This window comes from Falco peregrinus, chromosome 8 (genome assembly GCF_023634155.1).
Source record: "Falco peregrinus isolate bFalPer1 chromosome 8, bFalPer1.pri, whole genome shotgun sequence".
Taxonomy (NCBI): domain Eukaryota; kingdom Metazoa; phylum Chordata; class Aves; order Falconiformes; family Falconidae; genus Falco; species Falco peregrinus.
The window spans coordinates 12,164,447-12,308,625 of record NC_073728.1 but is presented as its reverse complement, the minus strand read 5'-3'; the positions used below and the strand labels follow the sequence as shown (position 1 = coordinate 12,308,625).

Sequence of the window (144,179 nt, the reverse complement as noted above, 5' to 3'; positions counted from 1 at the left end):
ATATCCGTTGTTATCATTAAAAGAGACTGTTACAGATACTGTATCTCATCTATTTCCCATAATTGAAAAATGCAGTTCTTGAACAATAACAGTTGCGACAACAACAACAATCCTGTTTAAAGGCTACTTTGGCAAAATAGCTGTAATTATTGCAAACATAAACTATGGAAAACCACCATAATTAATAGTAGAGCAGAAGGACAAGCTGTCGACAGTTAACTTTTTCCCTTTTGATTAGTTTCTGTTTCTTCCCCATGATCCAACAGACAATGTTGGAACTTTGCCAGGGATCTCACAAAGTAAGCTCATGATTTATAAAACTCTATAATATCCAGGCTATATCCCAAGTAAATTCAGTGTAATAGTTTTGTACTGAAGACCCTCCAGAACCAGAACCGCACCCCAGCCGGACCTTCCAGCCATCGGCTTGAATCACGGTGCAGCAGCAACTTCTCTGATAAAAGATGTGCTTTCCCTTAGTGACTTGTTGGCAGATTCTTGCTGGTTATGGAAAGTGAGGCGGGGTAGGACAATTCACCAGCAAAAGTGCAGCTAGGACAAACGAAGACAAGAGTTACCTCTTCCCAGATCTTCCCCAAAACTGGAAAGAGAACCAAGAGCAAAAATGTTAGACAAAAAGAGTGCATAGAAAAGATAATAAGTTTGAGAAAAGTTAAAAAAAAAAAAATAACCAAAAACAAACAAACAAAAAACCCCCCAAAAAAACACAAGGAGAGTGAGACAATAGAAGAAACAGCAGAAAAAGAAACAAGAAAATAAAAAGGGAAAGTTAACTGTGAGAAAAGAAACCACAGGCTGAGAAGAGGAAAACCAATGGACAGTCAGAGACATAAAAGAGTGCAAATACTTGAATTTCATATTTATCACACACCAACATACAGCTCTCAGGAAGAGGTTCAGGTGCCACATACCAGAATAAAAGAGAGAATGGAAATGCCAAATTAAATTATGAAAATGAGAAAATAGTGTGAATAAAGAGAGGCATTAAGATTAAAAGCTATTCAGGGGAAAGATTGTCTTTTTATTGTGTGCTTTTGCAGAAGTCAGTAGAATAGGATTTCTAGCATAACTCTTTTCTCCAAGTGCTACTTCAGCACAAATAATTAATAACAATAACGGTCAAAATAATTCATAAGACTAATGACTTTACAAATGATTTTGTGCAGTTCTCAAGGGTAAGTGTTCTTTTCCCTCAACTCGCTACCCAAAAATCACCAGCAAATCTAGCTATCTAGCCGCTTCCCTTCACAGCTCATCTTATCTTTCTCCTTTCCTTATTGCAGCTTGAATTATGGGCCAATTAATATACTTTCTACCTTATAAATGGAGCCAAAGAAAACCCCTGCAGTTAGCTCTGTGCTGAAGCTGACTGCGTGTTGTGTTGAATTTGTAATGAACACCCTTCTGCTGGCACTCAGCACTGCTTTTTCAAAGCCAAGTATTTTGGATAGGTAAATAACAAATGCTGGATTTGTCAGATCTCTGGAACATTGGCATTTTACCATGGATATTGCAGTGTCTGATTACCACACTACAGTGTTAATATCTCTTTTTAAATGTATGCTCTCAAGAAAATTAGTTTCCCTACAGTCACATTTGATCATTAACTTATACTTAGAAAATATGGACCAGTTCCAGCGAAGCCTACTCACTCTTCCTTCATACTGATGTTGTTGTTCTCCATTACATAGATTAGGCTGATTCTTTAGCAAGAACAAAACTGTAGAGAATGAAAGCCCAGAGAGTGTTATCTGGTCTCGTTGCAGATGCGAGCCATGCTCCGAGCTGTCTGGATGCAAATCCATTCCAGTCTAGAAGCATGCATCCATGGCTTCCAGCGCATGCCAGCAGCCCCACCTTCATCAGATGCATCACACTGCACCAGTCTGCAGCAGTCCACCAAGGTCCACCCGGTAGCACTGCATTTCTGGCAGCGAGCTGTCAGCTGGACATGAGATTGACCCTGTACATCTGCTATCCACTGCATTTGTCCACATTCTAGCCATCCAACAGCACTGTGCATTGTGAAAAAAGGAAGAAATGGATAACCCTCGTGTCAAAAGCCTTTTGTTATCTTCTGCAAGCTCCTTCTAGTTTCTTACTATCTAGAATTCTAAGTGAAAATATTCTTCAGGTGCAATTTCTCAAAAATGCCAAACAAACAAAAAACAACACCAGGGCATATCACCTTCTCTTACAGCCCTTTTGAAATAAGTGGACTAGCAAGGATTTCTCTTTCTTTACAGTCATGCTGCTATTGTGCATGTGAGTGACTATTTTCCTAAATGCCAGTTGTCAGACAGTGCTGTTGTATTTGATCAGTGCAATTTTAATTTCTCTGGATGAAATAAAAATCAATATAGATTAAAAGGCAGCCAAGGCTGCTGGACTGATCTCCAGGATCCTTCTCCATAGTTCTCTCCGTCCGTCCTCCATTGTTACCTACTGACTAAGATGTAAGATATGAGGGAAAAAAAGGAAGGCAGTGAGGACTTGCATTTATAGAAGTTAGTTATTTTGTTTGTCTGTGCATTTTCCAACATTGTGGTCTCTCAATTCTTGAAAAAATGATGAACATATTTTAAAAGAATTGGGGAAGAAAAACTAATTCACGACACCTTTAGTACTGGTCTGCTACTAATATTTTACCTTTCTGCTGACTGTGACAGCAGCACATATATATTGCAGAGTTCGGTTGGGGTTTTTTGGCAGAGGTAGAAAAGGGTCTGAAATTTCACCAACTCTGTTCATAAGCAGAAGCCAAAACCGTAGATGGGACATCCATCTGCAGACAGAGCGTTTCTTTAATTCATAGAAGCGATTTGAAGAGATTCAGAGGAATGTGACCGTGCTGAAGGTCAGTTGCCACCTCCACTGTTCTGGGGCCACTGCCACCACAAGTGTTTTTTGGAACTTAATGCGTGCACTTTTAAGTATCAGATTCACCATTTCTAAATAAAACCTCACCGCTGTCTCTAACGAATGCATTTTCGTGCTAGCAACGGCTACATTGCAATAATATGAACTTCTGCTACTGTGCATGCTGATCATGTCTCAGAAGATCTGAATGAGCAAAGTTCCCCTGTAATTGCAGTTTTGTTACAAATCCAATAAATAATAATGCAACGTGAAATTACATTTGCTCTTTAAGCTGTCATATCACATCAGAAATTCATATGGAATGATTTGTCTAGTCTCAAACTAAAGGACCCACTCGGCAAGCTGCTCTCCAATTTTTCCCTTCTGTGTTTCGAAATAGTATTCCTTAATACTGTTGGGAGAGCTAAAAATGAGCTGAGGATGGGGGAAAAATGTGTTGCCTAGGAGGCAAAATATCCTCACATGTTCATAAAAATAAGGGAAAACAACAAATCTGCATCAACTTTCCTTAAATAACAGCAGTCACACAATGGCAGGCAGCAGTAGTCACAGAGACAGCTGGTCCTTATTGAAATAAGGAAAGGAAAGAGGAGAAAACAGAAATCAGCATCCTTGAGTACTGATATGGTTCGTTTTGTAAATTGTAAATGTCTCTAAATAGCTCCTACAATACAGGACAGTTTCAGACAAACCTATGATAGAAGAAGTTTCCAACTTTTCCTACATCAAAAGAAATGTGATTTGTAGCAGCTTCTGGCAGTGCTAACATGAACTAGTACCGCTTACATCCAGCAAGTAATTTATAGCTAAGCCGGACTGACATTTCAAGGAGCACCTTTCAGCAGCAGGGAGGAACTGATCAGTCTGAGGGATATTCTTAACACTGGATCTGCTTCCTCACTTTCAAAACTACCTTCTGATGCAAACCTCCAGTGCATGATCTGACACTAGGTTCCAGCAGTCTCTGACAGCCTCCCACGTCTGCTGTAAGCAGCCTGTTGTCTGCTCTTCAGAGGTTCAGCAATTAACAATTCATTTTATCATACAATATTAACAGCTGTAATAACAAAGCCAACCCGAGCAGCAGCGCTGTGAATAACAACAAAGGAAAAAACAAAACCTGCAAGACTTGGAAGGCAATTAAAAGAGGTTGCTTATTCAGGGATGAAGATAGGGAGAAGGAAGTAGAAAGGCTAGATCCAGAAGAGCTGCCTCCCTATGCCAGTTCTGGGCTGAGAAGATGCAACTGGTTTGACATCTTTGAAACCAAACACCAAAACATATTGGCATTCAAGGCAAAACATACACATAGCAATCCTGCTGCTTCCCATACACATCACATCACCTGGTCATGGCAAAGACGACCACCTTTACCCAGCCCCTGGCGCTGCCTCACTGGCAGCGAGATCGCCAAAGGGACTTGCTGGGACAAGAAATCAAGTGGGAGCGTAAAAGAGCTTGGCCAGTTGGCTCACTAGATGGGATCGCTTGACCCTCAAGCAAAAAAATCACAAGGAGGAAGGGACTGAGCGTGCCACATATGGTCACAAAGGCTTCACTTGTCCCCTGGTTTCTATTACAACTACATTAACAATTTTCTTTCTGAGTTTGGCAAAGGTTTTAATAAACTACTTATAGTGCAGGCTGTTTCCATTAGTTATCCCTTCATGCTGCAACAGCCAGAGGCCTGAACTGGGGAAGAAGTGGCTGACTGTCCTCCAGTCCAACAAATGCCAGCAACAGGTGAGATCAGTTCCTCAATGGAACAAAAGACACAGAGCAGGGGGTGACTTTTTCAGTCTAGTTATCCACATAGGATCATTGCAGGTACAGAAGTGCCCTTTTTCAACACACAGATGTCCAGTTGCCTCAGCCCACTGTAGAAGCTCTACAGGCATTCTCTCCTTGTTTCACATCCCGAACTCCTCCTGGAAATTATTCATGCAGACCAAACTGAATGCAAGTGATCTGCATTGCAGATAAGGGAGGTGAAAAACATGTTTGGGAAGGAAAAGTTTTAACTGATTGGCTAAATTACTTGACTTAAATACTTGTCTCCAAAGATTACATTATTTAATCCTGTTGATATTTGCATGGTGATAACTGGGTTTTATGCTTTAATCTGTCTGTATTAAAGTGAATAAATTGGATGATAAATCTTTAAAAATCAGGCTGGACCTCCTATCTCACTGATTTTATCTTTCCTTTGGGACTCAATGCTATTTTGATTAGATACTTGCCCTTTTCTCTGAATTCCAAATTCATTATGATGATTGCTATAATCTGTGTAGCCCTAACTGCAAAAGCCTCTTCAATAAATCTCTTCTGCTTTGTTTCTGCCAGGTTCTGCAATGGCCTCAGGACACGTCGGAGAGGACCAGTCTCAAGCAAGACCCAGCCTGTGAGATGTCTTTGCCCATCTCATCCCTGCTCCAGTTCTGGTGCTTATCACTTGCGGTGAAGGCATACGAATGATATAAAGAAAATGGCCCTGACCCAAGGGAGCAACAATCACCTTTGAAAAATCTACAGAAATCATTAATAACTTACTGCTCTAAGATATACGGAAGGTACCTGTTTGCTGTTACCTGGGAAGGAAGAAAAAGGGAGAAGGATTTTGAGGATACAGTGGACATTTCAGTTGGAAGAAACCACAAATATAAAAAATACAGAGTTTCAGTGGGGGAAATCTTAAAATATTTCCCCTGAAAAAGTTAGTTCAGGTTCATCTAAATAATTACCAGGCTAACTCAGTTGCTACCAGAGGAATTATTTAAAATTAGCATTCTAAATCAAATCCTTCAAAAGAGACAGAAGGGGTCCTAGTCCTGCAGCATTGCTGCTTAGCCAAAGCATTCAGAATTCAAATCAGACTATTAAATGCAAAAAGATAAAGAATAATGCACAGCAATTACTTTTGTTCACTGCTTGCAGATTTGGTCTGAAGATACAAAATATTCTTAAAACTCTGGCATTTTATTATCTCTTAAGTTACTTGTTTATAGTGAATTCTTGGATACGCTTCGCTAACCATAACTGGGGTGTGGCAGAAAGTCAAGCTTAAGTGACGATGACAGGCTTAAAATTATAAACATAAGATGCTTTATATACAGACAATGCATAAATTTTATCAGGAAATAGTGGGCTGTATACACCTCTCTCTTTCCTTTGCTGAACAGAGAAATCAGCAGTGCTATTCCTAAACCTTAGAATCAAATAGGTAAATAATCTGTTAAATTTAGTAATGCCCGAGGCTTTAATATGTGAGATTAAAAAACTTGATTTCTGAGTATTAGCAGGGTATCTAGTAAGTAGCATAACTCTGCAAGCTTCTGACTTGGTTTTACTCTTCCTGACTAACTTTAATCAATTGCTGCAGTCATTGATACATGTTTGTTGCACTGTGTGTTAAAACAGCAAGTGCCTTTTGCCTCACTGCAAAGTGTGGGAAGAGGAAAAGATCCTGTGTGAGTAGAGGAGTCCATAAACATCCAGTGGGCTTAAAAAGCAGGAACACCTACTGCAATCATATGGATGAGTTGAAAAGCAAGAGTCTGGTAAAACTGATTGGTCTGGGCTGACGTCCCCAAACAAACATATTGTGCCCAAATTCCCAGGAGGAGTGTGAAATCAAACTATTCCTAAAATAATCGCTCACAAAAGAGAAATCCAGACCACCTGCAGCAAATGCATTTCACAGCTATGCAGGCATAATGCTGACCCAGGAGAGAAACATGGGACTGCCAGCCAAGGGGCAAAAAGGCAAGGAAAGACAGGACATATCTCCCAAGGGACGACCAAGAGAAGGCGGCAGGCTCAGTCACACACTGGATGGCCCATTTAGGTACTTTATGCTTACTTGCCCGAATGCCAAGCATGCCAGTCACCTTATATGTGCAGGTCTTCCAAGGAATGAGAAACTAAATGCTTGGAGGAAGGGAGCACTTCTCCCTGGTCACAAAGATGGCACAGATCAGCCACACATTGTTCCCTTTGACATAAATTCTAATGTTGCTTCTAGCCTAGAAGACTAACTAGAAGGAAAGAAAATGGTGACTTGTCTTTTATTAAAGAAGGACTAACGTAAGACTTGTCAGATTTTGCTTCCTAGGGCCATTGGGTATTGATTCTACCTTTACGCAGACAAAACACAGTCAATGGGCTTCAGGATTTGACTCAGTAGCAATTACACATTGAGAAGCACAGTGTTTGGGGTTTTACTTTTTTTTCATAGTTTTCATAAGAATTCCAGCATTACAGACTACTGCCTCTTGGCTGCGACTGTGGAAGAGTTTATCCTCCAAATCAGTCAGGCCCTCAACATCTCCAATCAAAAAGTCATTCAACCGTATTGCTGTAGCACTCTGCTCCTCACCAAGGATTATTAGCTTAGACCAAGCCTGTGCTAATGCAACCACAGTTTCCAGTTTAAACCAGGTCTGCATCTGAATGGCTTAAAATGCAAGCAGAACAATCTAAGTGTAGCTGAAAAAAAAGAGACCACAGAAGTCTTAAAAATGCTACACATGTAAACTAGTCGTAAGTACAAAAAAACTAAGGAGGACTAATTTTTCTTTTCCCTTTGCATATTTTATTAATCAGGACCAGTTTAGCAGGAAAGCGCTTTCAAAAACCTCATCAGTCAGCAAATCTGACATTGCTTCTCAGTGAAAGGCCAGCTGATGTTCTGCTGCAAATTAACCTCCGGTAAAGCAAATGAGAAACTCCCAAACTAAAAAACGGCCACAGAATTAAAGGCTGAAGAATGGTTCAAAACTCGGTAACATCACATATTCTGTATCAGCCCACAAGATGTGGCAGATGTACTGCTCTGCTCGCTCATGATGGCTGTGGTGCAGTGAGACTTTCCAGATAAGACACATCATACTCTGTGACTTGTCAGTCAACCGGGGGAATTGCATCAGTGCCTGCTAAACTAAAAGATATCTAAGAAATGACAACAAGAACTATATTTCCTCCTACAAGAACTGAACTGTTTCTTCCATGCTTCCACCCCCCAGCAGCTTAAAAAGTTAGCGTTTGAACTCGGGATGTGAACTTGGATCCCAGTACTCTCATTTGTTAAAATAAACACCAAGTGGCTTATGGCTGATTTACCACCAAAATCCAGCAGGCACAAGACAGTAGGTAAGTTGGTATTAAATTGAATCTGATTGCCTTTCCCTGGGTTTCCCAGAAGTATTTCGCTCACATTAACGCTGCATTCAGAAACCCACAAAAGGGAGATTTAGAAACACAATTTTAAGAGCTTTAAAATATTTATAGACTGTGGTTTCACGATTACAATAAAACCTATCGCACTTTTGGGGCATCTCCATTGTTCAGGTCTTCAGCTCCACGAGGACTTTTCCATTATTAACAGGAGGTTGGCAAGTAATTTAATGGTTCTTTTAAACACTATGAGCAAATTGTTGAAGCGAGCCCGTATAATGCTGGAAGGAATTTGTGCATGCTCTTCTAGATGCAGTTTGACTCTTATCTCCAAAGACGACATGATTTTCTCCTCACTCATCACTTCCGGCTCTAAAGCTACATTTGCGTAGCTTCCCCAGAAACGGAGTAAAAGAGAACATAGAAGTAGCATCTGCTGCGAGGGATTCAAGCCTCTGTAGAGTTTTACAACTTCTCTGCGTTCCTCAGCATGCATTTTTCCGCACCACAGCCTCTCAGAAGTTTTGACAGATCAGTGGGCACATTTTGAGAGAATCAGAAAACTAATTCATACTGCCTTTGCACTGCTCTGTTACTAACATTTCCCTGTCACTGTGACTCCTACTAATCACGACCCCAGCGTACACACAGATGTATCTCTGCCAGGATTTTTTTTGTTTGTTTGGGTAGGGTTTTTTTGAGTAAGAGCTGTCAAGGGGATGTAAATAACTCTGCTGATAACCAGAAGGGGCATCTCAGGCGTTTCTCTAGGAAGCTGGTCACAGCATTTTGGCCTGCCATTGCCCACACCACCCCACACCACCCCCTCGCAACCACATTAATCCTTTGGTTTCCTATGAGCAGGGCAGCACCCAGAGCAAGGGGGCAAGCCGTTCATCTGTCTCTGCAAAATTTCGTTAATCATTATTAAGTGGAAATACAGAGGCGTCTTGTCTGGTATTGATTACTAACATCAGGAAATTACTGTTTGGGGGTAGAAAGTAACCGGTTTTCAACTACCAACTGGTTTTAAACTGCAGACACAGCTTTAAGCATGGCCTGTTTCTCACAGGGGCAAGGTGCCAGAGCCACCCTGTCCCCTGCCGAGGCCACCGCAGGTGACAGGCCACGCTCCCCCCTGCACAGGGGCTGAGCAAAGTCAAGGCTTCCCTAAATATTTAGTCCTGTTTTCCGCAGTGTTTATAAGGAGAGGGGCAGTACTACAGAAACGTGACTCACATCAAACTGATTTCTTCAGCAAAACAATACCGAACCGGTATATTTTTAATGTCTAAAATTCGGAGGGTTTTTTTGTTTATGTTAGCTTCAGGTGAGAGCATATAAAATCACCCCTATGGAGCCGCGGCTTGCAGCAGGCCCCCCGGCCCTCAGGGAACCGCCCCGGCCCTCAGGGAGGCCAGGCCCGCCGGGGGTCCCGCCGCCGCAGGCCCCTGGCGCCATCTGCCGGCCGCTTGTCCCCGCGCTGGGCAGGGGGTGCCGGTACCGCCCGCGGCCGCTCCCCCCGGGCCGGGCAGGGGGTGCCGGTGCCGCTACCGCCTGCGACCGCTCCTCCCGGGCCGGGCAGCAGCAGCGGGGCCGCCGTGGCCGGCGGGGAACCGCTCTGAGCTGCGGCCCCTCTCCCGGACGGTTAAAGGGGAGCTGCCGCCACCGGCACCCCGGTAACGCCGCCCAGCGCTCCCTGTGCGCCGAGGTGGCGGCCCGGCAAGGGAAGGCCGAGCAGGCGCTCCCAGCCACGCTCAGCCGTGCCTCCGCAAAGACGACAGCCGCCTTGCAGCTGGCTTTTATTATTATTATTTTTGAAACGGAAAATGCGTGTTTCCCACTGCCGCAAACATTTCCCCGTCCCGCCGCAGGCCCGGAGCGCAGCTAGTGGGTGACGCTGCAAACAGCTCCTGCCTGTGTTTTAAATTGCTCAAGTCCAGACGTTTAGAAAATTCATTTTACAAGTCCACCAGGAAGTCTAGGAGAATGTGTATAAACTGTTAGTATGACTGTGTCACAAAAAATCCTGGGTCAAATTAAAAAAAAAAAAAAATCTAATCCTCAAATGCTGCAGGTAACTTCAGGGCCCTCGGGGTGACTCCTAACCCAGCTCCAGGGAAAACCCTCCTGCCATAGAGTTTGTTCTGCTTTTGCCTGATAAAAATTCAGCTGATTTCTAGCCCGTATGTTGCTGCTGGTTTTAGCCACAAAAACCATACGTGGCTCAAAGCTCCAAGCCCTGACACAGAGATGCACCACATCAGTCTCTCCAAAATGCCCAAACATCTTCCCTGGTGTCCTTTTAAAAATAAGAAGTGGAAGAGGAGTATTTTACTTTTACATTTAAATTTATCTGGCTGTTACATTTTGGTTTGCAGTTGCTTTCAGACACAACTTTTCAGCTGACAGAAGCAATAACCACACTCAGAATTCCGCAACAACGTGCCTGTCACCTAATTGTCCGTCTTATGCCTTTTCTGTCCCTCATTGCTTTCTCAGCCAGTCAGAAAAGACATGAAGAAAGTAATTACTATTTTCACAGGTTTTACATTTAAATTTGGACCCTTGAAAAGCAGTTATTAAAAGTTGACACAATTAATGAGGATGAGGAGCAGAAAAACCTGCTTAAGAACCCCACAGTCCACACTATAAAGACTGAATTTCCCTGTAAAACAATTAAGGCACCACAGCGATTGATGCTACAGATACAGCAGTGATGGTTGGCATGTTTGGAATGTCATGCAACATTTCTTCCTTGTATTTACCTTTCTTGTCCCTAACCCAGTGGTCAGAGACCCAAAGTTAGTTTCTGCTCCAGCACCCCGTTATTCTGCTTCTAGACTATGGGCAAGTCACACTTGCATCAAAACCACAAGTACAAATCTCAATAGCTCTTTATACTACTGGCCAAATAAATAACTGAACAGCGCTAATTAATATCTTAAGCGTTTTTACAGTGACAGTAATAACCTAAAGATTAATTTCCTTTGCTCTTGGTGAGAGGGGCTGTGAACAGGGAGAAGGGCATCCTGCCTGGCAATCCCAGGCTATTCTAGAAGATGTCACTGAAAAGAATCTCTTCCAGCCCCAGCCTGTAATTTTATTCACCTACAATTCAGCTGACACTGTTGCCCTGGATTCCTCCTCCCTGTTAGATATTAAAATGGCTGAAGTCAAACATGAAATACTACGTTATTTCAAAAATCTGTTTGGGAATTCAAAACCCAGGGACAAATGGACCCTGCAATAGCTCTTATGCCCTACTGACACTTTAAAATCCTTCCCTCCTTCCCATCTCAGCAGTAAAACCAGCTTTAAACCATTTCTGTACTTTTCATGTAGTTGACTGATTTCTGCTGAGTGTCTTTGCCCTTTCCTCCCCTCCTCCTTCAGTTGCATCAAGTTCACAGGCAGAGAAAGAGAAGTTAAAGCAAGAAGCATCCAGGAAAAACTGAAATCCTAGGTCAGTCTGCCTCATGCAAACAAGGCAGGCATGAAAACCATCCTGAAAATTCAAGTTGCCATAATTTTTCAAGTGCCCCCTTGAGAAACTCCCTAGTAATCAAACCGTTCCTAGATCTGCGGGAGCTTCTAAAGAAACACTTCTGTAAGCAGCAACAAGACCTTTCCACCAACTGCTTTACCTCAGTGGAGAATTTGTTGGGTTTGGGTCCTAATTGGCTTCTCCATAATTTCGTCCTGACACTGGCTGCATATATGGAAGGTCTCCAGAGGCTGAAACACTCTACTGCTGTTGCAAGCACAAAACAATTTCCAGGATTTACAAGACTGAGGGCACTCAGGAGGGATTTAGACATCCAACCAAAATTGTACAGCAATGAATCAGCAGTCAGTAAGTGCAAGACCTGTAGGAAATAAACTGAATAGAAATAAGAATGATTATCATTTCAGGCATCTCCTATCCTGACATCCCTTATGTGTATATCAGAATACATGGGTACAGCCTAGACACTAATATGATCCAGCTAGAAATCATAGCCAGACAGAGTAAAACCAGTATTTTCAGCTGCTCTGAGCTGACAAAGCATCAGTTTGGGCTTATTAAGTAAGTACTCAGCTGGAAGGCTGGAGAACTGGGCTCCCCATTCCTGCCACTGACTTCATGCCCTAAAATGAAGGTATTAAGTACACAATATATTTCATTAGAATAGCCATCATCATGGTTATGGGTGTAAAAAGCCCCACTTGACTCTCAGCATGCAGCACTGTTGCTGGAAGACAAATTTATAGCTAAGGATAATGGGGAAATACACAGAATTACAGCTCTACCACACGTTAAGTGCATCCCTAACTGCCCAGGAGAGACTCTAGTACCAAAAATTGCCCACTATCTGGAAAAAAAGATATTATTTTTCTCTCACATTTGCTCTGGCTGCTTGCCAAGAGTTTGCATGCAATTTCCACATGGATTTCCAGACTTTCCAGTCTTCCTGTGTTGAGGGGTTTTTATATATATACATATATCTCTAATCTCAGTGCACTCAGTAAGGTGTTTGGAGTGTGATCAGCACAGACCTGGAGGGGAGCCAGCTTCCAAAGGTCGCAATAAATGCAAAGGAGACCCACGGTGTTTAAAGATGAAGAATGAAGTCCATCTACTGAAGGGCTGCGTTTAGCTGTAATTCTCTTTTGGACTTCAATATGTACATAATATACACACATGTATGATACATACATAAAACATGTATGTTTTCAAACACAGAACTGGTATTCTCAGTAACGGAAGAAAAATTGCTCATCAGCTGAATTCTTCCAAAGAAAAAAATTGCACTCAAAGGTATCCAAAGGCCATTGAAATCATGACAAAAATCTCAGAATGGTTCCAGAAGAGATGTACCAAGTGCTCGGTCCCTGTGAGGGAAGAGCAGGTCCGGACCCTGTTTCAGCACTGGGGCACGAGTGCATTGCTGCACTTTTGACAGACGGCCAGCCACCAAAGCTAGCGTTTGAACCCTTTCAGTCATGCTTTGGTTGTCTCTAACCTAGGAGCAGAGCCATAAACGTGCTATTACGATGAATCATCTACTGTTTTCATGACAGAATCTCTACACACAAGTAGGCTGAAGAACGATGCAAACGGGAGGTCGTATCACTAGAGCAATGTAGCTGAAGCAATGCCATTTTCCACACACCAAATGGTAGCTACTGTTTTTGCCAACTCACAGACATTTGGATAAGACACCTTACTCTGTCTTGTGATATAAAGCCATTTCTAATCAATTCCCCGCTAAAGTATGGTAAAACAATCAATGCAATTAAGATTAATTATTCTGTTAGCGTGAAAAACAGTCCCAGACCTTTTGTATTATAACTTAATAACACCAAAGATAAAAAAAACTACTCAAGAATCCTCTTCAGGGGACAAAAAGCTTCCCTTTTCTTATCCAGCAAAACAAAACAAAGAAAAACCACACACAAAAAAAAAAAAACCCAAACAAAACACCAATTGCCTTTCTTCCAGAAATGGCTTCCCATACTGCCATTATTTAATCCTCAAGGTGACCCAATTTAGGCTGAAAGTACCAATAGATTACCAGAAGGAAGAAATACAAATAGCACAGAAATGGTATGTGCTGTTCTCCTGAGATTCACGAACACAAAGGACAAGGACAGAATCTTGCTGTCAGTTTAAGTAAAAAAAAAAAAAAAAAAAAAAAAATTAATACAAAAGAAGGAAAACTGCAGCAGAGTCCCGCCTCTGCTCTCCAAAGTATGAACTTCCATCCTCCCAAAAAGCCAGGTCTTGCAAACAGATAAGCTTTGCTTTAACGGAAACTCTAGCAGGATTTTAAATTAACCTACGGATTTAAGTCAGTGTCATTTTCTATAGTTTTGCTGAATCACAGGAAGGAAATATGAATCATTTTAGACTATGCTAATAATTTTCTGAATTTTTCATTTTCATATTTAGATCAGGAAACAAACATACTAAAAAATGCCCAGAAGTAACCCCTCTGCCAGAAGCCCTTTCTGTTGAATCTTACTATTTGTTCCTCTTAGAATATCCAGCACATAGTACATTTTTAATATACATTAGCGAGGTGGGGCTTTTTTCCCCCCCAAATGTTTCGTAACATCTTAAGGAACAGAACGCCCATAATGGCTATCACTTGTTGAAACTCTCTTCTCTACCAAAACCACTGATGTCAAGAAGAGGCAACAACTGTGACTTTGTCAGTAGTTTCATATCTGGTTTGTTTTGAGTTTGAGAAGACTGCCCTTCCTCTGGTACCACAGAGAAGAAGGTGGCAGAATAGGAAGCCCAAAAGGGACAGCAGCTGGGAACAGACCCTTTCTGGTCCTCAAATGTAGGGTGTATAGCTATCAAAGAAACCATTTTTTTGTTGCTACACAGCCAAAAAGGTAGGTCAGAGCACAGAAGCAATATGGTAAGATCTGGGTTTCACTCATTTTTCACAAGCAGGAGCTTCCCTCACCCGTCTGTGCCAGAAAGACATATGGTGGTTTTCATCTCCAGCAGTGAAAGAGAGTACATGTCGTAAGTTATTGCTCCCACTGGTCACCTTAGATTATACAATGCACACAGCTGAATTTGATGATGTCTATAGTACATTCATGCATGTGTAGAGGAGTCTTGAGCATTAGGGATAGCCCTACATAAATTCCCCGGGGAATGTTCGATAGAGAATTACAGGCAACCACAGCCCTACCTTAAGCGGCTGGGCTTTGTCCTTCATCTTTAAAGACCACAAGTCTCCTGACCATGTAGTAAGAGCTTGGGAGACTGGTTCTCTTGCAAAACAAGTCTGTGCTGATTACACTCCAAACACCTTACTGAGCACCCTGCCGTGCCCCTCTCATCTAACCATGTATCACCATGGGTGACAGTGCCTCCAGTGCAGAAAAGGTACTGACAGACGGCAAGTTTCTGTATACATACAGTGCCCACTCCTTGTCTGAACTTGATTTAAAAAAATACTTGCCATAGCTACACCAACAAAATAGGATTTACAAAATGCAGAAAAATGTATGTACTTGCCTGCATATGGCTACACCGAAAAGCACTTTGGTTTATGTGTTAAATGCGTTAAAAGATTACAGGCTTGCATTTAGCATACTGCAGAACTTGCTAGCCAGCACAGTCATTCAAGGAGAAGCCTGGAAGAAAACAGGAGGAAATTCCATCTCTGCTTTCTTTTTTGCAGCATCTTCACAAAACAGAAAACAATCCTTTGAGAACATCCTGAAATCCAAAACCAGACATAACTTCCCTAAGGATTAAATCAGCCTTTAGATATGTACGCACTGTTCACTCCGACTGCTTTTCATAGATACCTAGAAGGATAACAGCCCTTAGTGAGAGGTTTTAACCATGTTTAGACCACATTTTGCAACATAGAGTGCAAGTTCAGAGTAAAACCTATTCTAAGATTTAATTCTCCAGATAGTGGGTTTTATTTTATTCTCATCTGATTTGCAGCAATAATTCCACAAAAGCCACTTTGCTCCACTGATTTGTGAAGCAAGTTCAGAGACTTCAGAACAGGTTTTCAAATTGATGAATATGAATCCTGCACACTGCCCTCATGCCGACACTGAGGATTTCTCCACTAGTTACAAGAAAGCTTGGTAAGTCAAAGCAGATGAAAGTTATGCTACTGAGGAAATTATGTTTACATGAAGCTTTCCATTTGTTTGAAGAATTTCACAGCTATCCAGATCACAGAGATTTTTAATACGGACAGATAAGCACATCAAGAGTCGGAACAACGAGCCTTAAAGATGTGTGCACAGCTGGCACACACTGACCCTTCGATCCTGCTATGGTCTTGCACCCTGCTTGCTTAAGTCATCAGTGTTAGAGGACAAACACACAGCGCACAAAATGGACAAACATTACAAACAGCCACTTCTTAAAGAACAGCTGCTGCTGCTGAAGCCTGATCTAAACGACCATTTAAAATTAACATTTGAGTGTAGCAAATCAGTCTCTGCATACTACAGGTAAAATACATGTATGCACCTCTCACTTTTTCATTTATTATGTACCACTTCTGTTTACAGGTAAAAAAAAAAAAACCCCACACACCACAGCATCTATCAGCAGCACATTCTTAACAGGAAAATTAAGCACATATACAGGAGAAAGAAAAATGTGATCAAATGACAGACTGGGGCAAGGCCAGCTGTGATGAGCACCGCTGCTGCAGGCCAGGTTGGCACAGCTCCGGCTGCCCACCTTGCAGGCTGCGGTGCCACCAGGGCAGAGCAGATCTGCAATCCCTGTCACACAAGGGAGCTTTTGCTCATCTCTCTGATGAAGCAGTTCACATCGAACTGCAGGACTATGAGCTAGATCATGTCTGCTGTGGGGATGGAAACACTCTGCCAAAGGGTAGTAACGTCTCAAACTGCTACAGCTGTTCGTTCAGCGAGCATGAGCCCTAAATCTTAACACTGTATCTCGAGGATTAGTCCAGCTTTACCACTATATTGTCTGAGGCAGGTTAATTCACTTCACATCATCTTTTTTCCCCATCCCTTCTGTTCTTCTTGTGCATATTGATTTTTGCCATTGGTAACAAGATGATGGATCCCTCAATCTGTATTAGCCTATAGCCCCCTACTAAAAAAAAATAAAAATCTTAATGATAGTTATCACAAAAGCAAATACGCAGGCAGCAAAATGAGCGATTATTCCTATGTGAATACTTGTTTGTTTGGTGCTTTTAAGTAGGAAAGGACTGGTTAGAAATTACAAGAGTCACAACCAAAAATCAGGAAGTATACATGTGTGCAATCTAGTTGCCAGGACTGCTACAGAGTAAGAGTCAGTAGCCACTAGGTTCTCCTCACAGGTCCTCCATTTAAGTTACCTCCTGGCATCAGTGGATTTGCACCACAAGAAGCTCTCTGAGAGCAGGAACAAGCTTCTCAGCCAAGTTTTCTGGGTTTTGGTGGGGCTTTTTTTTTTGTGGTTTAGGTTTTTTGTTTGGGGCTTTTTTACTGTTCCAAGACTACTAGAAATTTAGAATGTAATGCCTTCTTAGCCATTGCTCTATTACCCAACACTAATTGTATCTACTTCTTTTACTTGTAGGATTCTTTGTAGAAGGGAGGAAATTTGGTCAAAAAATAACCTACATATGACTTTCTGCTCTTCAGTATGCAGCTGAGTCCCTGAGTGTGATAAAGAAATAGCTAAGAGAAATTCAACCATGAATCTGTTATTTCATGGAGTTATATATACCCAATTCCTTAGCAGTTACAAAAGTTTATATTTTATTTTAACTGGAAAGGCAACAAAATTCAGAACAGCATCCTTAAAATACCACCCATGGGTATTTGTTCTCTGAATCAGGAGTGGGGAAGGGAAAAACAATAAATCTATAGTGAACTACTCATTTTGATCCAGGCAATCTACTGTTTCTTTTTCCTTAAACACACAGAAACAAAAATAAATGGCCCCACTGGCCAGTAATTTTCCTGTTTCGAAGGAACTCTGAGACTAATGTGTCACTTTCAGACAAAAGAGACTTGGGCTGCAGGCTCTTTCAACACACAAAGTGACTCTTACTTCCGGGATTTTGTTAAGAAGTCAGCCTGCCCCTTTCTAGTTCTTCATTCTGTTGTTTCAAAACACTCATACAAGCAAACATCACCTCAACAGGCTACTGCTGATTACAGCCTCTTCAGAAGCTGTGAAGCATGAGCCCTTCACTTGGAGAGTGATGGACCTGAAACCTCAGATCAATGCCAAAACGGAAAGGGGAATGCTGTTTCACCACCATCAGCCCACTCCTGAGGTCCTTCTGTAGCTCCGAAAGGCTGGCGACAAAATCCTGGTGGCGAGTCGCTCCTTCACAGACAAGTATTTCTAACCGCAATGAAACTAAACAGCAAAATGCCATTCTGCCGCTGCCGCCACCACCATGCCCGCGCCTCAGTGCTTTTTATGCTAACACTTTTAAGCAGCTAGAAAAAAGGTTTTCAAAGCTTATTTTTTAAGGTTTGGGGTTTTCTCTTGTTTGGGGTTTTTTTGAGGCTCCATCACTGCTGTTGGAAAAATTACTCTTGCCAGAGCGCTGCGCTTCAGGGCTCTCCTCTGCTGTTTGACAGGGGCCTGAGGCTACAGAGCCAGTGCTCGCGCTCTGCGCTCGCTTCGGGACACCAGCAGGCTCTGGGTGTTACAGTGTGACCACAGGTGCAGGCAGTGCCTTAGTCCTCTGGAAAATAAGAGCCTCAGCACTGAGATTTTATCACGGCCTCTTCATCCAAATGATCCTCAGAACAACAGCAACCTATAAATCCAGCAATTAATAGCATTTTCATAGAACAGCAAGTATGAAACATTACATCACATCATGGACAAGGAGTTTTCTTACATTAAACTGGTATAGATCCCTCATCTATCTATCTATTTAGGAAAAAAAAAAAAAAAAGACTGAAAGACTTCCAGTCTGCCCAGGAAACAAGCAACACCCGAGTTCTTATCCATCAATTTTGCCTGGAGAAAAAAGTAAACTATAACTGCTGGATTTTGAATTTATTTTTTTTTTAAATGTAGGGGTTAAGTTACACTGTGAAGAAGAAACTGAGTCATCTCAAAGCTTAACAATGAGGAAGGTTCCACCTTCTCCAGGATGAATTTATGCCAAAATTTTTATAATCTTAAAATCCAAACACCAGGTTTTGCTGGGGATTATTACAGTGCAAAATCCTGAAGGGAAGATGCCCACCACCAGTGTTTTAACCTCTTCTGCAGACCACTATCCCTGCACATGCCCAATTGCCTCCCACCCACCCCAGCTGCTGTGTAGACTGGTGGGACCATATGCGTGGAAAGGAGTCCACTCAATCTTCACGCACTGCCCAGAGTCCTTACTAAGCAAATTAACACCGCAAACGATTTGGCCAGTTTAGCTAATGGGAAAGCTACAGATGTTATAAAGTGAAAAAGAATGAGCCTTGTGCATCCACTTGGTGACAGGTCACAGCACGTTCAATTTCAGTAATAGCAAGAGTATTTTAGACTTAGATTAAGAGGCTTTCATAGCCTCTATATTTGCAGCACAGAACATGAGGTGAATTGATTAATCTTCATCAAACAGCAGGCAGTACAGTGAACAAAAGAGTAGATAACGTCAATTTTAAAGCTGATTGTTTTTCCTGGCCTTATAATAAGTTACTCCTAACCTGGAAAAATTGTGAGATCATTTGACATCAAACTTTAACAAGAATGCCTTATAATACTCATCTACTTAAAAATTTAATAAAGTTTAATTAAAATGTGGCTGCCCGTTTTTTGCACCCACGCTTCTGCAGAGTAAGCATTTGGATGTCCGTTTGCATGCATAAGACGGGAAAACGAGCTTTGAAAACAACAGCTATGGGGTTGCACCTACCACTATTCCAAATAGATTCCAAGTCTGCAGTAGCTGGAGTTCGCCACCCTCCAGATTAAAAGCACAGAAACTATGCAGTGACAGTTGCACCTTTATTGTGAAACACATCTATACAGCTTTGCTTTTCTTGTCAACCCTTGATATTCTCTGACACGACACTGACTGAACTGACTATATGTACCACCATACCCTCTGCTTCTTACTAGTGATCCACGAGAAGACTACAGGCACTTCACCAGAGACGCGCACCGCAGCTCAGTTTCGATGCTCGTACCGCTGCAAAATGAGAATTTTGGTCTATAAGCAATAGTCACACAAGTATGACTGTTGGCTTTATCGGTTTAGTACCTGATCATTCCTGGCATTCATCACTGCAAGGTTTTGGTCTTCTCAGGCACCTGAGTACTTAGAGCTGTTGAGCTCAGATACTCTTGTGGCTTGATTGTTTTCTGTTCACAGGTCTTCAGGGTCCTAAGAACAGGCAAACACATTATAGAGAACTGGTGAGGTCTGCAGCACACAACCTAGTCTCTGGTAACACTCCTACCTTTGGTCTGCTACACAGAAAGCACTTTTTTCACTACAGGGTCAAAGAAAAGCATCTTGAAGGTCACCAGCACTACATTTCTGAAGTTCAAGTACTCTATCACTGGCAAACACAGCAGCTAAACCGTAATCAGAGTGCAGTGCAATAATCAGTAACATTCCTAAGAAGCCAACTAAACTTTTAATTCCTTCTCAAACAAAAGGAGGAAGGAGGCCAATTATTTTAGGATTCAGTGCAAAAGCTGCTGAACTATTTCTGAAAATTCTCAAAAGGTGATTCAGACACACACTTCATGCAGGAGATTAAATTCTGTAAGTGCTAACAAAACTTCTCTGAATTTCACAGAATCAGAACGTAAAGCAAAGTCCTAGGATAAAAGCTAAGGGACTTTTTTCCTCCATTGTAAATAAATCCATGTTGTTCACTGGGTCCCCGCAGAGATGCTGTAAGTAGCCACATGCATTCTATAACTGTAGTTTTCACATTCCTCCCTACAGCTTTTGACAAGCTTGTCGCATTTTCAAGAATCACCTCAAAGGCAAGACTTATGTATTGTAAGTTATCACAATTCCATCCAATGCAATGGAGCTGCCTTCAGTGGCATAGATGAAAATTCTCCAGTTTCACCCAGTCTGCTTACCTATTATGCTTTATTTCTACTGCAATAGTATACTATTATTAGTAGCATGCCACGTATAAAAGCATGTCGATATGTTGCCTTTCATAAAGTTTCTTTGATCCTTTTCTACCAAAGCAGAAAATTAACTCCTCTAAGAAACTGTCGGGGCATGGGAAACTGGGAGGGAACACTGCCAGGACAGCTGACCCAAACTAGCCAAAGGGATATTGCACACCATAGAAAGTTGTGCTGAGTATATAAACTGGGGGGGGGGGTGGGGTTGGCCAGGGCCTGCCGACAGTGGCTCAGGGACCGGCTGGGCATCAGTCAGTGGGTGGTGAGCAGTTGTGCTGTGAATCATTTTTTTTTTCCCCTTCCTTTTGGATTTTATCCCTCTCCCCTCACTCTCCTTTTCATTACAATTGTTACTGCTATAATTTTATTTAAATTACTAAATTGTTCTTATCTCAACTCCCACATCTTCCCCCCCCCCCCCCCCCCCCCCCCCCAAATTCTCCTCCCCATCCCACATCCAGCTGACAGCAGAGGAGGGAGTGCACGAGCAGCTGTGTGGTACTCAGTTGCCAGCTGGAGTTAAACTGTGACAACCTGTAACAGCAAAAATCATGGGAAACTACATCACCAATTTAGTACTGTTAGTGCCATATAGAATGGTGACACAAACTCAAACCAGAGTGAATAGTTCTGCAAGGTCATCTCCACCAAACACACCTCAAAATGGAACTGAGGTTCCCTGGACTAAGAGACAGAATAACATATTTACACACCTCGGAACTCATTTCCCCCCCCCTCAAGAAAAGTACCAAAACTGCAACTATAAACACCTAAATATAGCTGTTCTTAAAGTTCTGACAACAGCCTCTGCTCAGTTGTATTACTCTCTACTGTAATCTGCATGTTCTTTAATATGACTCTTTTCACCCGTGCATTTTTTATTTTTGTACAGAATCAAGCCATTTTTAGTCAAGCTGCCAGTAGAAGTGGAATGTAGTAAGTAGTAAATTAGTTTTCAAAGCCACAATCACACCCCAAAAATAGTAGGGGAAAAACACTAGTAAAGTGCAGCCCTGTAAGATTTTGCTTCATTAAAAATAAAGACAAATAGTGGCTGCTAATAAAAATGCCAAGTGAAGCGATATGTCATTAAAGCAAAAATGCCAGTGGCACATAAGACTAATTCAGGTTTTAACACATCACATATTCACAGTCTCGTTGTCTATATTTATTAAACCCAAGACAGCTGCTTTGGGATGTCAGTGCCCTTTACACTGACTACAACAGAAACTATTACCCTACTTTAAAACAAGGTTACTTGAAAACCAAGCAGCACAATAACATCCTTCATAGCCCATAATCTCGACCTAAAGACAAGTAATTTTGGAAATCAAAGGCATTTACCTCTTGAATATTTTCCTAGATCAGAGACTTTGTTCATAAAGTACAGATTCTGTTTACCTACAATACATTTTCACAGTTTGAAAAACCTTGGGAAATGGAATAATTGTTGCAGAAAAAGAAACCAAACCTAAGCAAGAAAGGCAAGGGATAGGATGAAAGGTTTTGTTACGCTGCTCTAATCCTAGGCTACAGACTAGCATAAGGAAGTGCTGAGGGGCAGTATTTTAATATGGTTAAAAATGACAGCTATAGCTTGCTCTGACCTGTTCCCAGGCTGCTCAGTATGATCCGTTCTTTATTCACGGAGTAGGTCACCTTTTCTTCCAGTTAAATAAAGGTTTACAGGACAATTTATGGACTTCTGTCAAAGCTTTGTATCAGTAGTGTTTCTAGTTGTGTCTAGAACCTTCTAGGATAGGGACACCCTTACAGAGCCATGATAAGACCTTTTGATCTCATGGATTAGGTATTTGGTTGGTAAACTGTTAAAACTAAACTATTATTACAGCAATCAGGGATGACATCCCTGAGTTTTGAAAAATAAACTAGAAAAAATCAAATAAGCCCTATTATGCTAGGAAAATATGGTATAAAGATGTGCTGTAAACACAGAAAATTTCAAATTCCTTCCCTCATATAGTCCATCACACTTCCACTCTAGCTTTCAGTTTTTTTCCTCAGAGTTTGGGGTTAGGACTAACCCTTGCACAAGAAAAAGGCTCATAAAATGGCAACAATTAATATGAGAAGGGAAAGCACGGCATTAAAATTTGCAGTCATCTCTCACATCTTGATAGCTCACTTCTCAATTTTCTAAGTCCTGCTTCCCCAGCAAAGGAATATTTCCCGCCTTGTCTACACATAAATTATACACATATTATGCATGTAATTATGCACATATATTATAGTGATTAAATAATTGTAATTGCTCTATCTGCTTCAAAAAGACAGACACTATTAAGTATGCATGCTCTCTCCATGTAAGCAAAGTATTTCTCTGCTCTGGTATTAGCTACGAACAGCTTGAAGTTGTATTCTTGAGTGACAGAATGGTAAAAGTGTGAGAAAGACTGAACAGGTTTGAGGCTGATTTCCATCTGCACAAAGCAAACAGGTTTACATTATAGTAGATGGATACAAGTTTGTTCAAGTAATGCCTTTTCATGCTTAAACTTTTACTGAAAAAAATACTTCTATCTGGGAAACACTACCGAGCTCCTTGCAGTCACACACAGAACACAGGTGGCTATTACAGAGAGAGGCAGACACACGCAGGCTGTGTTCTTCATGAAAAGGCTGCCCGTTAAGTAGCTGTGACCCAGCATAGGTTATTTTACACGCTTTCAGACTATGCAAGTGTGACTGCTACTCAGCACGATCCTCTCTCTATGTTTCCCAACTGAAGCATCACATCAAATATTCCAGAAGCAAATCCATTCACTCCCCGCCACTCCGTCTTACTGAGCACTTCCTTGCATCCATCCTGGATTTAGGTAGTTACTCACCAAGCTGCTTAGCAACAACAATGGCAAATCTACTTCTAGAGTCTGCAGATTCAACTTCCCTACAGAGCACAGTCGGCAGCGTACCAGGACTCCAGGGCTTAAACCCTGATCACACAGGAGTGTTTTACCAATTATCAGTTTCAGTGGTGGCAGAATTTACCATTCCATTTAAAAACCAGTTAAAAAGAGTTTGAGAAAGGCCAACATTCCAGGAAAACAAATGTTGTTGGAACTGCTGGAAATAACGCCCTCCTTTTTCTTTCCCTTTATTTTCCATTTGACATTTTGGTTTTTTAATCATGCTACCCCCTCTACCCTATACCATAACTCCTTTTGTCAAACAGTATTGTTGTAACCACTAGGATTTATGCGGGGCCATAATTTTGCTGATAAGCACAAGAAAAAGTTGGGTCTTCCAAAGATAAGTTGAAAAAAATTAATGTTTTATTCCATATTGATCTTTTATAGAGCACAAATTATTCTTTGAATTGTTTTCAACCTCACAGAATACATTTTAGAGATATCGCTTCATATTTTAAGGAACACGAGACTTGTTTAGAGATCATTTTCGTTACAACATCACAAATGAAGAGTGCCACTTTTCTAAATGGGTAATTGTTGACAAGAGCCATTTAAGCTGTCACATATGCTAATAAATAGCCATGCACTCTGCAGGCATTTGGAACAGAAAAAAATAGATGAAAATGCTTTTAAGCTATAGAAGCTGAGCTGTGTAAATGGGAATAGCTCGCCTCCAAGAGCAGGGCAGCGTGCTAAATAAAGAGCACTGCCAGCCCACAAACACAGTGGGACAATTACATACTGCGGTGAAAGCCAGGAGTTCAAAGCTGGTATCAACCTCTCAAGGACAACTAGAACTCTGCTGATGCAACTTTCTTAGCTTTAAAGCACATTCTGAAAAACTGACCTACAAGAGTTCTTGAAGCAGCTACTGCTTACTGAAAATTTCTATCCATTTTTATTGTCTGCTGCTGCCAAGGAGTGCATCAACGCAAAATAAGTGTCACACAGTATGTCCTTCAGCATAAAATCAGCAATTGTTATTAGTAACAAGTACCTTTATTTTATTATTCACAGGAATTTTCATTCTGTTGCTTTTAAACTGAAGAGAGTTAACTTGCCAGTCTCCTCAGCTTCTTTTTTTTTTAAGTTTTGATCCTTAAAGCTCCCTGTTTTCAGCTGATGAATATACAGTAACAGTTTTCATTTTCAGAACCAACATTAGTTTGCTGCACCATTGGTTAAAATCCAAGCATTTAGTCAAGCTTGTTTCCCTCTCTGCCTGGCTTAGCACATGTAATGAGAATTATGCCTTTCACATTCATGCCAACTTGAATACATTAGACGCAAGAATAACAGCGTCAGCAGTATATCAAGATAGACAGTGCCACAGAAAATAATCCAATGCATTCTTACCTAGGTGGCATTCCAATTCCAGATGTTAAAACTAATGAACCATAAAGAGCTAATGATAGAATAGGGTTTGCTTATACAGTCTAACCTTGCTTAGTTTAAGCTGTTGCTGGATGCATTTTAAGAAGTATTACCTTGAGAACATACCCCGTTCCATACAGTTTCAGTATTGTCGTAAAATTGCTTAAGCAGTCTTTTGTCACCTTGCATTCAGATCGCAAGAAAAAAAACACTTGAATTTCAACATAACTAACTTTTTGCTAATTATCACTAAAGACCGCAATCAAATCTCTGCTTTGTGCAAGTTATTTTGCAAACATTTTCACATCTGAAGAACACAAAATAAGGTCAATTTTGCACGTGAATGCATGTAAGCCTATGCAAGTTTTGCATTGTATTACCGGTACAGTAAGCACAAACAATGAAAAATATTTTTGTATTTTTTTAAAAAATGTGTTTCCTATTAACATATTTCTGATACTCATTGGTTTTTTTCTATTCAGCAAGGCATTGATACAAAAAATACACTCCAGGCTTCCTGTAAAGCCTACACTTAAGTCAACATTATATAAAACATCTTCTAGATGGAAAATATCCCCGAATAACTGGCTAAATGGGATATCATAAGAACTTAACATAGTCCTTCCTGGAATTGGGACCCTCATCCTCAGACTGGCTGAACATGAACCTAAACTGATCATTGCCAAGGAAAGGTACTTTCCAGGGCTGGTGTCAGGCTGTCCTACAGTATATATATAAATAAGAAATAAAGAAATAGTTGAGCAGTACTCAGTTTGTTTCAATAGTGTTAAGGTATAAAATACCTCAAAGATTTTATTTATTGATATGAGAATATATTCAAAGAAAACTCTTAGTGAAATTACAAAGCAAGACAGAAGAACACTGCATTTTAAACCCCAAAAGCACTCACTGAAGATAACTGCAACAGTGCGAGGTGGTCAGTTTGCTGTGTCCCCATGACAGCCTTCCTTGGGAATCGTAACGGTCCCAGTGCCATCTTCCTCCTATTTTTTTGTAACTTTTTTCTCTTCCACTTGCTTTGGTGGTTCTGCTTTAAGCTTTCTTAGGACACAAAGCAGGGCATAAACACCTACATGCAGATGAACAATTTTATACTATAGTTGGATATGGAATATATAGATTTATAGATTATAATAGTCATAAAAGATTATTTACCTTACCTATATGATTAATTGTCCATTACATAGGGTAGTAGGCAACTGGAATAAACCAAACCTAGACGCTCCCCTACCCACACAGGCCTGGGTGCATCTGTGCCTTGCTCCCCTGCAAGCCCTGTGCAGGGACAGCTTACTAGATTCAGCCCAGCATGAACACAAGAAGCCAGCTCTGTCCCAGAACCGTAGTAACACAACACGGCACTGGAACTAGTAATCCCCGTTGGACAAAGGTTCCCCCACAAAACCAGCCTGATCCTCACAGTATTTGCAAACCAGTTAAACTAGACATGAAAGGGATGACCATAAATCGTATTTGGAATTACAGGTTTTCCGTTTTCTCAAATGTAAACGTGTTTTTAAATACTTAAATTAACCCTTTATTTTTATAAACTTAATTGTATTTCCATCAATAGAAGGATTCCCTTCTATTCGATCAATTAAGGAACAAGCAGTTTAACTTCATTACGTGACATTGGACAACCCGACAGACCAGTTAGGTGAGCGTCACTTTTCTCTAGTAAGACTCATGTCTGGTAGGGAAGGATTTACAAGTGGAAATTACAATCAATTATGAATTAATCTGATATTTGACTTCTGATTTGGGCCCAAATCACATCTCCCATTTTAAAACAACATAATAGATTCTGTATTTCAAACACTAATAATACTGTGAGTTTTTCTGATTGTGCTAATACAAAGAGTTAGATTACCACTATAAAATAAGACAACAAAAACAGAACTGTTCCTTTCTTTTAAAGTCAGCTTGACACAGAATTTGTAAACCAACATCAGAATCTGTTGCTGTGCTTTAGGGGTTTTTATCTGCTTTTGTTTGCTGTTAACACCCTTACCTAAGGAGTGATCTTGTGCAAGTACTCAGTCCATTGAAGAACTAGTTCCATGTGCCCTCATGGTGAGGCAGAAGCAAAACAAGGGCTTACACTGCCAACATCTGATGGAAGAAAACAAATCTAAATGATATCAACTAAACTGATCACCCTATAAACTGGTAGATGCAACCACAGTTTAGATAACCTAGCTCAATTTTGTAAAAACTTTGTTTCAAAACAAGAGCAGATACTCTAATTATCACTCACTCCCACAACAATTTCCTTTTTTTTTTTAAAGAACACAATATAAGATCTTCAGTTTGATTCTTTATCTCTTCTAAATGATACAAGACCTGCAGTCCAAAATCAATCTACTATCACTGCTATTAATAGGACCTAAATCTTGAAAGTCAATACAGCAATTTTAGAGTACAGTGAATTAGACTTTTCTTGAAGTCACTATCAGACACAAAGTGACATCCTTTTCTCCCTCGTATTTCTAGTGGGTAGAAGCAAGACTAATGTGTCTGACCAGAAAATGCCAAGGACAGAAAGTGCAGGTGCAGGCACTCAGCTGGCAAGGATACCCTGAGCAGCCCTGTGCCTCAAGCCCTAGTGTCCTTTTCACATCTTACAAAGGTCTTTCCCATCCTGGGAATCTTTTGCAAAGATCTTTGTTCAAAACCAGGCTGCCAGTAGGGAGACCACATGAAACCTAGCAAAAAGTTGCAGCAGCCACTTTTAAGATTCCAATTAGAACTCGATCAATACCGAAGACTATTTCTTGCACTGCTGCAAAATGCCAGGTCATGAGCTCATCCCTTTTTGCGAGCATCTCTGCCAACTTTCAAACCCACGTGGCCTCCCCAGTGGTCAAGGCCTGCAAGCCTGTGGTACACACACACACACACTTTGGTTTTGCACAGGCTAAACAGAAGATGCCTGCCTTCCTACTGCCAAGATGCTACTTTTAAGCTTGTACTCCTTATCCTGGGGAAGAAAATAAAGTAACCCATATAAATCATTAAAACCGGGTGTGTGTGGGTGGGTGTGTGTAAAGTTAGAGGTATCATTTCCATTTGTCACAAAAGTCTCAATGGCACCAAAAACATTCCTGCCAAATTTCAATTTTTTTCTCAAAAATTTTAAAGATTAATAAAACTTTTATGCAAATATTGGGATACAGATATCAGTTTTGCAGGTTAACTTAGGCATTTAAATCTCAATCTGACAAATCCTCTGTTGGAAAGGGAAAAAAAAGCAAGCTTTCTTTCCTCTCACTTACAGAAGCTGTACCACAGAGTTAAGACTTCATACAGGAGTGTTTTTTCCCCTCTCCCCTTTGTGCAACACAAGATTTCTTTGGCCTCTCTTATTGAGACTTCTATTGTTTCTGCATGAGAGTAGGACTTAACCTTCATGTATTTAGTATCTGCACAGTGACACAGCAGCCCCCCTTTGCTATTTCTATTCCCTTCTTTGCTATTGTGCCACAAAAACAGCTGCATTGCAGTGACACTTGTGTGCAGCTCCTGATTTTTGGCTGAGAGATGCTATTTGATTTTGAGATGACAAGGTAAAATGTAGCACAAGGGCATTATTCCTACTGCTCTCAACAAACTTGGCTTCCTATTTGCAAAAACTGAGCAGGCACAAAAGCTGGGGGGGGGAAATAAGGGAGCAGGCATTTCCACCTCTGTATGTTTAGGCAGCAAAAAAAAAAATTGCCATAATGCAGCCTTAGGTTTTCTAGCAGGAGCTACCAAACAGTGAAGTAAAAAAAAAAAACAAAGAAGTGCTATAGTTCCATGGTGACATTAGCAGGAAGCAAATAATTCTATTACAGTACTAAACCAGCCTCTGGTCTACAAGTTCTGCTCCTCCAGATCAGCTGTATAACCCTGGAATAAGTAATTTAATCTTTCAGTTAATCAGTTTTCATACCTACAAAATTAAGACCCCTGATTTCCAACAATCTCACATTTCCAGGTTCCAAGTTCTGCGGGCTCGTACCTACTTCTTCCAAAATGTCTATACAGTGCTTACAAAAGGCTCCCATTCTTGCCATAGTGCCCAAAACCAGTACAGAAGCATAGGCACCAGAACAAATAGTTCTGTGTTCCAGGTGGTCTCAGGCATCCCTACAGGTTTGACACATTTATTATAATATTCCGATTATTTCTGCTAAGGAAAATCTTCAGCAATTAAGAGAGGAGATCCCTGGGTTCTGGAGAGGGATTCTCCTGCAAGAGCAAGATCCTTTCCACATAAGAACGGAAGCCTGGAAACAGGCGTTTATGGTAACCTAAAGCTTCTAAGCCATCATCTTTCACGTTACTTGCTATGCCCGTGCTTTTTCTCCCTGCATGGTAAAGATCACACAATTTCCTCCCTGCCTAGAATCTCTGCAGCTAAAATGTATAAAAAGAATCCACCAGTTTATCATACTAATTGCCAGTATTGGTGTCTATTTTCAGGCAGGCTTTTCCTGCTGAGCCAAGGTCAGCCTGAGGTACAATGAGAACAGAGGTGATCAGCTGATCTCGGAACACAGACACAACATAACCGGCAAAGGCTTCACGTGCCCACTGAAGTACCCTTAGGAAAGGGATAAAGGCAGTGCAATGGTGGGCGACATTTTCCACTGTAGAACATTTATTTGTATTCCACAGAAAGCAAAACTATTTCTTTTTGAACTTGAGCATGCAATAAATTGGGAAGAAAACTGTTGGATAAAAATAACAGATAGGATAGAAAATTATGATCAAGAGGGAATGACAATCAACCACCCACAATAACAATATGCAGGTTAATAACAGATCCTCTTCTGTTTTGCAGCTAGCTGTAGGAAAAGATGTTCATATTTAAGCCCAACATATGTGAAACTAGAGATGCCTAGGCAAGCACTGTGACCTCATGTGTCAGATCAGGTTGCTGCTCAAGTTTGCTGCAGTCAGCCAAATTAATTTCTTTTCCTTTTAAAATGGCTAGACTTATAGTCTTCTCGTAGTACTGAAGACAAAGTCTACACCATCAGCTCTAAACAGTGCTGGACTGCGGTTGCAAAAACAAACAAAAAACCCACACCACAGAAACACCAAAAAAACATTCCACGTGACTGTTCGGACAACTTCAGAATTGTGCTGAAAACACGAGGCCTTCTTCCATTAGCCTGTGAGCTCCATAACAATTTCCCCTGATTTTACTGAATTTTCTTTGATGACATTAGTATATTTGTTTGTATGAGGTTAATAATAAAATACACCCCAAATTCATTTAACACACTGTCAAGCTCACCAACTATTTAAGTACTGCCATGGTAAAGCTGGAGATTTCAACTTTAGGATTCCCACCAACTTCAAGAGACAAAAGTTTGAGAAAACATTCTTAGGATTAAAAACACTGGATATTAAACACAATATTGTAACACTTCAGAAAAGAACAATTAGACTTACAGTTGAAGTAAAATGATTTTTTTGGACCTTAGTGGCTTCAGAGAACAATTACAATATACTCTGTAACTGGCATTTCAAATGCAGTTAACAGTAAATCATCTGGTCAGCTATCAGACCTACCCAAAAATCAAAGTCTGTATACATTACTTGCAATAAATAAGTTTTGGGGTTTGGGTTTGTATTTTTTAAAAAAATAACAGTTTTCCAGTCCTATTGACTAACTTTTGTGGTAGTAGTCCTCGGTTTTCAGTAATGTATCTTCAAGAATTCCTTCTTGCTGTCACACTGCATCTTCAAGGTTTTTTCTGGCTTTCATGTGTTATAAAAAAATAATGCATTTAAATTACATCTGCAAATTATTGCACAAGTTTACCCCGATACAGAGCACATATATATATATAAATCTAATTAGAGGAAAACCCCATTACCTTATGTTCAGTAACAATACTCAACCTGAGGCTAACAAGGTGACTGCCAGGTGTTATTTACACTGTAGCTCAAATTTCAGTAGGTTAAAATACTGGTGCAGCAATTCCTTGTAGAGCTTCGGTGTACCTTTCTCTTTATGAGCAATATAGCGGCTTTATGTCTGAACACCACCTAGCATGATCTCATGTCTTTCCGTTCTACAACAAAGATGGCACATCTTTCAGTGGAACCAACCTCTCCCAATTCACCCCACAATTTTTGAGGGAGGAGACAAAAATCTAACAGAACCCAACATAGACATGGTGGAATCAAATGCCTTACATGTAATTTTTTTCCAGCTCAAAGTTCACACAAGCTACATGTGCAGTGACTCCCAGTGCATCCTGCAGGAACTCAAGTCTCAGCAATTCCCGATGGTCAGAAAATGATACCAACAAAATCACTTACAGTTGTTAAAACATAATCCTTCACCCAGAAAATAAAGACCTTACACAGAATGCCAATCAAAAACATGTTAGGTAGAGAAAATACTGTGCACTTCTTTCACTACAAGCATTTACAGCATCACTAAGTCAGCCACATTTCATGCAATACCCACTTAACACAGTGGGGAGGTGGTAGTTTTTTCAGAAACAGAGGTGACAATTTCTATCGTGCTACTTTAATTGCACAAAAAAGGGGCAGAGGAAGAATACTGAGAAAATGCTACTACCTTTTCTTACCCTCTTCATGCTGTGATAGATCTGAAAGCAAATGACATATCTACATAACCTCTTCATGCAAGTGTTAAGGTTCAGAGGTCAGTGCACCATTGTTATAGTTGTGTGTCAAAGTTCAGTGTCTTAAACTTTCCAAATGCATCTGAAGTGGCAAAGATATCAGAACATAAGCTTCTAATACATGTTGTATTTTACAGTAGTTTGGTGATAAAGTATTTGTACAGCAGAAAACTTTCCCAATCGCTTTTTCAGACTACTCTTCATGCCTTACAGATTTCATTAGTTTTTGAATAAATAATTACACTTGACCTGGTCTTTGTCACATTATATATTCCATCAATAATACACTGAATATCTGGTATACACACATACCATTTCTCAGGGTTCATTATATACCCATCCAGAGTCAGATGCCACAAAGGTCTTCTAGAAGTGAAGCAGCTATGTAGCTGTTCCTGCACCACACTTTGATATGCTATTACAGCTTTAATTCATCCAAATAAACTTGTTTTCACCTCCTGGGGCACAGAATGCCAGCTGCTGCCACTGTTAGCAGCAAGTTATATCATGTACTAGTGCCATAGTTGTAGTATCAGGAATTAAGACTCTATTGTCCTATGGGTCCCTTCAAACTCTAGATAATCCATGATTCTGTGTCTTTCAGGACCTTTTCCAGCGATAAAAAAACATTTTAAAACTCAATTAGTAAGATGCTCAACAAGGACTAGATGGTCAAAAGCTGAAAAGACAGTCACTGCCACCATCTACTCCATTAAAATACTAATACTGCAGTTATTCATTGTATTATCTGTTAGGCTAGATGTGTCTTTAATAATTAAAAGTATGTTTTAGATTCTTAATTATGCAATTGTCTGCACAACATTGATTTTTAGAAAGATGTTTTAAGCCTTTAAGTGAAGAAATACATTCATCCTACCCCATTCCTACAATGTACCTGGAGGAAAGCTGTTTGATACCTCTTATTCTAAAGAGCCACCACATTTGCTAGAAACTGGAAAGCTGGCAAGTCTAAGTGCGTGCATAGGAATAACAATTAATGTCTTTTTTTTACAAGCTACCATTAGCAAGAACAAAACTCATAGCATTCAATATACATGCAAGCTCCATTGTTAATGCAGTCATCTGGAAAAATAATGTAATTAATATTAGACTGTTCTCTAGCTTGTATTTAAGGTTGACCTCTGTGCAATTTTTACTTTATGACCTTCAGTCTGCAAATGAAGATTTTCATACATTCACGAGCACAGTTCAATTACAAAGAAACTGTGGCACCTAAAAATCAATAGCCCATTATAGTATCCTATGATAGACAATTGTAAATGTATTTCATCTATTGAAATGTGATACTACATGCTATCATATTGCATGCTTGGAAAATACTGCAGACCTTCCACCAATTCCACTAAAGTCAGCAGCATGATCTTACCCACCCATGCAATCCTACACAGTAAACAAATCAAATTTCCTAACTTTGAAAGGAGAGCTAAGAGCACTCGGTGGGAAAGCCCAGCAAGTCAAAGTACTTGCCAGCCCAGAAAGCATGTTGTGCAAGAGAAGCTGGTTACTTTGCAGCAAAGAACTGAAATAAAGAGTAAATTTTGTTACCATTTTATGACTTTATGGAAGCAAGGTCTGAGGTCTGTTGCAGCCTGACTGCTGTGCATTTTTGAGCAGGAGACTGGAAACTGATACTGCTTGGATTAATAACATACATTATTAATACATTACAAGATCTAAACAGCTTAATAAATTCATTTTACAGTGCTTTATGTCATGACAGCCAGTGTTGCAGCCATGATTCTTTCAAGCCCGATACATGTTTAGTTGCCAGGAGGAAACGGGAGTTTTGGCAAGAGAACTACCACCAGTTCGCATACTTGCACTTAAAAAAACTTGCCCAGTCTGGGTTCCAACTTAAATATTCAGCTGCACCACTTTATCTCATAAACAATTCTGAACTATCTTCAGGTTTCAGAACAGTCTATTAATAACTGGATAATCCACGTGACCAAGCTATCATTTCCAAGATCTCCAAGCACATCCATTTGTCATGTTATCCTTGCTTCACATATTCAAGGCTACCTCCTTAATACCAGGAGATTGGAAAGATCCTCGAAAAAGAAAGCATTTTTTGGAACTTGATTTTGCAACAATGGACAAATTCTCACAGAACACACAGGGCTCCAAGGGCAGCTAAACAAGAAGCTAATTAGGTGGCTGACATACACAACAGAAAGGGGAAAACAGTATCATTGAAGAGTTCTCTATTTTTAATGTGGAAAATTCATTTCTTCCCTACAATGACAGATATGTTCAAACTGATTCCTGCAGTAAACTGTACCAAAATCTGATGTGATAAACAATTGAGCAAAATAAAACAATGACTGTTCAGAGCAATTCCTTACTTTCATGCTGTTTCTAATCAGTCTCCAACTTCAAACACAAGAGGACCATAATGAACAAAGAACACCACTTCATCTAGAGACCAGAATTTTTAGATTGCTTTAACTGCATCTGCTTACATCAACAATAACCTCTTTATTTAAGCTGGAAGTTTCACTTACAAAACTGAGTAACTTAAAAGAAGAATCAAGATAATGACATTATATAGGACATAAGAATTCACAGCTTCTCCGACATGCTCTTGATTTCAACATGAGTTTTACTTGCAGAAAGTTGAAAAGATAAATTTGTTGCTAGAAACACAATTGATGTATTACACAAAAACTTAAACTTGAGTCAAAAGATTCCTTAATAGAAGGCAAAAAAAATTTACAAAGTTATTAATTATGAATTCATTTTTAAAGGTAACTACACCAGCTGAATTTTAATTTAGAAACACTAACAGAAGTGTGAAAGTCAGTACTGTCTGCACTTCGATGCTTAGAGAGACCGCATCAAAAGAACACCTTTTACTCTTGCCCAAACAATTAAAAAAGGCATTACTACAAAGCCATGAAATTGCCCAAGGACTGATGTTTTTACTAGAGATTTAGAATTTTTATTCTAGAGCCTTCTCACCTGCAGTCTGAAATTCAGTAAAGCAACTCCTGGTTACAAGTTGTTTGTAAGGCAGTTTATTTTGTTTTCATCACTTAACTGAACAGCTTACTATTTCTAAACATACTTAAGCAGTACCTTTTTGCAGACTCATCTGTGGTCTAGTCACCTACAGTCAAATTAAAGAAAACCCATGAGACTCATTTTTACACATGCACTCAGACTACTAGAAAGACGAAAATTATGTTCATACAGAATGAATATTGCAGTATATTCTGCTAAAAAAATTTGGACAATTTGTCCATCTCAATTAAAATTAGTGAACACTGGTAAGATTTTAAATAAAGTTTAAGAACTATTTCATTGAAGCAGTATTTAGAAGTCTGACTTACTCCCTAATTAAGATATTTAGTAAACTCTGTCCTTTCTTCTTTTATTACAGAAACACTTCAACTATGAGACATTTGAGCACTGCTATTATCTCACAGTACTGTTTATGCACTTCCTAAATAGTTTAATTAAGATACCATATTCTATTCAGTTAAAACCTCTCATTAGAGTTCTGAAGATCTGCCACAGGGGGGAGGTAGATGCCTGCAACTTGAGATGAGAGGCAGACCTAAAGTACTCATAACATTTGATCTTCATTGTAAGTTACTGTACATGGATTACCCAAACAAATACCAGTCATTTTGAAAGTTCTAGAAAAATAAAATTGAGGAGAGGTGGGAGGGGGAAAAGTACAATAAAAATAAATGCTATCTCCAAGTTATAAAATTCTCTACCAAAAAAATACCTGTTAAAACTGTAATGAAATTACCACTGAGACAATAGAACAAATCCTTCTAGAATTTAAAACCGTGCAGATCAATGTATTAAAAGAAGCAAATTAGATCCCTGAGTAATATACTTATGATGGAGGCAGATAACAGAAAAAAATTATTCATTAGTTTTATTTTAAACTAAAGTCGTAATCCTATGGAAAATATATTCCAGAGTCTTACAACAAACCCCATACAACTGAAACCAAAACAGTTTCGTAAGTATGGTACACATCACTAGCTGAAGTCTGTAACTTTGGTTTTAATGTAAATCACATCTAGCTACAGCTAGAAGAGAATCCTTCCTTGTTGGAAAGCAGCAGGTACATAGTTAACAAACAGGAAAAATTGGATTTTTAAATACAATGCTACCTAACAACAGTATCTAGCCTTGAAAAGGTTTACTATAATACCTTCCAAGTGTTTCAGAGATTCTTCACACATGTACTTCTCAATATCCTCCGCCCTTTCACACACAAATAACCCCCCCAAACAAAAACACCAAACCCACAACTCAGCACAGTTTTACATCTGGTACTTACCGATAAAACAGGTCCTAAACTACTGACTTTGCCTCCAACTCCTTCCTTATGTATTTAGCTTCAAACTTACTTGATACAAGTTAAATCTTATTCATCACTTCACTAAGCTAAATCCAATACACATCATTACAAGTCTGAAGTGCACCAGAAGTGTGCTTCGCAAAGCAACGACCAAAACAAGAATTTAGCTGAACTACCCATTTTCTTTCTGAAGCCATCTCCGTAACAAACATTTTTCACCAAGAAAAAGCCAGATGTTTTCTGAGAAAACACATTCAGATATTAATTAGGTTTAAGCAGCTCCCTGTGATCAAATGCAAATGGAAGAGCAGCAACCAATAATCCAAAAGCATCAGCCAGCAAATACAGTAAAATGCATCTCAAATATCTCCCAATCCACTTGTACATAGGTTACTGCTAAAGCATACAACGAAGCACCAACGTGCCCTGAGGTAGAAACCTTATTTCCCACTAAGTGCTTTGGGGATTTTACTCAGGACCCTCTCTAGCTTAATCCTGTAAACTGGGTGCCCATTAGTATCCGAGGGACATCCGAGTATCCTGGACTTATCTTTTCATTCTAATTTCATCAGAGAGGAGCAGCTGAAGAACTCCAAGACCACACTGCAGCGTGAAGCAAAAGCATGGAAATGGGTATGTCTGAACATTCACCTGACCAGCACACTACTGAGCCAAACTAAAATACTGATGTTGACCCACACTAAACACAGCCACAAACTCAAAAAGTAGTAGTTGCACATAGTTTCCCAAGTACTGAAGAAAACTTGCTCTCTTCCCAGATGAAAGAGACCTTTATCTTCATTGAAGACTATGGGCTTACATAACACATATGATTACTGGAGAGGCTCACCTCCAAATGGAAGCTTCAGGATGCTGGAAGTTCAATTTTTTTGAAAAACACAATCATCATTCAGCCAATACCTTAAAGACAATTTCTTAGAAAAGTCTTGAAATGAACGCAGCTCTGGCCACTACCACATTGCATTTTTCTATTCAGCTATTTCTACTCAACATTTTTATGTTAGAATGCTACAGTTTGTTACCTCTTAAGTGCACGTTGCTATGAAATACCCATGGAGAGATTTCTACATTAGCTAGTTTTAACACTAGTTGGTACTAAAGTAAAAATCAGCAGCACCTGCTCTGCTGATAACACTTTAATAAACATTAGGCAGCATCATACTTGGACTACTGCAAATAGTTTTTCCTAACAGAACTCATACTTGTTGAGAAAACCACCTAAGAAAACCTTAACTTGATTTAGCTTTATTAATAATACAAAGAGTTATAAGGTTGCTATGACATTCAAAACATGATGCCAGAGATTATAAACCAGCAATGAATCTTAATAAAAAAAAATTAAAGTCACATATGCTAAAAGCAGTCCTGTCCCTGGGAGCCAGCTGTGTATAGCGTTCTTCCAGCAGGTTGCCCATCACCTTTCCAGGAAAAAACACCCAATAAAATTAAAGGCATTAGTAAATAAAGCTGCCATTTTAAACATTTCCAACTTACTGGGAAGTAATTCAGAGAAAGTAATTACAGAGGAAAAGTCAGTGCTGCTATTTTTTCTACAATCATGCAATCAGAGCACAAATGGGGGAAAAGCACTTATTTACACTTACTCAGTTTTTCAAACCGTGTGTACATTGCCATCATTTAAAGTGCAAGCTACATGTCTGCTGAAATAACTGAAGGCAAAACAGGTGAGATGTAAGTTAAATTACTGCCACCAGTAGTTATACAACTAACCACAGATGCCAGTTGTATATTTCAAACCCTGACCAACTTTGTATTACTTCCTCTTGTGTATTACCAGCCGAACACATATTCCATTGCTTTAGATACAATACTTTCATCTTTCCTAGGAGTTTGTCTGTCAGAAACCACCTAGAAGGCGGGGGGGAAAGAGGAAGAGAGAAAATAAAAAGAAACAGTCAGCATATAATTAATTCTTCTTACAGGAACCAGGTTTTTTTTTTCCATTAGTGGTACTGTATTTTGACATAGTATGCTCAAAAGATTTTCAAAACAAGCCCCTAACCTCTGGAAAAGTGACAAGTCAATTTTTTTTTCTTATTTTTTGAGAGACTGAACAGACCGAGTTTGTACTTGAACGCCATATTTAAGGAAATGACAGGAGAAAATAAAGGCTAAGGTCACACAACTTCATGTGTGTGCAGCCTCATACAACTGAAGGGAAAGAGCACAAAACCACATGCTTCTGTTCTCCTTAAAATACCTGATAGTCACTAGTGGAAGCTTTATATGCTGTTGCAAGAGGTCTCATTGTAGAAATCCTTGTGGTATTATTTGCAGGTTGTACTGGTGTGCTGACAGATTTTGAAGGTGGAGTGAAGACTGAAGACACTGGGGATGTAGAACTTCTTTCAAAGGTTTCCATCACACTCTTAAAAAGAGGGTTAACAATGTAAAAAAAAAAAATACTAAACAGAGAAGACCACAGGTAAATTGCCTGTCAGTACAAAGCACACAAGTACATACCACCACCAAGCACTTTCCTCGCTGCAATCATTTATACATTGTATTACAGCATTGCAAAGTAGTGGAAACTTGTAATCTGCTCACTATATGTACTAATGTCAGCCAAAATCTGCCATCACACATATATCACAGCCCCTAAATCCCACAAATTCCAGTCTGGGCAACTCTTTAATTTCCATTGTCTCTTATGTTACAGTTTCACTTCATACCTTGTACATCAGCATAATTCTGTGCATTGGAACTTCCAACGAGCACAGGGATTTCCCACAGTGACCCTTCTCAGCAGGAAATTTTGACAAATACTTAAGAACTCATGTAAGGTATAATAGACTATACCTTTATAACTGAACTATCTATGCTTTGCAATTCAAAAAAGGAAAAATGTTAAAGAGGTCAGGGAAAATAAAGAGGCAGCCCAAAAGCAGAGTGCCTTATATTTAAATAAAAGCAGCTGTTAACTTACTTTATCTATACACGGTTTGACACCAATCATGATAGATTCACCAAAAATTCTTCCATCTTTGCTTAAGGCTTTCCGGGCTTGAAGCTTAGACTGGTATCGAATATGCATCCAGTTTCCTGTGTTGGACATCTGAAAGATCAAGTGAAAACTGTGACACTTATCCCTTTGAAGAATGAACCAGATAATTTGAGATCTATTTGCGAAAAGTAAGACATACCACATGCTTTAGTATGTTTCCATATTGAGCAAACTGTAGAAGAATATAGGAAGCTGATGCTTGAGGAAATCTGAAAAGACAGAAAGAATACTAAAAAAATGATGAGTAGTTTAAGAATTCTGGTGCTAAAAATAAAACCCTGTGAAGGGTTTTTAGAAATTCAAGAGACACCAGTGTGTTAATGCCTTTTCAGCAGCAGTGACTTGAGGAATATTTTATTCTAGGCATTTTTACTTCACCACACACCTTAATAGCAGAACAGTGCCCTTTTAACTTGAAAAAATTAACATGTAGCTTAAGTTAAGGTGCTTCACTACAATACATGCATTTGGAGGCTTTTAAGTACAATTGTGTGTCCTGCAGAACCTAGGAACACCAGACAACAGCAACGTCCAAGTACTTCTTTCCGTATGTTGCAAAGACTTCACCCATGTTTTTTTCCAATGTTTTGGGAATCAACTCACCCAAATACAGTTACCCATGTGTCATCAAGCTGATCTTCTGAAGTCAGGGAATCACCCTGAGTGTAAAAAGGATCTAGCTGAGCAGGAGATAGAGTAGTCTTCCTAGGCTGCCCAATACTTGCAGAACTGAACACACTTGAAGCTGTTAAATCAAAATGGCATTGTTTAACAAATTACTTTTGCCAGACAGATAATCTTGAGAGCCTATAGTGAAAGAACAAATTCAGTATCAGTCATTTCACTTGCATATGGAAGAGTCTGATGGAGATTTGCAGACACAGACTAACAGTAAGTCAATCCAAACTTCAGTCTGCAAACATGCTATTAAGTGTTATGACTAGCAACCTAGCTTTCTCCTTGACCTCTAAACAACAGCAACTTAATGCAGAAGCCAAAAGGAACAAGGCAGCAAAAGACAACAACCAGCAAGAAGCCATCGTTTCATACACAAGGTAGGAAACCTTATGAAGATGGAAGGCTGCTTCACTCAAGTACAACCACCTCTGTGCTCAGCTCAACAAGTTTTGAATAAGGAGTAAGCAAAGTTGATTGAAATTCAGTCTCAAAACGGAAAAATATTTCCTATTCACATCTATATACCTTTTGAAAAGCTAACAAATAAACACGCAACTCCTTTGCAAATTAGCAAGTTGATGTAGCTTGAACAGTGATGACTTTTGTGTAAAGGAAAGCAGTAAGAAAGTAGATTATACATTTTCAAAGGACATCTACCTGTTCCAGGAGTTGATGACATAGTTCCAACCAATGGGCTCTGTGTTAGAGAAAAGCTGGCCTGCATTAAAATACAGAAAGTAACAAATCATTCTTACAGGTACACTTCTTAGATCAGAAGAGATCATTTCCAGGTAACTTCAGGCAAGATTACTAACTGTTTGCCTTAAGTCACTCCTAACTTTCAAGAGTAAGAACAGATAGTTACATGTATATTTAATACATGATTATGAAGTTAGTTGACAATGTTTTTCCATTCTAGCACACAGCCTAGCAGATAGCCTGGACATCCAGTAGGGCTCAGCTATTACCTTCTGGAATTTCCAGCTGACTGCTAAGCCTTAGAAGAGAACACAGTTGACCTTCCTGATCAGAGGCTTAAATGCAGGTATCAGAGATAGTATAGGAATGTAGGGCAAGCTACAGAAGGGAAGCAACACAAGCAACAGAATTCAGGGTCTGTATAGTATTTTATCATCTAACAAGAGTTACCGGTATACAAGGCGGCAGCTTACTTAGGCTTAGGGCAAGCTTTAGGTAATAGGAACTGACAAAAACATTCCCTAACACCAATCACATACGCTTTGTAAAACAAAGTCACTTTGGGTATCAATACTCAGAAACTTTATAGCTTAACTTTTTCAAAACAGGCATCTCACTATTGCTGTAGTATATTAACTCACAACGTTCATGTCATCCTGATGGAAAGGATACCAGTATCCTAAGTTACCAGCATTTGATTTTCACTAAAGCACTTAGAACTAATGGGAGCATAACCCCGAGTTGTATTCCTCGTGACCAGACTTCCTTTCCCTCTCAACTACTTAGTGCACCTGCACTGAAGGAAAGTATACTTTGGGTTTTAGCTGCTAGCAGTTACTTTTTTAAAAACACAGAAGTATTTCAATATGAAAAAAAAAACTTAGCATATTTTTAGCTTGAATCCTGTCATTTCTTGGACAAGATCAAACAAACTGCAGCACCAGTAGACCTAGCATTCTGATAGCTGCTCACTGTTTTGTTGTTTTGGGTTGATACCCACTCTTTCAAGACAGTATTGATTCTGTCCTTCACAGAGAACATGAACTTTCAAAATAAACTTTTCAGAAGGCGACACTCAATACAAAGACTGCTTATTCAGTGAAAGGCCTTCTCCTTGAATCAAAAGAATCATGTTCACTAAAAAAGAACCAACTTACACTAGACTGCTCAGCTGACATAAGTAGTGGAGCTTATTATTAGAGTGACCTTCTAGAAATGTTAAATGTTATTCTTTCAAAATTAACCCTACATCCATGGCCAAATTTTAATTAGATGTTTTACTCTGCACAAAATTCCTTCTATTTCAGTAAGTGCCTCTACTGCCCACTAAAAGAAAAGAGCACATTATTTGGACTCTTCCGGCAATCAACAGCCCAATAAATTTGCAAAGTGAAAAGCTGCAATAAGTCTGCATTTGTCATGTACAAAGCATAGCAGAGGTGCGATTTTCATTTTTCATTCTCTACAGTATTGAAAAAAAATCAGTAGCAATAGGAGATAGCTCCATGACTGCAGCTCTCATTTTGACTACATAGGAACATGCACACCAAACACCCTAAGGAACAGCAGCATATGACAACTCACCAGTCACTTTGTTACAGTTTATACACCCGAGTTAAAGAAATCACTGAAGCAGTAAGCTGCCTCATATCTGCTAACAGGCCAGTACCTAAGCCACTTACTGGTCTTCTTGAGGTTAGAGGTGTTGATCCAAGCCCAGGACTAGATAATTCATCATATATGCTTCTAACTGGTGGGGCACCGCTTTTATCTTTATGTGTAGGGACTACTGGTTGTGGGGGAGATCCTCCTGCAATTAAAAGGAACAAATGAAAAGCGTGACAGAACTTGCAATCTTACTCCACTGCTACTTGCTCTTGAAACTTCAACAGTAAATTCAGCCATGAAAGACTTGTTTCACTGGGCGTTTGCAAAACCATCTGGCCTACCAAACTGTTCAGGTTTTACTGTTCTACATAAGAATACCACATGCCAAACTGCCTCCTTACACAAGTTATCATCTAAAACAAACCTCTTATTAAAATAGTATATTCACTACTTACATGCACTTGTTCTCTTTATGAAATTCTGAGCATAGCTACATCTTCCTATTTTAGGGCAGGTTATTTTAAATGTTTGAGACTAACTCCCCTGTAGCTGAGATGCAAAAGCAAGGTTTTTAAGACTTGGGACATTCTACATGCTAAAGAACCATACCAAAATGCACACAGACATTGCACATGCTGTCACGTTCCCACTATCAAAATCCCTTACCTTCCCATGTAATTTCATATCAAATAAAATGTAAGCTCTTCAGAGCAGGGACTAGCTTGTGTTTAGTCAGGATCAAGTTAAGCCAGCTGCTCCCTCATTTTGTAAACTTTGGGACTACCAGTATAACAGAGAATTAAACTGACTTTTGACATAAACTGACTTTTGACTTTGACAAGATCTTGACATATCTCTGCACACTTTGTGTGGGCTTACCCCAGAGTGAGGGGGACTAGTTTGACTTAACAGTTTTCACTTGCAAAACGTTTCAAAATTAGGCTTTTCCAAAGTACTTTTCAATACTAAATTCTGAGCTTCAAAACTTCAAAGTTCCTCTTTGAACTGTTTAACACATTCAAGAACTGTTACAGTATATTATATAAAGCACTCTCCCATCAAGGTTTGCAGTTTCAGTGATACACTCAATCACTCATTTCAGGAGACCTGTGATAGTATCCTGCTGGTTCCCCCTTTTCTAGAATTGAAACTCTGAGGCTGTAATAAACTCTTTTAAAAACAATTAGATGAAATTCACATGACTGTTTTCAATTTCATAAATATTTTCTTAAGAGGTTTGTATGTGGGGGAGACAGGAGGTGGGGTGGTGGTGGACAAGAGCAAGAAGCAGGAGACTAACAGACCACCAAACAGAATATCTCTAATTGGAAGGGACCCATAAGGATCCTCAAGTCCAATTCTGCTTGAAATTGAAAGAAATTAGTATCTAAAACTATCTGCAGTACTTTTATCCTCATTTAAAAAAAAAATAAATTACTAGTTTGCTAGCACTGTCAGATATTTAGATTACACCAACTGATTTAATAGAAAGCCAAGATCACCCATGACATGAAATAAATTGAAGAAGTTGTTAATTACTCACACTTCTCAAGAGAGAAAAACAGACATACAATGCCATCATCTTAGAAACACAGGTAAAGACTTTTTCTAGTTGGAAAAAAGATGAGCACCTACAGTCAGTAAAAGTCACTACTCCAGTCCAATTACAGCAGACATCAAGACTAAATACAACTACTAGGTACACATTAAGAGGTATTCCTTAGTTTTTCTCCATCCAGTTTTTAGAATTCTGACAATCTTCGAGTGACTTTTTAGAATTCATTGCAAAGAAATCAGCAGCTTGCAGAAGCTGCATTTAGTTTACCAGCAGAAATCCGTTTTAAACAAAGAGAAAACACTGATGGCTGCATATGCAACTGACATATAAAGAGCTACAGAAATTGATTTTATATTAGAAGATGTTCATGTAACCTTCCATGTAAAAGCAACTTTTCCTGGTATCACAACTGCTGCATTTAAAACTTTTATTAAACTTTAGTCTACTTAGCCAGATGCCACTGAATACACTTGTGTTCACTTATTCAAAGAGCTGGGTTAATTTATAGCAAGTTATAAAACTACAAGAATTCAAGTCTGCAACATTCAGGCAGAAGAGTAAGACAAACCCAACTTTTGCTTTTGGGACAACTTGTCAGCGTTTAACAGATCCAGACCTGTAAGCAGCGGAGACCTCATTTCCATTACACCAACTGAAGGGCCGCTCAAAGCGCGTGGCTGCGGAGTCACCGGCGCAGGTAAATCGCCCATCAGGAATCCAGGAAGAAACTGAGCGCTAGCTCCCGGCTTTGGAGATGTCGGGGAGCCAAGAGTCATCGGCTCAGTTCCTGTGTTAATGAAAACAAAATTTAAAACCCCGGAAGAAGCCAAGTGATTGCACCTTTTCCAGTGCTTCAATAGTGGCACTATTAGAGAAACATAAAACGATACACAGTGACACACAGTAAGCGAGTACGGCTGATCTAATAATTTATCTTGCAAGTAACCGAAGTTTATCACAAGCTTGAATTTTTTGCAACTAAAAGAACCACCACGCTTAGACTCTGTTCTTAAAATACACCAGTTACGGCTGGGTGTCTGGTTTTGCGGGCAGCTACGATGTTAGGGCTGTTTTCAGGGCGTTCCTCCTGTAAGAGCCATCACGCCCGGGGCTAGGCCCCCTCCCCCGCCAGCCAGCCAGCTCCGCGCCACAGCCCGGCTCACGGCGGCCTCCCCCGCCGCGCCCCCGAGCTGCCCCCGAGTCTCGGCGTGCCTCCGGCGCGGACGCGGCCCGGGCAGCATGGCGTAACCCCGTGCACCCGCCGCCGGGGCCCCTCACCCGCTGCAGCCGCCAGGCTGCCCCAGCGCGTCCCCCCGCCCGGGGCTGGGGGCCCGCCGCAGCCCCGACCCCCTCACTGGCCCACAGAGGCGCGGGCGGCGCCGAGAGGCAGAGCCCGGCACGCCCGGAGAGACGGCCGCGACCTGAAGCGCCCCACACCCGCACGCAGCGAGGCGAGGCGGCGCCCGGCAGAGCCGAAGGAGGCACCGGCGGCAAGGCGGGCACAGTGGCAGGGAGGGCGCGGGCCCGCTCACCTGCGGGCGGCGCCTCCATGGTGAAAGCGGCCACGTCGGCCCGAGCGGCGGGAAAAAGCCGTGGCCGCTCCGCCGGGCGCTTTCAAACGGGACGGAACTTCCCCCCACCGTCACTTCCGCCCCGCCCGCCATCTTATCAGCGGCCGCGGCGCCGGGACGGGGCGTAACGTCACCGCGCCGCCGCTCCCAGGCCGCGGGGCGGGAGCTGTGGCCTCACAGCGGAGCGGGGCGCGGGCCCGGCCGCCGGCTGCACCCGCCAGCCCCGCTGGGGTGCCCGGCCCGCGCCCCCACCCCGCCTCATTCCTGCGGGCCGCCAGCGGCCGTCGTTAACGCGCACACCCCGGTGGGAAAGAACCGGCGTGGCCTAGATGATTCCCCACAACTCGTGGACCCGCCCCGGCACAGCCTGCCCCCCCGGGAGAAGGCCGCCAGCCCTTCCCGCCCGCGGCCCAGCGGGAGGCGCCGTGACCAGCTCGGCCACGGGCGGGCGGTGGCCACAGCGCAGCAGCGGGGAGCGGGACGGTGGCCCAGGCCTCGCGTTGGCATGAGCAGCGACCGCTGAGCACAAGGCACTGTGCGGTTCACACGCCGCGCCGTGCTGCGCTTCGAACTGGTGTGGACACAAACGCGCACCTGAAACCAAACCTTTGAAATCATTTCAGCACAAAATTTATCCAAACACAGTATTCTTTTTATTTTGTTGATATTAACATATCAAACCGCTTAAAACTGGTGCGAAGACCACAGAAAATACTATTAAAATCTTTTGCAGTTTTGTGGTTGGTTTGGTGGGTTTTTTTAAACATGCCCAAGACCTGTCAGGAGGGTCAAAATTACCTATTCTACGACATCTGTTCTTTACAGGTGATGTGGAATGGAGTGAGCAACTGAGGACTGGGTGCAATGATAGGACAGTAGCAGCAAGTCTGAGATAGATTGTTATAAACATGTTTCATATCTCCATCAAAATGATCTACAAAAAAAACCTCAAACAAACACCAACCTCATAGGCTGGTTCCAGCACTTTGGAAACATCATGTTAGTGCACTTCAAATCACTACTGGATGAGAAACAGTAAAAAGCATGAAGCATTAAAGCATCCTACACATTTTGAGCATCCTCAAAAGACCATCTGTTGTCATTTCAAAAAATATTTAATGGCTGGCTAGCCCGCAAAATTCAATAAAATCCTCTTTAGTTGCAATATGAATTTAAAATCCAGTACCAAGGTACTTTATTATATGAACATTTTATTACCTAGGTTTTAAAACCAACTGGAATACATAATGTGGTTTAGTATTAAACAGGGCAACTTAACTCATTTTATTTCCTTTCTCTATTGCCTGCATTTTCTGATGGTTCAAAAAAAAAAAAAAACAAAACCCCAACAACCAGTTCTGGGTTTTTTTCTCTAGCATTTTAAGGAAAATTGAACTTTTATGTTTTTATTAGCATTCTAGGAAGAGCTTCTTCCTGGGCAAAATCATCTCTGAAGTCAGTGGAATACCATTTGGCCTGAAAAAAAGGGGGTCAAAGAAGGGTAAGAAAAAAGTATGTAAAGACTTTAAGATGCACATGTGAAAGGGGACTGCAAAATGACGGATTACAGTATATCCAACATCTGTTACTGTATAGTCAAAACAGATTGTTTCACTTCTCCCTTTTGATCAGTCGTGATCATTTATGCTTCCATTTGCCTTTATGTTCTGTTCTTGGTACTTGTGAAGCTGCTCCATAAAGCCAGGATTTGGACAAGCCGCGGGCCTTGCATTTTTCACCAAGGAAAAGGCTCTAGCAAAACTCAGTCCTTCTGAATTCATTAGAAAACCTGTGACTACTGCCGCTGCACGGGAGACTCCTGCATTACAGTGGACCAGTACCACACCATCCTTCAAGAAACAAATGGAACATTAAGTCAGGATATTCATTAAATAGATAGTAACAAGTACTAGAAACCTTATATAAAAATCTGTTAAGACTTATTAAAAGCTCCTTGATGAGTTCCAAGCAAATATTTACACATACAAGTGACTCCAAACACAGATATACAAGCCCAAATTAAGTATTTTTTGAACCAAGGCCACTTCATAGTTATCAAATACTTGAAACCTAATTCATACCTTAGAACTAAAAAACATTCCTCTGTCCCTTTCCCCAAGACAGCAGCCCCCTCACGTAAAAAACAAATCACAGATGTCTGAAATGCTAAGATATCTGATCTAATTGGCTGCCAATTTTAAAATAGATTTTATTTCAAATATGGCAAGGAATTTACTTGACTGTATCTTGTTACCAGGTTAAAAACATAACAAGGCAGCAAACAGCTAGGCACAGAGGCAGATTTTAGAACATCTTGGAATTTCAGTCACGCGTTTCTTGCATGCTATGGAGTTCTTCCATGAAGATTTTGGATAAGCAGGATCATGCACAGAAACAGAAAAAACAGAAAAGAGACCACATGATTTGCAATAAACGTCTACTTCCCCATCACAGTGCTGACACAACTGTAGTGGCTGATACAACTACAGTCCCTTAACTGGGGACTAAGGTGCAAAACCCGAAACTACCGAAACTCGCATAAAGTCACAACTGTTTCTCCTGGGTTTTAAATTCATGCTTATCCTCAATTATCTGTAAAAGTAATGGTTTTATCCTACCTAAACATTTCCCACACAATCTTTGAAACCTGAATGACTCTTTAAACAAACACTGCAAGTTTCATTAAGAAATAACAGGCATGAGTTAACACAGAGACAACTAGACAACCTAGTGTGAGCCAACATTTGCAAGGCCCAGGCTTCACGATCCTGTTGTGTTTGTACATCAGGCTATGACTCAAGGCTTAGTCTAAACTGTCTGCCAAATGCCACTTTCACACACCCAAAAAAAAAAACCAACCCAAAACAACCACAAAATCAAACCCCTAGCATCTACATGTTCTGAATAAAGATATTGATACATGACACAATGTGCTGAATGAGTTTATTCTAGATATAAACAGCCCGCTCTGTCTGCCCTAGCAGGTGCAAATTATTCAATGGGCATTTTACTCGGACAAAAAAGAAGAGCTCATAACCACCAGGGTTCCTTTCCAGGAACTTGATGGTTTATGTTACAGACCCAGGAGTTGCATTTATCCAGTGTATTAATAAACACGCAGAGCAGAAAATGGTTCCTGCTCCAAAAATCTTCCAGTTTAAATAATAAGACAAAGTGGTATGGAATTGAGTGTAATTATCCTTGTTGAAGAAATGCCAAGCTGAGACAAGAAGAATGACTTGCTCAAGTTAACACAAGATTATGACAGAGCTAGGAACTGAATCTAAGCTCCTGCATCCCAGCACAATCAACCACAATACCACCCTTTTTTGCAATGAAAATCACATCCACTTTGCATTTGCCTGCTGAGAATTGTACTCTTCATTCCCTTTCTCACATTCGGAGGGGCATGCCTCCTCATCACACAGACTAGGCAGAGTGGAAAGCAGATTTGTACATGTATTTCAACTCCCTGAGGAAGTGCCAGTGGTGACCTGTAAATCCACTACCTCCTTTATAATAATGACATCAAAATTATTACATTGAAAATATTTATGCCACTGCTAATAAAGCAGTTGCTGAAGCTTATTCACTGTAGATCTGGAGTAGTTTTTACTGATTCAGTGGGAGTTATTTTAGACATAATGTACCATAACCAAGATCAGTATCTAGCAGTGGCAGTGAGGGTAAAAAAAACAAGCATTGGAAGCAGTTCTTTTTTCTTTGTGCAGTTCATGCTTTATTTTCTTCTTTCACATTTATGCATTTCTTTTTTTAATGACAGTTCTGTTGTACATTGCTAAAAATTACAGAGTGATATCCATGGAATAGAACTGAAAATTGCTGGACATGAATGAACATGGGCAATAACACTAAACCAAATTTAATCGTAAGGACATTTAGCTTTCCTTGCTAAATCCCATCGTTGCTTTATACAGAGATTCATTTGGCATGCTACTTCTTAACTGATTTTGTATATAGATATGAATACAGAATAAAAGTGAGAAACTGACTGCAGATAGGACATTAATCTCTATTTACCAAGAACTTCTTCCTCTGATCCTGACAGCCTATTTTACTTTGCAGTGGTGCCAGGGCTTTTTCTTTAGGAGGGACAGAGGGAGCAATAAGGAGAGATATTCATGAAAATGGATCCCTGGAAAGGCAGTATTTTAAAGTTTTTCTAATTAAATATGAAACAGAACAATAAAAAAAAAATCCCTCATTCATAGCACTATGATCTGATATGGGTCACCTAACATGTCACGGAAAATCTGCCTGCCAATTTGGAGCCTAGAAGAAAAGGTGAGCTCTGATCAGTATCAGAATTTGTACTATGGCATCTACAGACTTAGGCAGTTACAGTTTTAGAAAAGTCAATCCTGCTACAAGTACCAGCTGGCATGACTTACTGAACAGTGCAAGCTTTACTTGCATTCTCTAATTCAAGTGCTCTCATACTTCTCCATTAAGTTAATCACGTTCTAGTAATAATTTCTCATATATCACACTCTCTCACCAGTGAGCATCTCTCCCTCCCCCATGTTAGGGCATGAAACTAGTATCTTTTTGTGATTACTTAAGCAGAATAATAATTTGTGATACAATTTATCATAAGCTCTTTTAGCGCTACTTTAACAAAGCAAATAAAGTACTTCAAACCTTCCAGAGCTCTGTCTCCGCACACTACTATCACATGCTTCACGAAATGATCCTGAAGAACATCTCTTCCATCAATCACCTGCTCTTTCACCCAACTCTCCTATTAGAAAACTATAAATTCTGCTGTAAAAGTTTTCAGAATTCCCTAGCTTACAAAACAGTAACTGGAACATGAACACCAGAGGCAGAAAGCTACACGATGCAGTTATGAATGGCAAGTCTCATTTAGAAATTAAGTGGAAACCGTAACTAGAAACCTTGAAAAGGTCATTAAGCGACAACGCGTATCACATACCTCATAAATGATAAATGAGAGAAGGAAAGAACACTGTGTGACACAAAGAAAGCTGGGGCAAGATTATCTTCTTTTATCCCAATCTACATAAATAATGAATATAGTAGATATGGTGGAATAGCGTGCAATAAGGTCCAAGCAACGGTTGTCGTAAATTACACAGTAAGCCTGAACTTAATAAATATGAGTCAGGGATGGTCTTGGTTACAGACAAATCTGCCAAACGACCCCAGAAGGAGTCCCCTCACCCTATTTCCTATGTTGCATCTTTTTCAGGATTTTGTTAGCAGTTAAATCACAAGTTGGCTCCAAGACTAGTAACACATTCTCTTGACAGTCTTGGTACGTAATTGTGTGTGAATTCATGTCTCAATGTGTTTCATCTTCAATAGACAACCAAGGAAAAGCACAAGGATGGCGGATGACTGCTGACAAACCACACAGATCTGTAAAAGCCCCGTTAGGCTTGCTTCTAATCCAGAACAACATCCCCAGTGGATAAAGTACAGAAAGTAAAGTTTCTCCTTTCCCCTCTGTCAGATGTAGTGACTTGGACTCACAAAAGGATTTCTTTAGATAAAGTCAGCTCCTAGTCCAACTGTATTAAAGAAGAACTTCTCTAAGACACGTAAGACAGTCATTCTGAAAAAACAACGTTGCAGGGAATGGGGATTAACAGCAGCACCATGTCTCTAGAAATGCTTAGAAATTGCTTGGATTGTCTATCTAAAATTGGAAAAGGCAATGGCAAAACTATTCATTTGGTACCATGCTTTCTTTTGACAAAAAAAGCTGCTTTAGATTTTAAAGTAGTGTAATAAATAATCTAAACAGGATAACTACTAACATTAATTATTGATAAACCATACCTGGATCTTGGCTTTCTCAATAAACTCAAAACATTCTGGGAAATAGGAGGTGATGTCAGTTTCTGGGAGGTCCAGAATAGAAATGGTCTTGTATATAAAGTCATCGAGGAAGGCATTTTGGACTCCATATGCCACATTTAGAACATGAGTAACCTAAGGAAAAAAAAAAAAAAAGGGGAGGGGGGCCAGAAAAAGACAATTTCTGAAGACAGCAAGCAAAATGAGCAGTAGTAGCAACAGTAAATTATTCTTTAGGCATACACAGACCGTACCTTCCAGAACAGCAGCGTTCAGTTGTACATATGTACGCTGTTTATGGTATACTTTTCTCCAAGCAAAGTTTCAATGCATGTTAAAATATACTGTGATAAAATTCAGTTTCCTTGATTTTTTTTGTGAGGAAAAGATCTGTGCTTAACCAAACACAAACTAAATTAAGGATTTTCAACAGAAAAAGGAGTCGTCAGCACACAGATGGAAAATAAAAGAGAAAGCTATAGGAATAAGAGCACAGACCACACAAAAATCGCCCAAATTTCAACCCTGCCCTAACCCATCAGCTTAATCTTTCTTCTACTGAGTTATTAGTACCATCTACTGCAGCAGAAGGATTTCAAAGTAAACTATACCTGCGCTTGGCAGGTGAGACCACCTCTAGCCTCCTGCCCTCTTGCTCAGCCCAGGCTATGGCCAGGTTGTGGGTTATTGTAATTTACAGCGAAATGACATTTATGTGGCCCCAGATGCCGGCCTAGTGCCCCACTGCCCTGCAGGAGCACCGCTGCCCCAAGGCCTTATCGCCCCACTACTGTAACACAGAAGAGTGAAAAGACCAAAGCTCGGGGCAGACTTCGGGCTGCTGCTTTGCCTCGTGTGTCCCACCCACCCGCACTGGGCATGGCGGCCTGATGCTGCTCCCATTCCAAAAGGGCGACACACACGGCACAGCGTGGGACCTGTCCCATCGACGCCTCCACACCAGCCCCCGGCTGGCAGCACCCCAGCTTCTCCCGAAGGCCACCGGCATCCGCCCCTCTGCAAACGGAGCTGCTTCTAACACCGCCAAGGTGATACAATTTTCCTGAAGTTACTCGGGACTATTCCAGCCTTTTTTAGAAGAACTCCACCAGCCACACTGCGCCAGGTGCACTCCGATCTCCGTGTCACCTCACCTTATACTTTTTCATCGTCTCCAGGTCGTGAGCAGCATCCTGCGACCCTGAGGAGAGAGGGGGCCCAGTTGCTACGCCAAGCGGGCTGCCCCGCTGCAGCCAGGCCCCCGACGCCCCCAGGGCCCCCTCCGGCACCCGGCGCCCGGTCCCCCGCCCCCCCGGTCCTCCCAGCGGCCCCCGGCCCCGCTCACCCAGCAGCAGCCAGGGTTTCACGACGCCGACCTGGAGGTCGGCGCTCAGGTCCTGCACGAAGCCGCCGCCGGGCGCCGCCTCCGCCTCCTCCTCCACCTGCAGGCAGGCGCCGCGCCACGTCTCGATGATCCTCTTGCCCGTCAGCGTCGTCACGCGGGTGCGCTGCCTCCGCAGGTTGGCCCGGGAGAAGCTGCGGATCTCCTGGGTGAGGGAGTGCATCGCCCGGCGCCGCCGCTCGCCCGCGACTGACGGCAAGGCCCGCCGGCGCCCCGCCCCTCCGCCCGGCGCCCCGCCCCTCCGCCCGGCGCCCCGCCCCTCCGCCCGGCGCCCCGGCGCCCCGCCCCTCCGCCCGGCGCCCCGGCGCCCCGCCCCTCCGCCCGGCGCCCCGGCGCCCCGCCCCTCCGCCCGGCGCCCCGGCGCCCCGCCCCTCCGCCCGGCGCCCCGGCGCCCCGCCCCTCCGCCCGGCGCCCCGCCCTTCCCCGCCCTTCCGCCCGGCGCCCCGCCCCTCTGTAGGCCGAGGGCCAGCGCCCTTATTGGCTGCCGGGCCCTCGGGGCGGAGCCTCGGCGCGCGGGGCCGGGACGCGCGGGGCCGTCTCATCTCCGCGCTGAGGGGGCGTGAGGCGGCGGCTGGGCGCAGGCGCGGGGGCACGGCGGGGCTTGTCTCGCCCGGCTTCATTATGGGCGGCGGGGACCGGGCCGGCCTCACTGGGGTGGGCACCGTGGCCTCCTACCCGCTGTGCTTGGCCCCCGGGGCCACCGCTGCGAGAAGTGACTCCCTGCGAGGCGTCCAGCTCGCTCTGGGCTCTGTAGCGGGGCCAGTCACAGGGGGTTTGCCAGTGCTTTGCTTTTAGTACTGTAAGCCTGTCAGAAAGTTTTGGGTTCACCTAAAAATTTGGTGGTGGGTTGGTTGTTGTTTTTTTCTAACTAGTATTTGTGGGGCTTTGGTCTGGCAGCGAACAATGCAGCAGTCTAATTAAAGCAGCCTTTCAACTGTCAATGCCTGTTTATTAGGTAAGTGCGGCTGTTTTGAAAACCCAATCACGCAGCAATGCCTGTCTGAGTGTAATTAGGCCTTGCTTCATGGGAAAACACTTAGAAAATACTTGAATTAAGTATTTCCCCCCCCCCCCACACACACACACCCTCCCTCCGGAACCTCTGGGCTAGTGGCCAAAGGCTAAACAAAATCATCTTCTTAAATTTACCAAAGAGGCTACGTAGGAAGAAAAGGGAGGCAAGGTGAGACTGGTTTCCCTTATTCACAATCCCCTCAATGCCTGTGTGCTCGTGTTCTCTACAGAGTACTATTTGTAGTGTTCCACAAAAGTGAAATTTTTGTTTGTGCAGTTAAATGGTAATACCATTAACTTAAATTGTGCCAAACATACATTTCAGGGCATTTTCAACAATCCACCATGCCGGTTTGTAAAATAAGGATGCATTATTACGGTACTTCCCCTCTCGATGTTACAATATTTCTCAAAGCTGTGCTGGCAGGATGTGATGACTCTGAAAAGATCCTTCTGATAGTTCCCTAGAACGCAGTACAGAACAGTGGCAACTCAGTTCCACGTAAAGAGGTCTACAAATGCCCTGTCAATTCAAGAAACAGAGAATGGTGTTAGGGACTGCAAGAGCATAAGTTATTTCTGGGAATGCCAGAGGCAATCTCCTGATAGGAATTAGACGTAAACCCAAGTTCATCTGAAAAAGGCAGAACACCCCCCACACCATCTGGAAAAGCAAGATTCTAAACCAAGAGATAAGATCAAGGAAGATGCTTAGGGCAGGGAGAGGAAGAGAATAGGGATTTGGGCTGGATCAGGGATCAAGGTAGCAAAGATGCCAAACAGAACGCTGCAGGACAAAACATAATTCTCATAATGCTCAGCAATTGCTTTCTGCAACAAAAATTAAATTTCGAATACAAGTAGGAGGTTTTGTAATATTCTGCATGGTGGATGTGTATTCAGTAGCCTCTCTGAAAGTGGACTGTGACTCACAGCAGTTAATAACAATGTAGAAGTTGATTCATTCATTTTTGTTAAGGTCTACTCCATAATTTTGATGCAATTAATAACAAGAAAGCAATGGAAAGCTTTAAGCTAGCAATTTCATAGTGTTTCATGGCTGTTTTTCAAGCTGCATTGGCTTGCTGCAGCTGCCGCTGTGAAAGACCAAGAACAGTACGGTATCCAGCAAGAATGCGGAGAGCCTCATGCCTCAGGAAATTGGCAAAGCCTGAGCAAAATTTGCTTGCAGTCCAGACCCAGAAGCCTGCCCTTAGAATAGCAAGGCTGTAGGATGTGCTTTGTAACCAACTTCTGCCCCATACAAGTATGGAGCTTGCTGTGTAGGCGTTTGCAAGACTAAACTGTGACAGATCTGTAAGATACTTGCAACTAAACTTAATAATACAACTACATGTTGTTCCTTAACCTCTGAGGAAGAGCCTGCAAGATGTGCGGACACAGAAAAGCAGCTGATGCCAAAGTATTCAAGTCATTTTCTGCTAGGAATGTTTATCATTGTTATAAATAGCTTAAACACCAGAGGTCACTACTGGACATAAAATCTGTATTATTGCTACCTCTCTGAAATCCAAATATTCCCCAGGTGTTTATATGCAGAATTAGTATATTATTATGTAATTAGAGTGTCCATATCATAAGCATTAGATCTAGCCCGAGTATTCACAGATACTAGTTTTTGTAATACAGGCGTTTACATGCTGCTGTCAAGTTGTTTGTACTTTCCATTCCAAGACAGAATTGTGACATTAGAGTTTAAAATTGGGATCTCAGTTCACAGATGAACACTCCCTCTTGCATGCTTTGCTGAGGGTAGAAGACTTCTCCAAATATATGGTAGGAGCAGGATGCTCTCTCCGCTTCATTGGTTGAATGCATTTATGGTATTGCTGGATCTTCAGGTCTTGAATAAGCTACCTACAAATGCAAATGTAGTAGAATTTTATATCTTTTTTAAGTTCATGGTTCTTCTGTTTTGTCTGTCTAGAAATTCAGCAGAACCTGTTCTAGTGGGTATTAACCAAGAAATGTGTAACACAGACACTAATTATTACAGAAAACTGCTTGTACATATTCAGAAAGCTCATACGATGATACGTCATCTCTGTTGTATTTGTTTCCTTCCACTGTTCATTTTAGTCTAGGTACTGCCTGTATTTATCAATGCAAAAGAGCTACCTTCTATCAGAGAAATGATAACCAGACATTCCAGACAGGTAAATCTGAGAAACCAGCCTTGCATTCCGAAAAATGCGTATGTTAAAGGGTTGAACTTGATTGTAAAATGCACCAAAAATTGAGAGATGATTGCTTATGTTAGTGATTTACCTGAAGCGGAGGATCAAACCCTAATTAGTACACTAATTGCATCATGTTTCAAACTGCAATAACCAGATGACTTTGAGGAGTAAGAGAAACTGGGCAAAAATCAAAATATTATCAACTAATATCTAACCAATAATACAAGCCTCTGCTGCAGACTGTACATTCATTAATTGAAAATAACTGAGAAGTTGAAAATAACTGTGTGCACCAGTTGGTCACAGGATGACTGTGAATCACGAATGTAGTGTGGTAATGAGAAAAGCAAGTGTGACCATGGAATGCATCAGGAGTTATTTAAAATAGAAAGAGGGAAATAATAATGCTATTGTATGAAGTTCTAATAAGCTTTTTTGGAAGTGTATTGCACTATTTGGCAATGACTGTATTCAAGATGATCTCATACTTGAAACAAGTGCAAAGAATAGCTTAAATCTGAAATTGCCCTATGTAGGTTAGGCTGTCATCAAAGCACACCGTGGTATTTGGGCCCCTTGGGACTGACAGCTCCACATCCATACTGACTTGAGCGGGAGAAGCCCCCTGGCATAGTAACTATTTCACCACCATTTGCGCCAACACACATGCAAGCACTTCTAGCAATGGCTTCTCTGCCTCAGGCACTCCAGAACGGTGAGCCCCACACAGCGTGGAGGCTCATACATGATGCAGAGTCTCCGTTTCATCTTTGCGAAGTTGTCGATGCATGATGCCTACTCCTGCTGTCTCTCCTGTTGCTGAAGAAGAGAGCAATTTGGAGGCACGAGCTCAGGATCATTCAGACCCTAAACAACAGGGTAAGATGGTACATGGGAGGATGGCAGGAACATGACATGCTCATGCTTCCCTTCAGAGGCATTTGCTCTGACATGAGTCTGTGCTCCATGCCATTTCCCTCACATAGAGAGGATCTGGCTGAGAGACAACCGCTTATTTATTCTCATCCATTTGTTTTCCATGCTTTAGACTTGTCTACATCTGGTAGGCATGGAAAGAATATTCTGGAACAAAACTAGAGTACCAGCAAAGTGAAAGGGAGATTGATGGAAAATGGCTTGTCCTCTTCCCCAGCCTGGCTGTGTACCTTGTCCCATATCCTGAATCTGGATGCAGGTATTATACCTCTTTCATCCTGGTATCCAGTAACATGCCTGGAAAATCTATCTTAAGTGGGATCCTGACTGGAAGTGAAACATATGACCTTAAAAAAATACCAAAGTGTAGACAAAATCTTGAAATGGCATTTCTGGAGAAGAATGAATTTGTAGCAAGGACTCTTCTGGAACTGAATATAGTGAAGAGTGAAAAGTCCGCAAGGATTCTCAGTTTTGTGTACTGAGATCACTGCATCGCTGAGGTGAGACATAGAGGCTGAAGAAACTAAGCTTGCCAACTATTGTAGGGTTTGGTGTTTTCTTCCATGATAGCAGGAATAAGGGGTAAAGGCAGGGGCAGATTATTAAGCATTTTAGAAGTGTTGCGGTACTAGCTGGTCTAAATGGGGAAAGTTATGGGAAGCAGGGCCATGCTGAAGGCTGCATTCAGCAAGTTATCAAAACAAAAAGTTGACAGGGCACTCCTGCACATATTGCTGCAGTTACACACACTGTAGCCTGGTTGTTAGTGAGCCAAGCTTTAGTGTAAGGTGTTAGTTTGTTTCTGGATTTCTGGCTCTGCCAATTTTAACACATTAGAAGCGCTAGACCCTATTGGCTAAACAATGTGCAGTTACTTGTTTGTGAGAATGGGGTGAGGCCAGAGGTGCTGGGAGTCTCCTTGAAATTTTTTTAAGCTTTGGTTCTGCATAATTGTGGTGCTCATTTACTGCTGCAGAGGGTTTCCCATGGTAAGGGGTAGTATATATCCTAAGCATGCCTTTACATATCCTCTCTTCCTGTACCCCTTTAGCATACAAATCAAAACATCCATTAAAGCTATGCTTCTTGGGTATGCCACATCATTCTTGACCAGCTTTACCTATGTTGTGTTTCTTCAGGTGAAAGCAGAGGATGCATCTTGGTCCAGCCTGGAAAGAGCTGGTTCCTCAAGTCTTTGAGTCTGTAGCCTGGGAGACTGAGTTGGCCATCTGCCTCTGCCAGCATGCATATGAAAGCCCAGTCCCCACTGCAAAAGACTGTGAGCAATCAGGGGCCCGGTGGTTGTTCCTAATAATATTAGTAATTCTGTGGACCTCCACCAAACACTACCTTCTATCCCTGGACTGAAGGGTAGCCAGCTTCACTTCATGCTATTTATTTATTTCAAGCAGCATTGCATGCTGGTTCTTCTAAAGCTAGTCTGAACCAGTAGTGTTTTCACTGGCATATCTCTTCATATTGCTGCAGGGAAATTTCCCCAGAAGCAAAGCCGTGCTCATAACCAAAGGCATGGCCCTACAAACACTTAGCAGGGCATTTCTCTGCTCTCACCACGCTTTGTGAGCAATCTATGCAAATGAGCAGCCTGACTCACTGATCTAAAGATGTATATTTTTAGAGTGTGTGATGGATTATGCTGAATAATGAGCACTGAGGAACAGAGTAGAATGCAAAGCTGAAATGTTTAATGGCCATAGAGAGTATCCCTGGGGACGTGTTGGGGTGAGGAGTCTGGCACAACTCCTGTTTGCGTTACGTAAGTAGGATCTGAATTCCAGCCCCCATTGCGCTCAGGTGTCTCTTCTCCAGGAGCACTTTGACTTGCTTCAGTGCAGTCATGTGTGAGCGAAGAGGTCGATATAGCTATAGATATGAAGCTTGGTGTAAAACTGGGTATGTCAGCTCAGTAGCAGAGACACAGGCAAAGTTAATCAGGGGAAGGAACAGTCTATTAGGAAGCTACAAAAATGTGACCCACTTTAACAAAAATGTAGACGCATGAAACTCCTTCGATTCCAGCTGGCTGCTCTGCCGAGGAGTGCTGGTTAACTATACAGCTAGCACAGACCATCAGTCACCAAGGCAGTTGTTCTCCACCATTTGTGTGTTATTTCATTTTAAGAATACCTTCACTTCAGAGAAGTTAACTTTGCCATACGGCCTGAAAAGAACCTGTAAGGGTCGAGACCTTCAAAAAGAAAAGAGAAAATCAAAGCTTTTCCAGAGAAATGATGTTAACATAGGTGAGTTTCTCTAATGTTTTCAAGTCCTTTGAAACCTGAAGCATGGATTTCTTTCTCCATTTTAGGGGGTGGGGGTGAAGTAAAAGGTAAAGATAAAATTATGATTTTTCAGTGGCTAACCATTAGGACTACTCACAATTTGGCTTATATCAGAACACTTAAAACAGCAATTTTCACTGCGCAGTTCAGCTTCTAGCAGCCTAGTTCTGCATAAATGCAATTAATCTGTCTCCCAACCTTCCTGTTTTTCTACAGGTTTCTTTCAGTGGTCATTCAAAGACATGAAAGCTACTTTAGAAAAAAAGTCCCTAGAAGTCTCTCTTACAGCAAAGTCCAAGCCTACAGCTGGAAAAGTTAAAATTAAAGAAGGAAAAATCAAAGTTCATTTCAGAGTTCTTGTAGCATCTTACGTGTAGCTTTTGCTTATGTGTAGCTTCCACAGGCATAATAAAATATTAATGTTACGATTTGTACCCGGATGCATAGCAAGTTTTTCTGGTTCAAAGAGTTCAAGAAGGAAACCATTATAGCTTCTAGTCAGGATCATAAACCGAATGCAGTAGGAGAATTATTTTGTGGGTTAGCTTAGTCAGACATGGAAGTAGGACCTATTCTTACTGTTCACCATGAAGCGATGCCTTCTGTAAGTAGGGGTTAAGGTGAGGTGGAATATGCGTAAGCATAGCATTTCACTTCCTGCAAAAAAAAATATTTGGAGAATATGGTTCCTCTGCATGCCCTTTTCTTGCCTTAGCACATTGCTAATGCTGCATTGTGCTTGCATGCTTGTGTGTGGGAAGAAGTTCCCTGCAGGCAGGGAAGGAATATTAAGCTATCTGTGCCCTATCTTGTTCTACATCTATAGCTTGATCCATCCAGCCTAGAGCTTCCTAATAACTTCCGTCCCACTAACAAGGAGAGATCTAATTTTCCTTTCCCTCTCAAAATACAAATAACTCAGGTAGGACCTGGCCTATGTTATTTCTTCAAATTCCTATATGCAAGACACAGTTAAGCTAAGTGAGCTTTTGCTACAGAACCCAAAAAGTTTGCATGCCTTCAGAAGGCGATGGACATATTCATAGAAAAGGAGTAGATCAACAGGTATTAAACGCAAGACACTGTCTCTGGCTCCCGAAGTCCCAGAGCCACAAACTGTTGGAGTCTGGGAGTACATTCTGCAGCAGCAGTGGTACACGCTTGTCTGTTCTCACACTCTTCCTTAGTGCTCTGTCCTTGGATAGAGACAGGATACTGAGCTGGATGGGCTTTTAGTCTGACCAACTTCCTACGTTTTTGTTTTCTTTCTGGTCAAGTGAATAATTAAAATGAGTAAACTTAGCATTATAGAATTTAAAAATTCCATAAAATAGAATTTAAAAATTCCATAAAATTGCTTCATAATTTAATTACATAAAATCCCTGACCCTAGAGGCTATATCTGTGACCTGTAAGAAAATGCAAATTGCAGGCAGCAAAGTAAAGCCTTACTGGTCGACAGTGTTGATGGGATAAAAGCTATGATCATAACTAAGTTTATAATGTGATATTGTACGTCGGCAAAGAAAGCAATACTGCTGGGATTTATTTTTTGCTGTCAGGACGGGGATAGATGCATCTAGCAATACCTGGGGGATAGCTAAAGGTATTTGAAAACCAGGGCTTCAAAAACAAGAAGAGAACTGATAACTGAAAGACGTTCCTAGAAAAAGAGGTAACATCCTGGAATATACGCATATGCACACACACACCCAGAAAAAACTAATGATTTTTGGTATACTGCAGAGTCAAAGAATGACCAAGATTGACCTACACTGTCTCTTAGTGTTTGATATTTTTCTTTTATTCTTCAATAAGCAGAAAGAGTGAAAGGTCAGGGTTTTTTAACTATGTCTTCTCTTTGAGTATTTCAGTAAAGAGAAAATATAGAATCATCTTGCTGAAACTCACAAGTTACTCCTAACTTTATCTTATTTAATCATTACTTTTAAAGTAGCCAAAGCTTCCATTCTGTTTTCTTATTAAAATACTTGACTATTTTGGGTTTTTTTATGGAATTCATTTTTACATTTAGACCATAAATTAAGTTCAAAATGACATAGCAAAGTTTTCTGGTTTACTTCAGAAACTACATATAATTCATTTAGACTAATGGTAGAAAATCACAAATTTGGATGTCAATGTGAATACATTTGATGTAATTAATTTACTACTTTGATAACATCTTAATTAAGAACATTTCTTACCTTTGGGACTCTCTTGTCAGAACAAGTCATGACCAGCATTTCCCTTTCTTCCTTTTCCCCTGACATGTTTTAACCACACTTTCAAAATCACCAAAAGCTTACTGAATAACACTGTCCTTGAACATGAAAGACTTCTGTTCCATTTTAATTGTCAGGTTAAATGTCCTACCAAAAAGGCTGTTTAGTATTTAGAGTACCAGTCAATGACTTTTTGTGAGTAACACTGAGAGTTCTTGACTTTGCCTTAATTTTAAACCTTCACAAGTTTTCATAATAAATATTATTATATTCCACCATAAAAGATGGAATAGCTGTTTTCTGTCCAACCCTAAACAATGAGCTTCACTAATTCAAGCAGATGAAATCTTTGATGTTACTTTGCTAATAGTAACTTTGTTACTGGAATATAATTCAGCCAGTTGAACAAGAGATTACTTCTGACCTGAGCACTATCTATGAAGGGAAAAGATTTTCCTGGAGTAGAGACTATTATTTTCTTGTGAGTAGCACATGCTGAATCATTAACACTTTCATTATCAATGTCACAAAATATTGCAGGGAAAACAAAACCAAAACCCAGCCTTGGAAGATATGTGTAATGAGTTATACCTATAAACCCAACTTTTTTCAAACATGTTAAAAGGTGTTTAGGGGGACATCCTTTTAAAAAAAAAGACTTACAAACCCCCGAACACTATAAGAACAAAACCTCTGAAAATTTTACCACCAAAGAAGAAATGTATGTGAAAAGCTCTAAATGCAGTAGAAGTAATCTACGTAAGGAGATCCAGTAGGAGTAATTGGTATATATTTATATTTAATGATTTTATCACCTTTTAGACATAAAATTGTGTTTGTATTATTTCACATCCTGCTTTATAACTTTAAAGAGTACTACTTCAATTGAAAAGATATTTAAAAATACACAAAGCATTAGTTGTTCAACTAATCTATACAATCAAATTCTTTGATACTTAGTCCTCTACTTCAGTGAAGGCAATCATGCAGTGTTTCCCTAGGGAACAAATCATTAGAAAATAAGTACTTTTGAAGTACTTATACTCCCTGTAGTAAAATTAGCATACCTGGTTTGCCCATAAGCAAAATTCTCTGCATCTTATTTCAAAAAAGAGCTGAAGGCTCTTCGAATGGCAAATGTTAAGAGGCAGAGTTATCCCGTCTCTTTTTCCAAATGAGGTAAATTTGAAGTTATGACCACATAAAATTTTATTGTAGCAATCTTAATAACCACTGAACTTTAATTCTGAGCTACTATTATTTAAGTATAAGCACTCCTCATTGTTCACAACCTTATTGTGTCTCTCCACACATAGCGATTCACACTGCATACTGGAGATAGACTTTTCTCATATTTATCACAGTATTGTTTCCATTTCTGATTTAAGTTGTATATTTCTGTGTTATGTGAAACAACTCTTTATGGTTTTGTATACACTGAAATGATTCATATTTATTTGTCAAATGGAGAAAACACTACAGATGGAAATATGGAAGATAACTGCAGTAGGTTTTCACAATTTTTTACCCGTTCGATCGTAGCTCATGGGTGTGATGATTTGGGTGATGCTTGTGTCATCCTTCTCCACTAGCTTGCTTTTCTCCACATGTTTTATCTATAAAAATCTACAGTTGGACTGTTCTGTCATATGTAAACCTCAAACTTTTAAAGGGAACATTTATCTTGATTTTTACTGTGATCAGTATTCAAGATCCCTACTGACTGGTTAATGTGATTCCTAGAAACAGTGGGGGAAACCCTTTCATTCTTTAGGTGTTCCCTGGGCAAAATTTTCCTCCCCTATATGTAGAGTAACTTTAAGGCAGAAGGCTTCTTTCTTATCCTTTTCTGGATAGACCGTAAAAGCCATCATATTTAAAGAGGTACGTGCTACTCCCCTGGATTCTCATGAGGGAAGGGAAAGAAAGAGAGGAAACAGAGAAACCTCTAATAGGTTATTTTTGTGCGTTTGTAACTGTAGCTACACATTAGTGCCTGGTGCTACCCTATTTATCTAGGACAGAAGAAGTGAGTAACAGAGGCTAAAGAAAGTAGGTCAAAGCACACCAGCTTGCATGTGCCTGCCAAAGAAGGCTCTGTAGGTGGATCAAGATACTGAAAAATGTGGGGCCAACGGAAGCCCTGCAATTTTCCTGTGTGCTAGACTGCCTTGATGGGTCCTGTCTGGCTAGCTGGCATCTGTATTCCAGCACCCTTTCGCACAACTTTCTGATGACATCCCAGTTTCAAAGAGGACAGAGGTCATTCTTTGCAAACTGATCACTTGTGATTTATTCTGGTCAGTGGGAAGTTAGCATAGGCTAACTCATCTTTATGGTAAAGATTTGCAAGCATTAGTCATGCTGTCTCTAGTGGCCTCACAGACATCTGAGAGATCACTGTTGCTGCTGCTTGACTCTTCAGCCTGTAAGGAAACTGCAAATAAAATGCCCCTTCTAATCTAGCTGGACTCCTACTCCAGTGCCCTTTCTGATTTCAGTGTTTACCAGGATGTTTTTTAAAGCTGGTGATGTAACTCCTGCCTAGAAACCCAACCTAAGGTCTACACCCATATCAGTCCAAAACCTTACTTTAGATGGGTGACTCATTCCAACAGCCCTCCTAAGCTTTGTTTGATAGCCAGCGAGAAAACTCTTTAAATAATTTGCTCAATGGTTTCTGTAAGAGTTAACTGTAATCCTAATTCTGAAACTAGACAACTGGATCTAACCTACCAACTTGATTTCATCTTTGTTCTAAAAGTGATCAGTGCTTCAGGCTGAAACAAGCCTAATCTTGGACCACCAATACTTTCTAAGCTCATTCTGTTTAGCCATGCTGGTAGCTCACATGTAACCAATTTTCTTCCTGTTGTCGCACACTTTCATAGCCACCAGGCTGACATTAGATTTGCCAGTTAAGCATTACTGGTTAGTCATGGACCTGGGACTCACTGAGGAAGCTCTCAAATGTTGGTAATGACCTGCTTCTCTACTGATTGAGGCTCATTCGCATAGCGTTGGACTAGAAGTTCTGGAGCAGGCTCATCATCCTTGTCCCTCCAGTATGAGCAGAAATGCTCCTGTATTCTCAAACTGGCAGGTTTCTGCAGAGCATGAGAGAATAGCTGCCACAGGATTCATCATCTGTTTCAAACTGGCTTTGCACATCTCTTTGTGTCCTCCCCATCCAATGTTCCCGTTCTTTTAAGTTCAAAGGCCTGGTATCTCTGAGCAACTGCTGTATGTCATGTAACAACCTTGGCTAGAAGGACTCGGAGACATGCACAAAATTGAACAGAGAGCTGGCACACATATGAACTTCATGTTAATGACAGAAAAGATTATAATAATGTCCAAATACCTGCAAAGAGAGGAAAAAAAGAGAACATGGGAAATTGCAGACATGTTGGCTTCATGATAGATTAAATAATGAAAAAGGTTTGGATTAATCAAGAAAATTATAGATTAAAATACAATGAATCTCTCAGCTTGGTTTAGTGAGGATGATAGATCTTTTGAACCTGTTTTTCAGATAAGATTAAAAGCCTGTCTGATAAAGGCAACTGTGTTTGTTCAATGCTATTTATTATTTTTATAGGTGATCTAAACAATAGTATAGCCTTTGAGTGGTAAAGTTGCCAGCCTTTGTGCCTTTACATGCAAATTTAACAATGTGATAAATATATATGTATTATTTTTTAATAAATACTGTGGCATGACCCAAATAATTGGGATTATGATGACCATTTAAAAATTCTGGTCTGTTCAAATAAGAGTTTGGTTTTATGTTTTGCATTCTTTCTACTTGAAAAGGAAATATTGAATGAAACGAGTCTGTAAAAGTTGCTTCTTGGCTTCTGTTGGCCACCTGGGCCCAAGTTGTGCAGTGGACTGTGCCAGATCACTCATGGGCAGCGCAGCTCCCGATGGCTGCCGCTTCACTGAAACTCCTGGTCATGGAGTTTTGAATAGTCTCCAGGTCAGAAGATGTTAAACCAAGGAAAAAAAAATGCAGACAGGAAAGGAAATATATATCTCTATAAATACTTCTACAGAAATGTAAGTTAGAAGTTTACCAAAGACTTAGGTGGCAATACAGTCTACTCTGCAGTAGTAAATTGTCCATTACATGTTCTAAAGTAGCAATGCTAGAAAAATATATATACCCTTCACATGCTTCACTGGACACCAGGTGGAGTTGTTATATGTGGAGCTACTTGGTAATTACTCTTTTGAAGCTTCTCAAACATCATTTTCGTTACTGCCCGAAAGCCCCACAGAGAACAGCACAATCAAACCCTGAACTGAACAGAAAATTGACTTCAAAAGGACCAGACCTGAGCTCAAATCAAGTCCAAAGTGCTATTAGAAACTTGCCCTAAACTCGTATTTTCAGACTAAATAAAGTAAGTTGTTTAAATGTTAATCATTAATAAATCATCAAGGAAATAGTAGTTGTGTTTTTAAAAATAGTTGTTAGCCTTACTCTTCCCTTCATTTAATTTCGCCACACCTGTAAGAGCTATGCCATTACTGACAAAGCTTGTATTTCCACTTTATTGTTATGCCTGCTGCCAGATTGGTGAACCCAGATTGTACAATGCAGACATTTTTATAATTTAATATGCCATAAATCTTCCTGCTGAAAACCTATACATCTTCCTGAAGTTTCTAAAGTTGCAGCAATAGTAGTATGACAACATAACCCTGCTGCTGCTAAAAGTGATGACAAAACTGTTGACTACTGAAGTATATGCATTCACATTTACCAAGTTTGATCTTGGTGACATCTGCTTTCTGTTATCATGGTTTCTCCATTCACATATAGCAAAGGTTTCCAGGCTTTTTGATGTGGTTTCTGTGAAATCTTAACCTTTCAGCTACACCGTATCTTCCCTAGATGTGCACATTTTCTCCTTCTAGTGAGCAGTAAGTGTTTAAAAGCAAGAGGAAAAAATGCACGCATTGTAGTTCCAAACTTGACACCAGACCTGACACTCACATTAGCAAGATGCTGCCAGTTATGTGATTGGCAGCATCTTGTGTCTGTGTGGGCAGTAACATCTTCTGTCGGTGGGTTCCAAACTCGCTTTTCGTGTCTGTCTCCGAGTTGAGATTGGTATACCTTCTTTTCCTAATCAGGTCTTGGCAGCTCGCTGACACCTTTGCTGAAAAACACTCATTTTGCAAAGGGTGGTAAGGGACATTCCGTACTTGAAAACATCTGGTCTGCTTTGTCAGGCTCTATTTAAAGAGATTATTTTTTGTTTTAATGTATCTGCTTGCATGTTAGAAGAATATTGTTAAAAGTCTGTGACTAACCATGTTACAGCGATATAAACTATTTAGTATTAAGTCTGTACGGCTGCATGTTAAAAATACCTTGTATCAGAAGTTCTTGTTTACTGATATTTTTTCCCTGTTCTGATATTTGGCATGTTTTCAAGAAATGCAGCTGTCAGCACCATTTGCAATGAAAAAAATTATAGCAACCAGAGGTTCTCCTCATAACAAGAGGATCTTGTAAACAGCCTCACGAAAAGTGTAGGCGTTTAAAACCACGATGCTCTGCCATTACTATAAAGGAAAGAGTAATTTTTCCCTCCTGTGCCTCACCCTGTTGTCTGTGCGGCGTGGAGAGTGACTGACTGCTTTCACGTCGCAAACTACATTAGTAGTTACAGAGAGCGTGAAAGTTCTCCGGTGAGCTCTGTAAGCACAAACTTTATCACAATCAAGTGACTTTGACTCCATTTCAATCCTTAGTTTTTCTAATTCTAGAGGAAGAAAGACTGGGTTATTAGATCATAGATGATTCAGTAATAATGGAGAAAAACTCCCAATGAACTTTCACAGTGTTGGTATCATTCCACTTGCATGGCTATACATCAATTACAAATTCTGCGATTGTTAATGTTTGAAACTTCCAGAAGACTCCATATGGCTGAAAAATAATTGAATATGGAATTAAAAATTGGCTGCTGTTGTTTTAGCTGCAGGTGAGAAACAAAAAAAATGGCTGTTAGCAATAGTATTTGTTCTTATTTTGCAGTGCAGCTGCATGGGAAACATCTTTATTGCAACTAGAAATAATATATTTGATATTTTAAAAAATTAATTAATAATATAACGAAGATGCTTTGTGTAAAGTTATTAATATAGATATTATTTGTTAGGTACTTTGATATTGAATACCATTTTATTGTTTATAAATTCAAATATGGATTTGAATGTTTCTGATGTTTTCCGCAGACTCCAGTAGTGACAGGTCAGATCCAACCTAATTAATCAGTACATTGTTGCTAGGTATTCCGGACTCTTGGACACAAAGCTGCGGCAGAAAATCATCTGATAAGGGCCAAAGAATGAGTCAATAGCAGACTTAAGATCAGAACTCTACGTTCTTGCTTCCCGGTTTCATTCTGAATCATAAATTATCTTGTAACTGCTGAAGTGAAGAAGGAGGTCGGTAACAATTTAATTACGTTTAGGCTTCTCCCATTCATTTCTACACTTTCTAAAAATCTATTAGTTTAAAACCGCTAAAAGAACAAGATCATCCGATTCTGGTTTCTAATACGAAAATGCCAACTGAAAATTAAATAGAAGTATTAATATGCAAAAAAGGCACAGATGGTTGTGCCATTATAAAAATAAATGAGATTAGAAGCCTAATTCTGAAGCCTGTCCCCCATGCAGCAGGCCGGGGAGCCCAGCATCCCAGCTGGAGGTGCTGCCGCTCCAGAACAGGTTGCCGCTTCTCCTTGGCACTCACTGCATGGAAATCTCACTAGCCCTTAAAAATACATGCTTTTAATTACCGTGGCTGCAAGAGAGAAGAAAAAAACCCAACCAACAGCGGTGATGTGACTCATCTAATTGGCGAAATGGCATTTTGCTGGATCCGCGGTACGTGGGCCTACGGCAGCAGCTCAGGGGGCACGGTGAGCCACTGCAGCGGCTGGGGGTGGGTGGCTCCCACAGCCCCTCGCTCCGTGGGGGTCCCAGGGCTCCGTGGGGGTCCCGGGGCTCCCCTGGACCCCTGCTGCCCACCGAAGCGGCCTCAGCCCACCACAGCCACCGGCGACGGCATTTGGGTGGGGATGAGCTGCGCCACGCTGGCCTGAGCATCACCTCGCCATGTTCGGCCGGTTAAGTAAGAAAAACGGGGCCTTGTGAAACACCTTGAAGGAAAAACCTTGACAACTCCCCCCCCCCGGTTCCTCACGGTTTCGAGGCGCACGGCGGGGCCACCCCCAGCACACAGTCCACCGGCTCTGCCGCTAAGCACAGCGGCAAGGGGAACACCGGGCAGTGGCGCCCGCCCAGCGCAAGGCCTGCGCCCCGTGGCTGCGGGCGCTGGGAGACACCGCCCGCCCCGCTCGCCGCCGCCCGCCCCGCTCGCCGCCGCCCGCCCCGCTCGCCGCCGCCCGCCCCGCTCGCCGCCGCCCGCCCCGCTCGCCGCCGCCCGCCCCGCTCGCCGCCGCCCGCCCCGCTCGCCGCCCGTCGCCGGGGAGCTGCCCCCGCCCGCCCCGCCGCCGCCCGCCCGCAGGGGGCGCCCGCGAGCCGCACCACGTGACGCGCGCCGCGCCGCCGTGGCCACGCCCCGCGGAGGCAGCAGCGAGCCAGGCCGGCGGCGGCGGCGCGGGGAGGCAGCGCCGGGCTGGCGGCCGCGGCACGGCGGGGCTGCGAGCGGCGGGGCCCGGGCCGGGGGGCGCGGAGCGCAGCGGGACAGGATGTCGCGGTCGGTGCTGCAGCCGAGCCAGCAGAAGCTGGCGGAGAAGCTCACCATCCTGAACGACCGGGGCGTCGGCATGCTCACCCGGCTCTACAACATCAAGAAGGTGCGGGGGCCCCGGCGGGGAGACGGGGGGAGGAACCGCCCCGGCGCGATCCCCGCCGCCGCCGCCCGGTCCGGGCCCCGGTCGGCCCGGCGCTCCGCCGCGCGGCTCACCCGGCCGCGCTGCGGCCTAGCTGCGGGGCCCGAGAGGCAGGGCGGGGAGGCGGCGGGAGCCGCGCCGCCGCCGCGGCGGTCAGGCGCTCCGGCCCGGCCCGCCGCTGCGCCGCCTGCGGGCCCGGGGGGGCGGCCGGGGCTGCCTGGGCGGCCGCCGCCTCGCCGCCCGGCGGGAGGGAGGGAGGCGCGGCGGTGCGTGGCGCCCGCAGGCCCGGCGCCCCCCGCCGCGGGGCCTAGGCCCGACGCGGCCCCCGCGGCAGCCGGTTCCGCCCGGAGCCGCTCCCGCCCCGCCGTGCGTGAGTCACGGGAGCCGGGAGTGGGCTGCCTGGCCCGGGCTTTCCCACGCCGAGTTGCGAAACCTGTCGGTGCCGAAGGGAGGGATTTGAGGTAAAATTAGTAAGTTTAATTGCAATAAGTTCGAGGCGCTCGGTTGCTTAGCAGCTCGCGGCGTGCGGTGGAGCCCAGGCGTGAGGCCGCCGCGGGTGCCCCGGGGCTGCCCGCCCTCCCCGGGACCGGGGGTCGGTGCCTGCCCGGGCGCGGGGGTCGGCGCTGCGGGAGCCGGCGGGGCTCCGCGGTGGTGGCCAGGGTGGGTCACCTCGCCGTGTTTCGTTGGTCGCTCTTCTGGAGGAAACCGTCGTGCTTTCCTGCGTGGGGGGACGCAGTTCATGGCCACCCCGTGCGCCGGGTGCTCGTCTGCCCTTATGGGCTTAATTTCCCGAACGCGCCCACATCGTCTGAGCGTGAGCAGCTACTCTGTCTGCTTCCAGTAACGAACGTTAGTCGGGATTTTGTTGCTTTGCCTTGAATGCAGTTGTTTCGGAGAGGTTTTTCTTTTTTCAAAGAAAATATGAAGTTACTACGTTCAAGCAAGGAGCACACCCTAGCAGCCTTGGCCTGTTGAAATCTCTGTGCCATTCCCACGCTGGGTTTAGCTGGCCGTGCTGCAGCAGTAGCAGGAGTTAGGGAGTTTTGGGTGCTTGCTTGATCGCCCTGGCTTCTGAACGTGGGGTTCTGCCAGGAGGGATCCTGCCTGATGGATCTGAGCTGAAGGATGCGTTTTGTCTGGTTGGTTTGCTCATGTGGGAGACTTGTACTCTGGCAGTAGTAAGGGGTACTTGGCTATACAGAGTGTGATGTTGATTTTAATTAAGGCAGTGTTTCCAGGAAAAAGCCAAATGATCGAAGTATTCAGGAGGCAGCGTTGATCCAAAGCAGTGTCAGTGGTTGATGTACACTTGCATGTTTCTGCAAGTCTTCACTGACATAGCATTCATATTAAACTTCTGTAAATTCTTATCTTTCTGATACGTAAGTGAGGTTCCTTTTAGTTGACGGTTTCGTATGTTGGAAATTTGCTTCAACTTAATTGTAACAGTATAATCACGCTTTTAACACAAAACAGAAATCCCCTGTTTATAAAGTGTCAAAATGAGGTTTGTGCGTGTGCTTGCTATCCTTTGAGATTAATACACCAGGTGAAAAACAGGGCAGGAGTATTTCCCCTGAGCATAGCTGTGCTTTCAGGGGAGAAGGCAGGAAACAAGATGGGAAAAATTAAACCTCGTCTTCACATACAGCTATGCCTTAACTGTTGTGAGTGCGAGCTCTGTTTTTGTTACCAGTGTTCTGATTTGGAGACACGTAGTTGTGTTAAGCGGTCCAGTGCCTACAGACATGTTTCTGTGTTTCTGCTGGCATGTTTAGCTGGCAGAGTCCTGAGCACGTTTGCCCATATGGTGGTAGCGTCTGCTGTTACTCGTGTCAGTGAAGTGATGCAAGTGGATAGGTTCTCAGTAGGGGAGCACCAGCACTAGAGGTGACACCAGTTCTTCCTGCAAATGCCGTGAACCAAGTCCAAAATTGCATAGGTTTTGCATACAGAGAGGGAGGAGGCATGACCAAGCAGCTTGGTTATTGTGTGACATAGTTTTGTAGATCTGGAGATGTCCCAGATGCAAATCTGTGTATTCATACAGTGATTTGCAACTCAAGTAGTTTTATTAAGCTGCAGTCAGTACTGCTTGACAGTGGTGGCTGGCTAGCTCTGATGCTGAGCCCCAGAAGTCTTGGGATTGATTACTGTACTTTGTTGTGGACCTCTCTTCATCCCAGCTGCAGCATAGCTGGATGCTTGGGAACCCTTTATGTGGTTGGTTTTGGTTTTGTTTTTTTTTTCCCTTTTCCCCTCTCTGTAAACAGTCAATTCCAGAACTGCTATTTAAGAATCTCATAGCTTCCTCCTTGAAGGTGATATCGAAACTCAAGTTACTAGAGATAACCACACAATATGTGGTATTGCGGTTAAAGGAAATGGCTAAGACTTTTTTTAATAAGAGGAAGTGAGAGCTGAAGTATTTGTAGCTGTCTTACAGATTGCTATAGGTGCTGTCTAGGGAGTAGGGATTTTAAAGGATTAAGAATTTTCTTGACTATTAGAAACAATGTAGGAAAACTTTACTTACCAAGGAATTACAGAAGTTAAAAGCAGTTAGAAACTTGCTATTTATACCTCATCTTCCTATGTAAATTTCAATTTTAATGTCATCGTGCATCTAGCTGTTAATTGTTCATAGTTTCCTGTTTGCTGCCCTTCTGTGCTACTGTTGTCTTCTGAAATAATTTGAGGTTGTTTTAAAGATAAGAGTATCTAAATGTATGGGGTTTTGCCTCTGAAAGAGACATGGAAAATATGAACATTGGAGTTACTAAGGTAATAGTGGATGATGAGACAAAACTCGTATTTTATCTGTAGGGAGGTGGAATTTTTGTTGCTGCTGTTATTTTGAAGGATGACCCTTTGCTTGCAGCTTTCAGCTCTTTTGTACTGGGACCAGTATTAGTCCTGGACTTGGAAGTCATACCCTTGTGGTTTCTCTCCTGGCATGTTCCTTCTACTTTTTAAGAATTTATTGGCAATTATCCAGGCTGACAATTGTAGTATTGTTTACCACGTAGCTGTCAATACTTGCCTACAACTAAACCTCTATAAATCAAAGAGAGCAGCACTTTTTTCATGCCACTCTAGTTCAGATGAAGCTTGGATTTTGTGGTTACCTTTCAGAGCAGACTGAGACACTGTTGGTAAGCTTTGTGTAATGCTGCCAGGACTGTCAAATAAGTGTGTTGTTCAAGAGTGGTGGCAGAGAAATAATCTTGTTTTCTCTGGGCCTGTCTTTTATTTGTTTGTAAAGCCCTTGGATACCAGGAAGTGTTTACAGTAAGAGATTTCATCTTAAAATACCTGAACTATAGGTTTAGCCAGAGCGAAGCAAGAGAGTGTGATTTTGATGAATGTCAACAGAACTGCTGGGGATAAAAGTTAAGGTTTTGAATTATTTAGACTATATGTTATTTAAACATGATGAGTCTGTTATTTAGCATTAATTGCTTTGCTAGCATTGTTGTGCTATTCTTCACACTACAGGTTTTACCTTTGTGTGCAAAATATTTTCTTAAAAAGTCATTAACAAAACAAAATCTTTAAACTTTCTCAATTCTGATTACATGGTATCTGAAAAATGAGAAACCTAAACCAATTCTTAGATATGAACTGCATAATCAAACTGAAGTCATAGATAAGGAACAGAATAAATATTTGCAGGGGCTTTAGCTGACTTGATCTTTACCATTCCAAACTAAAAATGCAGTCCCAATCCTATTGTGAATACCACATAACTTAGTATGAAGCCAGATTTAAAATCATTTAGCAGGTGATTAGTTGCCAGTTACTTCTTTTAAAGATGAATAGTGGGGATACTGGATTTTTACCTTTACTGAGAATGTTACTTGTTAGCCATTTGAAAGACTTGAGTACTTTTTGTTTTCCCTATTTATTTTCTCTTCTGCAGCAATTAAAGTACATGCTCTTTTCAAAAGAGCAAGAGAAGACATATGCTGTGAGGGGAAGAGGAGGGACTGCATCAGGTCTCCTGTGGTAAAACAGTGACAACTTGACCAGATCAGCCAAGGCTGGATAGAGGTCAAGTATTACTTCACCAGCCTTTTACGCTGCTTGTGGCATCGGGGTGAAGAAAAAGATCCCGAGAGCTCTGGAACTGTATTGAAGAGGATTGACAAAGTCTAAACATTGCAGGGGACAGTGGTAAAAGCCACTTGATTTTTTGGTGAATAGAACCAGTCAATAAAGTGTACTGTTGCTCAGGCACTAGAGTGGTTCTTCAGGAAAAAAGTGGGAGATGTTTTAGGTGACTGGCAGAACATGGAGAAGTTTCCAGTCTGCAGAACTCTGAAGTTTGGAAGGGTGTAGGGTTAGATCACCCTTTTGACACTGAGCTCTGTGCTGGAGTGCAGAGCTTTGAGCTGAGAGGAGCAGCTCACAAATAGTGTAGTTTTGAATTCCAAGGTTGGTATTGGAAAGAACAGATAATGTCTTCAGGTCATTGGGAAGGGTCTTAGGGTTGGGTGTATCACTTGCAGTGCTTGATAGGTGTCAGCGGTTCTTTGAAGGGTAAATATGACAATATATGTTTGTCTGTTTGTGTCTGTGATCTTGGAAGAATGACTCTGAATACTGTTGTGCTGATAAGGAGAGGAGGAAGCCCCAAACAAACTCCTTATATTCAGTGCTGGAAATAAAATAGATAAATTCCTGTGCTCAGAAAGCAAACACAAACTGATGATACCATGTCACGTTTTCTTTAACTCAGAAAAGCAACTGATTTTGTAAAGAAACAATAAGATTTTTCTAATGCAAAATATAAAAATATCCCATGATTATCTTCTAAAATATACAGAGAGAAAGCCAGGTGGATTTATCCTTCTGCATCAATTGTAGCTGCCTAGAATTATCTTGCATTGGCTTTTTTGTTTACAAATAGGAATTACTCGCCCACTCCCCCACCCGCGGTTACTGTTCATTTGCCCTGCCATGTGCTGACAGAGAAACAAACCCAGTTTTAGTTGCAAGAGACTTTAAAGGTCATGTGCAGAGGAGATACACCTAGAAAGTTTTAACAGTTCCCATTACAGAGTCAAAATAGACAGGGCATTCCCATTGTCATGCTTTCTTTTATTAAGATGTCACTTTATAAACTAAATTTAGGGAAAGTTTTGTGGCAGTGAAACTTCTTTGTTTTTTCTTGGCGTTTTACCTGCTCCATATTTGATTAATAGAACCAAGTGCTTACTTAAACAGGTGCTACAACCACAAGAGGATAAAGTAAATTAATCACTGGACAGATAGTGTCAAACCTAGTGTGTTTCTTTCGTTGGCGAGGTGACAGGTTGCTCTAGTATGGGCAACTGAGTAGATACTTTGCACATTGACCTTAGCAAGGCTGCTGACGTTACCTCATCAGATTGTTCTCATGAACAATCTAAGGAAGTACCATCTGGATGAAATTGTAATGATGAAAGCAGATGGATAACCATATTAGGGAACAATTTTGAAGATCTCACAGTCAGCCTGGGGTTCAGCAGGGTTTTGCTGGGTGACTGGTTCCAGTCACTCTTTGCATTAACAACCTAGATGAAGACTACGATGTGCTTAATAAATATGTAGGTAGGTAGCTGAGAGAAGTTAAAGAAATAATGAAGAACCTAATTGGAGTTCAGTTTGAGCTTAACAAATTGTAGCTGTGGTTTAACAGACTTGGAGGTGGTTGAGCAAGTATGATTGTAAGCTATTTTGTGCTTAGTGAAATTGGAAATACAGAATGAAAAGTAATGAGATAGCGAGTCTGCAGAAAATAGCCAGGAAATATTAGGGACACGCCAGGGCAAACATGAACCGACCAAGTTTTGCTGCAAAAAATCAAGGATGACATGAAGTTTTATAAATGTGTGAGCAGGATAGCCTGAAGACTTTTGCCCTATGTGGCATGCATTGACACTTATCCACAATGTATCTGTTTGACACAATTTTCAAGAAAGGTGGACAAAATGCAGAAAGTCCTGACCAGAATAATAAGAAAGACCAGCGGTGCAGAAAATTTCACCTATTAGGAAAATGGGAAGATTATTTTTAAAGTAAATTGATAAGTGCTACAGGTTTCTGAGTATTTAGGACTGCTGTAGAGAGAAGGGGAATGGTTTGTGCAATTCATTATAGCCACAGAGATCAAGAACTGATGGATTAAATCATAGCAAGAAAAGTTCTGTTTAGATCTTAAAAATTTCCCGTGAAGAAAGATCATTAAATATTGGAAAAGACTCTGAGAATGTTTTTGAATGTAGCCTGTTGGAGACCTGTAAGTAAAGATTTGGCAAACATCTTCCAGGGTCAACACAGACAGAGTTGATAATGCTTTGGAACATGAAAGTAGGGGAGGCGATTTCTCAAGATCCTTTCTAGCCTTGCCTTACTGATTTCACATGACTTCACGTTTTAGTGGGTTGGATCTCTGAATATAGATACACGAGGATTTGAAAGACATACTTTGGGGTTCAAGACACACCAAATAACAAATAATGGTGGGGAGGACATATTGCTTAGTTCTAGGAAACATTGGACTGACTTTTAATACTTTTAATTGTAATTTTAATTTAATATAGAAGTGCATTTTTTCAAACTTTTGAATGTTAGTGCATGAAAAGTGCAATAGCAGTTACATGTATAAAATTTTGAGCCATATTTTTATATGTCCAAGGCATATAGAGACTATCAAAAAAACAGTTTGAGACTTTCTTCTGATTCCCAGATCCTGGTTGGATCATGGAAACAATATAGTTCTGGTTGAACCTATTAGCATAGTTTATATATAAAAATACAGGTTTACCTTTTGTACAAGTATTAATGTAACTGCAAACATCAGTAATGTAACTTTGTATAAGATTACCCAAGTGATACTGGTGTAGGACAGTTAAATTTTAGCCATCAAAGCTATTCAGTTGTACTCTAATAATTTGTCCATGTGTGACCAACTAATTCTTGCAGCTGCTTGCATAGATGTGAAGAGGGACAAGGATTCATTCACAAAGGTTACCTGGTAGCATCCTGTTTAATAACCAACTAAGGCTTCCACAATGCAGCAAAATGCAGTTCTGGTAGGCGTGATCAGAGATGCTGAGGTGGTGTGAACTGTTTCCTTATGTATTCACCATTCACAGCAGCTTTTACTGAGAAGAAGAGTTGAATAATCAGTAGTTCTGCTTTTGCAAAATTAGAGATTGTCAGTTGGTGTAATCTCATTATTTTAAATGTGTGACAGAAACGAATAAATACTACATTTTATTCTACAGAAATCTGGAGTTAATGATGAACCTGTCTCCTTGAATGTTTTTTTGCTATGTATTATTTAGTATTATTTATAGGACGCATAGATGCAAACCAAGCAATCGAACTTACAGATACATTTTAGGGTGAAGCCTTTAATGCCAGCAGCTATTACAAGAGGGGAACAGTTTTACTTTGCATGCCTGTATGTAGAGGAGATTTTCTCATTTTTTTTAATATGAGAAATCGTAGTGTATTTCCATTTACTAATGTAAGTTACTAACTCGGGGGATGGTGCATTTTTTTGCTGTCATTGAAATTTCATCAATTTGCTGGTGAATTCACAAGAGTGGTTTTTAGTGCAGATTCATTTGTAAATGAAACTTGAAGGTGAAGCGATTTGTTGACTAAGATGATTTCAGTCTGTGTTGTCACAGTCCAGTGGAACTGTGCGCAGCAGTGTTTTATCTCAAGTCTGCAGTAACAGTAAATCAAGTTCTTTTGAAGTAAAAAAACCATGTTAAATTACTGCAAAAAATGACTTGGGTTTATAATCGTCTACTGATGTAGGAGGTTTGGGGGATGAAATGGGAAAGTACTGATTCAAATGGCCCTGTTGCTCTTTTGTTGGGAAACGGCCCTGCTAATAATTTGGTATAGGTTGGGCTTAGCAACAAAAAGAACAATGTAAAAAAGGTATTTCTATAACACAGTAATGTATTTAGGCTTTTTTTTTTTATCATCCTACACCATGTAACTCAGGTAATTCTTCTGAATGTTCTTGCTCAAGGACACATGGCAGGTTTATATAAAAAGGCTTGAGTGAAGTTTAGGTGTTCTAAATGCAGGTTTGCACCCTGTCTGTTGTACCGTGGCTTTGCAATAGACTTGGCAATGATTGCACCTGAACAGAAACTTGCTTTTATTCATGTCACATCAGCTGGATATATGCAGTATTTTTGTTGATGGATGGGTTTTTTTGCTCTCCTCCAACATTCTCTGATCTTAAGTAGGAAGTAAAATGTTAAGCTTTGATTTTTGTGGTGATACCTGTAACTGTATTGGGGAAAAAGGTCTCTTTGCTGTATCTCTTAATGTTGATGTATTCTGGGCCAAAGGCAGTTGTACTGGGTTCTCTGTTCTTGTTTAGGGGCTGCTTACCTTAAATGTAGATGTGAAAGAAGTTTTTGTTGTTGGATGTTTTCTTGTTGGCCACTTCTGAATGAGCACAACCTAGAAAGGATAGTGATATAGTATTCTTAATTTTCGAAGTGAATATAGTATAGAAGAACCTAATAGCATCACATGAAGAACAGAGTCTGAATTTTGTTTAGTAATAATAATCTAGCTATCTAGATATTGGTAGTTAGAAAAACACTTCTTTAATTCAAAATGTATGGCATAGTGGTGCATCTCTGACAAGTACATGTAGTGTGATCTCTCTGAAGTTTGATGACCAGTGCGAATCTCTTACGACAGAAATCATATTGTTTTTGTTAAGAGTTGGACGCACAGGATCAGATCAGGAAAATATGTTCACTTCATTGAGATCTTGTTGTAGCAGGATACCATTCTAAAGCGCTGTGGAAAGAAATGCTGTCTAACTTGATAGAAATCCAGTGCTTGAGTTTTTCTCCCCCCCCCCCCCCCCATTACTTGAGGTTAGTCTCTAACAGTAGCTGTGCATCATCTTTTTCAGCATAACTGCTTGACAGCTGTTTAGTGATGTACAAAGGAATTTAGAGATGACTGCTGGGAGATTCTTGCAGTATAGTATTTCGGGGCTGAAGCAGCTGGAATCCCATAGCTTCAGAGCTGTATTCCATGAATGCTGTGCTGATAAGAACATTTTTAATTCTTTAATTTCTTTTTAATGCTCAACAAATGTTGCCATTCTGTTTTCATGGGGTGGAGGGTTTTTTTGTTTGGTTTGGGTTTTGGTTTTGTTTTGATTTTGTTTTGGGGTTTTTGGGTTTTTTGGGTTTTTTTGGTTTTTTTTTAAGAAATGAAGAAAAGTTACTGCAAGACACTTAGGGGAAAAAGTGATATCTGAGGCTGATTGAGAAAGGGCTACTGCATCTGGCTAATTCTCAAAATTTTGAATGCTGGAGAGCTGTATATGGCAAAGTGATCTTTGTATGTTGTACCACCCTGTTCCTGCCTGTTACAGTACTGACAAGGGATTTTGTATTAACTAACAAAACTGTTAAAAGCAAAAGCTACCTTCTTAACTATATTCTAAGACCATTCCCCTCAATGTCTTTGTTCTTTCTGCAGTACAAAATTGTGGTTATGTGCCTTATCACACTTTCACACTTCTGCGAAAGTGCTAGGGCTGAGATTTGTCTTTTCATTCTTTTTTGCTTTCTAGAGTAAACAGCAGTGAGCTTGAGCTTCGTAGGTATGTTTGCCATTTTAGGAGAGTTTTAGCTTATGTAGACAGTTCGGCGTGTGATACTGAATGCAGGTAACGGTATGGATGAAAAGTGTTGGTGCAACAACAGCTAATAATCAAACATCATCTCTTAGAAAGGAACTGAGCTGCTGTGAAGTCTGGGAGAGGAAAGGGAAAGGCATCGACCCACTTGTTCGGTGATGTCTGTTGTCCTCTTTCTATTCAGTCCACGTAGGTAGCCTTGTACAGCCTTTCAGGAGCTGGAATTTTGAAATGTATGAAGGGTATCTTTAACCTTCTATATCTTGCAGCAGTTTTGTTTCTTATCTATGGATTGATCTTGTATGGTTTATTACAAGGAAGAATTACAGTTGCTTTAAGTGTGATGTTAGCAAACAAACAATGGGAAGGAGCAGAGTTCTCTTGCACATTCAGATACATTGAGGGGATTGTCAGTTAGACTCAGGATAGTATTAGTCATCTTGTGGGATCTGAGTTCCCGAAGCCACGCGAGGATGTGCATGTTAGTGTTTTAGACGTCTGTTTCCGTGTGAGTGACCTGTGTGTAAAGGGCTTGAGTAGAACCCAATTTTTAGTAAACATTCCGGAGAGCTGATTTCTAGGAGGAAAAACATCTGTTGCTGGGAAAAATAAGGAGCATATGTGGAAGTAGTGTTTGAATTGAGACCAAAAAGTTTAGGAAGTTAACAGTGGCAGATTTCTTGTTTCCTGTATAACAGCAACCATATTGGAATTTGCCAGGCCACAAAGATATGTTGTCTGTTAAGCTGTTTTCTTAGTTTGTAATTGTTTTAGTAGAGAAAGTAATGTAATGTGTGACAAGGACAACAAAATTAAATGAATCTGGCACAGATCCTGACAAACCCATGACCTAGTTAATTAAGACTTAATAAATTTGAAGCACACATTGTTTACATTTTTTATGCCTATTTAATAGTATAATTTTTATTCTTGAAGTTGTGTAAAGACTTTTAAATGTGTACAGAATAGATCTTCCATGGCACATGTTTGCTGCTGTAAGAATATTAAAGCAACTATTTAATATCTAACTGATACTGTGGATGTTGCTGAATTTATTCTCATTATAAATTCCTCTGGTAGTATTATAGATATGCTATTTTAAAGATTAGTATTTTTGTGGGAAGAAATTAGCAGACATGAGGGTTTTGGTATTTTGGAGTAGTACGTTAGCATACATTATGATGATCATGTACTGCTGGTAGGAGTTTTAGAAACTTACAATAATGACTCTTTTGTTTTTTTTTTTTCTTGGCTACCGTTTCTTTTTCAGGTATGTAAAACTTCACTGAGTTTCTCTCCTTTTTTCCCCTGTAGTTGCATGTGATGTTTGTTAACTCCTTTTTTCTCTCCCTACCTGAACTTAGTTTTGAAATACTGTTAGAAGTTACGTGTCTCGGTGTATACTCAGCACTTTGCACAACAGTAAAATTCCAATAAGTACATGTAAAGTTGTTTGTGAGTATTAGACTAATCACCATCTAGTAGAAAGTATGCTGCCTAGAGTAACAGTGGTCCTAATGTTCTCTTGGATGTAGGTAATAGTGTATTAGTTTACTTTAATGTAACGTATTTTAGAATTTAAGAGTAATTTGTTTATATGTAATTTTTCTCTCTTTTTATTACACTGCTTTCCCAGCAAGGACAAGTTTGGAAGGTTTGCAAAGCTTTTCACCTTCCCTTTGCCCGCTTGCCCGCTTTCAGAATCGGTCTCATACTCCATGACTTCTGTCTCTACAGTCCACAACTTGGTCATAGAAATCAATGTGGAAAAGTTTTTAAATGAGCTGTCATTTGAGTTCACTATGTTGTGTAGAAATGCCTAGCATGTAATTTAGTTTTGCATGAGACGTGAAACTCCTTTGCAAATCCCTATGAGGACTTTAAAACTAAATGAATATTTGAGAGAAAAGAACAATTTGAGTACAATTTCTGTCATGTAAGTAACACAGCTTTGGGTATGTTACTGCAAACTAAATGGTACAGCATGGCTCACAAGTCAGAGTAGTTGAGAAGAAGTAGTGTGTCTGACAGCATGCACTGTAGCTGGCAAAAATAGGTGTTTCGTTAGCCCACAGAAGCTGTTCTGGTATGTCCACGTAAGTTATTTTAGAGACCTAACAGTTGCGACTTCTGTTCAAATAAAAATATAATGAAATTTCTTGATTGCTACTTTTAAAGCAGTAGCCTATGCTACTGTAGGAGTAAAGGAAACGAGCAAAACTGATCTGAGGAAATGGGGTATTTTAGGCAAGTACTGGTGGTTTTTTGGGGGATGGAAAATTGTCTTGCAGTTAACAAATAAAAGAAAACCTAAATGCAGGTCGGTGGTGGGGCTTTTAGTTGTTTCACAAAGGATAGTTTAATCACTTAATGTGCCCAGCAGTCCTCCACAAATGATGACATGATTGAATTTTCTAACAGTTTGTTAACTCCAGATGAATACAACACTACCTCAAACCAGGAATAGCATTAAAAGGAAACCAGTTTTTTTTTTTCCTTCTTTTAGGATTGAGTTTTTTCCCCCACTGCTGTTCTGCACTAACTGCTTTGATACTTCATGCATCTTTTTCAGTAGAAGAGCATCTCTGTACTGTTTCCCATTGCATATTTCAGCTGTGACAGTCCCTGCACTTTGCCTTTCATTTTATCACCTGCTCACTAAAAAAAAAAACCAACCCCCCCAAAAAGCAACAAAAAAGAATCTTTCTAGTTTGTCTTCAGATTTGCAGCTATCACTCAGCTTTAGATGGGAGATTGTGTTTTTACTTCATTTTTTATTGTATTTTTTTATAGGCATGCGGTGACCCCAAAGCCAAACCATCCTATCTTATTGACAAAAACCTGGAATCTGCTGTCAAATTCATAGTCAGGAAGTTTCCAGCAGTAGAAACACGCAACAACAATGTAAGTAACCAAATGACTATATAAGTATTTTTCTCAATACCCTTCAGCACTTGCTGCTCAGATCTGTGAGGTTTTACATGTTCTTCCAAAGCATCTGATGCTGAAAGTTGCAGTTGGAATATAGTTCATTCATGTCTGACAGGATACTTTAGAAAGGACTGTCTTCAAAGAGAGAATATTACACTGTAATTCTGGATTCATTTTGTTAGGGTAGGAGACTTTCTGGTTTTCTTTTTGCCTTTTTGCCTCTCCTGTTCCATTTCAAAGAATTGTCATTGGGAAGTAATCCTTCAAAAAAGATTGTGCCCTATTTTGATAGCAGAAATTCTTGGTGACCAGATGATTGCAGAAGGTCAAGTTGCATGACTTTATTTGTGATGAGACCTGACCAGCAGATCAGTTACAATGCACCTGGCTGCAAAGTGAAAAAAAGTTTGTATTTTACAGGTGTCCTTGCCTGTGCAGTCAGTCCCTGTGGGAATAAAGAACGCTTTAGTGTGTAAGGAGAAACCTTGTGCAGTACAAAAATACATAAATATATTCTTCTTCAGATGAAGTGGATTCAATTGCAGTCGGAAATCAGTTTTAACTCTTCTGAGTGATCCAGTATTGTTGTATATGACTTTGTAGCCTTTTAGAGATAATAAAGTTTATTAGATTACAGGTAGGCGTTTTGGCAGGTGATGTACACTTGTTTCTCTGTTTCAATTTGAAAGTCAAGGGAAAGATTTTTGTTTTACCTGCTTATATTTCTTTCCAAAGGTGGAAAGTGGAGGTAGGTGTTGGGTTTGCATGTTCCCTGCATGCAACTACTTGCATGTGTGCTTGAGAGGTTTAGGCTTGCTTTAAGCATTCAGATTTCTACAGAATGGTAGTGGTAATAGCAGTGGGAATAATTAGTTTCTTTTACAATGCCATCTATAATTTCTATGTAATGTCTCCAGTAATACCAGTGGGGGAAAACATAAAGAGAAAAGCTTTCCCTTGTGGAGGGAACAATTTCAGTAACAATGTGCTTTCTTGCTTAGAACACCTGTACATGTTTTGTGCTGTTTAATATTTCTCATCTTGGTATTGAATTTGATTGTGTTAGTAACAAATATGGCAAGTTCTTTATCAAATTTATGTTGAAATAGTAAACCCTTTAAGCCATGTTTGGTAAATGCTTCCATATCCTCTAAACTTCAGTGGCAGATCTGCTATTAAAAATAAAAGACTGTGTACATAGATTTTTTTTTTAATGCGGTTGCATGTATGCTTTATATGTCTTCCGGTTGTTGACTATGAATTTGGAGCTGAACTAATGATAGATATTTAAGGATTTGGTACTGTGAAGTTTATGGAAAGAGATCAAAGCTAACTTGATATATTTTGACAATCACAGTTTCTAAAATAGGACATGCTCATAATGTTTTGTCATTGCCTGGTGTTTATTTACCAAGAGCCAGCTAGGCCTGTGTTTATTAAGAACAGTTATCAAAAGCCTACCCTCCTTATGTATGAGCACAGTTTAAAGTAGGGTTTTGAGTTCTAGCAGTAATAACCCGCTAGAGCTTATGGCGGTCGGAGCTGATGGCAGTTTTCTTGTCTTAGTTATTTACAGATGTTTTCCTGTAGAGTGTTGTTAGCTCCCAAAAGAAACCTTTACCCCTAACAGATACCTAGTGAGACAAAAGCCATGTCCTGTGCAAAGGAAGTTCTGGTTTGAAGTAAGATAGATTTTTGCTTGTAAACCTTAGCTTCAAAAAGGCATAAGCATCTAGCTCCTGGCCAGGGAGGTGTTCCCCTCTGTGCTCTTCCTTTGTCTCCCTCCTGCTGGCCAACAACCAGCTGGCCATATATTAGGAGGGCACACCAGTGAGTTCCTTCAGCAGGGAAACAGGTGATCAGAGATGTAAAAGGACAAGAAGCTTATTGGATCCGGAACACATCAGTTAGTGAAAATTTACGAAAGATTATTGCAGAGGAATTAGTTGAGAAATCATAACCTGTGCTTCCTCCTTGCAGTGAAAATTCCAGGGCAGCCTTTCAGGGAGGGGTTTTGAATTTTGGCTGTTCAACTGCAGCAGTTGACATGTCAGTGTGTCAGTGGTCACATGTCAGTAGGTGATGTTAGTAGTTTTTTATCAGGTATTTACAGAGTTTTGTGTCTCAGACAACACATTTTGTTAAAGAGTATAAGCGGTGTCCACTGTCATCAGATGATCTTGAAAAGCCTGGATTTTTGTTCTTCGGAAACAACGGATTCTGTTTGCTATTGATAGCTTTTACATTTTTATTCACAACAAATAAAGCTCCTGGTTTTGTTCCTCCTTCAGTGTTTGATGTGCTGAGTCAGACTAGAGCGATCTCTGGCAATTGCTGATTCTCAATATTGTACCAAGAGTGAAAGTTTATGAGTAGTTCAAACAATGAAGTGCCTGATGAATCCTTGCTGACCAGGCTGAAAAATAAAATGGAGTAGTCCATCTTCCAAAGAATCGATTATAGATAATGCTGGACCTTGTCAGTTCATAACTTACTCTCTCCCATTGTCTGAGGGCAGTCCCTGTGATCTCCTACACTTGTCCTTTCTTCTCCAATCCCCATTGTGAACTCTGTAACCTTGAAAATATGCAGCTTAAAGACTGAGCTCTTAAATCAACTGTTAATGATGTTGGCCAGCGGTGTGGTGTTGCTTAATAGTGTATGAAATACCTGCAAAGGAGGGAACCTATGTAAACAAAAAATATGAAGGATTGACAAAGTGAGAATCAAACATTTTAGAGTCCTATTTGAGAAGGGAAGTATATAATAATAAAAAGTATCTTCTGTGTTTGGGAAACCTTAGTATTTCTGTGTATTTTGAATTGACTAAAGCTGTGTTTTGAAAAAGCCACCTAAGCTGGAGGAGCCTTCCACAAAACTCTGTAACATCATTATTCTTGGTCAGATCAGGGACCTGATTGTGCTGCTGTTGACTCAGGGTAACGTTTCTTGTTACTAAATTTCCTTGACTAGCTTCAGAAGAAAAGTTCCAAAGTAAGGGACTCAGAAGCAGCCTGATTTTTTCTGAAGGTTTGTTAGACCTCATCCTCTTAGAAGGTGTACAGGCAAGTTTCTCACCACAGGGGAATCAAAGGAGAACATAAACTCCAAAAAAACATAATAGGACCTGTAAGTTTCTCTCTTGTCAGTCAGTGCCAACATTTAATACCGCTGTAAGCCCAGAATAAAATACTTCATGATGGGGAACTGGAGATGCAGGGAGAAAAGACTTGTATTTTCTATAGACTGTGGGTAGGGTCTGAAAAATCTGCTGCCAGCAGGGTCAAGCTCTGTGTCTGTGTGTGATGGAGCTAGCTTCCTGTCTGCTTTCCAAAACAGCACATATGGGAAGTAGTGAGAATATCTGCCTTCTTTCTTGAACATATGTTTTTCTTTTACTCGGACTGCTCCTCAGCAATTTTCCTGTAGAAAAACTACCTATATTTTTAAATGTCTCCTGGAGAAGCTGAGGCTTATCATGGCTTAGCGGTAAGCAGACCAGTGAAATATCACCCAGAAGTTTAAGTGTATGATTAGTGGGAGAAATGTCCTTGTTTTCCAGATAAATCTTTATATTTTAGTAGCCATCTTCCTGGTATTGTCCGTAACAATTCCATTGTGTTTTTTATTTAACTACACATTCAATTTCTTAGGAGATACTATTTTGAAGGTTTGTTTATCTGACTTAATTGTAGTAATTTTCTCGTGTTTTGTGCCAGTGGGGGCTGAAAATCAGGTCATGTGAGAGTAGAGTACACAGTGCAAGTATTTCCAGCGTGCCTGGCTTAGGATCTGTAGATAAGAATTAGTTCACTTTACATTTTATTTACTTTTTCTCTTCATGGGTGTGTTAGCTATTTCCTGTTAGATCCCAGTATGTATGTTTGGTCTGCTTACTGTGTCTTTCACAGTTTCTCTTTCTAGTGAGCTTGTTGCGTAGCAAATCAGCTGGATGTTTGAGAGGCGTGGAGGGCACAGAGTGGCTGGACCTTCTTGGCCAAGGCTTATTAGAAGACATTAATGCATGCTTTTATTAATCACTTTCTTCTATAATGAAATTAATAAAATATGCACTTTATAACCAATCTTGATTTTCAGTTTTTCATAGTTGCCTCCAATATAGTCTTTCTCAAAACACTTAACTAAATAACTATTTGCTTTTCCAAGTACTTCTTTCAGCCCCTGCCTAAAGGAAAATGTCACTTGCTTGTTTACTTGTTTCTAATGAAGCTTTAATATTGTAATTTGCACAGTGCTAGTGAAGATAATTTAGAAATTCTCTTTGGAGGAAGAATAACTTACGAATTTCATCCACGCTGCCTCATGTATTGGTAATCCCTTTTCACTAGGGAACAGTTATTTATTTCTGAGTTAATTATATGGTCATTAACAGCTGTGGTAGCTGGTTTCTTAAGAGTCACTTCAGTAAAGTAACTTAAATCCCCAAATTCAGTAAACTTTAATATTTTTCTCCAGCCTTCTGAAGTGCTAGATCTCTTGTATGGGAGACTTGATTTGTCAGATAACTGCTTTCTTAAGCAATAGAAACCCAGCTCCCTGTATTCTACCATAAAACTAACTGGCCTCCTTGCTGTGAAGACTGAAATCATGTCCAGGTAAGAGGATGCCGTGCTTTTGCACAGCTGCATGTTCAGCTCTGCTACTGCTCAAGGAACTTAGAGCGCTTCAGGGACTGCAAATGAGGTTGATTTTCCAGAACACACTGAAGCAGTAGTTTAGTAAATAAAGCATGAGTAAAGCCAGCTAATGAGTAACTAGTCTCTGTTCAGCTTTGTTCAGCAGTTGAGATTTCTTATGCTTGAGGATAGAATGTGCTAATAATACTTCATTTCAGAAGAAATTGCAAAATACCTGCAACAAATAAAACCTTACTTATATTTTTACTAAAACATCATTCGGAATTGAAATTGCTTCGCTAATGCCATGCCATGATACAACCATACCTACTGTACTGATTTTGCACACAGTAGCATCTCTGATGTCTTCAGTCATTACCTGCATTAGACTGACTTCACAGCTTAGTGACTTATGCAATAATATAATCAGAGAATAATATGTAAAATGTTTCAGCCTAACAGCCATTTGAAAGTGAGCATTTTTTCATAGCAATTCCAAAAGGTCATGTGAAATCCTGAAATATCTAAATATCTTTACAATGTTTCATTGAATAGAACTGTCATAATGTAATTTAATTTTTTCAATATCCTAAGTGCTGTCAGCAGTGGTGTTTATATTCATGGCTTAACCCTTGATTGTGCATGAGTTAGAGATGGAGTAGCATCTGAGTGCAATTTATCATTATTTGTAATAAATCATTGTAGTACACTACTGTAAGTCACATCAGGCTATACGAGACACTTGTCAAGGCAAACCAAAGTAGTCATGCTCACTCTTGTTGCTTAATAATGTATGTAATACCTGCAGAGGAGTGAGCATGTGTAATACCTAACCTGCTTGCTGCATCCATTAAAACTCCCTTTTGATTTGATGCCAGACAACTCAAGAGCGTGGCCATTAAAAACCAAAGAAACAAAAACCTCTCATTAATACCCAGACAATATTTTAGTAAAGCAGTGTTACTGAGGTGACATTCCAAAATCAGTTTTCATACATTTTAAATGAACAGTTCTTTCATGATTTCATGACATAAATGTTAAGTATACAGACAGCTAGAGACATGTGTCCAAAACATTTTTATCTATAGAATAGCACAGACAAGACTTTTATTCTATAAATAATTGCCTCAGAGATGTCAAGACTTGTGGCCAAAGCTTGTATGATACAGTAATATGTAATGAGCCTGGTGTAGGAATTACTGTATGAATTTATGTAAAAGAAAGTGAGACAATGAGGAAATGTTCTTGTGACTGACGGATCAGTTTTGGTCAGTTTTTAAAAGAGGAGCCTCACTGCTCTGATTATCTGCCATTATTAATAATAATATGGTCAACCCTGGCAACAGGAATAGTTGTGGAGGGTCGTGAGTGGCTATTTCCTTTTCAAAATAGTTAACTTAGTGCTAGAAACTTGCAAACAAACAAAAATAGATCTTGCAGTAGAAATACATTAGTTAGTATACATGCTAAATACTCTATTACATCTTTTTATATGCAGCGTGTCACTTCAGAGGCTGCTTGTAATTGGAAGTAGAAAACCCAGGATATGTCCATCATTGAACAGTTTAGAGAATTGAAAACTAATTTTCTTCATTTGATTAGATCCTTCTCTCTCCCTGCGATACTGCTATGGATTTTGTAGGCATAGAACTTTGTTCGAAGGAATTGAATTTTGAAATGACTTGTGTTTTTAAAATCGTCTAAAGACTACAGATGGTAGGCATAGTGAGTATAATAAAGGACAGTAAGAATATTGACAGGGATTATTTACCCCTATCTCCAGAATTTTAACAGTCAGAATTTGTAATACTGTTTTCTGGGGCTTGTATTCCAGCTAGTAAGATTAAGTTGATGGTGTTTTCTCTGAGGACGTGGTAATATCTATGGTGTCGGTTTGTAGAAATCAAATAAAAGCGGTAGTGATCATACTTGCAGGAAAAAGATCACACTGGAAAAAAAAAGGAGAAAATTCTGCTACCTACCATCTATTCCTAGATTACGAAATAAGACATTTATTCACATGCTACTGCTATACCAGTCAAATAAATATGATAAAGCAGTTACAGAACTACAGTTACCCTCTGGTTTTCCACACATAAAACTCTCTGAACAACCTTTTCTAGCTGTCTCGTATTATTCTTGAGCCTATTCATACTGTTAATGTGCCAGCATCTGTGTCATTACTTTCTTGTCTCTGAGCCATTGTGTTCACATAAGTGAGGCTGTCTTGCACTTCCTGATTTGTTTTTTCGTTTCTTTTAATGCGCTCTGTGTACATAATCAGTTGCGTAAAAATTTTGGGGATTTAATATGAAGAAGGAAAAGCATAAGACAACTCGGTAAAGACCAGTTCCTTCTGTTGTCGATGGCATGCCTGACAGTGTCAGCTTCTCTGTTATTGAAAATCCTGGTTTATAAATAAGTCAAATATGATTGGAGATCTGCTACTTTGTTAACAGAGAAAATAAATTATTTCAGCTTTTTTATCTTGCTATATTATGCTGAAATTTCTACAGCTTTTCATGTGTCTTAAATCTAATTAACCTCATTCAACAAAAATACTGTTGTCCTTGTTGGTATAATTTGTACTCCAAGTTCTTTAAGAATAAATACAACATTTATGTATAACCAATCAACAAGGCATGGTTAGCCATTGAGAAAATAATCTTTTGTCGCTAGTAATGTTTTAAGAGTTATTTCTTCAGCTTACTCTATTTTAATACTTTCATTGAATACTGGAAGCAGAAATCTTTGCTGATAAATGGAATGGCAGGCTAAGGAAAAAAGCTTCAAACCAAATACAAAACGGTGTTGCACCAGCTATTTCTAAACAGCTGTTAGGAAATTAGTAATGGAAAGTTTTGTTGTAGTGGGTGTGGAAAGAGCTACACCCACATTCCTGAGTGATAAAAATGCAAATAAACATCCAAGACGCTACATGCTGTGAGCTGTACTTCTGAATATCACCGATCAGGCAGTGCTGTATTACTAGAACTATTTGCACTGTATTGATTTAACAGTGATTATGGCTGAGTTCTACTTTGATATTAATACTCTAAATGAAAGTTTACTGACACCTTCAATGCTGAGAGTTCAAAGAATGAGCACCTTAACTCTGTACAAAAATTTTAGTGTCATTAAGTATAAATATTTCTGGGAATGCAGGTAACTAGTTAACAATGCACGGCACCAATTCCTTAATCCTTGGTTGAGCATAATGAATACCTCCCTATATTCTCTTATTAAATATACAGCTTCACAGAATTTCTGAAAAATTGCTATTTCTTTTACAATTATAGTTCCCAGCAGCATTTCCCTTTTTGCCGTATCGCCCCACTTCATTTATTGTGGCTTTGAAATTGTCGTGTCCTCCACAAGTGGACACTTGGTTGCCATTTGTAATACCAAAACCAGATGTCATGTACAGCAACCTGTAACCGTCATAGTCTCCCTTAGCATTGCACCTTGGTGCTTATGAGTAAGGATTGCAGTAGGAAAAAGGTTGTTAAGGCATATGTGCATTTGTAATGTAAGTTTTGGATTTGTCTTCTCTCTGTGCTGGAATTAGGCTTTATTTCTGAATGATACAGTGTGGTCTGTTCCAGAAAATTCATGAAATGACTTCTCAAATTCATATGATTCATGCTTATGTTAGTTGCACAGAAATAAACCCTGTTTCTGCATAGTGTTCTAAAACCAAATCACTGGCAAGAAGTACCTCAAGCGATAGGGCCAGGGTGAAGATTAAAACCAGGAGCTGTAGGTGATGAATTCTCATTGCATAATTGTTGGGTGAGGAAGCAGCCCTGGAAGTACAAAGTGGTCTTTCTTCTGGGGAGGTCCTGAGTATAGATGCAGTTGGCCCGAAGGTGGCTCTGCACGTGATGATGCTGGATGCTTCATTCTCAGAGCATGAGGCAGTTAAACTTCAGGGTGTACGCTGGGAGAGGTAGTAGCAAATTCTTACTGAGGATCAAAATAAAATTTATAGAACTTACATTTGAGAACAGGTTTTTGTACAGCAGCAGTTTAAATGGAAATAACTGATGTCCTAGCCCATGAGATTATCTGAAGTTACAGAACGAACACATGTACTTGCACCTATTTTTCATTTAAGTCTTGGCTGATGTCTGTGTGAAAGAAGCTTGAATATTATATAGGGCAGTCATTCAAAGTCAGGCCTTCAAACTTAAATCCTTTGCACTGGTTTGAGTAGGCAGAGGTATTTTATAATGTAGCCATTCCAGTTTGCTCATAACTCTCTGTGTATGCCCGTCTTCCTTGACTCGTGGAGGTCTTATCGCTCAACGCCTCTAAAAATTCAGAGGAAAGAAGCAAAAATCATCTTATATGTGATACCCAGTGGTGGTCTGGGAAGTCTTATTTTTTTCAATTTAGAGGAATTAGTGCTTTACATAAAACAGAGAAGGCAGAGCACAGCTTTATAAAGAAAGGGAGATGAAGCATATTCAGTTCTAACCTCCCATATGAAAATAAGCTAAGCCATTTGAAACAATTCATTTAATGTTTTTTATAATTGATTGCTCTTGTTGAGAATAAAATCCTATTTAACTTGATCAGTCTTTAATTTAAAATCTTGCAGATTTTTGAACGGCCCTTATTCATATTGAGTGTTATGACTGCTTTAACTCATTTCAGTTCATATATCAGGAAGGAGACAATTTGTAGCTAGATACTGCAAGTTAAGTAATTGGATTCTTGCAGTGTTCTGAGACTGTAATACATAGACAAACAGAATGGCTGTTCAGTAACAGCTGCTATTTTTGTGTTCTTAATTGCAATTAAGTGGTCGGTCTGGTTCCTGACAAAAATTTTGAAAAATATGGAAATGAAATCATATTTTAGTTGGTTTTAAAAAAAATAAAAAAAATATCTGTGAACTATTTTATGCCTTTGTATTCACATTTGCCTCTTTCATTTTATCCACCAGTGTCTAATGCTAGTGTTTTGCTTCTTTTTTTGTTTCTTTATTTTGTTGCTTTTGTTTGAATGTATTATTGTGTTTATATGGAACTGGTCAAAGAACCGTTACTGTATTTTATGTTTGTATCTACATTTTATTTTGCATGCTTAACGTGGCTTTGCCTGGATATTCTTTTTGGTAAGTTCAGAATTTAAAAGCATAATGTTTTTCTGTAGTAAAGTTCGTAATCTGCCACCTTCTTTTCTCCCACCTCAAGTAATGTTATTTTTTTTGTCATATGGATTTGTGCTCATGTACTGTTCTGCTTTTGCTAATTACACATAGGATAACACTGTTTTCCTAACTACCCATTTTCATCTCTAGCTGAGCTAAACAATATGACTTCGGTACTAATGTGTACTAATTTGACTTCTATCTTCAAAGTATAGTGGCAGCTGTTAAAATTATGTGGTCTGAGAACTCTGTGTGTATCTGAGATGCACAGAACCTCAGCCTTAGAAAACCATGTTAAGGCTTCCTTGTGTAGCCTGATGGTTACTCTGCGCTTCACAGGTATTATTTTTCAGCAGTCTTCGGAAGATCTTCTAAGAACAGCATGCATGTTTATGTTTCTCTTTTAGCAACAGCTTGCTCAGCTCCAGAAAGAAAAATCAGAGATTCTGAAGAACTTGGCATTATACTACTTCACATTTGTTGATGTTATGGAATTTAAGGTAAGATATTACAAATATGTCTGTTGTTTTGTCACACCAGGTTTCTGTATTTTTATTTACGAAATAACATTATATAACAAAATAGCTGAACTTGTAGGTCTGTCCTTAAAGAAAACCAAACAACAAAAGTCTCCATCACTAAGCATAGGAAAGTGATTTACTTAGATTTTTTTTTTTTTAAAACTAAAGTTATTCCTTTGTTTTTCAAGGACCATGTTTGTGAGCTGCTGAACACTATTGATGTTTGCCAAGTCTTCTTTGATATTGTAAGTTTCTGGGTTTAAAATTTCAAATGCCAGTTAAAAATGTTTCTAATCAGTCCCATGTGGAAAACTAGAAGGATTTGTGTATGTTAGCCCAAGAAATATGACATCTCTAGTTATAAATGCAAGAAAAATAAAAACGCTGCGATGTTCAGATCTCTGAAATTTTATAAAAGCTTGAAATCAGGAGATAGAACATTTTAAACAGGCTACTGATGGACAGTAGTAACAGCGTTGTCTGTTACCAGACATACAGATCTTTGTGTAGTTTTTGCTTTATTGCGTCTGCAAGTTGATTCTTAGGGTTTACTGTCATCTGTATGCTTAAGCCACTTAGAGCTCAGAAGACAGGAATATTACTGGTGTCCACCTCAGCTATGTGAGGAGGTCACTTTTGGTGTTCCTAAAACAAGTACAAAAGCAGCTAAAAGTGTTATTAATAAAATGCATAACTAAACCCCAAAACCCCACAACCAAACACTGGAAAACCCCAAACCAGAACCTCAGACACCTTTTCCTCTTGGTTTCTGCTTGCTTGCTTAATGTTCATTTCTAGTTTTAGTCGTTGCTGTAAATTTGGCTGACTCAGGTTCATAATATGAAAGAGGAGTATATATCCTGCGGAATTATGTTACCAGACCAGTGGGATATGTGCTAGCTTTTTACATTACAGAGTCTTTTAAAAATAAAATTCATAGGCAAAGCACTTGCTGACTGCTTAGTAACATCCAAGGAAAGTGTTCCTATTTGTCAGCTAACCTGTGACACTTAAGCCTAAAAAGGATTTATTTGCTTGCTTGCTTGCTTGAATGCAAAGAGTTCTGGGAATTTGAGTGACTAAATTTAAGATTATACAAAGCCTGTATGTAACCAGAACTAAAACTTTGTTCAAGACAGTCCAATGTATTTAAAAAAAAGCTGGAAATTGGTGGAAAGGTAAGGAAAAAGTTTTATGCTTGTTTCTAAAAGTTTTAGAATGACGATTTACTGTTTTTTCTCTAGACTGTAAACTTTGATTTAACAAAGAACTACCTAGATTTGATTATAACCTACACAACTCTAATGATACTGCTGTCTCGAATTGAAGAAAGGAAGGCTATCATTGGACTGTATAACTATGCCCATGAAATGACACATGGAGCAAGGTAAAAATCTGTTATCTAAGAAGTGTTTATAATAATAATGATCATAGTAACAGCTACACCTGAGTGAATTGTTTGTTGTTGCTTTTAGTGACAGAGAATATCCACGCCTTGGCCAGATGATTGTGGATTATGAAAATCCTTTAAAGAAAATGATGGAGGAATTTGTACCTCACAGTAAAGTATGTAACTACTTTTCACAGGCACACAATAATCTTAATTGAGGGAAGCAGAGAGAAAAAAGTAAATGTGCAAGAGTTTGTTTTGTCAAAGGCCAGTCGGTATAAACTTTACAGGTGATTTTACTTACAATGGATGTCTAGGGCTGGGGATTGATAACTGATCAAATAAAAACTGATCAAATAAAAGAACAAATACAGGAACACTAGAACCTGTTGGTAAGGTTCCATTTTATTCACTAAAGGTTAGGAATTGATTAAAAATCAGTGGTAGGATTTGAGAATACCTACACCTGTGTTCTGTTTTGGTTTACAGTTTGGAATTAAAGAGCTTCCTACTGTTTCTGTGAAACGAGTTTTTTGCTGGTTTACCATCCTAGATTAATGTGTTTTTTCTATTTTGTAACCTGAGGGTTTTTGCTTTGGATTGCCCTTACACTGGGGATCCTGGAGGTCACCGCTGTCTCTTCACTAACAGCTCCTATACTCAAAAGCTGACATTGTGTACCCTGCTCAGTTGACTTCACTAAGTTAAATGACCCCAATTCCTTTAGCATTATCTGTACAAATGTTTTTAAGCTTGCATTCTTACACAGCTGGTTGTGCTGCAGTTTTGTGACGATTTATCAAGGCTGTGTTTTCATAGGATACCTTGGAAAAGTGACAGAAGCCTCACCAAAGTCAGTGTAGATCCTGTTTTATCAATTCCAGCTTGTCCACGAGGCTTGCTACTCTGTCAAAGGAAGCTAGATTTGTTTGATCAGTATTGACCAACTGTTACTTTTAAAGGTGTTAATTTCTAGCTGCTTGCAAATTGATTACCTAACAACTTATTTTGGAATCTTTGGCAGGAGTTTTAACTTAAATACTAAGTTATTGCCTAAAGTTTCTAAGGTTTGGGGTTCTTTTTTCTTCCTATTTTGAAGTCTAGGTACTGGTTGTGTTTTCCTTCTCTAGTCCTCTTGAGATTTTTCTTGTTTTCCTTAAACATTTTAAGGTAGTCACTAAAAGTTCAGAGAGTTTTCCAGCTATTTCACTAAGTTCTCTGAAGTTGAAATGGTTTTGAATACTTCTCATTTGTCTAAATAATCTGTAATCTTACTTTTTTCTTACACTTCCCTCTGCATGATTCCTGTTTTGTTAAGATTTATTTAGCTAAGGAACCCATTTGCAACTTATGTTTTCTCGTGCACATCTTGGTAAAGATGCTTTACTTTTCAGTATTATTTTTGTTCATGCACTTGTATTGCATAGCACGCCAGTCCTTTCCCGTGAAACATTTTGTAAAGCCATTTTTTGGTCTGATTTTTGCTGTTCTGCTTACTCTATACAAGAGGTATAAATTGGGGTCAGGCATCCCTTCAGGCACCGTGCTACAGAAGCACGCACTTAGGTTGTACTCTCATGGAACTGCACACTTAAGTTGTCCTTTCATCATCTCACTGCTTTGAAGTAAACCTGACAGTAGTTTAATCCTTTAAATTAGCTCCAGCAGATGGGGTGGGTTTCCCCCCCCAGCCCCGACTGACCTTCTTTGCTGGCATAATGCTTAAACTTGGCTCCCTGAGGACTCATACAAGCACCAATATTGATGCAAGAGAGAGGGAAAAGGCGTAGGACCACACTTACTCAGATAAGCTTTATCTGCTGTGAAGATGCTCCTGTGGACAGTAGCTGCTCAAAATAATTATAATTTGTTAACAAAGAGGGAAGGACATATGAAGGACTAAATAAAGTAGCAGAGAAGGAAACAATGCAATAATTGGGGTGCTTGACTAAATAGTGAACAACTTCCAGTTGTACGTGACAGATTTGTAGTTCCCTATTGATTTTTTTCATGTCCTCTAATTCTGAACTCAGAAATTCTATAACTCTGATTAAAAATTAAAAAAAATAATAATCAAACCTTCCTGCTTCTCTCTGTTCTTCCCTTACCCTGAAATAGTCTTTATATGTGAAATAAACTAGATGCAGTGGGTTTTAATCTCAAGTTTAATTTCAGGACTAGTTCAGTAAAATGTCTTGATTATTGTTAGTAATCATACTGAGAAGATAGCACTACTGGTAAAATAGTACTTAGTGTCTCTTGTGCCTGGAGTATGGCAGTGTCAATATACAGCTCACAAAATGAGGTAAAGAACTTGCATATTTATCCAAGACTGAGCCTTGACATATTCAAACTAATAATTGATCTCCTTTTTAGTCCCTTTCAGATGCTCTGATTTCACTCCAGATGGTCTATCCTCGAAGAAATCTCTCAGCTGACCAGTGGAGAAACGCACAACTACTGAGCCTTATCAGTGCCCCCAGTACAATGCTTAATCCTGCACAGTCTGACACAGTATGGTCTTTTAATTTGTGTTACATGATAAAGTTAAGCAAAGTTTTCCATAAAATAATGTGGGGGGTGTCATTTTCTGTTTGATTACCTTTATGTGGCTTTTAATCAGAGAAGTAAATAGTCTGGTTAGGAGAGCTGAATAGTTCAGTACAGGGGAAGAGCTTTCTTGCGTTAATTAAAGCTTCTCTTGTGTTAGCTCATGCCTTCGTTTCCAGTATTTAATAACCAAAAGATGAAGAGAAGCAATGTTAACTTCTGCAGTGTAGAAGGAAGGGGTCCTGCATAATCTCAGATGTTTATGGGCCAACAGACCAAAAATCAGAACTGATACTTTCTTTAAAACCTTTACTGTTTGCATTTGCTACCTGAGTTGTGATATGAATGGTCATCTTTCTGAACAAAATTCAAGCATTAACAGCTGTCCGGTTGTGGATAGTATATGTCAAAAGCCTTTTGTTCTTAAATATTCTTAAATACAATGTTTGTGAAGCTAAACATTTTGTTAAAATTTGTTCACTGTTTTGTTCAAGGTATTGGAGGGTATGGAAGCTGATTTAATGTTCAAACCATCCATTTCCAAAGGGATTAAGCAGTGCTCTGTTAGTAACCAGCAGCAGTCTTCCATGATTCCTCAGCATTTAAGGCTTTATTTCTCTCGTTTTCTAAAGAGTACTTCTCATGAAATGTATTGTCTTTTATATAATAAGTTTGCTACAAATTACTGTTTTTTCCAACAGATGCCATGTGAATACCTCTCACTGGATGCAATGGAAAAATGGATCATTTGTGAGTAAAAATTGGCTCATGGTTGTATTTAAAAAAAAAAAAGTTAACATTTGAAGGATTACTTACTTTTCTGTACTGTTCAAAAGCTGTTGTATTCATATCAGATTATAGGGAACTTGATTAAATCTCATTTGTACGTATCAGTGAAGTTAGAATTCAATGCATACTGCTAGAATGGAGTTTGTCAGCAATTTATTCCAGACTTTGACTAAAACTGAGGGCTTGAGTAATTCTAATGAAAATAGCAGCATAGTATCAGCATTAAATAATTCATGTTACAAAAATATTACAACAATACCTCCACCAGAAGAGTGTGGGTTATTTTTTATATGAAAAATGCTGTTATCCATTAAACAGTTTGTTAATGAATTATTTGAGCTATTTAAGAGAAAATGCTTTATAATCTCACTGTTCTTTTACTGTCTTTGTGCATCTGCTTTGTGACATCCATCATCAATGTGAACTTTTGAAGTTGGATTTATTTTGTGCCATGGAATCCTAAATAGTGATGCTACAGCTTTGAACCTTTGGAAACTTGCACTTCAAAGCAGCTCTTGCTTGGCTCTGTTTCGAGATGAAGTATTCCATATTCACAAAGCTGCAGAAGACCTGTTTGTAAACATACGAGGGTAAGTTTTCATTCTCTTTTTCTCCTTTCAGAACCTCTTGGTTGTTTTGAAAATGTTACTTCTACTTCATGTAAGTTTTGCTTAAGGATGGTCAGTACACGAACGTTTTTGCGTAGTAACTCGACAGTTTCTTTAACGCGTAACTTTCAGGAGCCTGATTTCATAACCATCATGCCTTTTTTTATCTTTGTTCTGGAAAAGTCTGGTGAATCAGTCTCTGAAATGGCAAAAGTTAAAATAAACGATTGCACCCGCAAATCTTAATCTAGTGGAGAGAAATGATGCTGTGAATGTAGAGTTTGCTTGAAAAATTGCATCTGTCTGCCACTGTTTCTGCAGTATATCGTATGAAAACTCAGAGAAACAAAGTGGAGACCTTTATCAGTGAACACCGGGAGCACTTCAGTAGAGGGTATTTTTGGTTTGGGTATCCAGTTTTGGCGTTTAGCTCTGATAAGGGAAATAAGTCTTGTGTGAGCTTTTTGCTGTATCCTGCTTGCTGTGGCAGTGCAGTTCCTCTCAAGTCCCACTCTGCTGTTCCTAAATTGATACTTACTACCATATTGGATTGTTTTTTACTTGTAGCTACAACAAGCGTATTAATGACATCAGAGAGTGCAAAGAAGCTGCTGTTTCACATGCGTAAGTGCCTTACACAGTTTTACTGACACTTTAGTGTTGGTTTTCCAAAGTTATAAAGAAGGTAGAAACAGCATTTGTTGAATGCTGAACTAGTTGTGCATTTTGAAGCGAGATGATGTACCAATTGTTCTTTTAAATCTGAAATTGCTTAATTCCATTATCAACTTAACTTCCAAGTTTTAGATTATTTTCTTATGTTATCAGGATGGAAGCATTTAGTTTATTTACCCTTTATTTTTCTCTAATTAATGTGAATGCAAATAACATAGAAATGTTTTAGTGGAGTCAAGTGCACAGTATAGAGCAGGGACAGAGAGAGAACTTGGGTTTGAATTGAACCCTACTTCAGTAATATACAGCATTGGTGGTGGGGATGCTAACTTTAATTGAACCACATCCTTTGAAATACTGAACTTTTGAAGCTGGCATGGTACGAGCTGCCTGTGCTAGGGCTTAAATACTTGGGAAAATCAAATGTTCTGTCCTTAGCCCAGTGAGTGATGTCTCAGTTTGTTGTTTTGATGCAGCGGTTCAATGCATAGAGAGAGACGCAAGTTTTTACGTTCTGCACTCAAAGAACTGGCTACTGTCCTGTCTGATCAGCCAGGCCTGTTGGGTCCCAAGGTAATTATGGTTCTTGTGATTTGTGTTTATGCAATCTTAGAATGTGTTTCTCAGTGATAGTATGACATTCAGTTTGTTTGAGGGAAAAAAACCCCACTCTTAGAGAGAAAACCTACTTAGATTTTAAGATTTGTTGTTAGAGACTAGTTGCCTCTTAGTGGGCACAAGCTAACTGTTGTATCTTTTTCAGGCACTTTTTGTATTTATGGCATTATCCTTTGCTCGTGATGAAATTATTTGGCTTCTTCGTCATGCAGATAATATGCCAAAGAAGAGTGCAGATGATTTCATAGATAAGTATGTTAATTTTTACTGTGATATCTTAAATATTTATGAGAATCTCACAGACAAAATGCATTTGAAGGCAAGGGAACCTCATAAAAAGGTGGCTATATAGAAGAGCTGGGACTGCTCAGAAAATCTTTACCTGGGTCTGTTAAGCTTCCCATCAAAACATAGTAGTATTGTGTTAGAAATGGGAGCACATCAGTGAAAATTGGTTTTCTGCAGAAAATTTCAAAAATAAAAATATTTTGTAAATTTTTTATGCATTTTTTCCCTTTGAATAAGCAAAAATAAAGCTTTCTTGTGTCTTCAGCGTTACTGATTTTTGCATTGAGCAAATCCATGGTGGGGAGAAGGAAACTGCCAAAAAGCTTGATTTTTTCATTTGTAGAATGTTGCTTGTGTTGTAGCAAAACTGTCTTTTCAATTGGGTAAGGTTTGTTTATATAATACAGCATTAGTTCATAATAAACAGAAGGTAAAAAGTGGGATTACGAGTGTGGGTGGATAGGCAGAAGACCATGAGTTATCTTTGAGTTGTTTTCAAGATTACTGAACACAAGACTGAACTGGAAGTCTGTATATTGACTGCAGGAGTTCAAACAACTGACATTGTTGTCACAAGGCCATTTTTACAGCTGGAGTAGGAAAACCTTGGGTTTTCTTCACTGAGTTTAAGTGCTGGGGAGGGATGGAGGTCCCAGAGCCTCTCTGAAACAACCTGTGCAAGTATTTAACCATCCTCATGGTTTAAGAAGACAGTATAGAAAAGCAGTTATTACAGTTGTATTTTTCAGATTTAAACACTTGGAGGAAAAACATTTTTTCAAATTGAGCATTATAGAAGGGCTTCTTACACTTAAGCGAATGCTTACAGAAACCTTTGAGGATTACTGTGATGATGTCCTGCTAACTTCTGTTGAGTGGATTTTACCTTGCAGAGAAAATAACCAGCGTAGACTAATTTATAATGTGAACAAATACTTTCATACAAAAATTACGTATTAATAATAGTTTTAAAAGCAAGGTATAGGAGGAAGTCCCCTTGAGAAGCATTCCGCTGATAGAAATCGGGTTTAATATTTTGGATGCTTCACATCTGTGAGCTTTTCCTTGTCTTCTTTGCCTAGACACATAGCCGAGCTAATATTCTACATGGAGGAGCTCAGAGCACATGTGCGAAAATATGGACCAGTGATGCAGAGATACTATGTACAGTATCTCTCTGGCTTTGATGCAGTGGTCTTAAATGAGCTTGTTCAGGTATGGCAAGGCTGTGGGTTTTGGGTTTTCAAACGCAGACTTTAAAAAGGGCTTGTTGTCCAAAATGATTTCATGAAGCGTGTCCTGGCTTATGGATTTTGATGAACATTATGGAATACGTTACTGTTTAATTCTGGGATTTCGAGTTGTACTTCTGGTTCCTAAATGAATACTTATTAAGCAGTGTTATGTTTAGAGACAATGAAACAGGTACTGCCACTGAAGGAGTATTGTAGAAACTTTTTCTTACTTGGCCTGACAAAGAGATGATAGGCTTCCTGAGCTGTTTTGGTTTTATTTCCTAGTGACCACTAGATGGAGTGCAAATTTTGTGGCTAGGTCAGCTACTCAAACCTGACAAGTTTGTACTGCAAGCTTTTTTGTTGTGTTCAAAAATTAATTTCAGACTTCAAGCATTATATCAATTGCCAGAAGGTGGAACTTATGTACTCTACTATCTACTTAAACAAACTATTTGAACAGTTTAAATACCAGTTTGTATTACTGTCTAAATCATTAAATGTAATGGAATCCTTGGGTTTACTTGCAATACCAAAATATCTGTATTTGGGGTTTTTTTTGCTTATAACTCAAAAAAAAAAAAAAATCACGAAAAAAAATCTGTTAACCTGTAAGTATACAGAGTGACAGAATTAAATATTTTTTACACTTGTTACTCATACCTGGGAAATTACTTCCTAGATTCAGTGAATGGCTTCTAAATGCTGTACAAGTGGCACAAGCATCCTGTGTTTAGCTAGGATAATCCTGAGGATCAAACTGTGAAATGAAGAAAAAATAATTGGCTTGAATTTTAGCTGTACTTAATTCATAATGGGTATCAAGCACAAGACAAATGATTGAGTGATAATTTGGATTTTTCAGCCTTAATTTCTGTATCGTGTTGTTTTAATAGAAATATGACTTTACTAGTTGCTGAAACTACTTTTTCATGACCTTGCATTTTGTAAAAATGGAAAACTTATTAGCTCATCTTTCAGGTGGTATTAATTGTTGAAATCAATGTTAGTAAAAAAAACTGTTGAGAAAGTTTTGAGATGCTGATGCAGGCTCTGTTAAATCCTGCCATGGGCATATTTTATTTGCAGACAGGTTAGGTGGCTAGAGAGGTTCAGAAAAATGTTTGGTGCCTGATGTTTAAGAGCAAAATGTTTGTTGTCCATTTTGTAAATGACTACAACCTGAAAATGCATGGGCACGTTTACTGACAGATTTTTCTGTTTTGAGCAGATGTTGGTTTGTAAGCAAGCTTTTCTAGATATTTGTCATCAACCAATGAATTAAAAAGTGAAAGCTGAAAGCTGTTAAATAGCACTGTTTGAAATATGCTAATGATTAAGCTACCCTGTGTAAGTTCTCGTACATTTCAGACTATAGCTGATAATTTGGGCATGGGTATTGACACTGTCTCATAAACCAAGTTTGAAATAATAGCAATGTTATTTATTTTAGAATCTTTCAGTTTGCCCAGAGGATGAATCAATCATCATGTCCTCTTTTGTAAACACAATGACTTCACTAAGTGTGAAACAAGGTAAGTTTAAATGAATTTGGGAAAACAGTAACAGAATGGCAGATACCTCTTCATCACTTTGATTCATGCAATCAGTAAAAGCAGATAATTTGCCTAAACTGAATTTGTTCCCTTGTTTCTTTTTGGTTATGGTACCTGCTTCTTGTTGTGTGTCCCTTTTCTAGGGCAGCTCTATGTAGATAGAGCTTTTTGAAGAATGCTCTTGGGAGGTAATCCTGCCTTTTAATTTAGAAAGCATATTACATGTATTTTCATCTAGATATTTTAATTTCTATCAGCGTGACTGTGCTGGATTGAAATACTTAGGTAGAAGCATGAAGTTCAGTACCGAAGTAATTCTTGAGTACTTTGGGTTTTTTTAGAATGTCTGACATAGTATATCTGAATTTATAGTTGTTTACCTAAAGGTTTTATGTTCTGTATTTTTCCCTGATTCAGTTGAAGATGGAGAGGTATTTGACTTCAGAGGAATGAGATTAGATTGGTTTAGATTGCAGGTAAGACTTTGTAAATATATGTGACAATTCACTAACTTAAACCCCAAATGTTTCATAAATTACTGCACTTCTAGATTACTCTCACGCTGCAAGTGGATAACAGGCTATCTTACAGTAACCTACTCTCTTAAAATCAAACGCTTAAGCAGATAATTTGCTACACTTTAATGTAATTTTGTCTGCATTGCATACTTTTTGCATATCATTCTTTGGGGTGTTTATAATGGTTCGGAAATAGAATGTGTTGAGGATGAGCAGTTTGCTGGCAGCTGTGCGCTGTACGGAGTGTGATTCAGTCTGCCCAGCCAGGGGAAGGTAAGAGACTGTGAGAAAATAACATTCAGTTAGATTGCTCCTGTGCTTGCAGTAACAGTATCTTCAATTAATAAAGGGGGAGGTACTGTTTAGACTGTAAATGAATTGTTTCAAGATCAGATAGCATGTAATTTTGGTATTTTCAGAACACACAAGTCTCTTTCTTGCTTTCCAAAATCTGATTGTTAAAGTAGGGGTTCACAAGTGCACATTTGTGTTTTGTCAGTACATTTGTTCTACGGTTTATCTGTGAATTCAAGTGACATTTGGAGACTTTGTGGAGAGGCAGTTTACTTAAGTTATAGCAGAAAGATAAAATAGTCTATCCATGGTCTTAAGTACACAGGCAACTTGTGCATAGCGTAATCGGTATCTTAACATTTGTATTGGGCAGTAGTAATGGAATTTACAAAAAAGCGGCTGTAGATATAACAATTTTCTTGTGTCTTTCCAGGCCTACACCAGTGTTTCTAAAGCTTCACTTAGTCTTGCAGACCATAGAGAACTAGGAAAAATGATGAACACAATCATTTTCCACACAAAGATGGTGGATTCTTTAGTGGAGATGTTGGTTGAAACCTCAGATCTTTCTATATTTTGGTATGTTACTAACCTGACTGTAGAAGCTTTTTGGTTGGTTTGTCCTTGGAAGTGTAATTTTTAAATAGCAAAAGCTTTTTATTATTTATTGTTTGGTTGGTCCTTGAAAGTCTAATTTTTAAATAGCAAACTCTGTAGGAAGATAGAGCAGTGGGAGAATCAATTAGTTTCATCAGAATTAGTTTGATAAAAGTATTTCTGAAGATCTGTCAGGAGAGATTCTTCAGGCAGTCACATAAATGATCTGGGGTCATTTGCAGATTTTGCTTTAATACTGTTCTGAAAAAGGTGCAAGTTTTTGCAGTGGCACACATCAGAATAAAAATATGATAATAGAGAGATGCAAATAAAATGCATAAGAAGCAAATGCAGAAACCAAACTTCTTTGAAAGCATGGTGCAGTTTTTGGTATAACTACAAATCTGACGCTAATACCACATTTGAATTGTGTGAAGTAGACTTTATTTGCAGCAAAATTATGTGTTCCATCTAAATGTCTATTTCTGATCAGTTTTTATAGTCGTGCTTTTGAGAAGATGTTTCAGCAGTGTTTGGAGCTTCCCTCTCAATCAAGATACTCGATTGCATTCCCACTGCTTTGTACTCATTTTATGAGCTGTACACATGAGCTGTGCCCAGAAGAGGTAATTTTTAAATATATTGTCTTAGTTATTTTCATATCTCATTTAAAGTAGGGAGGACTGGAGCCGAACACCACAAGAAGGCAATATAAGGTTGAGGCAGGAGAGCCTGGTAAAAAGGGAAGCAAAACAAGTGGATACCTTCTTATGTGATTCTTCACCCATGGATCTCAAAAACCTTTTCTGAAATGAGCAAGCATTATCACCTTTGCTTGAATGATCATTAGCAAACTCATGTGCAAAGGTTAGATGACTCTTCTGGGGTCGTTTAGGCTTAGATGCTAATAAATCCCATACGTCTGTTAAAACAGTGTTGTTTTCAAATGGTCTATAAACTCGTCGTTAGAAAAAGGAAATAGGAAGTTGGGAGTTCTCTATGGTTTGTTATAAATAGGGTTTATTCAGTAAGAATTTTTTTTTTAAAAGAAGATCTTAAATGAAATGGACGCTTTGTTAAAGGAAGTAGTTTGATTCTGAGGAAATTCTATTTTATATTGTAATGAAATAGATCCTTCAGACCATTTCCTGTATGTCCACTGGAATTACTGTGGGGGTTAACTTGGCCAGTTTTGTATAGCGCTCATGAAAGTGTATTTTCATTCTTAACAGTGCTCATCTGAAACAATGAGATGAATAAGATCTATAGTAATACGCACGATGTGGGTTTTTCTTATTTAAACATTAAATCCTTTTGTGCTATACTTCCATCTTGATGTATGTCTATCATTATTTTCCATGTATACTTTGCTTTAAACAGTTGCAAATTATTTATACTAGACAACCATTTAAAAGTTTACAGGAAAGCTTCCCTTCAGGACAAGAGATGTCTTTCAGAACAATTATAGTAACAGTGAGGAGTCAGTAGCCAAAGTCCACTGTACACTAGTTACTGTGAATTCAGCTGCAGCAAGCACAATTTGCTACATCCAGCAGAACTCTGAATTCAATATCTGAATTGTATGACTTAGTAACTATTATCATTTTGGAAAAATAATCCTCACTGTGCTGTGTACAATGTGTGGTAGTATGGCTGTTGGAAAATAAACATTAGTGGTGAAAGAAGGATTTCAGTGGGACAGAGGCTGTGCTTGTGCAGATCTAGTGACAAAGGACCTGAATCCAGAAATTAATGCAGCAGGGCTTCATTACTGGCTTTTTGCAGTGTATGAAGGACGCTGTTCTTTCTCTATAGTTTGAGCTGCATGCTTTTTTTCTCCTTGATTTAGTATTTGGTACAAATTAATGAAGAGGAGATTCACAGAAACTTTGAGTATTGGACACGTTAAAGGGGATTTGGTCCAAAATTAAGCATGAAAACCTACTTTTAAAAACCTTTTTGCCTCCTACAGAAAATGTTTTGCAAATTGTAGTAAGCAAAAAATTTTTAATGATGATGTGCCATGTCACTGACTTCGGGGGGGGGGTGGGGGGGGTGGGAACAACCCTGAAGCTGGTATTATTGAGGACTAACTGATTTATTTCTCACACCCTAATTACATGATTAGGTGAACTGCTGTCTGCAGTACCTTGTGTCTTCTGTGAATATTGTAGGACTATGGGAAACTGAAAATCAGACTTCTTTTTTTTCTTCTTCAACAGAGACATCATATTGGAGATCGTAGTCTTTCCTTGTGTAACATGTTCTTGGACGAAATGGCTAAGCAAGCTCGAAATCTTATCACAGACATTTGCACAGAACAGTGTACACTGAGTGATCAGGTGAGTGTTGTGTCTGTTTTAATTGGCCTTCAAGATTCTTTCTGTTCAACTTTCTGAATATTTATGGTTCTATTTACCGTTCACTTTTTTTTTTCTGTTCTTGAGTATTTTTCTGTTTATAAAATGGAAGGTGATTGAGGGAAAACTTTTTGATAGTAAAACCTTGTAGTTAGTAGTCAAAGGAAGAGCGTGTTACTTCTGTGATGGTCTCCACTTGGACCATAAGCTTGTTTTATCTCATAGCTGCTAGAAAGTTGTATTTTAATTTGGAGGGACTGTTTCTTTTTCTTACTAGTTGCTGCCAAAGCATTGTGCCAAAACCATCAGTCAAGCAGTGAACAAAAAGTCAAAGAAACAGACTGGAAAGAAAGGAGAACCTGAAAGGGAGAAACCAGGAGTAGAAAGCATGAGGAAAAACAGATTGGTTGTGACAAAGTAAGCCGCCTCTTCTGTTCCTTTCACCTTGAATCCCAAGTCAAAACATGTGTTGTACATATTGAATGCTTCTTGCTTAATTTATTTGAGTAGGTTTAATTGACTGTAAATACAACAGCTTTGTAGTTTGTGAGCGTATGATGCTCCTGTAGCTTGTATAGAGACTGAATTCTGTTACATAGAGCAATAGGAGGAACTTATATGTCTTGAATTTATGCCCTTTGCCATTTCCTTTCTGAGCAGAAAGAATCCCTGTGCTGCAGCTAGCTTTCCTGTATAGTCATAGTAATTGTTGTGGAAGTGAGGGTCCAAGGAGTGGATGCTATCTTCGATTCTGCCTTGCTTTAACACTTAACTAGGTAAAGTACAGGCTGGGCTGGAAGTTCTTGCTGCCAAAAGGCTGTTTGCTGTCTTCAGCTCCTGGGATGGAGTTGAGGGTCCAGTGCCTGTACTAGCTGGGGAAGGTTTCCTTGCTGGTGGCTATAGAAAAACTGAAAACACCAGCAAAGCGGTAACAAAACCAACAAACCCACCTGAAAGTGAAGAGGAGATTAATAAATATTGGTGTGTAAGAGATAATAGGGGAGGAAAAGGTAGGAGATAATTTGTTAGGATGGTTCGGAGGACAAGATGGTAGAGTGATAAAAGTATGACGAGGAAGGAAGCAAAGGAAAGGAAACAATAAATGGTTAGTGTTGTGGCTGGGAGTACCTAAACACACAGGCTGCTGAAGGGGAAGTGGTTTTGCTACAGTTGCAACAACCAAACATCAGAGAACGGTAAAGATTAAAGAAGTTGAGAGAAAAGAACTTGTAGCTTAAGATTCCCTCCCCTAATATTTTTTAAACTTTTAGTACCAGCTAGTAGCAAACATTACAAGTATTGCTTAGTTTGGGGGGGTGGGGGGGGAAGCTTAATAATAGACTGTTCTTTTTGAGGGAAAACTATATGTATTTTAATGTATTATGTATAAAAAAAAAAGTGTATATATCTCACATAGCTGTATGTGGTGCAGATCAGTAGGCAGTTGTAGGATGTGTTCTTGCCCGAAATACTGGTTTTCAAATAAGCTAGAAAACTTTTTTTGATAAAAGTCTCAAAGCAGAAAAATATAATGAAAGGAAGAGTTAGAGCTGTACCTGCTCTTGAGGTGTCTGCCATCCAGCGTGTGCTTTCTATGATAAATACATTGTTACATTAAATATTTTTCTCAATTTCTTGTTGCCTGTTCTTAAAGCCTGGACAAACTGCACACTGCACTTTCTGAGCTCTGCTTCTCAATCAATTACGTACCAAACATGGTGGTTTGGGAACACACATTTACCCCAAGAGAATATTTAACGTCTCACCTGGAAATCCGCTTTACCAAGTAAGAAATACTGTAAGGTCTTCATATACAAGATAAGTCTTTGCTGATTTGGTGTTGGAAGCATTGTATACTTATTACATAAAGCTAGTTTTTAAAGGTGGATTGCAAAACTCGTAAGTCATGACAGTGACTAAAATGACAAGTAAGTTACGTGTGCAGGCATACACAGTTGTTAGTTCCTATTTTAAAACAAAATATATTGAAATTCACATCACCTGTTTGACAGCCTGATCCTGCATTCCTAGTCCTGTGTATTTTGTAGGAGTTAGTGATGCCTACTTCTAGGCAGTTATGAAGACTGTCTTCCCACCATTCTTTTGCACAGTGCTGGATTGTTTCAAGTGTTTGAGCTTACTGGCTTGCTGGAAGGAAACCTAAAAATCTAGAACTCGAGACCTGACCAAGCCAACTGAGAAGATCCTACAGTTGCCCCTCCCCCTTTTTCTTAAAATAAAAAGTGTTGCCACTTAGTATTCCTGTCCTTACCTTGATCTTTCCGACATTATTTATAGAAATAGGCAAATGGCAGCTTCTGGAGAGGACTTCATACTAATGCGGCCAGCTATCCTAGTTGCATTTTATGCCAAGGATTACTAGTTACATATTTCAAGCAGTGTATAAAGACTTAATAAAGTTTTAATCATCAAGACATCTCGGGTCACTAGAGCACTCTGTCTTTCAAGTAAGACAAGGTGGCATAAAAATGAAGATAACTTCATGACTTTGCAAGTAGTCAGCTGTAATCTTCAAGTTTATGAATGTAGACCAGTGTTGGTTAGTTGTGCTTGCCTTTTTTTTTTTTTTTTTTTTTTTGTGTGTGGATTGGGCTGAAGCCACAGGCAGATGACTTTAGGAGACTGCTTTCCTTTTTCTTGCCTCAGTAAAGAAATGAGAATTGTTAGCCAAACAGAATAAATGTTCTATTTACAATTGTTTTTCAGATATTTAAGTAGTGTTTCTTATAAAGGCTTGCAGGTTTTTTTTTTCAATAAAGTGTTAGCGTGTCAGTGTTAGGAGTTTTTTTGTTTACTGTTCTAACGCGCAATTTCATGTATGATTGGACTGGAGCATATTATGCCACTTAATCTTGTAGTAATAGCAATTTCAAATTGATTTGAAAACAAAAGAGAGACTGCCTCAGAAGTAAACTTGTGAAAGTAGACTTACTTACACATTTTGAAGCAACATCAAAAAGTTACTTAAGTTCGTGTTCTTCAGAATGACTTGTCCTGTTCACCTCTGGTGAAGGTAGTAATTTACTAGTTTGTTTGTTTGTTTAGGGGGTGGGGTGTGTTTGGCTTTTTTTGTTTGGCTTTTGTTCTGCCTTTGAAAGTTAGATACCACTGAGCTTAGCTCTGGAAGTCTGAGACCATTGTAAGCCTAAAATGAGGTATTTGTTTACTAAGATGACTTTGTTTATTTTAAGGACCCCCAATACAGTTTGCTTGAGAGTTTGGTTTTAGTGACATGCTGGGTAAAGTCCATGTCCATTTATGTTAAAAGGGAATATACAGTCCTTTGTGCAGTTCTGATATAAATTAAAAGCTAGCCTGATGTACAGAACATCTGTTATTAGAAGCCTGGTTTTATTTATAGTGAGAATTTGAACAAATCAAAGTATGTCCTGCGATTTCTTGACTTTTTGATTCAAGATAGAAATCACTGTGTCAGCTAAAGGGAGACTTGTTTTTCATTAAGATGATTCTTACTTATTTACTTAACATACACCCAAATTTTTAAACTTGTGTATACAAGTATAACTGAAGCTTACTTTCCAAATGATATAAAAGTATTTTGTTTTATCTACTTAAAAGATAATTGCTGAGAGGTGTTAGCTGTTGAAAGCAGAGCTTCTGGTAACTTTCTTGAAAAGTTATTTAAACAGTTAAAATGTAACTTAAAAAAAAGTATGCTTTAGGAAGCTGCCTGTATTGCAGAAGAGAGGAGATCGTTCACGATAACACTGAGATTTATTATTTTTTTTTAATACTCTGAGCTGAGACAGAAGGAAGAGAGATTAAATGGTATGGTGTATGTCTTACAAAATTTATGCACCAAATACAGTAGGCATAGTTAATGTCACAAGGTAATCAGATGTGCTTTTACTCTCACACAGAGCAACACAAGGTAGACGTTTTCCTTTGAATATTTTTGTTCATACTTAATTGTATGATTATTTTTTAACAGATACTTCAAACTAAAACTGACAGCAACTTTGGCCAAAGAATTTTTGCCTTAGTTAATATGCTTTGAGCACTCCAATACATCAATTGCTCTTGCATTTCACATAAGTTTTGTTTTAAAATACTAGTATTAGTTTATTTACCAAAGTAGTAGTTACATAAGTCTTCCACATTGTGAATTGCTCTTACATATTGGCGGGGGGGGAGCTTGATTTTAGAAATGCTTGGTGAGTGTTCTTACCATCTTGTAAAACTTTTGCTGGCACCAGGAGTACAGTTGTCTTCGGCATCTAGAACTATTTCTAAAAGCGCAGGTGCAGTATGTGCATTGATTAGAGTTTAATACCTGCACACTGGAGAAGTACTCATTGAAAAGCTTTAAATATACAATCATATTCATAGCTGCACCTTTGTTTAATTTACTAATAAATGCAATTTGTTTCCAATTGCTTTTGTTTCTAAAAGGTCAATTGTTGGGATGACTATGTATAATCAAGCAACACAAGAGATTGCAAAACCTTCAGAGCTGTTAACCAGTGTAAGAGCCTATATGACAGTCCTCCAATCAATAGAAAATTATGTACAGATTGACATTACACGAGTATTTAACAATGTTCTGCTTCAGCAAACCCAGCATTTAGATAGTCATGGTGAGCCAACCATTACCAGTCTGTACACAAATTGGTGAGTAATTATATGAACATTTGTTACGAGTTTTTAATACTAGTTTTATTTAATGAAAAATCTCGAATTGGGGAGGTGAAGCTGTTTGAAATTTTTCTGAAGTTTCTGACTTCACAAGTTTGCTTCTCCCAATACTTGTTAAAAGCACTTTAAGGTTTGCCTGTTACGAAATTCACTTTTTATGGGGGGAGGTGTAGAGTAAGATACAGATAACAGTTGAACTACGAAAGCAAAACTTTAGGCTTTGCTGTCACTTGTCACACAAGCATACTTCATCTGTATAGAGTATCTACAAATGTGTCTTTTAATTTAAAATTTTCCCTTTCTGATAAGGTATTTGGAAACTTTGCTACGACAAGTCAGCAATGGTCACATAGCCTATTTTCCAGCCATGAAGGCATTTGTGAATTTGCCTACAGAAAATGAATTGACGTTTAATGCTGAGGAGTACTCTGACATATCAGGTAAACTTTGATGTTTCTACTGAATGTTTGTGAGGGATAGTTATTGTATGCTTGGGTAATTGGAATAACAGCAATTCTTAGTGTTGTATTATAGATAGCATTTGTTAACCTTCAGTAGTATTCCAAGTACTTTTTATTTGTGCTGCCTCTGTGTCTTGAGAGCGCTGACTTTTTCTATTTTTGGTCAAGTAGGGTTATTTAAGCTACAGAGATAGGCTTATGATGTGTCCATGACCGCTGCTTTGGTTCTATTACAACACAAGTTCTTGTATATAATGTTTTACTTCGGGGTAAAATACTTAGGTAATTAAAACATCACTGCTAGGTACATGATGGGCATCAAATAACTGAAGAAGGAATGGTTGAAGTAGAACAGTTTGTTTTATTTCTCAGAAATGAGAGCCCTTTCTGAACTTCTGGGACCATATGGCATGAAGTTCCTAAGTGAAAGTCTGATGTGGCACATTTCTTCACAGGTTGCTGAGCTTAAGGTAACCCTGGGAAACTGGTGGGTGGGAACGCGGGTAGCTTTCTGTTTAAGCCTCCTTTAGGGTATTTGATAGCTGTGCTTCTGCATGCCATCTTTTTGAAACGACTTTATCAAACTAACTGATAAAGCTTTGAGTTTTACTCTTGTTTTGTAGTGTGTTTGCACATGTAGTATGTGTGTATGCTAGCAGCAGCTGAATGGGCAGGACTTTATGTAGGCTCTGTTGATTTGTATGTTAGGTACCCTAACTTAGGAGTCAAGTGTCTTTTAATCATCAGTGGGAGGAGAGATGTCTTCCAAGATCTCCAGGTGCTTGCAAAACGCTTACCCAAGTCTGACTCTTGAAACTTAGCATGAAAATCTCAGCTGTATCTTAGACATCTATAAGGACTTCATTACTTTACCATGTATGTTAGCATCTATTTTCGAGTTTACATGGATGGGAGACCCCTGGGCTTTTTTCTTTGTTAATTGCCTCATTTTTAGACATATCTTTCCCTCTGGCTGAACAGTATCCATTTATTTTAAATTTCTGTATTCTAATAAATAAACCTGATACAGCAACACAAACGATGAAGTTGTGCCATGAAAAAAAAATGTTGGGAATACGGGCACATAAAGGAAGTTTGTTGCATGTATAGTCGAAACAATGAACAATGACGGGGAAGCACTTGGTGTTTATCTAATTCTTTATGGAAAGAGGTTTTAATAAATTCAGTATTGTGTACTACTTTCTCAGGATAGTCATACTATTAAAATGTCACTGATTGGCATGTATTTGCTTTCCCTATGACTGACTTTTTTTCATGTAATTAATTTCCAAGTTTAATTTCAAGTTTTTATTACATCTCATAATTTTCAATTTATTTAACCACTGATTACTATAAGGAGGTTTTTGTAACTATTAACGTGTGCTACATTTTAAAAAATACTGAAGAGATCTAAGTAACTTTCACTTTTCTACGAGAAATTATTATTATTAGAATACCAGGCCTTTAAAAGTGTGTGGTTTTATTACATCCCATATTACAGTTTCAAAGATCTTGTTCTCTCTGTAAACACTGTGAATTTCAGTGCTGCTGAGTTGCTAGGATGTGTGATGCCCCGAAAGAGCTGAAGCCTTTTATTCAGTGCCACAGCTCAAGGAGAGGGGCTGCTCGGGCTTTCCAAGCTGCCACAAGAGCAAGCAGCATCCCTGACCTGAGTGGCCAGCTGGACAGGGTAATGGATTCCTTATGCCCATTCCAATCTGAGTTTTAGGATGAGGCTTTCCAGGTGAGAAAGCTATGATTTTAAGGCTAAATTATGTAACTCCTGGCTGTGCATAAAGTGATATCGTCACATTTCAAGTAAAACACAAAGCCAACGGGCAGATGTTTGTTGGTTGCTGCTCTATTTGTCCACTTACTGTGGAGTTGTTAAACATCCTCAAAATCAGCATGATTTATATTGTAGCTCTGTGTATTTTTTTTAAAAGCAGCTTTAAATTGTCTGAGATTTGTTGTTTTCTGATACTGTTAGGGATAAGCAGAACATAATGTAGATCCACATGCACATGAACACATATTTGGAGGAAAAAAATACAGTAATAAAAAGTTCATCTCTCTCTGGCTGAGATGCAGTTGGCTTAGCAAGAGAGCACTGAGAAACATCTGTGTTTGGGGGAAGGAAGCAACAAGAGGATAGAACGGGGAATTTATTGAAAGTAGGGTTCAACATGCTTGCTTCGCTTTTCGCAGTGGGACCAGGTGTTGGTTCTGTGTATGAAGTTTAAGTCTGGGGCAAGGAGGGGAAGTTTGCCTCATATAAGTAACTATTTGAACTGTATTCCAGCCTGTTCCTTTTAAATCTTAAACTAATATGCTGGTTATTTTTTGTAAAGCTGAAAGCTTGACTCAGTAACAATGTGCGTGGGCTATTGCCTTCCTGGAGAGCTTTGAGGGATTTAAATTAAAATGCCACACATCTGCCAAGTTCTGATGCATCACTTGGTTTAAAATTGCCCATCTTGATGTCAGTGGAAACCAGTCTTGCTTTGGCTTTTAGCATGGATGTATGTCTTGTGCGTCTATGCGTGTGTACATGGGCACACATTCTTGGAGGTGGTTAGTTTGCTGCGCGTTGTATAGCTTATTTCTTTCCTTGCTTCTCACTGAAGATAAGAAGAATGAAAGCAGGAAGGCTGAGTGGGTTATGGATAGACTTCAGCTTATTGAAATAGCATGACCATGGGACAATGTAATTGAATCTGAGAGGTCTAAGAGGTTGGGCAGATTTGCTTTGCATAGGGTACGTGACTAGGAGGCAGGAATAAAACACAGACCACCATTTATTTCATAGCAGCATTATAGTTTAAGTTGTGTTGGTTTTTCCTCCTCCTTTGGTCACAGGAGTATTTACTCTGAAATTTAATTTCCCTGCTTGCCAGTTGCTATGTCTTGCACTGTTTTCAGTGTGGGTTGAGGCAAAGTAAAACAACGTTATTAAAGCAGTTAGCAGAACTATCAAAGGTCAAATGTTCTCGGATCCTTAGCAGTAGGTTCCTGCAGATATGTCTCTTTAGATTTTATATCGTATATCTTAAATTACATTCCAGGCTTATAGTAGCCTAGATGTTTGCTGAAGTAGTTTTCCCTGCTCCCTCCTCATTGCTCCTTTTGTTTCTGCTGTCTGGTAATTAAGATGGATTGGAATGCATCTACTTGAATAATAAAACTGTTAATAATCACTTTGGAGGACCCAATCCAGAATATCTTGTTTTCTTCCATCTTCTTTCAGTTCTTTTCCATTTTGATATTCTTTAGTATACAAAGCACTGAATTAAGTCTTCTTTAAACAAAAGGAAACAATTTCTTCATTTAATGTTCAGAAGCACGCAAGATAGCTACATTTTCTTAGCCACTGGTTGTCCTCTACCTAGAGATAATCATATTTTCCATTTCTGAAATAGGGTACTTGGCACTGAAACTGAAGAAGTATTTTTTTATAAGAATAAAAGTACCTATTTCTTGCTTGAAGAGAGTTTAAAAATATTGCTTGGCACAACGTAAGTTCCTCAGCTAGCAAAGAAACCCTTTTTGGATCTGACATTTTATAGATGTGATTATGCAATCTCTGTAATTTGAATTTAAATCTGATCTGTATTTGGAGAACGATTTCAGGAAAGTTTCTACATTTACCCTGATGCTACAAGTTGAATGTATGAGAGCTGTGACAAATTAGAAACAGATACACATTTTCTTTTCTTTGGTCAAACTGACATGAAAAATACTGCACTTGAGTTTAACTGTTTCAGGCTAAGGTGCTGGGACTTGAATGAATGTCTTTGTGTTTATTTTGTATTATAATGGAAAAAAATGTCAAGTCAACTGCACCGAGATATGACTATCTGACTTTTACACTCTTCTTTACATTTTTCAATTTTACAAACATTAAATTTCTAATCCTTACAGCATAACTAGTGGAAGGAGCAACCGAAACAAATAGATGACTTTGTGAATCTGCATTTTTATTGGTATACGTCTACTTACAAGAAGCTGAATAGCATGAGGAGCTGTTGTCTGGTTTTACTGAATTTCATTCTCTTGTTTTAAGAAGTTGTACACATTGCTGAATACAAAAATCACGTTCCAAGGGATATGTAATCCTCAGCTTTTTGATTCAGAGCTTGCTCTTCTGTAGAGTAGTGCGTGATGATAATACTGAACACAGGGGGTACATCTGTATTCCGTGACTTCAGTTGCCTCTTTGCTAGACTGAAATATCCTAAACCACGCATTTATCCTGCTAACATACCAAAATCTATAGCTGACCTGCATCCTTGCTGCTTTTTAGAAACTTGTGGTGGAGAACGTTGAAGTTTTAACACAAATGAGGACCAGCTTCGACAAGCCAGACCAGATGGCAGCACTCTTTAAAAGATTATCATGTGGGTAACTAGCAAGGTCCTACTAAAGATACAGAATTATTTTTTAATTGTTGTTTTTCTAAAGAAAATGAGAAAAATTAATTTTTCTGTATTAAGTACACAGAAGCAGCAAAGTGTATGTGAGCTTGTATAAACTGATGCATCTTTTCAAAGTTTTCCAGTCTTTTCATGTACAGATAAAACGAGATTTCTGTGTTAATTAGTACATGGGCACTATAGTAGTGGTGAGCTTTGAGCATCTTTTCATGGATGATAGTGCATAGCTATAACAGCAGTAACCCGCCGACCAGGTGCTTAGCTATAGAATACAAACCAGGCTTTTTTGACACATGTTTCTGACTTGATTCCATCACAGTATAAATTATTTTATTTGGAAGGATTTTTACATGTATTTAACTTAAGTAATTATTTTTAATAAAAAATTATTAGAAAAATATATGCTTGGCCTCAAGAAAGCACAGTACTAGTGTTAACATCCAGTATTGTCAGCTGTATGTAATGGGGTTCATTCAATGAATGATTAACACTATAGTCTTCTGAAAATTAGCTCAGCTATAAAAACCTGCTTAAGCACTGCTTATTTTGGCTCTTTGAAGGAATGTCATTGTTTCAGTACCTCGCATTTTTCAGTATTTTATTAAAATTTTTTTTCTCTTTTTTGAAGAATTGAGCTTGTAAACATCAACACGTTCTTGTTCACTATTGTTCTTGTTTCTGTTCAGCCGTTGACAGTGTTTTGAAGAGAATGACGATTATTGGTGTTATCTTGTCTTTTCGGTCGTTGGCACAGGAAGCACTTAGAGATGTAAGAAATGACTGCATATGTTCCGAATATTTTCATTGTATTTAATGGAATAATAGGGTGTTTGAAGTTTCACTATTTAGGAATGCTACTGCTTAAAAGGTTAGCATGTAGGTAAAATGGCAATGAACTGAACATTGAATTGCAAGGTGTGGGTGGGGAAATCTACTTTTTAAATAGTGTTCAGAGAAATGTTACATAAAAATACAGATTTTAGTTTGAGCATGCCTCTCAGTGTTTTCTGTGTTTAGTACATTTTAAAAGCTTTCATTTCACTTGATTGCAGACAGCTTGATTTTATGTTTATTAGGCTTTAATGTCTTAAATCAACAAAAAATTCATATGTATAAAATAAAAACTCATTTTTAAAAAATCATTAACTCTGGTAGAATAATGATAGTGTCTCATTTATCTTTTACAGGGGAAGTATTTTTTCTTAGTTTGTATGTGTTTGTGTCTCTTAGGTCTTATCCTACCACATTCCTTTCCTTGTAAGTTCCATCGAGGACTTTAAAGATCACATTCCAAGAGAGACTGACATGAAGGTAATGTTTGGCCCAAAGGGTGATAGAGTAATTTTGGAGCTTACTGAAAATATGTACGGGGCAAGACTTTAACGCTTAGTGTGACAAATCCAGACACAAAGAAAACGATGGGGTTTTTTTTCAAACAGTTAAGTAGTTGTGCATCTGCAGCCTCCTAATGTTCTGGGGGAAAAAATCAACCAGCACAGGTGTCTGTTTGCCAGTGATCACATTTGATCTTTCATGGAAAGAAAGAACAGAATGTTGAAACACGCCTAAGAGATAAAGGGAAGAATACTGAGCTGCTTCGTAGTGTGAGCAGTGTAACTGATACAACTAAATGTTTGAAGGACTCTGTGTATAGGTGGAGCTCTATGCATGTAATAGCTGCAAGTCTGATTTTTCTCTTAAATTGAAAATTCTTGTGAACTCATTGTCTGAAATGTCTGCTTCTGAATAGTAGTAGGTTTCCATCCAAAAACCTGTATTAGTACATCACATGGCTTCTGGATATGTATGCACAGTAGCTACAGCCTAGCTGTTTTTTTAATCTCTTATTGCAGCTCAGAGCCTGTGAAGGTTTGCAGGCTTTTTACTGGTATTGTGGCAATTTGATTTACAGAAAACGTGTGGTGGAATATGCACTGTGCAAATCTTGATTCACTTTTACAGAAACAATTTTTAGAGGTATGCTCTTGAGCATCAAGTATGGCTTTAGAGGGCCAGAATATGATGTTATTCCTGAACTTGAAGTTTACATTTTGCCATTTACTATTGAGGAATGAAGTTCTGTTGTGTATGAAGATTCACTAAATAAAAAAACATCTTTCTCCATTTTAAAAGTTCAGAGTCCATTATGGTGGGCCTCGTGATTTCAGAAGACACAGTTTAGCAGTCTGTCTGGAAATGAGTCAGAGGTTGCATGAAGAATATAAGTTACTGAAATTTCACGCGTATGCTGTTGCACTCCAGAATATAATCACGCGGTCTTTGAAACTTGCAATGCTGATAAACCAGCCGTTAATGTTTGATGTCCCTCAAAACACTGGAAGTTCATGCCACAATAGAGGAATTCTGTGGAAATGCTATAGAAAATTAACTTGGATGATACTTTTTCATGATAAAAATTATATCAAAATAGTGCAAGTTGCTTTTGCACTACTCAAGAAAAGCCTTTCTAACATAGTTACAGATAAAATCATTGATTACCAAAGGATCATGTTCCATTATTGAACTTGCACGCAGAAGAGATGAGAAGGGAAATTCACCACTTGCTTTTCTTGAGCTTTTCAGAAAGCATCTTATGCCCTCTGCTATCAAAGGGGCACTGAAAAATAGGGTGGGATAAAGGCTGCAACAGTGATCATTGAAGATAGTGTTTTACCATTGTTATTTTCTAAGCTGATTAGAACAGATAATTTTAAACAGTGAACTCATTTGTGTCAGCAGGTACAAGAAAGCATAGTACTTGCTGCTGCTCCTCTTCTGGAAGTCGCTGGAGTAATTTACAGTCACAGGAGTAATTGGATGGCATAAAAAACCTATCTACTGCTAAATAAAACCATGCTGAGGACCGTTCTCTGGCTCATGCTGCATAGCACCACCTAGTTGCCTTTGCTTTGCATGATGTTTGGCTGTTGGCCTTCTCTGGGTCTGCTCTACTTCCGCTGCGGTTCTTAAATATACCTATTTTGTGTGGATTTTTTTTCTAGTTCCAAGTGTCTGAGATAAAGTCTTAAGTGCTGTGGTGCAGTCTACCATGCTGGTGCTCACATGATACCATCTGTAGAGGTCACATCTTGTGGTGTGGCGTGGTGCTATGTAGGCTTGTTGGAGAGTACATAGCGTGCTTGAATGATGTTGGAGGACTATGTGTGGAGAAGGAGCCAGACCTGTGGAGTCTTGTCCATGGTGCCTACTGAGAATACTGGGAACTGACATGTGCTGCCCTGCAGCTTTGCCAGATCTTTGTCTTGAAAATAGCTTCTTGGAAGTGCCAGAACTGTGCTGTGAGCCTGCTAACAATTAAACCCTGTGGACAATCAACAGCTCATTGTCTGAGTTTTCTTCTGGCCTTGTCACATACAGCAGTACAATTATAGGCAACAAAGGTTTCTTTTGGAACCTTTTGGGGTTTTTTTCTTTAATGAAGGAGTGTCAACAGACAAATCTTTACCAGGCTTTGTACAATGGATTGGGACAATTGTCCAATTGGGGATATTTTAGGACATAGTAACATGGTAATTTCCTATGTACTGAATTTAGCAAGCAAAGCATAAATAGTTTTAAAGCTGTTGATGAAATAAATACTTGTAATGAAATGCTGGTTTTATTTTGGTATCCCTGAAACTTACAGTTTGGGGTGCCTAGCAAAATGGGGATTTCATCTCCTTCGATTTGGTTATTTTTAATATTGAGTTGTTGGGATGTCTACACAGGCTTTTAGAAGGAGTCTTGCATTTGTTCCGCCATTGTTCCTTGACAGTTTGCTGTGGTCCAGATCCTGTCCAGATGCTATGGAATTCTTTTAATGCAGGACTGTATTTGAGCTAATACCATGTGCCCTTCTGACAGCATAGCACTATGCAAACAACATTGTATGTTTTTCAGATCACAACTTGCCTTCAGGTAGCTAGGCTGGAGCACATAAATAAGGATAGTCTGCACAACATCCCCTACATGCAGCTGACCAATTGTATGTCAGAATTTATGGGCAAAGCATAAACCTTCTCAAATATTAATGGCAGTAAGACATACTGCTACCGTTTCCCATAGTCCTTTGTATTTGGTCTAAACCTGCTTTTGCAGAGGTTAATCGGAACTACAGCTTTAGATATTTTGTCCAAGACACATATTGGGGAAAGGGAGAATTGCAGTGAACATTGGTTAACGGCAATAAAAGATACAGCATGGGACAGGCTGGAAAATGGAGTATATTTCAAGGTGTTCTTAGTTCCTTCAAGCATTCGGGCCACTTTAGACTCTAAGTCTTGGCACTTGGAATCATTGGACACTGAATCTGTGTCAGATCTGAATATTCTAAGATTTCTTTTCTGTCTTGCTCTATTTCACCAGATTGTGACTTTTGGCTTTTGTCTAAAAATGCTGTATTTGCAGATGTTAGCTGATACTTTAGATCTGGTAGAGAAAATCTGTTAGTTTCTTTTGAACAGTAAAGATAGATGTAGAAACTGCTAATTGGAAGTCAGGATGTTTGCTTTGGAGGTAACATATAAAAATACACAAGCTTTGTTTGGCTTGACAAAAAGAAATTATAATCTAGCACACAAAGTACTGACCCAGCTGTCCATTGTAGATTAGAAACAAAATCTAGTCTCTCTATCTTGTTTTAGCCAAGTCTCTGACATTCCATAGTGCCTCTAACTTTAATATGAACATTTCAAATGTGACAGCAAAACTGTGCTTCATCATGTTTACACAGAAACATTCAATGTTGTCCTTTTTTGTAATGATCTTTCTTCTGGTCCTCAGGTGGCAATGAATGTATATGAACTGTCATCAGCTGCTGGATTGCCTTGTGAGATCGATCCTGCGTTGGTCGTAGCACTGTCTTCCCAAAAATCAGGTAAGACGTTCCAACTTAAAAAGTAGAAGTGTTAACAATAAAAAAATAAATGCACCCAGGCGTAGAAATATTTAAAGTGCTAGGAGGAAACTTGAGTCCTTGGTATTCCTTCGATGAACTTTATAAATGGCACAAGAACATGAATTATTTGTGCCTGCTGCCTACTGATGTGTCAGCTTGAGAATCTCTTCAACCACAAAAGAATTAACTTGTTGACCTAGAAAAGGGTAACGGGTAGATGTTGAAGGAGTTTAATAGCTAACAGTAAAAACTGCTGTCATTGAAGGACAATGGAAATAGAACTCCTGTTGTGAACAGTTGTGGTCGTGATCAGTTCTGTTGTACAGGTCTGTAACAACTCTGTCATGTAAGTAGGCATTAGGAGCTGAAATGCCAGCTGAGTGCACTTCATGAATTTCACATTACCGGTGTTACCGGTGCGTTATGCAAGTGTTAACATGGAGTTTACAAGCAGAAACATAGTAAAATAAACATGTTTAATGTTCTAACATGTGTAGTGCTTCCTACTTGCTTTAAAGCGCCACTGTCTGAGCTTTTCAGTTCTGTTTACTCTGGCAGGTTCAAAGGCATGAAATCAGACTCCAGTGCTTTTTTGACAGTTGTCAGCTTTTTTTCCCCTATCTTCCTTGCAGAGAACTTTATTGGGTTTTTTTTCCCCAATTGGGGTCGTGCATAGTTAATGTTATAATCAGATTGTGAATATTTTAAATGTTACCTAAGTTGATGGGGTTTGTTTTAATGCTAGTTTTTTGGGGAGGGGGAAATAAAGCTAATTCCAAGGGACATTTTAATGTTCAGACTTATGTGTCAAGCCTTAAAAAAAAAAAAAGTATATTTGGTTTATATACATTATATGTATCATATATGTAGATACATCTTTGGAATGATAGCTAGTATCTGAAATGCCATTTTAAATACGTTATTTTCGTTGTGGTGCAGCTGTGAAATGTTTAACCTGGCTGAACAGGACAGGGCATTTCTGTGTATTTTAATGATTGATTATGATCTTGTATTTTGATTTTTACCTTTGTAGTTTGAAGTATTTTGCTTTTAGTAATTCACTTTGCACAGATATAAATACTGTATTTCACCAACTGTTGACTTTGTTTTCCAACTAATCTTACACTAATATATGGTGATGCTGCTGGTTTTGAAAACACAAAAGTTTTAGTCTGAGCTGAGGGAAGTGTACGTCACTTTCTGCCCATCTACCAAAGGGAGGGTACCGGAGGAGCTCTCCTCACCTCAGAGCAATGACTGGATTTACATCAGCATGAAGAAATACTATTCTGCCCAGCATATTGATGTCTTAGTTACTAAATGGTTAGAAGCAATAGGGTGGCAGCAGCTTGACTTCCTTCTTGTAGATAACAAACTGGACATTTTGAAGCCCCACTCTGTCTTTTGGCAAGGCTGAGATAATATTCCTCCTTTCACATGCAAACATTGAGTTTGGGTTTGTTGTGTTTAAACATCATTGGGTCAAACATTTTACATTCTTAACTACCCTGTAGTTGAAAGGAAACATTTCAAGATTACTTCTTTTTAATTAAAGAACTGTATTGTTTTTGTTTTTAGAAAATATTAGTCCAGAAGAAGAATATAAAATTGCTTGCCTTCTCATGGTCTTCGTGGCAGTCTCCTTGCCGACTTTGGCTAGTAATGTGATGTCTCAGTATAGCCCTGCCATCGAAGGTAATGTAAAGTCAGTGAAATATTTCCTGTGAATGCTTTATTTATAATTGTCCTGGTAGATTGTTGATGACATTTGCTTTAAAGATTTAATTACACTTTGTAATGAACAAAATTTAGAAATCAGTTAGCCCTAATCCAGGAAGGTTCTTCTGAAAGTTACTTTAAAAAACATTCACTTAACTCATTTGGGAAACCTTTCTATGAAAAATGAGTCTTCTACTTGAGATTTCAGGAACAGTTCAGATGCTGTAGGGGGCAATGTCGTCCTAATGTGTGGAACTGCTAGAGCATACATTCCGCATTAAGTAGTGTGACACTTACTATGTAATCCTATAGATGTTTTAGTAATCTTCACATTGGCTTTGGGACAGTCATACAAGGTGTCTTTTCTATAGTTAATATGCTTTTCATATTACTAACCATAAAATTCTGAATATAGAATGCAGAAGACATAAGCTGTGAACAAATTACATCCCACATAGTAGTTCAGCTTTCTTATTTCAAAAAACAAACAAAGAAAACCCCCAAACCACCCAAACCTCTTCGCCTCAAGGAAATTCTTTGCATGTAGTCCACACAAAAAAAAAAGTTCTTGCAGGCAAAATTGAGAAAAACATGATTGACGAAACGGTTCTAACACATACAAAAGTCACCTTCCAGCTGTTCAAGCTTTTTCCTTTGTGATATATAGCATGGCTCACATAAAAGACCATATTTATTCTGCATCCATTTACTGGGTACAGCATGGTTTTTCTGTTTTTTTAAAAGTTGCATTATTTTTAATCAGTTCAAGATTTAACTCACAAAGAATGTCTAAACTGACTTCTGAAAATTTAAAGTACCAGGAAAAGACCAAAAATTCTGAAAGCCTTCTGTATCACTTATTGTAGTATGCAAATCACATTTCTTGAGAGACAGGAGGTTGTTGTTTTAAATGACGTTAATTATTGTTTTCTTCAGTTTTGAGAGATTAAAGATCTGTTAACTCTAGTTTCATTTTAAATATCATGTAGCCTTTTGCCAACTGTGAAAAAGTTGGATAAATCTGTGACGAGTAGAACTTGAACATTGATTTGAAAAGTTAGAGGTTTTAAAGTTAACAGCTTTATCTGATGAGTAGGGAGAACAATCAGTAACCTGCAGAGTTGTTTTAAGTCATCTGCACTCATAGTATTTCTATTGCTTTTTGTGAGCTTTTTCAAGGTTGTGATGGCTGAGTGAAAATCTCAGAATATAGGCAAGAGCAGGGAATATTAAGTGGGATGAGTGAGTGACAAAGGTAGAAACTTGCTTGTTAAAGGACTATCAGGTTGATTCTCTTAAATCAGTCCAAATGAACTTGCTTATGTGTGTTTAAAACCACATCTCTTAAATATTACTTGTTTATTCATAAGAGAAATCCTCTGGAAGCACTTTGCTATCGGTTTCTCCTTCACAAGCATCTTGCCTACTGTAGAGTCTCAAAACTTGCACTATTTGCCAGTGGGGCAGTACTAAAAGTTTCTAACAGTGATTATATTTTCACATTCACCCCTCTGCAAATTTATTTCTAAGAATGTGATTTTCCTAAAAATTAGCTAGAGGTTCTCCAGCAGGTTAGAGCTTTTGCAGTTTGTCTTCCTTGAACTCTCCTCTCTTCCAAGGACCCTCTTAGTCCTCAGGTTCTTAGCAGGCTGAAACAACAGGTAATTCTTACCTTCTGCCCATTTTGTATCGTAGCTTAAATATTCCAGTTTCTGTGATTTCATTTACATTCAGTAACTTAACATGCAGTCAGGCAAAGCCTTGTTTCAAAGTGGGTCCTTGAAGTAGTAAGTACAGTTAATAAGATCTCATGAAATTGTGACTGGAGAGAAGTTACATCTAGAACTCAAATATGCCCGTATTAGGAGTTGCTACAGATGTTGAGATGTGACCTCTGTATTATGTAGCTCTTTACTGAGTGGGCTATTTTTTATTGAGAGGAAAAGTGTCTGGCAAAAGGAATACATAAAATGTATTCACTCTGCAAAAATGACTGAACAAACAGTAGACCTTGTCAGTCCTGCCTTCCTTGCTGCTTGTTTTCTGCCCTTATTGTAGAACGTCTGGCTTTAGGCACTTGATATAGATGCTATTTCCAGAACGAGAATGTAACAAATGCTGCTTTTTATGAAGTAAATTCCCTGGACAAATCCTGAATGTGTCCATCAACAAGTCACAGATCTGAAGGAGTTTCAGCTTTCGAATCTGGCAAGATATACCTCCCAAATACAGACAGTTCTTGGACAGCTTTAGCAGTGTCTGCATTCTCTCTGCCTACTTCACAATCAAGCCCATTTCTTCCCCTGGCTCCGGATAAAGGCTCAGACTCTGACAACCTTTACTTTTTTCCCAGTAAGAAATCTGAATGGCTAGAGGAATAATCTGTGGTCTAGAGGCTAGAATAGAACACTGGTCTGCAAGAGACATAGCCTTTTCTAAATACTTGAGACCTGTTGCGGACTGGAAGACAACAGTTCCTCAGTTTAATTCCTTTGCTAATGCTTTTTCTACAGTCTTTGAGGTATAAAAATTAAGTAACTTCAAAAAATCAAGCCACTTCAAAACCAAATATAAATTTCAGTCAGCAGAATTAAGCAGAACAGATGTTCTTAACTGATGTTCAAGAAAAGTAGTGATCTAGGGGGGTTTTTTGGTTGTTGTTTATTTTTGTTTGTGGGGTTTTGTTGGTTTTTTTTTTGGACCAGCATATTCAGGCAGCAGTAGTTAGTTTAAAAATAGGAGACAGAGTGGGAGTATCAACTCTGGGGGGCCTGCCGGTGGAGATCTACAGGGTTCTTCGCTGGGACCTCCTAGTGAGCGTATTCATAGACCGGCTGGAAGGGGGACTGAAGAGTGAAGTGATAAAATTTTCATATCATGTAAAGTTCTTGAGGGGGTATTAGAGGAGTGAAGAGCTGCAGATACTATGACACTGAGTAAACCAGGCAATAAAATAGGTATAATTCTTTTTAAGTAACAATACTGATAACGCATGGGGAAAAACATCAGTTTTTCTCATGTAGAGTGATGGGGTCTAGCTGACCTCACTGACTTCAAGCATGATCTTGAACTTATGATAAATGACTGAATGGAAAAAAAAAAAAAAAAAAAAGCTCGGTGCTCAGCAGTGGTCAAAAAGAATTGGTAAGAATCAGCAGTTTTTACATGCTTGAATACTTTTTGACTCCTTCAGAGACCACCTCCTTTTCATATGCTAGCATTTTCCCAAGATACTTGCCCAGGTGTCTATCAATTTTGTTTTAAAGCGGTAGATTTGGCTTAATTTGCAAAGAGATACCAGGCTTACGGAGGGGCAGTTCTTCTGTTCTCTTTGAAAATTAGTGTCATTTAATCACCATGCAGGCCTTTGAAGCCTGGGTGAATTTTAAGCAAGATACGTATGGCAGTTGGTAGTTCAACAGTTCTGTTCTTGAGTTCCTGTAGATCTCTTGGGTGAATGCTGTCTGAGTGTGACTCCTCGTTCATTTACGCAGACGGGAGAAAAATAGCCAATTAGATTGAAAAAAACTGCTTGCACGTGTCTTTTTAGCCTAGCCAAGCAGTAATACTGTCAAGCTCTGGAGAGACCAATTAAACTTTCAATATATTTTTTTTCCTTCTTTCTAAAAGCCATGGGGATCTCTGAGGTTGTTGTGAGAACTACGGCATTCAGAAGGGAGATAGCTACTTCTGGTGGCTTTCCTGATACCATGTTCAATGTGAAAGAGTACTTTGCTCCTGTTGTGTAAGACGCTGAAAGTTTCTCTTTCATAGTGACAAGTCTTTTTTTACTCTTTGGTGATATTTTCCAAAGACTACTGTCATTATCAAACATGATGCTGAGGTAATTTGTATATGTTTTTGTTTAGGGCATTGCAACAACATCCATTGCTTGGCAAAAGCTATCAACCAGATTGCTGCAGCTTTATTTACCATCCACAAGGGAAGCATTGAAGACCGTCTTAAAGAATTTTTGGCCGTATGTATAACTCGATTTCTAGAGCTGCTCTCTCTAAAAAGAGGGGAGCTCTCGCCTGCTGACGCCCCTTAGTTGGTTTGATACATAGTCTAGCTCGCACCGTGCTGTCATGAAACTACCGATGTGTTTGCCATTGCAAGTGTTACCTTTACAGTGGCAATCAGCCATGAGTAATCTTAATCACAAGGGTATCCTACAAAGATTTAGATTAGTATGGGTGAGTACTGATTAACCAACATTTATTCCAATAGCAATATTGCTTCGCAATGCTTGTAATGTAAATAAAAAATACAGACTACAGAGAAACTAAAGTTACTGTATAATAATGTGGTGTTGATTTTGATTAGGAGAAAATCAGCTGTGGACAAGTTACTTTTTGAAGTCTAGCAATAGGTTAAAAGTTTGTGTCTTAACAAGAAAAACATTGGTTGACTTCAGGTAATATTTTCAAGTTCAGGTAGAAAGTGTAATATTAATTTGGGATGCAATGCCATTATTTCCTATAAATCTGGTTTTGGTGCACAAGAGAGAAAAGCATTATTGTTAATACAGGTCTATATGTTGATTAAATTCAGTAGTAGTTCTTTAGCAATCGTCAGCTCTGTGCGATGTTGGAACGTAACAGTAGCAAGTCGGTACAAGTGTCAGGGTTTTTTCAGTAGAATCTTTAGTATTATAGCACATACCATCTCTTACGCTGTGTGGCCCATGACTGGAAGAAGAAATGTGCAATGCATATAAAAATCAAGATTTTTGTCTAGCAGGCTTTTTCCCCATAACGTGTTGGACTCTTTATTTTACTTTTTCAAAGAAGGAAACTCCAGAGTGGCTTTTGACTTGTAACTTTTGACGTGTCTGCCCTTCTTAGACAGTAACTCTGTGATAGCAGTGTGGTACAGGGATATTTGGGAGGTGGAATTTTTGTGCTTCAGAGTAGTTTGAAGATCAAAGCTGCTGATATCCTTAGTGGTGCTTAGAGAAAAATCAAAAGCCCTTAGGTGGTGGTGATGTGTATTAAATGCATTTTGGTGTACTGCCTGATTAGAAATAGAATTTTTAAGTGACTCTTAATTAGCCAGAACTTGAAGGTAAAGGCTAAAACAGCAGCTTCACTTTAGTTTTTAAAAATTACTGCTGATTTTGAGTGATTCTTGATTTTTGCTGTTTGGCCTGGAAATATGAAAAAAATATCCCCTCCTTCCTTATTCTAGGTACCTCACACACTTATGGGAGTGGGATAATGGTAACTTTCTGTAACTAGAAGTCCACAGAAAGAATTTCCCCCCCCCCCCCCCCCCCCCCCCCACTTCTGGAAATTCATTGCATTTTGTAAAACAGAAAAAAAACTTCGGCCGTTGACCTTGTCTAATGCAACTGCTGGTTGTAAAAGATGAAAGAGAAATGGTTGTGTCAAGTTGCATACATTTGACAAGTGAAGGAAACCAGTATAGTTTCATGTGATAAAAACTCTTTTGGTATGAGGTTTGCATTTTTTCCAGTGTTTACGAACTGGTTTCAGACCACTACTTTTACTGCACAGACCATGACTTGGTGGTTCAGGTATTTTGTTAATCTATCTTTTCTAACACCTTTTACATATCACTGTTAGTCTGAAAGAAAGACATTTTTCTCAAGAAGAAAATGTGCTGCTGGAGGTGATCTGCTTTCCTGTCAAAGTTAATTAAATATGGGAAAAAGTTCCTAGGTTATTTAATACTGATTAGTATGTAGTAAGATTCTTTTGAAGTATGCGTAGTCACTTTATATTACAAATTGATTCATGACAGAGTTTGTTCAAGAAGAATGTTGATTTAGATTTTTTAAGTTAGTATTTTAAGTTAAAATCCATTTCTGATAAATGTGGTTTAGGCATGATGATTGTACATCTGAAAGTTGAAAGGAGTTTTTTTCAGATTTTTGTAAGGCATGAAAACACGGGTTATCAATGCATCTTCAAATTAAATATTTTACTGCATTCTGTCATCCTGAGCTTGTAAATACCCAAGTATGTGTTGGAAATTTCTAAGATATCTTCTAAAACTTGTATTGTAGGAGTGCTCACGGTCTGATAAAATAATATTAATTTACATGTAGGATGACATTTCTTCAATTAAAAATGTATATTAGGAAGTAAAACTACTTCTATTGCAAAATCGTTATAACTTGAAACAATAAAAAGGTCAATCGCTTTAAATCTTCCAACAAAAATGCAGTAAGTTTATATGCATTTTGGGAAGCACAGAGGAGAAGTGAGATCTTGATCCTGTGGGAGTTCTGTCGTTAATTTCAGTAGACTTTATAATGGTGAACCAATGATTAGAACAAAAGGATATTTGCAATAAATTTACTTTTTCTATTCAAATAGCACATACTGCTTATTAAACACTACTAGAAATAAACAAAAATAGCTCACTGAGGTTAAAGCCCAGTTGAGGGTTCATGTGCCCACCATTGTTTATGTTCCTTTGTAGTTATTAGTACAATGCAGCGTCCATTGGCTGGGATATTCTTTTAGGAAGGTTTTGTGTGTGTGTAATGAAGTAGCAGAAGCCGATCAATGTTTTGTTTTATTTATTGCTTTGAAATACTCATTTTATGTAGCTTGCATCGTCTAGTCTGCTGAAGATTGGCCAGGAGACGGACAAAACTACTACAAGGAACAGAGAATCTGTTTACCTACTACTAGACATGGTAAGTGTTCGTCAGTTTTGTGTTACTAACTTCAGGAACAGGCTCTGCATTGCATAGTTCAGCAAGGGGGGTTTGGGTGTCACCTTGGGGGTGTTAGCTCATGAACCAATGGAAATTATTTTTTATGTCATTCTTCCTGGAATTGTAATGTCAGAAATCAATTTTCTTCATTCCCCTGACACACACACATAATTTTACTGTCATCCTTTGTCACCTAGAATGCTGTATCACATTGTTTAGGTCGCTTTCATCGTTCACTTAGTACGTACAATATTAAAATGAAATTTCACATTAGAGAGCACTTTTCGGAGTATAAGGGAGAAAATCCCCTCTTCTCTGAGAGGTTTTCCGTTCAGTATTCTGTGTCTTTTGGAAATGACAGAAGTGCTATATGACTGACTGTATATGTAGGAAAGCTAAATGACTAGGAACAGTGAGTTTATACTAGTGTATTTCCCCAACATTTAGAATTTGCGTTATTTCTTTTTGCTGTGCAATATGTGAGTGCTGATGTGGTGCAGACCAGAAGTATCTACATGAAACAGATTATCAGGAGCAGGCAGTAGAAGGTGTTCTGCAAAACCTTGTGTTTCTGGTATTTTTCAGATTGTGCAGGAGTCTCCGTTCCTGACAATGGATCTCTTGGAGTCTTGTTTCCCTTATGTCTTGCTGAGAAATGCATACCATGCCGTCTACAAACAAAGCGTCACATCCTCTGCCTAAATATCTACTTACTGGAGATAAGACATAGCACGCATCTATGTGGCCTCAGTTTTATCTGTAAACTATGGAGCTATTTTACTTTATGGCCTGATGAACAGTTTTGTGGTTTATAAACTTTTTCCATAAAGTTGTATTTCTGATCAGTGGTTTCTTAATATGGTTGTACTACGATATAAGCTTGGTTGATTTTAGGTTGCACATCATGGAAAATCTTTTTCTCATTTCTTCTTTTTTTTTTTAAAAAAAAAAACAAACAAAACTTTGGAGCATCATTTATGTTTAAAAAATACTACTTCTGCTATATGTTTTTTAATATTGATAATGCAAAACAAAAATTGCTTGTTTATTTCCCAGAAGAAAAATGTATTTAGTGATTATTTTAGATAGTGTAGCTTTCATCTGTGTGTAAATTATTTCATATAGGGAGAGTTATAATCTTGTACCTATTGTTCTTATTGAAAACAAATATTGGATGTGCATTTCTGTGAAGTAATTACAGCATTTCTAGTTTTATTTTGAAACATTCACAAATCTACATACTATGACACTATCTAACAAAATGTTATAGGACTGCTTATCCTTCAGGCAGTGATCTTCTCCTGATACTCTTAAACAACAGCAAGTGGTGTTGTTTGTATAAAGCATAGTGGAAATTTTTTTTAAACTAACTTCTGTGGTGCCCTGTTGGCATTAACACTACCATTGTACCCTGCTGTATAATAAACATTCTTACACATTTATCACATGTTGATAAAATGTTAGCCCTTAACCACTTTTTATATGTTTTAAATTTTTGAAATTCAAGTGTACCTTCCATAACATACAATAAACACTAGACTGTATTATCTGTAGGTGAATTATTTTTAATATAAATGTTATCCTAGTATTTTAAGCTTAAACTGTGCTGTTGTGCATTGATTTACATCTCACAGTTCATTAAATATCAATCCTTAGAGCTTTTATGTGAAGACTTCTTTTAATCCTTCACCTTTTGGCTTCTGCTGCGATAGTGAATCTTGTAAAAAGTTGGAAAAAGGAATTAAAAGCAATGTAAAAAGTGTCAGTTTAGTGCCATTATCCTTTAAATCTTAATTTTACATAATGAAGCAAGTACATATAGTACATAGCGATGCCGGTTGTACCCATAGAAAAAAGTGTATTGTTAAAGTATAAACCTTGAATTAATCATAAAACAGGAGAGTGTTGCTAAAAACCCTAACATCGCACATTACTGAGACAGATGTATAATAGGCCTTTTTTTAATCAGTTGTGCAAATTGGCATGCAGGATAGCATTGGCTCATTTAGCCTGAAAGCTGACCAGATGGTTGTGCTCTTTAATCCACAGCATATAAAAGCGATGTGTTTCTCAACAGGCGCTGGACATTGTATAGAGCCCCTGTTCTTGATGCAACTTCTGTGCATGCTGGTAACTTTTTCTATTATGAAAGAGCTGTTGTGTGCTCAGTTACAATAGCTTCCTCTGTCCAGAGGAAAAAAATGCTGGAATAAAATTGTCCTAAGGAAGTGAGACAGTACATCTATATTTTTCCTAATTATGCATTTTATGTCATAACCATGGAACTGTTTTAAAATTGATAATTTAGTACCATAACGAATAAGCTTGCTCATGACGTAGTTAGATCGAATGCAAGACTTAAGAATTCTATTCTGTAGTGTTTATAATCTAATACATTCAAATGTCTTGATTTTAATTAAGATTTTGATTGTAATGTAGCCTTTTGTGGAAAAATAATGCCTGTTTTCAAGACTGGCTCTTGACAAACTCAAGTTTAAGAAATAACCTATTTTGTGTCTTCAGTCTTTTTAAGTATGAAGCAATTGTAATTGGTCATTTACCTCGGATCCCCGTCAGCTTACCGCTGCTGAGGTGTTACTGAATTAAGCCTAGAAAGTAGGAAATCTCTGGCAAAACAGGTAACGAGGGCACTGCCTCTGCCAGAAGCCTCTTCCGACACAGTCAGAAAACCTTTTAGACTCAGTAGTTTCTGTGGGAGCTGTCACAGGCACTACACAAACCGTTACAAGCTGTCGAACCAAGTTTGTTGGGATAGAAGGTAGAGAAGGAATGCTTCCTCTGGAGCTGGCAACACCGTATCTGCAACTCGGTGAGTTCAACTGTTGACATGGTATATTGAGTCATCTCAGGTGGCCTCTTACGCGTTTCCAGAAGTGTTTGTAATTCCTGGAGTATGAAGCCCAGACGGCTGAGCTAGTCCCATATGAAGCCAGTTTGGATCAAATGTCTGATTCACAGGGAGGGCTCTGCCTCATGTGAGAGAGAGCGTGGAAGAAGAATGTCCTGTTGCTGCCCAGGAAAGTATTTTTATAATTTAAAAAGATGGACAAAAGATTACCATTGAAAACAAGGACTACCTTTACAACTCTTTGCTGTAGCACTTTGTTGCCTAAGATAGGAAAAGGAGTTGGTAACAAACGTGACACTGGGAGGTGCTAGTTTTGATGCATTGGAGAATGGCATTCTCCTCAGAAAACGTTGAAATGAGTCTGGTGATTTGAGGAAAGATAGGAGCCTTCTTCAGCAGGTCATCATGGGCTTGTATGACTTCAGAGCTTATTCATTCCAGATTCAGGAATTTTTGACCCTAAGTAAATACGCCTTGCCTCTAAACTGTGTTTTTGCCAAAGGTTTTCCTGGCCCTGGGATTGAGCATTGTGATTCACACTGAAGAGTGAACTCTCAGTTACTTACCAGTAACTGTAATAAATTCTGTAAGTTTGGATGTGTCTGAACTAATGCTGTAATGGTTTTCTGGTGAATCTCTGTCAAGCTGAACCAAACCCCAAGCCAGGTTTGTATGTGCAGCCAATAACCTGTTGAATCAATATTCTAGGCATAGGCTTCAAATTGTTTTCCTGTTCAAATTCAAGCATCTTTTAACTCCATAATACATTTTGGATACTATGGAAGTAATTTATCATAGTCGTATTCACTGCTAAACTTGGCTGATGAGTTAAGGACTGAATGAATACAGGTTTCCATTTCAGTCCTTGTGACCAGCCCTGAAACACCGGCACGGGAGGCTGTGCAAAGCAAGGTGACTTATGACAGCTACACACATCGCGTTTGGCTTCATGGATGAGGACCGCCATTTTCAGTGATGACAAATAACCAGTTTTCAAAAAGGCTAAAGTTCTGGCTATTTTTTTTCTTTTGAAGTACAATTTTTGAATCATTTTTGTGATAAAGGTAAGCCTTCCCTTGAAATGACAAGGTCTTTTACTTGAATTGACCGCTCCTTGTATGCTTTTGCTATTTGTCATGTTATAAAGTCTGTAAATACTTGTACTAACAAATAACAAAATCAAAATGGCCTCTTGACCTCCTGTGTCCAAAACCATATTAATTTGCAACTAGTCATGCTGTTTGTAGTACGACTCGGTCAAAAACGACCTGCTTGCTGGATGTAGTGTCAGTGTGTCTTACCCAATTCAGTAATAGGAAATGTTAGTATTAAAATGGGAATGAAAAGCGTATGTTGAGCTTAGTGTAAAGCAAGGGGCTTGGCACAGTTTCTTGCATAGCCTTTCAGGCCATTGCCTTGCTCATGGTAACAGTAAATTTTAAAAGTGCTTTCTCACAAATGACGAAGGTCAAGAGTAACAGATCACGCTGACACCTGTGTGAGTAATGTGCAGCTGCAAAGCTAGTACAGCTGCATGTTTAAAACCCTGATGCTTGTAAATCCAGCTCATTGTCTATTAACATGATTCCATAGCTTGTCAGACCTCACCTCAGGTTGCGACCGAAAGATGGGGAAGGCATTGTCACAGGTCACCTGCCAGCTCTCCTGCTCCTGCCCTCCCTGCCCTTGTCCATTAGGCTTTGAGTTTGGCTGAAGTTGAGGTAAACTCGACGGACAGGCAGTGCAAAGAACAGATAACTGGCTTTTGGCAAGAGCAGTATTTCAAAATACAAATTAAGTTATAATCTTTTTAATAGTAGCAAGGACACAGTGGTGAAGACAATGAAACCATTCCTTGCATGGACACACAGAGGGAAGGGAAGTAAAGCTAAGAATGCACCACCAATTAGTCTTACGCTAATCATGGTGATAAGAGGAGTGAAAAGAAAAGGGAGATAGGAGGGGAGTTGCAAGTGGTGATCACAGAGTGCTCAGAGAAGTTGGAAAGACGTTGCACAGTGACTTGAGTCCATTTTGTGACTGAAGTCTTATTTGACACTTCATGGGTTAAATCTAGGTTTGTACCTCACAGATGTCAGAACTGCATTTCCAAATTTCAACTGAGGCGTCATCTGTTTTCCACCCAGTACATGAGACAAACTTGTCCAGCTTCAGGATCATTTGTAAATAAAGGATGCTTGAAAGTGTAAAACTTCGAGGTATCTTGGTACAAGCATGTGTTTGCTGAGACCGAGTCAGCGGAACGGTATAGAAGTCTGTCTCTTGCGCCTGTTACAGCGGAAGGCTAGAGATGGTCTGTGATGCTTGGATTTGGTTCTGTTTATGTCTTTAAAGTGGAAGACGTCAGCAACAACATTTAGTGTTACAAGGTCAGATAAGTTCATCTCAGCCGTTTATTGTTTTGGACAGCAAAGCACTTCAAAGGGCTGAAAAGCAGCTCAGAGAACGGGCTGAACCTCTGAAACTTGCTTTAGAGTTAATTGTATTAGGGAAATAATTGCACCACTGTTTTCATAATGGTTTTTGTTTGCATGCCAAGAAAATGCATGTTGTTTATCTAGTAAAAGCTCAGGGAGAAACCATAGTGACAAGACGGTAATAATGCCTTTGAATTTTATCATATACTAATTGTTGACTAATCAGTGCTGCCACAGGTGCTGGTTGAAAGCGGCCACAACCATTTGCTAAGGGGTGCATGGAATCCACAGCCATTTGGTTTGAAATATGTCTCTTCAGCTGGTGGAAATGGACACCGTCCGGTGGCTTTTGTTGGCTGAGCTGTCACTTAGCATATTTGCAGTAGGTATTGGATGCCTTTCAAGAAGGATCTTGGAGCATTTCAAACCAGTATCAGTCTCGGAGCTTCTCAAAATCCCAGTTACTGGCAGAAGACCCAAGCAGCAACAAGAAGTTGCCTATTGATGTTTTGCAAGCAGGTGATGGGGATGAAGAAGAGGAAGTAAGGACACAGCCTCTGGCATAGCGTTGAGGTGCCTGGACCTCAGCATCTAGGTCTGTGTGGTGTTAAGCACTCGGTGACTCTAGTGTGAACGGGGAGAATTAAAGCCAGCGAATAACCACTGAGGACTGATGTAAAGCCACCGTATACACTGCTCCACTCGGGTGGGACAGGGCTGCGAGAGCGTGGGTAGCTTGCAGAGGCGTTGGAGCTGAAATGCAAAGCAGGCAAAACCCCTGCTGCCTTCTCCCTAAGGGAAGCTACCACTAGAAAATGCTGTGGTATCAGAAAACATCTTCTTCCAAACTTGTAATGGTTCCAGGATGGTGACTGACAGCCCTGCAAACCAAGGACGGGCTCATAGGGAATTCCCTTAGTCCTTAGTGAGCAGGTAAAATACGCAAGCTTGTAAGCTTTTCTAAGTCACAGAACCTCGATCAAGTTTATTCCTGGCCGGCTGAAGTGGCAAATATTTTTGTGTTTGCTTGTGAGCTGTGCTGCTAAAAAAGGATTTGTGTTTCCAATTTTAGTAAGCAAGCCTGTGGCTTTGGGGAGAGGAAAAAAGCAGCATTGTTGGATGAACAGTCTATAAATGGGGGGGCGACGACACATGGACCACCCTAGCCTGAGAAAAGCTTGTTGGGCGGTTAGTTTTATGGATTTTGTGAAAGCAGTACTAGGGGAGGCACAGCAGAATGGCCGCACTTAAAACCTATAAATATTTTCTGGAGAAATGCCACTAGCTTTTTCCCTTGGTATTAGTTGAGCTATGGAAGTTTGTTGGGTAGAGGAGTAAAGCAGCTTTAAAACCATTCATTCTCATTGCTGTCACCCCATTGTTTAACTTTTTACTTTTTAGTAAAAAAAAAAAAAAGTATCGTCAGGGAACTGGAGGAAGATAAACATGTTAATAACTTCTTTGTGCACGATTTTTTGTTCTGCCACAGCTAAAGCTTGTGTAGCATTAAGAACTATGATCTGAAAGTCCCAAAGTTCCCAAACTATCCCCCAAATTGCTTCTTTTTCGGGGGGGAAGGGCGTTGGCATGCCCACTTTGAAGCGGCTGTAAATCACCGATGATAGTGAGTGCTGTGAACTGCTGCAGAGGGCTGAAAGGTCTGGTGAGCCAGGAAGGAGTTCTGGGGAAAAAGGAGATCTTTCGGGGAGTCTGGGCGCGCTTTAGGCTGGGCTGTGGGTTATGTTACTGCACCATGGCTTCACACTTCAGCAACATCATGATTTTTGTGCTTACAGACCGCTAGCTCTTCCTTAATTTGGGGGAATGTTTCTATGCCTGTTTCCGACCTTCGTTACCGTCTCTCACAGAAGTAAAAACCAAGTGACAAAACGCGCACGCCTTCGCAAAGTCGCAGCGGCAGCTGCAGCCTCGGCACCTCTGCCCAACTCTAAAGCTTTTTGGTAAATTAGGAATGGGACGAGAAACTGAGTTGTGAAGTTGAAAAAAGGCACCGAGGAGCCACCGGCCTGGGAAGCCCCGGCGGCTGTGCGTGGGCACTGCTGGGGGGGTCTGGCGGAGCATGGGGCGCAGGCCTAAGGCAGCCGGGGGTGTTGGTTAAAAACCTCTGGGCGCCGGTTGGCTTCTTCAGATGAAATTGTGTTTACAGGATGAGGTGGCACGGGGTTTGGTTTTCTTAGAGCATCTGCTGTGCGTGTGGCTCGCAGGCGTGTTAGTGGAAGCTCTCAGGAAAGGCAATGCTTCTTTTCCTAAACTTGCCAAGGGTGCCACAGAGAGCCCTTTGTGATCCCACCAGTAACTGCTAAAAATCATGGTAAAACATGCGCAAACTGTGTTTGGCTTCTATTTATAGGTAATACTCAATCCTAGGGCCTGTCAAACCCCATCGGCTCCCACTGAAATCAGCGGTGAGCCCGAGTTTCGGCACCTGGCGATACTGGGCTGTTCCTGTAAAACCCAACCGTTTGTGCAGGGCTTATTTTTAGTTGCAGGTGTGATTTGGTGCTTCATTCCGCTGGGTGCTGCTAATAAATCTGGGTAAGCGGGAGCGGAGGCAGGCTTGGGCTGTGCAACTGGAGAGGCTGTAAATCTGAAACAGTAAATTTATGGTTTAACAAAATTAAATTCGGAGTGGTTATGGCCTTCAAGCTAGGCATCTCAAATTATTTCTGCAGGGGCCAGATGAGAAATGCTGCATAATGTATATGGTATTATAGAGCTTTGCAAGGTTTTTTGCCTTAAACACTCCATCTGGAGGCGATTATAACTCGGAGAGGGTTCGGTGGGTTCTGTGGTGTCTCCAGCATGGCCCACGGTGGGAGGGAAGGATGGATTTTTTATTATCTGCATGGTCATCGCAGTAGGGTATAGCGATTTGTCGCATTAGAGTAATGAATTGAATGCATGTTTAAGTTGAACATCTGTACGTAATACTACCGTGGTGGCTGTCGCACAGTCGTAAATCCTTGAGCAGTAGCTTAAAAAAGAAGTTGTATGCCGGGAAACGAAGCAGCCGAGCATTCTCCCTGGTGTCCCCTCTGGTGCAGCAGCAGGTCCCCCCCACAGGAGTAAGAACTGCCTTCAGGGCACTAGTTACATCTCAGACAGGGCAGTTAAGTGACTGTAGGTGGTTGTTCTTCATCTTTGCACTGAGGAATTGCTGTATTAACACAGACTGATGAGGAACGGTGGAATTAAATGAAAATAGGGGTACTTTGCTCTGAAATGGAGGCCGATGCTTTCCCAGTCTTAAGTTCATGAGCCTGAGTACTGCCCAACCAGCTGTGTTTTGGGGCTGTGATCAGCTCAGCTCCCTTTTGCTGTTTTATTAATATTTTCCACACTGTAAATTGATTCTGGAAGCATTTAGGCGAACATTGTAGTCTTACAGCACTCGCTGTTACCTGAAGGGTGACCTTTGTGGAACTGGGGATGAAGTCTCTGTTCTTGATGCCTCTGAAAAATAAGCTCTTCTCACATTTCCTGGTGTTAAGTACCTATCTGATGCTTTCGCCTTATTTTCCTATACTTCTGGTGATACATTTGCACCACTGCAAAAACATCCAAGTATCTTCATATGAATTCTTAAATTGAAGCAGAGCTGTATGTATGGTGCTAGGTCAGAAGAAATAATTTTGCTTTTCTGTGTTTCGAAATGTAGAAGCATTGTGCTGAACGTGATCTCAGGCTTCAGGCGATTCATTTACAAAGCCAGTATTACAGTGAACATGATATTTAGATTATTTTAAAGATACGGAGCTAAAAATATTAATTATTTATTAATTAATAGATAATTAGGTGCAGTGGTTACAAATTTAGCAGCTACAGGTTAGAGATAGAAAGCATTTATTGCCTCTGAATTTAAGATGTTCTCTCCCAAAGGGAAAGGTGGAAGTTCCATCAGTTGCTTTACTTGACTGTGCCCTTTAACATGTGCTAAACCAAGGGATGAGGAAAGTTGTGAACATTGTAATTCCAACTAAATAAGAAATAATCTGTTGTTTATTTCTTTTCCACTGGAATCTCTTGTGCTCAGATTTGCACGATATATTGCGCTGAAAATGAGCTGGGAGGATTCTGGGGAGGTCCAGACGAGAAATGCTGCATAATGTACGTGGTGTTATAGACCATATGGTATTATAAAGACACGTCGCGAGGTTCAGGTTTTTCTACTGTACATCCCTTCAGCACAGCTGAGCACCTTGCGAAGCCCCTACTACTTACAATAAACCTGGCTGTGCTTTTCTGCAGCAACACTACTACAATTCCAATGCCCGGGTGGAAAATCAACATTGCAGGTAGCAAACTGCAGTGTTGAGAAGCTATAAACCCTGACATGGCCACAAAAATATGGGAAAATCACAAGCAGCAAACAAATTCACCCTGCAAAATGAGACTGCTGGGGGGGATGTGTATGAGTGTGTGTCTATGTCAATAGACTGAAAGCTCGTAATAGGCAATATCAAACAGAATTGCTATTGGCATACTTTTGTCTTTGAAATGTGTGTTAATTGGTGTATAAAGATAAAGCAGCATATTTCCCTAGCCATACTGTTAATTTTACCAGTAACACAGGATGCAAAACACTGGGTGAATAGATCGGGTTTATTGGGTGGGTTGGGTTTGGTTTTTTTTTTTTTGCTGGACTTCAAGATGACAGGTAACGTGGGCAAATACTAACATGAAAAAATTTATTCGAGGAGGCACGCGCACCCTGAGAGCACGGGACAGTTAATAATGAGCTGTCTAATAAAAGTAGCCCCCAAAATTACAAGTCTGAAAGACTGCATTAAAAGAACCTTTTCTTCTTCCTCCCCACTTCCAAGTCATCCATGGAGAAGCTTGAAAGATTATTAAAATAAGTTAATAGTCCCCTGTGTTTTGTCTACCTGAGTGAGCTGAAAAAAGACCCTGGCTGGAACAGGAAATGTACAATAAATCCCATTTTTATGACTCTGTAAGTCAATGATTTTATGGTTTTAGTAACAGCTGTGTAAGAAGTATTTTAGGGCTTTGGTTTTGGTGAGTTTCTCCGTTGTTTTTGGTTTGTGGGTTTGTGTTTTTTTAAGGCAGTGTATATAAACAAATTAAATTGTATGTAATCCTGAGATTGCTACAGCAAGGTTCAGGAAAGCAAAAACCTGTTCTGAAGAAGTATTTTTATCTCAGCTAGTTTTCTTCTTGGGAACAGCCTGAACAGATATGGTCATGCTTTTAGTTTTTGTCATCTGCAACGGGCAGGAGCAGACGGTAAGACATGGTATGTGGCTGATGCAGAGCAGCACTGGGGCAGCCTGGAGCCCCTGGGAAGTGCACGGAGCAGGCGCAGGGCGGGCTGGCATGTCCTCTGGGCACCGCCGCAGCTCGCAGGTCTTGAGGGTCTCGCAGAAGGTGCAAACAGAAAGGGGAAAGGTGACTTAGAGTAACATCACCTAGAGCCTACAGCCTAATGCAAGGTGTTCCCTGCGGTGCCTATGGCATTTATGGTATCTAAAATATAAGCGTGCCATGCGGCGTGGGCCCTTCGTCATCAGGGTAGTCGTTAGGGCAGGAAGAATGCCACACTTGTTCTGTGTTTTTTTCCCCGATGTCTAATTTTCCCTTTCAGAATTTCACCTCTTCCTTGTTCGTTTTAGACACATACTCATTTCTCAACAGGTCGTAACAGACTATGGAATTCTATACATCCACAGTATCTACCTAATATCATTCCTCTTAGAAATGTAAATACAGATGTGTTGCTCTGTTGAACTCTGCCCCAAGCCAGAACCCAGGTTGAGCTGGGCTCTCGTCCTCCCTGGGCCTCCTCTGGCCCATAAACACCCCCTGCCTCCCAGGGGAAAGCTGCTGGGATGTATAGATGGGGACGTTTCTAATACCTGAAGAGAGACTGTAGCACTTGAGAACAGAACCGATGCCAACAGATGCGCTCAGGAGCACTTTGGCTACAACCCCTTTGCCTTGGCCAAACCCGTACGCAATTCTTACTGTTGCAACAGCGGCTTTGAACGTCAATTTTATTTTTAATAAGGTGATATTTCTGTTCGGTAATGCAGTTCTTCCAGCTTAAACTTAAAATAGATGTGTTTCTGTATTTTAAGCCATGAAGTCTTGCTAACATACAGTTCTAACAGCTGGGCTGGATGTTGGAGCCCCTCAGAAAGCTTCTTAAGCGTATTGCTGACTCCCATGAGAGAAAAACAAGGTAAGGGGTGTGGGGGGAGGAATAGAACCTATGTAAGAAAAAACAACAATGAAGGAATAAATGAACACCAGCCGTCTGGAAGCAGAACCTTCCTCGGCTTCCTTCGGGGAAGGTGCAGGAACAAAGCCCGCAGTCCCTTCCCATGCTCCTTGCAGCCCTCCTCGTGCTGCTCCGTCTCTGTACCCAAATGAAGCCACTCGGCCACCCCCAGGGGCGTTATCCAGCCACCTCCTGCTGAAATCCATCCTTGCCCCACCACAAGGCCACTGAGTTGTTGTTTGTTTTGTTTGGTTTTTGGTTTTTTTTTTTTTAAATTGGGTTATAAATGAGTAACTGAGGGCAGTTTGGCCCCAGGCTGCATTTGGCTCCATTGTGGGTTACCGTGATTCTTGTGGGGCATAATAACAATAATAAACTTCCTCTGTAATTTTCATATGAGCTACTCCAGGGGCAAATCCTCGCCTTGGGCTTCAGCCCCACCAAGGTTTGTTTATTCTAGGAAATGACTTTGTGTGATACTATGGGCTATATTATTATTCTTTAAATTTATAGGTCTGTACAGACCCCTCCCCCTCCCCCCAAGGACTCGTAGGCAAGCAGCGCTGACCCCAGGCTGCTGCCTGGGCTCACTGTTCCTAAGGAATTCCTGCTAGTCATACATGACATCAAGCTGATATAATGATAATACAATAATTTGGCTAACCCCTTCTGGAGCTGTGCAGGATTAGGAATGAGATTATTGTCACCACCCACTCCCAAAGGTTTAACACTGCTGATGCAAGCTGTAGGAAAAGATTTTTGTTTGCTTCTGAAATCTTAAGAGGGTGGCAGAAGAGAAGGGGATGAAACGCCCGGCGGCACTGCGGTGGCCCCCAAAGTAAAAGCCGTTTCCTTGCCGAACCTTTTTGACTGTATTGGAGCTTTGGGTTAAAATCCATGCATGGTTTGTGCAGTTGTCTGAAAAATGTGTCCCCTCAGGGCCAGGTGGTGCAAGAGCGGCCAGCCTGGGGAGGGGGGAGCAAACCCCTTCCCCCCCTCCCAGCACAGTTGTCCCTCTGCAAAATGGGGTGGTGGTGGAGGTGGGGTGGTTTTCACCTCTCTTATACCATATTTTGAGACTGGTGGTATTACGTATTTTAGTTTCAACTGGCGGTTTCAGTGTTTTGCAGCAACTGCATGTGAAGGCTGAGAGCAGGTTGTTACTTTGCTCTTTTCCTCCAGCCATTTTATTTTCCCTCTAGTGTAACCTCTCTGCATGCAGGGCAAAGCACTGCGACTGCACTTTGATAGCACAAACCCACAGCCCTCCTTTTCATTGTCCTTTACCAGCCTCCTCTCCTGTTTAAAAAGGTGTCGAGGCTGGCTGTGGTGCGGCTGTGTAACAGAAAATAACAGACATCGGGGTACAGATACTTAGTAAAAACCTCAGTGTTTCAGGTCAGTAACCAGGTTGCTTTTGCCAAGTTTCAACCAGAGGTGAATTTTTGCCACCAGGTGTAAGCTGATTTATACTAGCAGCACTAAGAGGTAATTAAATCTGCCAGCCACTGCCCATCCCGCTGGCAGAGCCGGTCCTCGCCTGGGGAACTGGTGCTGGCTGCCTCCCCCAGTGCAACGGCACGAGGGGCTTGCCAGCGGAGCGGGGCGGTGGGCGATGCTCTGCCAGCTAAATGCACAGGAGCTACCTTCATACTGACAGCGGAAGATTTAAAGTCAGACCTCACGAGGATGTGCTTGTGAGTTTGTGGGGATGTCAGCATCTGCTGTACTGAGAAAGTTATCTGCGGTGTTTTTACGGTTTAAAAAAGTGCAAGCTTATTTCATGTAGATCATTATTTGGGATTAAAAAATTAAACTTGTTTAATTGGTAGCCTTATAGCATGCATAGGAACAGTCAGCCTATCGGTGCATTTTCCTGCTAAAGCACAGGAAATGTTTTTAAAGCTGTCCTGTGTAATTACCAATTCTAAACCAGATTGACAGACTGGAAGTGATCTGAAAAATAATTTTCAGAAATAAAATAGAGATACAAGAAAATTTCATGTTGAAGGGGGAAAATAAGAACGAGAGTTCATTCTTGTCGCTGGTTCCCTTGCATGGCTCGGGCCCATCTCGCTTGACCCAGGTACCCCGGGATGCATCACTCCCACATCCATTGTCGCTGCCAGGCAAGGTCCTGCAGAGAAAGCCAGCATATTCGGTTCCCGACCAGCTGGGGAAGGTTTTTATTATTTGACGCTGCAAGAGGGAATTCAAGCCTCAGATCTTGCTATGGCTAAATTTGAGGAGCTGAAAGGGTGAGTCAAAGCAGATCTCTCCTTAGTTCTCCCTGTAGAGGCAGGAGCTGCCCTCTGCCTCCGCCACGGCCGCTCTGCCTGCCCGGCAGCTGGCTCTGGGGCACGGGCAGCCTGGCTGGGGCTCCGGGGCACGGGCAGCCCAGCTCGGCTGGCGTCTCCAGCGGCTGGCAGGTGCACATGCGTGTGGATGTTTCTACTCGTCTCTGAGCCCCAAAGTTTCTTCTGGGAGTGCAGGGAGCAATTCAGTCCTTGAGATCAGCACCAGCCTGCAGAGGAGGGCAGACGCAAGGCCGAGCGCTGGCGCAGAGGTGCTGGAACATCCACTGCTGGCCTTAACTGCAGCTCCCAGTTTGCTGGGCGTGTGCCTTCACTGGAGTCAACGGGACTTTTGCAGCCCAGCAAAAGGGATCAAGATTTCATGCGCAGTGATAAAGTTAAAAAATGCAAAAAGCCTTTCCAGGCTTAGGACCCCATGTTTCTGAGGCTGTATCTGTGGCTGCTTTCACAACCCCTCCCTGGTTTTGATCCGGCTTCTGCGTCCCGGCTGCTGGGAGCTGTGCTCCTGCTCACAGGAGGCAGCGTGGTGGGAAACCCACTGACACCACCATAAAGCCCAACCAGACACACAATCGAGAGGCTGCTCCGTGCCCTCATGCCTGGGAAGAACTTAATAAATGTCAGTTCGTTTAGGTCGGGGCTCTTTTTTCTGTTGAAGTCGGGACACCCTTTGTCATGCCACTGCTGTGTGCATTACTTAAACATCTAGGAACCACTTAAGCATGAATATATGTTGGGGGTTTTTTTAGAAAAAAAAACAAAACAAAACACAACAAACTTTCTGAAAAGTAAGCACGACCTGCAGCCCGGCTGCCTGTTTCAAGCCTCCCACCGTGACGACCGGCCGTCCTCCGCGAAGGGTCGCCCACCGCCGCTCCCCGCCGTGCGCGGCCCCGGGCACCCCCCCGGGGTACGGAGCGTGTCTGCGGGGCGGGGGCGGCTCGGTGCGCTGCGCTCGGCATCCCCCCCCGGGGGCGGCAGGGACGCGCGGTGCTCGCACGCAGAGGGGACCCTCTCCCCTCCCGGGGCGGAGCGGGCCGCTCCCGGGCTGCGCCCCGCGGCCGCCTTTGTTCGGGGCCGAGCGGCGGGGCGGAGCGGGACCGGGGAGGCGGCCCCGCCGAGCGGGGCGGCGCGGAGGGGCCCGGGCGGCAGGGGCGGCCCCGCGGAGCGGCCCGGCCCGGCGGGGGGCGCGGAGGGGCCGGGCGGCGGGCGGGGCCCCGGGGCAGCGCGGCCGCCGCCGGCGGAGGAGCCGCCCCCCGCGCCGAGGTCTGGCCGCTCGGCCGCTCCGCTCGGCGCGGTCGGGGCGGGCGGCGGCGGCATGTGGCGGGGGCTGCCGGTGCTGGCCCTGGCCGGGCTGCTGGTGATGGGGCGGGCGCCGGCGGGGCGGGCGGCGGCCTGCGAGCCGGTGCGCATCCCGCTGTGCAAGCCGCTGCCCTGGAACATGACCAAGATGCCGAACCACCTGCACCACAGCACGCAGGCCAACGCCGTGCTGGCCATGGAGCAGTTCGAGGGGCTGCTGGGCACCAACTGCAGCCCCGACCTCCTCTTCTTCCTCTGCGCCATGTACGCGCCCATCTGCACCATCGACTTCCAGCACGAGCCCATCAAGCCCTGCAAGTCCGTCTGCGAGCGCGCCCGCGCCGGCTGCGAGCCCGTCCTCATCCGCTACCGCCACGCCTGGCCCGAGAGCCTGGCCTGCGACGAGCTGCCGCTCTACGACCGCGGCGTCTGCATCTCCCCCGAGGCCATCGTCACCGCCGAGGGCGCCGGTGAGTGCCCGGGGGGCCGGGCCGGGGCCGCCCCGCTCCGCTCCGCCGCCCGCCCGCACAATGGGCCGCCGAGCGGGGAGGGGAGCCCGCCCGGGGCCCTGCCCGTCCGCCGCGCTGTCGGACCTCGCAAAGCCTTTGGTCTCGCCCTCCTCCGCTTCCTTCGGCTCTTTTCTCCGCCCTTGTCAGCCGCAGCGCTGCTGGAAAAGTTTGGCTGCCGGAGGGAGGGTGTGTGACAAT

At 40.2% G+C, this 144,179-nt stretch overlaps 4 protein-coding genes across 7 annotated transcripts in view; 2 read left to right on the top strand and 2 right to left on the bottom strand.

Annotated features, from left to right (window-relative positions):
* Positions 1-30,476: 30,476 nt before the first annotated feature.
* Positions 30,477-45,266, bottom strand: NUP35 (nucleoporin 35). Its single transcript, XM_055811906.1, has 9 exons — positions 45,149-45,266; positions 44,233-44,403; positions 42,133-42,260; positions 40,409-40,469; positions 39,677-39,818; positions 39,213-39,282; positions 38,996-39,124; positions 38,270-38,437; positions 30,477-37,917 (listed from the first exon to the last, which is right to left on the bottom strand). The coding sequence occupies exons 1-9, from the start codon at positions 45,165-45,167 to the stop codon at positions 37,840-37,842; spliced, it is 966 nt and encodes a 321-aa protein (XP_055667881.1). The 5' UTR covers positions 45,168-45,266; the 3' UTR covers positions 30,477-37,839.
* A 1,060-nt stretch (positions 45,267-46,326) lies between these two features.
* On the bottom strand, positions 46,327-52,666 carry DUSP19 (dual specificity phosphatase 19). Its single transcript, XM_055811907.1, has 4 exons — positions 52,377-52,666; positions 52,186-52,232; positions 51,014-51,166; positions 46,327-47,037 (listed from the first exon to the last, which is right to left on the bottom strand). Exons 1-4 carry the CDS (start codon positions 52,594-52,596, stop codon positions 46,816-46,818), a joined length of 642 nt encoding a protein of 213 aa, XP_055667882.1. The 5' UTR covers positions 52,597-52,666; the 3' UTR covers positions 46,327-46,815.
* A 16,076-nt stretch (positions 52,667-68,742) lies between these two features.
* On the top strand, positions 68,743-129,943 carry NCKAP1 (NCK associated protein 1). 4 transcript variants are annotated; one of them, XM_055811974.1, is made up of 32 exons: positions 68,743-68,962; positions 80,320-80,337; positions 81,477-81,587; positions 91,823-91,909; positions 92,119-92,175; positions 93,175-93,317; positions 93,406-93,496; positions 95,697-95,834; positions 96,572-96,620; positions 97,093-97,249; positions 97,835-97,891; positions 98,419-98,515; positions 98,706-98,812; positions 99,931-100,063; positions 101,537-101,618; positions 102,057-102,115; positions 102,885-103,030; positions 103,542-103,674; positions 105,271-105,390; positions 105,686-105,825; positions 107,063-107,194; positions 109,843-110,061; positions 110,395-110,525; positions 110,919-111,016; positions 114,850-114,943; positions 115,666-115,748; positions 116,210-116,290; positions 119,762-119,855; positions 121,455-121,571; positions 125,465-125,574; positions 128,176-128,265; positions 128,872-129,943. In XM_055811974.1, the coding sequence occupies exons 1-32, from the start codon at positions 68,855-68,857 to the stop codon at positions 128,986-128,988; spliced, it is 3,399 nt and encodes a 1,132-aa protein (XP_055667949.1). In that variant the 5' UTR covers positions 68,743-68,854; the 3' UTR covers positions 128,989-129,943. The 4 variants fall into 4 exon arrangements, with proteins under 4 accessions (XP_055667949.1, XP_055667948.1, XP_055667951.1 ...); XM_055811973.1 differs by having other exon boundaries at positions 91,817-91,909; XM_055811976.1 differs by lacking the exon at positions 80,320-80,337.
* Positions 129,944-143,400: 13,457 nt separating this feature from the next.
* The window catches only part of FRZB (frizzled related protein), a 19,587-nt gene continuing 18,808 nt past the window's right edge, over positions 143,401-144,179 (top strand). Inside the window, exon 1 of the mRNA XM_005244435.4 lies at positions 143,401-143,942. Coding sequence (XP_005244492.4) covers positions 143,489-143,942 — 454 coding nt within the window. The 5' untranslated portion in view covers positions 143,401-143,488. The remainder of the gene's footprint in view (positions 143,943-144,179) is intronic.

Excerpts from the sequence above, each read along its gene's own strand:
- NUP35 (XM_055811906.1), bottom strand. Across the intron at positions 42,261-44,232 it reads GAGGTCTCCGCTGCTTACAG|GAGGATCTCCCCCACAACCA; the intron begins GTCTGGATCTGT and ends TTTTAATTGCAG. Across the intron at positions 38,438-38,995 it reads TCAAACCGTGTATAGATAAA|AGTGTGATGGAAACCTTTGA; the intron begins GTAAGTTAACAG and ends CCTCTTTTTAAG.
- DUSP19 (XM_055811907.1), bottom strand. The coding sequence starts at position 52,596 with ATGCACTCCCTCACCCAGGAGATCCGCAGCTTCTCCCGGGCCAACCTG. Across the intron at positions 52,233-52,376 it reads GAAACCCTGGCTGCTGCTGG|GGTCGCAGGATGCTGCTCAC; the intron begins GTGAGCGGGGCC and ends CTCTCTCCTCAG. Across the intron at positions 47,038-51,013 it reads TTGAGAAAGCCAAGATCCAG|GATGGTGTGGTACTGGTCCA; the intron begins GTATGGTTTATC and ends TGTTTCTTGAAG.
- NCKAP1 (XM_055811973.1), top strand. The coding sequence starts at position 68,855 with ATGTCGCGGTCGGTGCTGCAGCCGAGCCAGCAGAAGCTGGCGGAGAAG. Across the intron at positions 93,318-93,405 it reads GAAATGACACATGGAGCAAG|TGACAGAGAATATCCACGCC; the intron begins GTAAAAATCTGT and ends TGTTGCTTTTAG. Across the intron at positions 110,526-110,918 it reads GGAGTACTCTGACATATCAG|AAATGAGAGCCCTTTCTGAA; the intron begins GTAAACTTTGAT and ends TTTATTTCTCAG.